Raw genomic sequence first — 144,179 nt, forward strand, 5'->3', positions numbered from 1 at the left:
GAGCCATGTAGGCTGAGACCAAAAAGAAATGGGTTTCTGTTGCTCCACCTTTACCACCGTGATATCTGCTGTACTGTAGTTTAGACAAAGGAAAGCATTTATACTTTTATTGATAAGAATGCATTCCCTTAGTTTACCTTCGTTACTCGTATACAGAATATTGTAGTTCAAGCTGTTTAACCCTTCAATGGTGTCTTCATTAATCCAGGGCATCTGTATAATACCGATGTTGATATCTCCCTCGATTATGAGGGTTGACAGATTTGCTGTAGCACTCTTCGAGTGCTGCAGTTTTATCTGCAGACATCTAAGTCCATTGTTCGTCTTGGGATTCCTTGATGTTCACATTCCTTAGCAGCTGGCTGGCGTTGTCGACCTCTTCCGTGCCGTCTCCGTCAACCGGTTTATCGCCTTGGAAGATCTTGCTTGCTTTATTTGGGAGAAGCCTTTATCAGCTGCCACTCATCTATACCTAGTATAGCTTTATTTTGCAGCTTGATGCACCTGAGGAGTTTTTCGCCTGGCTTCTCTAGAGGGGGCAGCCGAATGCGGGTATAAGCCTCAGCTGGAGGCCTACAAAGACATTCCTAATTTTAGCTATGCTACCCGTTAGGAAATCGAGGCCTATTGAGTAGATTTTTTCTCCTTCACTCCGCCTAGGTTTTTTGGGCAGAGTGCCTTGTGGTTCGGTGATTGAGCGAATCCTTTTTTGGGAACTGCCCGGATTTCTGCTTTCGTCTTGAGGTTCAAATTTCTTCCTTTACAGGAAGCTTTCATATATTCTTCTTTCTGGGCTTTTTTGCGTGTCTTTCTTTGGTTGTATCCTTTAGCTGCCAGTGCTCTTTGGTTGGTGCTCATGACAGCTTTGGAGGTGGAGGCTTCCACTCCTGATTTGACGGTTTCCGCTGCTGTCGCTACAGGTGGACTTTGGCTGGTACGTCCGATAGTTGTCTTAATCGTCTCCTGGCTGCATTCCGTCTTTAGAATCCGATATGTCGTAACAGTTTCCAAAGTCGTAGTGGTTGTCGTCAAGTTTGTCGTTGTTGTATTCGTTTCTTTGCTCATGTTTGGTCCCACGAGAAGGCCGGAAAGGGTTGGTTACTCGTCCGTTGGTTACTATACGCACAGAGGTCTACATATTCGGTATCTGAGGGCTTGAAAATATACGAATATACTTAGAATGCCTTTTATATTTAGGCAACTCATAATTTGATAGTAAGGTTTAAAACTTTTTATGTTATACTTACTCAGGACTTTTTGGCATATGAGCGCTATTTATCTAATTTAAAATATTTATCTCGTCCAAAGAATTGAATTAAATAGCGAATATATTCATGCGATTATTTTTTACAACTTTTGAATTGGATTAACTCAGCAACAGTGCATCGATAAGCTTGTTTTAATTTTTCGCGATAAAGCCCCATCGATAACTCAAACATTAATTTCGTGAAGGGCATCAAAAATATGTTGTTATTCCGAAACTATTGATGATGTGCGCAAACTGATATTACAAGGCCGTCGTGTAAACTATCGTAAGACAGAGACAACTATAGGCATTAATGGAACCAGCATACACTCAATTTATTTGAATTGTTTGACTCAATGATTATAAAAAAAATATCGTTCAAATTGGAACCTACACAATTTGTTAGCGCAAAAAAGGTTCGTATTGATTGTCGAGAGAAATGTCAAAAAGAACAAGTAGAAAGGGCTAAGTTCGGATGCAACATTTTATACTCTTGCAACTTGTAGGAATCAAAGCCAGAGAAATATCTTACGATGTAAAACCACATACTAAAAAAATGTTCAATGGGTTTCAATAAAGTATCTTACGTACAGTCACCAATCATTTGGGATAACTCACATATTGGCCGATATATGCGGTACAAAGTCATCTGGAAGCTCGAAATACTTATGATAGGTATCTGGGGCTCATGAAAGTATTGATACAAAGAATTCTATTGCATATATCTCACATTGACTTGACTGACAACTGTAGATACTGGGAACCACATATTCTGTACCTAGGGTCTTGAACAGTTCTTGTTGGATTTGGAATATTTTTAGTCAAAATAGAGCATACTTTAAGGAAATCATTACTGCAAAATTTTATTCCGTTGTAGGTATTAATTATATTTTAATTTTAAATGAATTAATAAAATGGAATTTTTAACTGTATTATATGGGAAGTAAGCATGGTTGTAGTAGGATTTCGCCCATTTTCATACTGTAATATAGAAATATGAGAAAAATGCTACTTACAGAATGTTTTCGAAATCGGTCGGCCGAATTCCGATATATTTGATTTCAACAAAAAGTGGGCGGCACCAAGTTTATAGACCGATTTTCATACCGGCCCTCATAAAGCCATCTCATACCATATCGAAGGTAAAATTTAATGTCTCTGGCGTAATTTGTTACCGATTTATACAGTACCGTTATATGGAGCGTGTCGGGGTTATCTTCCGATTTAACTAATTTTCCCACTTTCGGTAGGAGTTCTTACAGCATTTGAGCTGAGCAATTTTGGTTGTAGTTTTAGTGGTTTAGGAGATACGTACATTAAAGATATCGGAGAGCTGGGCCGAGCCCACTTTTTGAAATTTTTTACCCACAGATGCTCCTTGCTAATGCGATTCTCTGTGCCAATTTACAGTTTCTTATCTTATAGTGCTTATTTGTGGCATTTTATAGATTTTCGCTTAATGGTGTTTTATGGGCGTGTCAGTGGTCCGATTAGGCTCTATTTTTTACTCAAGTTACAAGATCCTATAAAAGTTCTTCACGCACGAAGCACTTCCAATCAAATGGTTTTCTGCTTTTTTGGAAGAACTAGACTTGTCGCAATCGCATCACAAGAAAAATGCAGAACAATAAATCAGGAAAATCCACTGTCAAAGTCGGTCCACTCTTCATCACGACAATGCGAGCTCTCACATATTGTCTGCATATCTGAGCACTAAAAACATCGATTTGATGAGTCATCCATTGTATAGTCTTCCTTAGTACCAATTGACTTCTTATGATTCCCGTTAGTCGGCAACGCGTTCATAAGACGTCAACACTTTTCAACACCTGAAGCAACAGTTAATGCGTTCTGAATGCATGTTCTGGAGATATCTCAATCGACAATTGGTTCAAACGAATGCAAAAGTGTATAGACCTTAATGGAAAATATTGCTCTCTAATCTCGAAATATAAAAGTCAGCACTCGTACAGGGGAGTAGGCGTGTAGCAGTTCGATTCCACCAATTTTTCCACTGTAGTGTAAGAGTGTCGGCATAATGTTACGTATTAAATTTAAAATGGATGAATAAAATAGTTCCTGAGATTATGAATTTTACTTAAAGGTGGGTGGTGGCCCGCCCATTGTTTAATTTTGGCATCGACGCCTATGAGAAACAAGAAGATTGGAAAAAAAAAATTTTGATATGAATCATTGTTTAAAGTAATAATGCAATCACCGAAGAAATTGATTAATATATGTAAATATGATTGTAATTTTCTCTAGTTCAGATATTGTGGTATGTGTTTCGAGTCGAATTAAATTCCATTTTACAGAACGATTTCACTTTTATTGAGGGCTGAGAGCTGTTCTTTAAACCTCATATACTTGTGGTCAGAGAAGTGTACGAAGCAGCTTGATAAATTTTACAGTGATTGTATTGCAATATCCCCGTTTAGCTTCACATAGATTAGTTATCAGTATAAAATTTAGTAAATACTTACCCCTTCCGCGCCCTTCCACAGCTCTTGCAGCCTCGCAACCATTTGCAGCACACACTATCGAAAGTTAAGATAGGCGTACCTACACTTCGTCTTGCGAATGGCTTCGTAGTTCAAGCCATTTTTTCCTACTCCTTCTTCATCCCGTTGAATTTGCAGCAAAATTGTTTATGGTTTTTGTCTCTGATTTTATTTGACGGTTTTACTTCAACCCTTGCTTATTGCCACCTCTTCGTCGTAAAGCGAACTACGCAAAAGCACTAAGATCACTGAGAACTGCACCCTTCACAGCAGAAAATGGCCGCCGGCTATACATCAAGTATATCACTATGTCCGCTGGGAGCAGCAGCCATTTTCCCACCGATATTTTCCTCATTAACATACTTGTTGGTTTTATCGTCTGGGAACCTCTACACCTGGCATTTAGGCAAACCGCCAGGTACCTCATTAATAGTGGCAGAAGTAGATATATGGAAGGGCGATTATATATCCCAGGCTTAGCTGGAAGCCGCCCCATTTAATGTTGATTTTGATATAAATATATGGAACTTGAAGCAAAATGTATTAATAAAACTAGATAATCTAAGATCCATAGTATAAGTACATAACATAGCAATTTTGATTATAATACATTCATAATTTCGTAGAATGGCAAATATTGGACATCAGGCTTTGATTTTTGAAAAATGCTCGGTTACACCCGATTTTAGCCTTTTCTTATTTGTTTACAGAAAATTCTGAGTTAAAATTGGTATTTATCGACGAAATTTAAAACAGAACCGATTCCTTCCTTAGATTTAGAATTACCCAATAGACGCTGTTGCCAGCATGAAATTTGCCTTCGTTTTCCAGTGGAAAGGTACACAAGCTATTTCTTTCATATTTCAACTATTTGCTATTTGGCATTCGTTGTGCTTTTGCTTTTCTTTGCTCTTTCTTTTCTAATGGAATTTCCATACTATTTACAACAAAATACCGTCACACAACCCCGCGCGCCTCACAAGACTGCTGACAAAAGCGTGCAATGTGAGTGGATGCTCTAAGCAAACTAGAGAGAGAGAGAGCATGAGTCAATTCTTTACATTGCTTTGCTTTGCGTTGTGCTTCGGTGTGAGAGCTCGCAAGCGCCTGATGTCCTGCGGCAATACGATGGCGCCACATTTCATTGATTACAAGTGCCACTACCAATGAAACGAAGCGCATGGGAGACGGCCGCCACAGTCGTATGCGCTGTGTGTTGAGTGCGAGCATAATTTCGGTTAGCTCTTCTCCAAACAGACTGTCGGCCAGCGGGTTGAGGGCGGCAATACAAGTGTAGCTATGCGGTGTAGGTGTGTAAGCGAATGTTGTTGTTTTCAACCAGAATTGTTATTGCAACCAACTGATTTGGTATCGATGTGTTTGACTCAGACGAGTGTGCTCCAAACGCGAGTGCGCGCCATGCACGAAGTGGAAAGTTTTGCTCAATACAAATTTGCTTTCACTAAACGGGCTTTTCACGATGCCTCGTGATACACCAACTACGAACGGCAGCGACGACCGATAGCGGCGACGACGTTTCAGCACTTTTGGGTATAACAGTAGCGGTTCATCGAATTGGCGTTCAGTTCTTAAGGGTAGTTAGTTGGAAAACGGCGTCAAATCGGGCTAACGGTGCCGCACAATTGGGTTGATAGCACATTTTTTTGTATTATACCAAAACTAGTGGTGCAGAAGACGGGCACAGTGCAGAGGGCCACCAGCAAGCTGAAAAATGTATATATAAATCGGTAGTAGTTGCTGAAAAAGTGTATACCGCAGTGTAGGAAGTATTAAAAATTCATGTAAATTTTGTGTTCAAATGTGGAAAATTCCAAATATCGCAGTCTAGCAACAAATCGAATGCATTGTGCAACCCACCAAAAATTATACAAAAGGTATATCAGCATTAATTAATTATACAAAACGCATACACACACAAATACATACACGGAAAAAGAAAAATAGAAAAAAAACGAAAAGTGTCAAAAGCAAGTTTTAACTAAAATTTTCTACCGAAAACCAAGTAAATCTTCCAGAAAAAGCCCAGAAAAAAAATACTCGAGAAAATAAGAAAAAAATGAAGAAAAAGTATGAACGAGAAAAATTTGTTGGGTATAACAGAGAAGACAGTGTAATGACCAAGCAAGTGATGTGAAAACTACAGTGGAGTGCGAAAGCGCAGCAAAGTGGCAGGAGGGAGTTTTCTGGGTACAGAAAAGCGAGTGCGAGTCAACGAGAAGTGATGGTGAAAAATGCATTACTCCAACAAAAGCAACACACACGCACGCACACATGCAACGAAATATGCGTGCAAAGCTATTTGCCTAACTTGAGTCATATACTGGTGTGCGCCTAAAAATAGATATCCCGAAAACGGTAAACGGTAACGGCGTGTGCGAACAGCAAAAATATACAGAAAATATACGAGAAAAAAGCATAAAATTCCGCAAATAATTTCACTAAACTTCTTAAAGCGAGCAGCGATATATGTCAAGCTAACGATTAAAGCCCAAAAGCCAGGGCGTAGCAAACTGTGCTAGTATGTTAAGAAACACACACACGCACGCACGTAGGCGCTGCACACACATGTGCACACAGGCGTTCGGCGAATTTCATTAAATGCGTGTGCATGCATAATTTTAGGCGTTCGAGCACAAGACACGGTGAGCGAGCGAGCGTGAAGCCAACGTCAAAGTAACATTACTTGAGCACTAAGCCACTAGGCTTCTGGTTGCGCGACGAGACGACAAAGGGGACATTACAACACACTTCATTCACTTAGGAGAGGGGATGGTGGGCGGTGTTGAAGCCCAGTGTGGGGCGCAGACGAAGTAGGGACAGTGTGGCGCAGGTTCATTGCATTAACCCACTGGAGCGTGGGGGTGTGATGCTTATCGATTGAAGGCAAACAGAATTTTATTATAAATTACATCAACCTATATCTGACACAATACCCGCTGCCTTACTTACATACATATACCAGCGCAAAATCACACATACACACACACACACACTCAAGCACGGGCACACATGTAATTACTCTACATTTATGTACACATAGAAAACGGTGCAAAGTGTAGGAGAGTTATAAAAATAAAACCGTTTGGGTATCAGTGTATTCACACGAGAGCAACTATTGCCTCGGAGTCACGCAAACACACACACACACACACAACTAAGCTGACAGCGCGCAGTAATACATTCGTGTATCTATGCATAATTTTAGCGGCTACAGAGTAACCACTAAATACCTGCTTACTTGTCAAACACAACAAACACCAGCAACAACAAGTCACACATACACAGCGACAGCGTAAAAAGAGTCAGCGTAAGGAGTTCGGCATGCGCAGCGCAACGGCGCTCCGAATGGAGCTGAGCATCGCAAGAAGGAGCGCAAAGCGAAGTGGCGCACATAGAGTGGAGTGGAGTTGCGCCGAGTTGAGTGGATTTTCTGCGTGCTCAATATGGGTGCATAGCACAGAGTGGAGCACCGCTGCTCGTTAGTACTACTGCTTTCGGCTCAACCTGAGCCCAAAACTTTTTCACCCGCTTAGTTGTGCGTGTTTGGCGCGAAGGCATTAGTTGGCTGTGTCACTTTTCAATAACTGCATTCCTACTACCGAAGTAGCGGTATATAAGCTTGACTGGTAAATGCTACTATTTGCCGGAGACTATGTTGTTGGTGGCAACCAAATACTTGGTTACTGTTATTTTCGAAAACGGAAAGTGCCTGCACTAACTCGATTCGGTCGCACTTACGTAGTGCGATTTCGCTAGTCATTGATTAGATTAGTCATTTTGAGCATTCGATATGAGCAACTCGCTGATTAATGTGAAATGGCGGTGATTTCATCTCTATTGTGTCATCAGAAATGAACTTAGAGTGTCCAAATTGACAAATCTCATAATATCACATTCGGAAAATACATCCCGATCGCCTGGCTCAAATGCTGACTGCAGCAGGTTCTTTAATTATATGACAATACCTTTTTTTGAATGAAGACCATCACTCTGTTTCTCAGAACATATGTGTATGTGTCTTGTACTCGATCAACAGTTCGCAGATTCTTGAAATTTTGGAAGAACTGAACGCCTAAAATATGTAGAGACTTCTGCAAGTAATTCAACCTAGCAAAAGCTGTAAATGACATAAGGAATAGGAGAAAGCGATGATTCAACAACTCATATTTTGTACAGTTTCTAAAGTTGGCTACCATCCACCAGAAAATTATATGAAGACTTATGATCCAATCCCAAATGCAGATTAGCTCCAACTATTCTACACTACCAACAATAGTTGAACCACCAGGTATCCTTCAGCATTAATCTAGGCAATAGTACTCAATGTTTCTCTTCTCTGGCTCAAATGGTTTGTACTTGTGACTAAAGACTAAAGACTTAGCGGTCAGGTTTACTAGTAGATAGCCATATTCAATCCCAACAAGAGCTTATAAGAAAGTGTCTTAGAAATGAACCGCCAGTGAATAGAAGTGAATCGCCTTCAAATACAAAAATCTTTTAAGACAAAGAATAAAATCCTAATCACACTAATCTGCTATAGTATTCTCCTGAAGAGTTTACAATCATAGTAATTATAGTATTCAATTTCAATGTGCTTGTCAAACAAATCGATTTATGATTTTATACAGATCTCAGATGGTGCATCTGTTGAGTACAATTTTGTATGACCCGTTCGAACATTTCGACTGGTAACTGGCGAATGACACGTGTGATGTTTAGCTCCAAGGCCTGAAGTGATTGATTGTCCGTATAGACTTTAGACATGCTTTTACTTTAAAAGTGATATCCAACGGTAGTGTCGCCGTCTTGCTAAAACCAAATCACGTCGTGATCACGAGCTTCAATTTCAGTCATCAAATAGTTAATTATCAGAGCGCGTTGACGGTCATCATTGACGGTTACAATTCTCAAATATGGACCGATGATTTCACCGGCCCACAAACCACACCAAACCGTTGTCCATTTCTGAATGAAATGGCAGCTCTTGATAATCTTCTTCGTCCCAAATGCGGCAATTTTGCTTGTTTACATAACCATTGAGCCAGAAATGGACCTCGTCGCAGGGAAAAATTTGATTCGATAACGTCGGATCTTCTTGGAACTTTTAAAGAGCCCATAGAGCGAATCGATGTTACTTGGAAAGGTAGGGCGGGTCCAGTTCTGGCATTTGCTGCAGCTGTACGTTGTACGCGTTCAATTTAAGATCCCGACAAAAAATGCGCAAAGTCGGTCCATACGTCAGTCCGAGTTACTGCGAACGGTGCCGAATCCCCTTTCGACGGTCTTCGTGTATAGACTCAGCAACAGATGCTACATTTTCTTCACTCCGTGTTGGACGTGATTGATAATATTCGAATAATGAATAAAAAGATGGGTCTCAAAACGGATGATGTTGTTGGGAATAGTATGCTCAGAAGTCCGATTATATTGGTCATAAGTTGAGCGAAGTGCGGGAAACACATTACAGAACTCGTTTTCTTTAATTCAAGCCACATTTTATGGAGATATCTCGCCATATACAAAAGTTTTCTATACAACAGCTCAATCGAACAGTTTGATGGAAGCTATTTGTTATAGGTTTTACCTAGGAATCCATCAAGTACAAAACTTGAATGGATTTCTATGAAAAGCATATCAGACATAAGTAACTTCATCGGGACCTCAAAATAGTTCGAGAGAGAAGGTGAAACGTGATAGCAAATACAGATAGTGCATCAAAATGGCGCATCAAGTACTAATTGAGCCCGATAGACAACAAGGCTGCACTCCTACCTACCTTCCTATAGGTTTTGACAAATGAGCTTCCTAGGGAGAAAAGCATGTGTGCCAATCGATATCTCAAAAACTGAGGGACTCTCTTTCGTACAAACTGTTGGATATATCATTTGTTTATGGCATATAACGGGTTATACAAGTAGAGGTACTTTTTCAATAGCCTTTTCTTTTGGCAGGACACGCGTGCCTATAGGAAGAAATTGTTTAGATTAAGTTATCATATTATATAGATCTCGTACAAATTGACCGAATAAAGTTCTCGTAAGCAATCCTTGGTGTTGTTTAATACCGTGTCTGTCAATATTGTTTATTTTATAAAAAAAATTATATGAGATCGTTGAAAAGGGTGGAGCTCGATCGATCAATATTTAATATTGAGTTTTAAGGAGATACATTTACAAGAGATAACTATAGCTCAGGGGATGGGACTCGCATAGATATGACTCACTCATCATCTTGAACGTATGCATTGTGGAGCCTGCTTTTCCACCGCTTAAACTGTCTAAAACTATACAAAAAAATAAAAAAAAAATTACAAAGAGGAAAAGAATGAGCGGCAAAACCAATATGACTACCTGAAGCACAGTGACTTTTCAATTAGATTCTAGAGATAAGTTGAATATGTAAATTTTCGCTGGCATAATTTATGGCTTAAAAAATAGTCATATCAATAATACTACTAATAACGGTACGGTGGCATAATTGAAAATGTGCAGTGAAAAGATACTAAATAACGGAGTTACGAAAACCATGTGAAATAACGTTAGTAGCTCAAAAAGTAACCTCTAACAAAGTGACGAACTAAAGCTTAACATATTAAAATAAATTTAACTTGGAACCGCATTAAGGGTCCAAAAATCATACACAAATCATTTCTATTTGGTGATTGGTTCATAGAAGGTTACAATGCTGAAGAACCTCTCTGAACCAGCGCCAATAGTAGTAGTGTATAAAACCAAAAAAAAAAAAAAACCAAAAAGTGTTCTTTACTAAAAAGTCTTAGATTTTAAGAGTTCTCTAGTAGCTAAATAAAAAAAAAATATTAAATGTGATTCTTTCCCCTTCACTTACATAACGCGCAACGCAAACGCCACGTTGAATGTGCAACACAATTTGTCGAAAATGTCAACAACCTCAGCAGCGTTATGTAAATAAATCGCTAGGAGCTAAACGTATATAAATCATATGCCAAGAAATCATCAGCGCGACAGCGACAGCGGCAACGGCGGCGAAAGCGACAGCGACACTCATCAAACCAACCGACTTAATAACTAAGCAACAACTAAAACAATCAGCAAAGCGACGTTTGGGTCGACAGCCAATTGACCGGGCAATCAAACGACAAACAACAAGCAACAAGCGCAGTGTTAAACACTCTTCTAGGCAACAACGCCTAAAAGTATACTATCACAGCCACGCAAAAGCCAACCGAGTACACCCACAAGGCACTAGGTGCCATTAATGCAAAAATAGCAACAACCGAGGGCGAATAAAATTTGATTGCCTGCTGCCCAACGACGCGACCAACCGACAACGGAACGCAATTCGCGGACCGACACAGGCAGAAGGCAGCGGCGAAGGCGAAGGCGACAGCAACGACGGGCAATAAGACACTCTTTAGCCCTCGCAGTGCAGGCGTAGCTGAGGTGAGCCGTGTAGGCGGTTAATTGGGAATTTTCTTCTGCTAACGGTTGTTTCGAGAAAGCAGTCAAAATTCACCGGCTAAGCAAGAGTGGTAAGTTGAGCGCCAGTGGAGCTCCTTTATCTACCGACATTTGTTTGTTTCTTTGTTTGTATGTATATGTATGTGCATATGCATGCGGTGTGTCTCGAATTACATGCATTTATGCAGGTTAAATTGCCGGCAAAAGCCAAATTGATTTCGCAAAACTTGGCAAATGCGACATTTCTATGCAAATTTATTCATTCACATCCAATTCGCATACCTTTCAATGTAAATATGTATATATGTATGTGTGTATGTATGCGCATATCATACGTTAATGTATGTATGTATGTAAACGTCGACTTGTGTAACTGTGTGCGTGTGTGGCATATCTCCTGAGTCGCCATGCAAGTGCTTAAGTAGTTTGCTCGCTTGGAAGGACCAATATAAATGATAATTCCCTGCAACGTCGCGTCGCTTCGAGCATAAGGTCGAACATAAGGACAGCTAAATTATTCGAATTCCGAACAGAGCACATGCTCGGTTGCCTTCATATTTATGTGGCAGGAAATGAAAAAAATATTTCAGCTGTGGCTTTCTCAGTAGGCAGTGAGAGAACTTCAGGTGTGAACGGTTCCAAGCAGAAGTTTTTTAATTATTTTCTTTTAAAAAGTTCCTGAATGAAGTTTCTGTTTATGTACATATTTAATATACATAGTTATTTTTAACGGAGACTTTCATTTATTTTTGACTGTGTGTAATAATGTTTTAATTGATTTGGAAGTAATGAACATATTTCTGGACAAAATTTCCAATCAAAACGTTCTCTTCGGTGTAGTGCTAGCTCCAGAGGATCACTAATATTAGGAAATTGAGAACTGTCTTGGCTTGAAGCTACCTTTCCTGGAATTTCACTTTACAAAATAAAGACTACATACCGAAGTTATTCGTTTTAAATCTGTCAAGTCAGGCTTAAACTCGTCGCACTACATACCAAAGTGGTTTCAAAAACCTCAAACTATAATTTTTGATTTTGAGAGCTTCTCGGGATGTATTTTAGAACTCAGACAATCTGTTATTAATCAATTAGGAAAAAATTTACGATTATATACTTGTATTGGTCATTTTTCTTTATTTTGTATTAAAACTAAAAAAACATAAAAAACTAGCTTTCTGACTTTGTGGGTTAGTTTAGGTTAGGGTATATTAAGTTACGAGTATTATGTTTTTTTATTATTTTTAATGAAAAAAATCCGCAATTATTTTAAATTTTAAACAAAACTTTGGCATTTTTTCAGAGAGCATATATGTACATTTCTTTATTATTCTACGAATTTCGACTCGTTCAGTCTATAACACATCTTTTTTCCTCCTTCCGGTAGCTTTGCGTATTTACGTTTTTATATCGGTTTGTAACACCTTGAAGAAAACGTCGGAGACTTTATAAAATATATACATACAAGGTACGTTCCGAAGTAAACAGGACTTAAAAAAAACAGAACAAATGTTTTTTTCGGCAAAATCAATTTATTTTATTCAAAGTAGTCTTCTTCTGATTCAATACAGCTTTTTGCAGGGTCCAAAAGCTTTTCGAACGAGTGTTTTAGCTTGTTGGCCGGTATGGCCGCCAGTATGCCCATGCCCGTAACGCTTTTCTTTCATGGGCAAATGAATTTTTCCGAAAAGGAAGAAGTCGCACCGGGTCATATCAGGTGAATACGGGGAGTGGTTAATGGTTCAAATGTGATTTTTGGTCAAATGATCGGTCACCTGCGTGGATCGATGAGAGCAATATTTGGCCGTCAGTCAATTTGTACGGAACAAACCGTGCACACATCTTTCGTAAGCCCAATTTTCCGGTCAAAATGCGATAAAACGATGTCTTGGAGATGTTCAATTTCATTTCTAAAGAATTTCAATGATGATTTCGTCTGGTCTTTACTGAATTCATGCACAGTCTCGATGGAATTTCCGGTGATCACGGATTTTGATTGGCCCACATGTTGATCCTCATTTATGGCCTCACGACCACTTTGAAAAATTGAAACCACTCGTTCACTCTGCTCCGGGATTAGCAATCATCGCCATAAACTTGTTTCAACAATTGAAACATTTTGGTGAAAGTTGTACCAATTTTAAAACAAAATTTAATGTTGGCTTTGTTCGGAGCTCATTTTCGCACCGATAACACAAACATACTGACACTTAGAACGCAATAACTTAACTTCCAATCAATGAAATGTCATGTCTCACTGAACAATAGATAAAAATAACAGATTCTAATACACCAGTCGACCTACAGATAGGGCCTCCAGCGGGCGCTACAATCAAAAAGTCCTGTTTACTTTGGAACCTACCTTGTATATAAATGACTAGCGTGTCGAGCCGAGTCGATTTAGCCATGTCCGTCTGTCTGTCCGTCTGTCCATCTTTATACACGCAAAATCTTTGAGATTTAAGATATCGATCTAACATTTTACGCACGTTCTTTTCTTACTACGAAGCTGCTTATTTTTTGGACCCACTGATATCGGACAATTATAGCATATATCAGCCATATGAAAATATGGCAGTATAGAAAACTGTTTGATTTGGCATGGTATCTTCGTAAAATTTGGCAAAAACTATTGTTCATGACAAAGCTTTAACATATTATTCAGATCGGACCACTCAAAATCAAGTTCTTGTAAGGAAAAGTTGGAACTGTGAAGGGCCGAAGGTAACGCTTTTTAATACGCTTTTACTAGCTTCACTTGTATGTATGTATGTATGTATGTATGTATGTATGTATGTATGTATGTAACTTTTTTAAGTGGTACTGAAACGTAGAATATTTGAGTGACACTGTAGGCAGGCGTATGTATGTATGTATGTATGTATGTAACTTTTTTAAGTGGTACTGAAACGTAGAATATTTGAGTGACACTGTAGGCAGGCGACAGTAAGTTTAAGCAGCTCACCAAAAATATGCAACATCTGTATAAAACTAGTTTTGGCGACATTTGAGTAGCATATGTATATACTGAAATATACATATGTACATATATCCTTAAAGAAAGTATACTTTTTATACAAACATATACTTACATATGTACATATATAAGTATAACCGCGCACCAGAAGAAATAATATCAAATTAATAATGCAAAACATGTGACTTTTAGGTAATAAAAAAATTAATACTTATAATAAAATTTTTGTAGTAAAAAAAAATTCAGATACTAGTTTTCAAAATGCCTCCGAGAAGCAACTGTAGTAGAAAACTCCTTTTTTTAACTTTGGCTGTCACGTCGATGTGAGCTTTTTAAAAATTGTCACCGAATCTAATGGCGGAGAATACGATTTAAGTTATATTCGTTTATATTTCACAATATTGGCAAATCTCATAGAAGAAAAAATAGATTCTTTCAATAAAAAATAAGAATTCCTAAAAATTTTAAATACACAAAGAAATATTCTACCTACACCTTATTTGAACCCCTCTACCTGAAAAAATGGAGAAAAGCGTGGGGTGCTTTGTGACATATTTTTCATATATCGAGCATTCCACGCTATTTTCACAATAATGCAGGAATTTTTCCTTCATTATTATTGTTAGTTTATACAAAGAATTATTTTTCACTTTTTAGTTTGATATGCTTTAAAAGCGTGTTTTTTAGTTTTTTTAAACTATATTTTTTGTTTTTATTATATTTGGCTTTAATACCTCAGAAAGAAAGTTCGTTCTAATTAACCACAACGTACCTAATTTAAATCTCACAAAAGTGATCATCTCAGTAGTGAAACCAAAATTATATAATATATTTTTTATCTTGTTCATGTCGTCAGAATAACTGCGATCTCTTGTGTTCTATTGTAGAATACTATAAAAAGAGCTAACCAAGTTTGGCAATTTTTTAGTACGATTTGTGTGCCTAACTCTGATACAAACGCACCAATTATGATAATATCGTAAATTACTTCGTCTAAGACGATGTCGGCTATAGTTAGCTTCTTTCATTATAATGCCACATTGAATATATACAGTTGCCTAGCTTTTCCTCCCTTACATGTTCCACCTGTTTTGATCCATTTCAATAACGACTATGTCAGTGGCAGCGAAAGTAAGAAATCTTCGTTACCTTAAATACTATACAAATGCTGTATATATATCTCATTGGTGCACGATTGTGTGCCTTTGATGAACCAAGGGACATTGGATTGTGGTAAGGGTGTTGACTCCTGTCTTGATATTGAGGTGACCAACGAGTGGGATGACTTTACTTAAATCAGCTTGTTTTGAAAACCTAAACTAAAGCATGTTTCTGACAGATATCTGTCAAAGCGGTTTTTAAGGTTAGTTCCACAAGTCCTGTCTTTGAAGAATTACACTATTGGCCAAACAAAATTAATCCTAAACAGATTCTCACAAAAAGTTCATTCGTTGACACCTTAATTTATTTTTATCAACAAGTAAGTAAGGACTAAGTTTGGGAAGAACCGAACACATTTCATACACTTGCAACTTGTAAGGATAAAAGCCGTGGTAATATTTTCAGGTACATAAGGCTTGTTAGCTATATGGGTCTAGGGCAAGTTTTCAGATTTAGCTCATTTTAAGCACAAAGTAGAACCGTTATAAGAAAAACTTACTATCTTAATTTAGTTAAGATAACTCACATATTGACCGATGTAATAGGTATAAAGTCAGTCGGTAGTTTGAAAATCTTTTTATAAGGTGTAGGGATGCTAAAGGAAGTCTCCACTCTATTCAAACCTTTTAAGAGAGATATTATTATCAGAAGAGTATTGGCTGCAAATTTCAATAATATATCTCACATATTGACCGCTAAAGTCCACATATTCGGTATCCAGGGGCTCGAATAGTTTATATTCTATTTGGACGATAGTATAGTACTATTCGGGCAAGTTTTATCTGGTTATAAATTACTTCTTGATTTGTACATTCAAATGAAGAGCTCCTTGTCCAATTTTTACATCGGCTCCTATAAATCCCTCTCATACCATATCGAGTATAAATTCAATGTCTCCCGCGTATACGAGTATACCTATTGATATATCGCGCCTTAAGTAGTTTTTAATAGTATCGTTATATGGAGAGTGGGGTTAGTAGGTGTTCTTAAAGTATTTTTCAAGCTTTTTTGTCCATAGGTGCTTGATGGACGGACGGACAGATAGACAGTCACCCGGGTTTCAACTCGTATCGTCATCCTAATCATTAACATATGTATTTATATATAACCATTCAACTATCTTGATTAGCTTTAGGTGATACATGCAACCGTTAGGTGAACAAAATTGTTATACTTTGTAGCAAAATGTTGCAAGAGTATAAAAACGAGCAAACATTTATTGTGATGCGGAATTGTTATACATTTATTCCATAAGCTCTACTTTTCCCTAATGCGGCAGCTATCCTTAATACTCTTCCGTCCGAATCTTATTTCCTTTGTTATAATTGGCTTTTGCTTGATAATCTCCGCTTTCGATAGATCAATATATAGAGATGTAGGGGTACATACATTTGTCACGATAATTGTCACACTCAGAGGAAAACAGGAAAACGTTAGAGTTTTTAAAATATATTTATTAATGATCACCGTGTCAACCAGTTTTTTTTAATAATTATCCTAAAAATTTGCAAGTTCTTTTCTAACATAAAGCTGCTAATTTGTCGGTAGCGTCGATATCGGACCACAATATCATAATATATCTGTCATACAAGCTGATCGATCAGACTCAAGTCCTTGTATGGACAGTATTTGACAAGACATTTACGAAACATGGCATAGACTACTTTCAAAGCATCGTTACAATCTCCGAACTTTTATGCTATAAAAAATGCACTTGTAGCTTCGGCTCAACCGAAACTAACTTCTTCCTTTTTGTACGAAATCTTTATCATTCAACTACATTTAGATCTCCAGTGATTACAAAATGTAGTTGCTTAATTGAAATACGCAAGGATTTTTCGGCAAAAATAGTTGCATAAAATTTCTAGTTTTAAAGAGAAAGACAAACAAACTAAAGAGTCCCAATCCAACTTTCAACTGCACTTCAAGGGGTGAATTTTACTGTTAAGCATATTGGCATAAATGGTTCCTTGGTTTAAAAATACGCAGTGCATCGCCAAACACTTTATAAAGTTGTATCTAGGTGGCATCACTTCTCAATCGTGTTCTCCAGTATGTGTTATGACCTAAATTTTTTAATACATTGTTGACGTCGAAAATCATGTTGGTGGTTTGGCATAAAAAAAGGCATTTGCAAGATATCTTGGAATTCCGACTTCTGATCATCATAGTGGTCCATTTTTTGAACTTTTTATTTAAACTTAGGCATTGGTATCGGACCTTAAAGTCTGTCATGAATACTAAAGGCTACTCAGTTCCCGGACAGCTCTGAAAACGCTGGGAGTTTAAACGCTGTGCAAATCTGTCAAAAGAGGTTCATCTCAAGGAGAGGTGCTATCGCCACTTTTGTCGATCTTAACAATTAATAAAATGTTGTTAGATCTAGAAAAGAAGGGGTAGTGGCCTACGCTGATGATATTATGATTTCCATTAGAGGTAAATTCCCAAATACACTTGTTAACCTCATGCTACCAATATTAAACGACAAAAAACCTCTATTAGTCGTCTGTAATAAGGAATATTCTAAAATGCTTAGTAAGCTCCCGTTTCTAGAGTGGGAAAGCGTTGAGATGGACAGCGATACAGGGACACAGCGCCAAGCATCTATACGGATATGTTCAAGCTGGATAATCGAGTGAGACTTCAAATGTTATGAAATTCCAGGCATCTGCATTGTTCTTATCATCATGGTGTGCCCGAAATATGGGAAGAACCATTCGAGATACTATCGTGCAAAGTTATAAGGCCGAAAGATTATCTTCCACAACGGCAACTGTTCGTAATGCTAGGTTGAAATATGGTATAATAAAATTTAATATAAAAAGCTTAATATCCATTCAAAGTGAATACCAGCCGCCTGCTTAAAACTCGCATAAAAGTTGTAATTCCGCAAGAGTCTTAAATACCGTTAGCTTAGCAAAAGTTCAGCGCAAACGATTTTCTTCGACAGACAGTCATTTATTATACAGAAGTAATTTAGAGGCACAAATGTAATGTTTCATTCGAACATTAATAATGGAAGGCATGTAATCGCAGACACTAACTCTCTGAGCAATTACGCGTTTTGCAGAGCGTTTAAAATGCGAACAGATAATTACCGTAAACGCTTGCATGTAAAAGGCATGACCCACATGTCGCACAACGCACAGTTGTCTGGGCTTGTCTATCAAAAGCAGCACGCAATTTTCCAAGAAAAATATATGTAAATACGCTCACACACACACACATGAACAAAAGTATGTATTTGCTTTATCGGACATTGTGGGTAAATGTTGAGCGGATCTGCGGCACATTAGCTTTGGTCTCAAGTGTCCATCAACAATGAAAATTACTTCTATTATAGCCCTGTCAATACATACGCACACACATGGGCTCCACATCGATGCATAAATAAGCTGACATTCGCATTCGTAGCGCTGGCAGTCGCCCCTATGCATATGCTACGAAAATTAGGGTCGCCAGTGTAGGCACATTCGACAAGGTTTCCGTGTCATTTATTTATTGACAAACACCTGAGTTCAGCTCAACGCCTGCGCGCCATATAAAACAATGAAAGCCAACGAAAAATAAATTCCTTTGCAATTTGCGGCCTTACGACGAGCACATTAACTTTGTTATGCTTTTCTGCCTGGCAGGAAAGCCATTGGATTGGATGAGAGTTGTGTTTGAATGTGTGTGCGTGTGCACAAACTTTTGACAGTCGGCCCGGCAGCGCAGTCAGCGCCAACGCTATTTTTAGCACAGAAAAATATTTTTATTGATTTCAAATTTCAACCTTATTTTACGTTTATGTTGCACAACAACATGTTAACAACAACAGCCGAACACGTGTGGGTGTGTATGATCCGTTGCTCGTAAACTTGACAGTCCGTGTACTCAATCACTCGTGCGCTGCTCGCACACGAGTTAACCGTTGTAATGCCTCAAACTGAGTCTCTGCTTTGTTTACCTGTGTTTGTAGATGCCAGATGGCGAGAGTAGCGAATTATGTATGCGCATGAGTGTATTTTGTTTTTGGAATGAGGCTCAAGTTGGAAATGGCGATGTCATTCAGTAGTAGTATCACAAGCGTTGATATGCTTTGGCCTAAAAGTATGCTTCCGTTATGGCTGTGTGCACTCGTGCGAGCGGGAGTAATTGAGTAAAAGAGCTGATAAGTGTAGGAGAACGAGTACAGTGAGTGGGAGAGCCAATTAGATAAGAGTTGAGAGGGAGTGAGTGAGAGGCAAGCGATTACGAAATAGTAAATATTGGAATTAAGCGCAACTCGTTCGCTGTAAATTTATGGCAGCATAATAAGTAGAGCAACACAAAATTTACGAAATTGGAAAAATTCCGACTAAAAACGATACCATCACAATTTACGGCAGCGAATACGCTGATTACGCGCGTTTGTAAATAAATGAATGCTCCTTCGAATTGTGCTCGCTATCCGACTCTTATAAAAAGCCGTTATGTTTTTCTTCTTAATTGCCTACCTCTCGGTTTTCGTCAGTGAAATAACGTGTGTCTTCGATTTTGTTAATCTGGTTATTAAAACATATTACAAGTAAAATTAATATTTATTTTATTTTCGACTTCATTTTATTGCCAACTTTTACTTACATTAAAACTTATCTTTAATTATCTTGTAAGAAAAATTTTATTTTGTAGCATCTTTCATCAAGTTTTTTTCATTACATTCTTTGAGGCTTATTCGGGCGATTTGTGTGGCTTTTTTTTAATTTTAACATTATTTAATATGTCCAATAATATTATTCATAGTATTTCCCGTTTGAAGCTTTAAGATGCTCGCATTTCTGTGTCTATTTCTGAGTTTCATCTCAAAGAAACTTCGTCGATTTGGCTATATGTATTAATATTTTGTTCTGATATAAACCATGTTCCAGTGAGGGCGTTTCCGGAACAAATGGTAACCGGAAGGGGCATGATCCGGGCTATAAACGTATTTTAAAAGCTTTTAATATACCACGTCCTTCTACTCCCACCAAACACAGATTACTTTGGTCTCATGAATATACGGCTATGCACTTGCTTTCGCTGGTGAACCAGTTTTACAAAAGGTTTTTTTGGTTCAGCGTTGTCGCAAAGGATACCTTTCTTATCACAAGCAACATATGTATTTAAAGTGGCTTACGTAATACGGCACTATTTTTTCTTCTTATTGAATGATTTTGTGAGATTTTCTTGTATTTTTAAAACTTCCAATAAAAAACAAACATTGTAATTGCGGGTTTCCTCATATTAAAGTAATAAAGAAGATATTCCCACAAAAACAACTCTTCAGGCACAAAGCTCGGCACATTGGTATGAAAAACACGCCTGGAAAAGGCGCACAAGAACAGTAACATTCAAAAGCAATTTATTTTCATTGGGTATTGAAAGGTCAAAAGTCACTTGTTTTGGCATACCTTAAAATATTCAAATACTTTCTCCATATATTAAACGACCTCTATATAGTAATTTTAATCGTTATAAATGTTGGTTATTTGAATTTAAATGAACAAAAAAAATTATTTAGAAGAACGCTGGTTTTTAGGCGCTCTCGCACCGGAATAAGTTGGGCATCCCTTTATACCTGATTCTTGTTGAAGATACAACATGAACAACATGACGGTCTAAGTTGATTTAGCTATGTCTGTCTGCCATCCGTCTGTATTAGTTTCATAAATTGATCTGAAGGTTTTTTACACGTTGTTTTCTTCCAAATTTTTTCTCGTTGAAACCGCCGAAAGCTTCCATACAAACTGACCATTCAAAAGCGAGACAAATATCTTATTGAAACAACTGTTTTCCTTATAAAGTAAACTTAACCAAATTGAAGCAAGAAATTCGACCCTTGTGGCACGATATTGCAAAATCCAAGGGATGTGGGCCCATAATTCGGACCTCTTTTACCGAAAAACTTTGCGCAAAGACGCACAACAATGGTATTCCTTGTTCAGTGCAGCACAACTCGATAATCGAAGAAAACTGTCAACATACCCTTGATTTTTAACTTGCCTTGACTTGGTCTTGTCGGCTTCGGCTCACCTTTGCAATAATATTCGAGCTTGTGATCGTCTATTTCCTGGTCGTAACCATAGATCCAAGACTCATAGTCAATAATAATACGTTTCATGACATCCTAGTGTTCGTAAAGCATTGTTGCACAGACGTTAACGCGACGCTGTTTTTCAAAAAAATTTAGTGATTTCGGAACAAATAGTTCTTTTATCTTTCTTAGGCCCAAATGATCTTTCAAACTGGTTTTCATTGATCATTCCGACGATGCCAGTAAGAATTTTGACTATCACTGGATCACTTTTCAATTTCAGTTGTTATTCTTATATTATTAAAATATAGTGGACTTTTACTTAGAAATCTAGCGTTTTTATAAACCAGGAACAGACGCGTTCATATTTCTTAAATCTGGAGTTTTACCCAGCTCAACGGATTTATTTACTAATATATACTTATTATATGTCCCAACATTTGATATTCTAAAATAGCTAACGGCACGTAATGGCGGGGGGATTTGAAAACGACCACACACGGGTTAAGCACTGGGGTGAGCTAGAAAATATTATATTATTTCCACTGAGGTGGCAGTTGCACGCGAGGCTATTTTCAAACACGTACGTAACTCACGACGCTATCGGCGACGTCGCTAACACCGTTATCGCGGCGTATTCTTAGAATGTACTTAAACCCAGCCAACTGAAGTGTGGGTGCTTTGGCGCTAAAATGACTGGTAAGCCGGCAGCTGGCAGGCACCTATGGGATCAGCAGCGAAGGAAAGAAAACAAGTTGCTGCGCTAGGTGCTTGGTGGTTGGCTGGCTATTGACCGTTAGGGCGGCAATATTGGCCGCTTTTCGTGTTTCATACTATTTTTTGCCGCATTCGGTATTCCACAATTCAAAGCTCGTTTCGTTGGTTTGTTGTTGTTGCGCATTCATGGATTACATTTTGTTTTAAAATTTCGTTTAGCTTACTTTCATTCATAAAGCTTTTAACGGAAGCAAGGCCAACAACAACAAGCGCTCGAAAATGTACGCAGGTATAACTGAGTTCCGGCGGCAAAGAGCCTGAGCCACGGCAAGCTTTGCAGACGGGTGTGGTGGCATGTAGGTGGGTGACTTCGGTCCCTGGTCTCGTGTTGTTTGTTTGCGTGTGTGTAATCGTTTGACTTGAATTTATTGCTGGTTTTAGCGCTTGGTTACTGCTTCTCGAGCGAAAAAAGACGGCTGCGCCGAATCTTTAGAACATATCCTAGCAAATGTGGGCCTAGGGTTGCCTCGTTGCGTATGCTAGTTGGGAAGCAGTGGTAAAAGTAATGGAAATAGTTAAAGCTGAGCACTTTGCCGGAAATATTTCTCACAAACTTTTTTCTTGTAAAATATGTGCAATCACATACATACACATATACATATGTATGTATTTGAAACACCAACGAAATCGCTTTCAACTCATGTGCGTGTGGTTTTGCAGCTGCGAAATCAGCAACTTTTTCTATGTTCAGCTATGAAAGCATTTGTTTAGAAAGATTTTGATAAAGATAAGAAACTTAAATATCAGTTGGAACACACACTAACGAGACCACCTAATGTTATACATATATACAGTGAACCAGAAAAACTTTTTCAGTGAAACGTTTGGACTGTGAAGTGACTTATCTCCTAAAGCTTTTAAGTTTTATCCAAAAGGGAGAAAATGCTGTTTTATTAATTTTCATAATATATGAACTATATTATTAAAAAAACAGTTTTCTCCAAAAAAATCGAAAACTAAAAATGGCATGGTTTATTATCCTTCAAAAGAATATTCTTTGGCATTTAAGATTATCTCTTTGAAATGTACGCCGAGGCTACGTCTCAGATGTTTCATCCATTGAGTCCGTTTTTCGATGACCCGTTCAAGCATTTCGACTGGTAACTGGCGAATGACACGCGTGGTGTTTTGCTCCAAAGCCTGAATCGAAGATCGGATACACGATCTTGGCGGCGAATCGTTCGATTAAAACGTGAACGTTGGTATACCGCAGTGTTCTCTAAATAAATCCATTGATTGATGCGATTTGTGGGAAGTCTTTTTGAGAGAAAATACCGCGGAGATCACGAGCTCCAATTTCAGGTATCAAATAGTCGGTTATTATGGCGCCTTTAATGGTCGCCATTGACGGTTACGTTTTCATCTTCATTAAGTTTTAAAATATATGAATACTGGATGAAATGGCAGTTCTTTTCTTCTTTAATTTCTGCCAGGGCATTCCATACGTCAGTCCGAAATGCACGGTCTTCGTGCGCACTCTGAGTTACGATTTCTTTATTGTCCTAACGCTCAGTAGGCCGATTTTGTTGACCATAAGTTGAGCGAAGCGCACGAAACACATTCCTTACTAAACGTGAATTTTCGTGATAAAGTTGAATGATTTGTTATCGTTGTTCAGGCGTAAGTCGGTACGTGATGAAATGCCAAACAATACTGAACAAAACTAACCTGACAACTTCACATGACTCACGCGTAATCTGTCAATGAAAGGCTATTGAAAAATTACCTCTACTTTGATCACCTGTTATTTGTGGGAGCCTTTTTTGTGCCTTTCTTTTATATGTCTGCCCAAAAATTTTCGATCAGGAGACTGAGCGGACCCTTCAAGCACTCTTGGCGTTATAAGCATTGCCACTTCTTTGCCCTTTCGTTTGTATTATCTTCATCACTAGCATAGGGTAGCATGGTTGCATGTGTAATTTTGACGTAAACGAGCTGTGATCCAGTGTATTGGCTCCAGACATAATAACAAAAACACGACCTCATCATTATGATTGTCCGACCAAGTTTACCAATTTGTATGCAATTCGGGCGTTCTTTTCAAATAATGACGAGAACTCTTTTACTAAGCAGATTGGGCCAGTTTTCTGATGATCACTTAATTTGTTGGTTTACAAAGCAATAGGAAAAGCAATTTTATTGGGCTGTGCGGTCTAAACTTGCTTTCCGTTAACCATTAGCTAATGGTTAGATCTTAAATCATTTTAAATGAGTGCTCCTATTATTTAGAGAAGTCAAAGGCAGCATCTATTGCTGAAGTTCGGGAATTGTCGAGTAGATATATAACAGCTTTCCCATTATTTTGGTAACAATGTCTGTAAAAACTGCTAGTATGGAGCTTGAAACGATTACTCCTCGTGGCAAATAGAGATTCCAAAAATTATTTTATTATTTCATATAAGATATGTGTCGATTAAGTTCTGTGCGGTGGTTACGATAGTTAAATCACTAGAAATATTCGTGTGGGAAAGATGTGAAGTAGAGATGTGCTTCTTCTTAGAAAAATACAAGAATGTTTGCATGGCCAGCTAAAATTATTTATAAAATCATATCATTCGATAAAAGACACCAACTGAGTCTCATAATCCATTTTTACCGCATTTGAAGTTTCACTAACTTGAACGCGCTCGTACAGTACGATGCCCGGCCTGTAGAATCATCATCTAACGACATAGAGTTGTGGGAAGTCTTGACGCAGTTATCATTAGATCATGTTCTACATCTTGCTAGCTAAACTATCAAATGTGTGATAATCCTTGGGTAGATACTTCTTTTAAATTACGATTCTAAATGCATTCAAAAGGCTTTTCTAACTTCCACTAATTAAGTGATCTCTGTATACCTTCCTTGAAATTAAATTTCTTTCTAGCATGAGGTAAAGTGTCTTGCTGAAACTGCAACTTCTACTATGTAGCCAGTTTTCTGATGTTTCACTATTTCCAGCAAATGCAAATTAGTTACTGTTGATTGGTTTCCATGTTTTAGGATATAGGTTAGTTTAGGTTGATGTAAATCACGATAGACCGGTTTTGGTTCTTAGTAATACCTGATCGACTGCCGTTGCGAAGTTCATGAAGAGTAGTTATTCAATAGGTTTTGTGATCACTAGTGCCCCATCTAGCGAGGCCTTCGAATGCTTGAAGCGATGCCTTGCTGATGCGGGATAAGTGCTCCATTGTTTCCGTGGTACCTGGCGCTTAACATACTCTCGATCTGTTAGCCCCTTTCTGCAAGCGTGCACCGCCATCAGTCTTTGACGAGTGAGCATTCCAAGCATGTTTATACAGTCCTTTCTATCGAGTGCAAGTACGTACTTTGGGCACTATATTTCTGATCTAACGCTTTAGAAATTTTGTAGATCCTATCGGTACAGATCGTCGTATAGACAATAAATGGGCTTATCAACATGGTCACGTTTTCGGATGATCGGTGATCTTGTTCGCTATACCTTTGTGACCTTGCATCCATTAGAAATCAAGCCGCTTGTTCCTAGTGATAATCTCTACTGCCGCCCTGCCGCTCTGCCGCCTCCCAAGACACTTTTATGCAAAACAAAGTTATTGCCATGATATGCTACTCGGCTGTCCATGTAGATATTAACTCAGGAGTTGCCTGCTGATACGTTCGAGGCTAGCTCCGCAGCTCCCCCAATAGCAAAAAACTCTGCTTGGAATATACTGCGAATTTCTCCGAGGCACAATTGATGGCTTAAGGGCAAGCGATCGCCCTAAGTTCCTATTAATTAACGTCCCCCTCTAAGTAACTAAGTAATCCATCCCATGTCAAAAAATAGTAAGACTTTGTTCGTAATTTTAAATTTCGTACTTTATTATTTAAAATTTACGCCGTTCCTATAGAAATAACTCCCCTTGGCTCCAATCCAATTGTGCCCCCGTTTTTTCCACTCCCCGAAAACGTTTTTAAAGTCAATTTCCGGAATAGCCTTCAATGTGCGTAAAGATTCACGTTTAATGCCTTCAATAAACTAAAAACGGTTTCCCCGGAGCGATGGTTTGACTTTGCTGAATATCCTAGAGTCACACGGAGCTAAATCAGAAGAATACGGTGTATGCGGCACGATATTGGTTAAAGATTGTGCGAAAAACGAACGAAGAATCAATACAGTATGCGACGGTGCTTATCTTGGTGTAAAAACCAAGAGTTGTCGGCCCAATTCGGAGTGAGCCAAACCTTCATTATCGAAGAAAACTGTCAACATAACCTTGATTTTTAACATGTTTTGACGTGGTTTATTCGAACCGAAGATCAGCTTTGCCGATATTCCACCGATTGATCGTCTGTTTCCGGGTCGTAAGCAAAGTTCCAAGGTTCATCGTCAGTAATAATACGTTTCATGACATCCTGGTAGACGAAAGCAATGTTTCATAGACGTTAACGCGATGCTATTTTTCGATAAAATTTAGCGATTTTGGAACCAACCAAAATGGTTTTCACTGATCCTCTCGATATTCTCACACTACTAGTAAGATCTCTGGCTGTTAATCGTCGATTTTCAAGCAACGATTACTTTCTTTTATTGACGTGTTAATCATCAGTTGATGGTGGTAGCCGTCTTATACATACATATACATATATATTCAAGATAAGCAATTACCACTGAAGGCCTTTTCCAACATTCTGAAAGTTTCAAGTTTTCGAGCGAAATTTAGGACAAAAGTCTTTGTATTTTTTGACCACTGTACTGAGGAATTTTAGTTTTACAAAATTTTGATTTTGATTTCATCTGCTCGTTATATCCGTTCATGGTATACTAAAACCGATGATTACTTAAAAAGTCATCGTCATTTTATATTAATTAGCCTTTAGCTTGCTTTAGCAGACAATGCAGAATACAGTTTGCGTTTTCTTTCATGCTGTCGTATTTCTTTTTGTTACATTTGCAGATTGAAAAACGTGACAGATACAATATCAAAGAAAAAAAGCAAAAGCAAAAACAAATAATACATAAAGGAAGCAAACAAAAGAGAATATAAAACAAAACAAAATATAATACAAAATCACTTTGTAAACGTTGTACTTAGCACCCAATCGGGCTTAAACTAGGATCAGTTCTTTGAAACCTCTTAACGAACTAAACAAAAACAAAAAAAAAAAAAACAGAAAAAAACTAAAGAAATTTAAAATTATTAAAGCAGATTTATATAGTTACTTTTTGCGTCGCCTTATAAAAACTAATCGCACATATTCGTACATATACACACACATACTCACATATATAGATATACAATCTACTGTACTCGTATATGTGAAAGCGGAGAGGAGCAGAGCGAAAAAGAAAACACAAAACAAAAGCGTAGACGAAAACAAGAAAAACATATAGCCGAACAGAACACATAACCCGAGCAGTGTGAAGCGAGAGAGAAACCGCGGACCGACCGCGGCAGATTATGTCACGAGACGATTACAATCCTGTAACTAGCTCTGGTGTTCGTAGCCCGGGTCGCTCAAGGCGGCTCACGGAATTGCCAACTGTAGATCGGTCGCCATCACGAGACTACGGTGCACGTGGAAGTCCCCTAGGTGAAGACCAAATATTAAAAGTGATATTTTCAAGCAATTAAATTATTAGTTAATTATTTAAACTTACAGACATATGTATGTATGTATGATTTGAGATGTTTTCGTTTTTTGAGTTGTAGCCGCTGATAATGTATATGAGTTGAGACCAGTGCAAAATGCAAATAGAGCAATTATGATTTCATTGAAGCAGGGTTTCTATGCAAGACTGCACGCAAGGCAAATTTGAGTTTAACTAGTCATTAAATTGCACTTAGTATACTATTAAGATATGTATTAAGAGTATTGACGCCTAAGCTATAACATACGAAGCAGTTGTGTTATGTTAAGTTGCTAGTCCATTTGCACCCGACATGACAGATCAACTGGTTTGCTCCGCATAGAACTTTGAAAGTAATATATTGTATCGAATGTGTTACGGAAATGGCAAAGCAATTGAACTTTATTGAACGTTATCGGTTCTAATATGTACCTTCGATCGGTTCATAAGTATAGCATGAGTCATTTTTTGTACTAAAACTTTTTTAAGCGTGTTCGATTCATTACGGCACTGGTCGCTGGTTTCAAATTCTACTCTCTTTGAAAAGATTTCGTGCAAACTCAACCGTTAATTTAGTTAGTGAAAGGTGTATGAAACACCGTTCGCTAAATAAAGGGTGTTTTTCTACATGTGGTTTTCTGGAAGAAACAATTTATTGTTATGGCCAAAAATTTGCTATGGCCCGGCGACTGACCTAATTTTCATCTACTTCTTCTTACACCAATGTCGTATGTGAGCAACAACGCACCGAATATTATCTTCTAAAGCATCAATCCTCTCGGGTGTATCTGCATAGAAAAGCGAGTTTACGCAATACCATAGAAAACAAAAGAATCAGCGGCATCAAACCGCACGATCTTGGATTATAATGTGCTCAGCAAAAGTTGCCTTCAATAAATTGATTGTTTCGTTGGCTGTATGGCATGTGCCACCGCCTTCTTGAAACTCCTTCCTTCAATTCAGGCATGAACAGTCAATATCTATAGCTCTGTAGCCCCATTGACTGTAACATTATAGACGGGTTAATTTTGGAAGATATATAGACTAATGAGTTCCTGTGTCCATAGAGGACACCATTCAGTTACTCTTTAAGAATTTTACGTGGTCCCTAAAACAGCTTGTGGATTATCATCACTCCAAATTGAGCAATATTGTTTATAAACGTACATACATATTTAACCGAAAGTGAGCGTCAGTTGGATTTTGTAAGATCATTAACCAAGATCTTCTGCAAAACTTTCTATAAAGTGGATGGGTATAGCCATAATTGTTGAGCGTGATAGCGGATGGCTTCATTCGGGTTTTCTTCAATACTCTGTTTCACAAATTACCGACTCTGCTGGGCGATTATGTCCACCGAATATTGGACGCTGTGCGCAAAGCATCGTGCGGCGAACCGAACCATTATTTGGTAATAAGTTAGCACGATGTTCCAAGCGTTCTTCCGAAGTTAGTCCGTTTATTATGAAGTGGTAGACCAAACTGAGTATAAATTAAATAACGTCTGTCAAAAAGACCAATTCCAAAAAAATGATTGCCTAATTGAAAACCACACGTCTAAAAAATACCCTTCATAAATTCGATTGCAGTTTTATACCAGCCAATGATTATTTTACCTTTTGGCAGTAAATATTATGTAAACTTGTCTCCTCTCTCTAAATGGGTTTTGCTCCAATGTTAATTAGAACCCTTTCATTTTTTCTACTTCAAGAAGTTAAATGATCGCCACGATACATTACATAACTGAAAGACCAACTCTTCGGTTTTATTTTCGTTTCTAACCGGTTTTCTAAAGTAAATGAAAATTTGCTCGATATTTGGACACAATTTAATATAACGGTAATTAGTGGGAAGCCCATTTGAAGATTTATTGATTTTCCTTTTTATTCTTGCACTGATTCTTTTTACATCCTCTAGGTTCTACTCAACTAGTTAGAACCTTAACTCGCCTTCATTAACTTGAATTAATCCATTTACGGAGCGAACACTTTCGAAAGGTTCCGATTAGCATTTCCGAATATACATTTCAAGTTTGAAGTGTTGTCACAACTAGACCAAAATTGGAGATTACAAAAGAATCAGCTTTCCAGGCAGCTATTATTAAATATTATGTTGCTAAGGCGTCTTAAGCTATGTGGTTTAAACGTATGTCTCCACAAATGTTTACACCAACTTCAACCAGCAAATTTATGTGTATTTTCGTATATTTTGTTGTTTGCTATGACTATCTGACCTTGATGTTTATTGGTTTAAACTTTAGGTAATGACTTTCGTTTTCGAACCTCAAAAGAAATCCTCAATAGTTCTTACTATATGCCCAACTGACATCGTTTAGATGTGACTATTATCGAGCTCTATTAAAGCAAAGACGCATTGTGCTACAGAAACAGTATCTGAAACTGAAGGTCATTCCAGTCCATATCTTTACTTTCTACTGACAAGAGACCACAGCTCATTCGTCTGTAGTACTAAGTAGTGAGCGAGATATCTATAGTTTTTCTTGGAAACTGTGATCACTACTAGAATCTGATACACAATCCGAACCAAACTGTTTACGTTTGCGCACCGAGTGTCCTTGCTATCCTCAATATATCATTGCAGTTTTATTTGATATTATCAAAATCAAGATTAAGAAATATGATATCTCTGATGAATAATAAAAACCGCTCCAACAAACGCACAAAAATTGACCTTGGAAATAAATTCAGTATGAGACAACGTTTTCCGAAGCGCAGTGAGATTCTGACAAATGTCAAAATTTAAAATCGCTTCGGTAGCATTTTAGTGCAACAAATTCTTCCTAAAGAGATAACATTGCCATTATCTTTACCGTTTTATGTTTAGCGCTGTGCTTTATCTGTGGCAATTAGGCGTGTCTTAACTTCTCTTCTCCTGCCGTTAAGTAAAAAACAAAAAGAACAGAGAAATCGGACGCATAGAGAATTGGTGGTGAATTGGATTGAAATTTTTAATTGAGCATCTAAATTAAGAGTTATTATGTATACAATATCTACTGTCATGTATTTTCCATACAAACGCATGCACACGTGACCATGCGCTGCGCTGGCGTATTACGTTGTTGGCGTTCACGCACCGACAGATTTCGCAGTGAGGCCATGAATCAATATGCACAAACACACATACACACATACAAAATTTATTAAAGCCCATTAAAAGTGATTTCCGCCAAACAACGCGCGTGTGTGTGTGCGTGTGAGTGTGCGATTTGCGCATTTGACCTCGCCGCGCGGCATGTCAATGATTGTTTCGAAAATATATGAACGTAAAATATGTATATTTATATTGGAAATTTTATTAACCCGTAAAAATAATGCCAAACTCTTATGTATGTATGTATGTATGTATTGGTATTTATGGTATTTATGGTACATACGTAATTGCTTACGTGCAGCAGGGAACACATGGAATTGGCTTGTGACGTTGTTTCAGTATAACGGAATTCAAATATTTTACTTACCGTTAAAATGCAAATAACTTTGCGACACTGACAGTTATAAATTGCACAACAACAGTTTTCAAAATATTAAATTAATATTAATGTATAGTTTATAGCTATTAATTTAGTGGATATTTTATTTCCTTTCATTTTCATTTATGTCTCTTTTATAAAATTTACTGATGGCGGAGCTTTTGGTGAGAGTAGTTTAAATAAATGATAAGGTTATAACGGATGCTTCTCGAGCTTTTTTAATGTGGCTTTCGAGGAGAAATAAAAAAATATTTGAAGCTATTGACAATTTCAACAGTGGTTTGCGGAATATCATCACTACAAATGGGACAATGTTTTTTTAATCACGCATCCATAATGAAACATAACGACGAAGACAAATTAACAGGACAGACAACGAACAGAATAAGCGCAACGGCGGAGCACTACGGACACTTGACTTTTAATCGGCCATTCACATCCGTTCAACCCAAAGTGTCCTTCATCCTTTTTCGAGCCATAATTTTGGTAATACGTTTCCACGATTTGTACTGTAAAGGAAGTTTTTGTCCTTTTGGACCTCTTTAATGATGTCCTTCAAATGTTGGATTTTGAGCAATTTTTGGTTGTCAGCCAATTTGTGCGGAACAAACCGTGCACACACCTTTCGTAAGCCCAAATGTTCGGTCAAAATGCGATAAATCGATGTTTCGGAGATGTTCAATTCCATTTCCATGAATTTCAATGGTGATTTCGGCTGATTTTTGATGAATTCACGCACAGTTTCGATGGAATTTCCGGTGATCGCGGATTTTGATTGGCCCACATGTTGATCCTCATTTATGGCCTCACGACCACTTTGAAAACGTTGAAACCACTCGTTTACTCTGCCACGGGATAGGCTATCATCCCTATAAACTTGTTTCATCAATTGAAACATTTCGGTAAAAGTTTTACCAATTTAAAACAAACTTTAATGTTGGCTTTGTTCGGAGCTCATTTTCGCACCGATAACACAAACATACTGACACTTAAAACGCAATAACTTCATTTCCGATCAATGAAATGTCATGCCTCACTGGACAGTAAATAAAGATAGCAGATTCTAACATACCAGTCGACATATAGATGAGGCCTCCAGCGGGCGATAGATTCAAAAAGTCCTGTTTTCTTTGGAAAACACCTTGTATAAACAAGTAACAGCTGTTAAAAGGCCCAACTCCGAAAAAGCTATTGACTCATTAAAAACAACACGTCTAAAAACACATTTATTTATAGTTACTAGTTAAGCCAAAGTAAATATATAACTCTGAACATAAATATATTTTTAAGGAAGTATGCGTAGGTAAGCGAATATAAATATCGTGCCGAATGACCTTTGTCCGTATCTGACACCAACTTGAGTTCAGCTGTTTTGCTAGTCGCCCCCATAAACATCACATAGGTTCTCACAGGCATTTTTATGCTGATATCTAAACAGGAGTTCCCTTTATAAAATACTGAAAACAATTTTGTCACTATTTACAATTTGTCTGTCTAAAACCATATAAAATATATAGTATTCATGGTATATAAACTTCGTGACGATTTAGCCGTGTCCATTCGTCCGTCTGTCTGTATATATCATTATCTCACTGAACTATTCCTTCAGATTTTGATACAAGGCTTTTTCTTTCTAAGAAGCTGATCATTTGTTGGAACTGCTGATATCGGACTAGCATAATATATAGTTGCCAAACAAACTGAACTGAACGATCAAAATCGAGTTCTTGTATGGAAGCTTCTTTCTTTGTTTATTTTTCCCTTGTTTCAATGAACTTCACTATAAACTCTCGCCATCAGTAAAGTGTTGCAGTATACTCGTAAATTAACTTATAATAATATTGTTTTTGTTGTTTACAATAGTTATACATAGAATAATTGCTACGTAGTCAAGTAAGAGTTTTCGCAGTCGTTTACTTTTAAGTTTAAGTAAATAAATCTAATTGAACTGTTATTGTATATGAACATAAACTCGTACATTATAATTTATGATATTCTTTTCTTTGAATAACGAACGATTGCAAACTTGAACCTAATATTCATTTTATCTTACATCACGCATGCGCATGAAACATTTTTCTGTTGCATTTATCATCGCTTGGCGCATACATTTACGCTTTTCGTTTTGATTTCATTTCATTAATTATGTGACAATTTGTTGCCAACTAACACACGAACACTCTCACACACACACACACATTCATACACATTAAAAATGCCGACTTTCATTATCGAATATAGTTTAGAAGTAGTAAACATTCCTTCCCTATAGAAGGTGCGACGCGTTGGTTTGTTGCAAGTCGTGTCACACACAAGTCGCCATACACTTATATAACTGTTCCTTCGTTGTGTCGTAACAAATTAAGGCGGCAAACTGGATTACAACTATGGTTAGTAAAACACATGTGCTTACCCAGCAACTCAGCCACTCATTGCATTAGACTCTCATTCACATTGAGTATATCATATGTATCGTCACCTTAAATGCAAAACAACTTATCATCAAAAATATCGAAATTGAGTTTTTTATTGCTCACGATTCACATATTACATACATATACATGTATATGTAGCACAAAATGTTCAGCTGCCGCTATCAGATATAACCAATATATAACCATTTTATAGCCAAAATAATCAAAACTCAAACTTATGAAAAGTGATGTTACGTTATTTTGCATTTTAGGTGACGATGTATACATACATATGTATATTGGGGTGGGACAAAAAAGAAATTTTTTTTGGTTGCTTCATACCTTGAAAACATCGTCCGAAATTACCAGAAAATTCTGGCTGTACTTACGACTTAAGGTTGGATTTCGAGCTCGAATAGCTTTTGAACGACTTTGCAAATCTTTAAATTTCCAACAAGAATTAGTTTTCAGACTTACTAAAAATAATTTTTTGAAATGCATTAAACTTCAAAAAATAAGTACCCCTGAGTTCTATGGGTATAAAGAGTTCACACTTTACCAGAATTTTATTTCCTAATTTCGAACGGTATTTTTAGTGTAGATTAGATTAGAGTGATAAACGAGGAATGCACCTCACCTTTATGTCTGTTGTGCCCTCTCCTAGATCAGAAATACTCTCCTGGTCCCAACATATTGATTCAGGGTAACCAAGGAAAATCTACATAGTATTTGGAACATTCTTATAACTATACATACATATGCATATCTAAAGTCCGCTACGTAAAAACACCTACAGAGCAAGCTGAAGTTTAAATTTATTTAAAAAGTGATCGAAATTTCGTTTGAACGAGTTATCATTCTTCGGTTGCTCACTTAATATCTTAACTTCACATATGTAAGTAGTTGTAATGTGACATGAGCCCTTTAGTACGCTCTCGCAATAATCTTCTGGGTAATGAGAGATACTGCGTATACTTCAACTTCATCAATGAATATTATATTAACTCAATTGAAGATAGACTAAACTTGGAGGAAGCTCAATAGTTCAAAAGGTTACTGCCAAGCACATCAGGGTGAACAGTAGATCAAGCCTCCTTAACTTTACCAAAATAATGAAGCAGTAGCATGCTTAATCGGATGAACCAAAGAGCTGAATAATTTGGTTAGATTGTTTCTTTAATGGAACTTGACGATTTCCACCGACGAAATATATACTTCAATTTCAATCGATTTTCAAACAAGAAAAAGGGAGGTAAATTGTATTTATTTTTTTATTGGAATGGTAATTAAAAACGTTTGCAATATGTTATTTGGGTAGCTAACGGGTCACTAATAAGGTAGTAAAAGTACCATCAGCTAAATTTTGAACTCATATGCTCTTCTACCAATGATTTTAAGCAGCTTCGGCCGTCTTTAAGTGCAGAAACGGACCCGAAGAGAGATAAGACTCATATTACTTATACACCATATACCAGTGGCAATAAATCCTTGGCAGACAAATTGAGTCGATTTATCCATGTCCGCCTATCTGTCCGTCTGTATACACGCGAACTTGTCCCTCAGTTTCGCGATATCTGTCTGAAATTTTGTACACGTCCTTTTGCCTTTATTAAATTGCTTTTTTTGTCAAAATCCTCGATATCGCATAAAGTTGGCATATGGCTGTCATACAAACTGTCCGTTTCAACTCAAGTTCTTGGTTGGAAAGATGAAATATCCGAGCATATTTTTCAGATCGGACTACTATAGCTTACTGCCATTCAAATTGACTGATCAAAGATCAGAATAAAGTTCTTTTTATACTCTTCTTTTCTATAAAAAATGCATCTGTGAAGCGTATTATAGCTTCGCTGGAGCCGAAGGGAAAGTTTTTTCTTGTTTCTAATAACCTGAACGCAAGCAGAAATTATAGATAGTAATCCAAATAGTAGGCTTATCAATCATCGAAAATATGTGGGGTCACTCTTTTAGCTCCTCAATGTTAACGGCAATGTTTAAGTGACGCTGAAGACCGGCGAGCAAATTTTAGTTCAGTCGACGCTGTTCCTAGCATGGAAGCAGAAAGTCATCATTCGCTGGGCTTGTTTTTCTGCCAGCGGCGGCCCTTATCGAAAAATAAAATTACTGTTTACATACAATGTTCCTTTAAAGTGGAACCCGATAATATCGCTCTGACGTACCACACGCCGTTATTCATTGCAAGTAAGGCAATCCCAAAGCAATAATTTAAATATCCAAAGGGAGGTCAACCAGTAGTTTTCCGTAGGCAAACACGCACGTTGGCGCAAACTTACAAACACAGCCACACAAGTTTCATTATTTTTGAAAATAACGCTCTCAGTACAGGAAGAGTTCAATGCACGCCCATCACATGAGCATTGCCAACATGCACACACACACACATATACACACACACTTACCGCCTTTTCCAATTAGTTAAACTGTAAAAAGTATATAGAGAACTTTTAGTGGCCTATTTTTGTTTCAATGCTCCGTTAGTATTCCCATTAATTAAAAGCCTTTTGTTTTGTTGCAAAATTTCATCAGCCAGCAACAACATACTCATACTCGTACAAACATGATAGCGTTGCCATGTATATTTGCATATAATTTTCATTTAGCCTTTAAAATTTTAATTTTGTTTATTACTTTCACACACATTAAAATATTTTAATATTTTGAAAGCGATCATTTAAATGCTTTGACACGTACTAGCAATTCCAGAAAAATGCGATAAATCCCCAATGCACTGTTTATTTTGATACGTTACCTAGTCCACACTGACTCACCCATCCAAGCCCAAAAATGAAATGAAAACGCCCTTACCAGCGAACACCAGCAAATGGCACCGCTTACTACCCACAACTAACCACCGACCACCGACCACCGACCATGACCACATCCATAGTCCTCTCACAATCACTTTTCTCTACTCACACGTATCACATCCCTTAGCCACATCACCCTCATTATTATCATCGTCATAATTGTGTGAATTACAGCAATGGGCAGTCCATACTATAGAGACATGGATGAGCCAACAAGTCCAGCCGGTGCGGGCCACCATCGGAGTCGGAGTGCCAGCAGACCGCCGATGTCACACGCCATGGATTATCCAAGTAAATAAATTGTATTTCTTACACTCCAAAAACTTGGCAATTGCTCAACATTAATTTGGAGTTAACTGGCAATTAGCGTTTAACCGACGGTTATGTTCGACTTAAACTGAAAGGTTGATAGTAACCGAAGATCGTTACTTATAATAAACACAAAATTGATGCTATGATGCCGACTGTCAGCTTAATTTGAGAAATTTGCCTATATTAACTGAATATGTCTCTCATGAAAGACTTAGAAAGCCAGAATTTACTAATAACATTTGGCATATACTTTTCTTTTGCACAGGAACCCGATACCAGTCGCTGGATCGCGGTGGCTTGGTTGATCCACACGATCGTGAATTTATACCCATACGTGAGCCACGCGATCGATCACGCGATAGGTCTCTCGAGAGAGGATTGTATTTGGAGGACGAGTTGTACGGACGTTCGGCGCGACAGAGCCCCAATCCTATAGGTAAGTGCTTTGAAATGTGAGAGGATTCAAATTTGGACAATATTCGAGTAACGTGTACCAGCAATGAGATCCTAAAATTTTATAGAAATGACCTTTGAAAGATACTTTTTTAACTGCCTTCAAATGCACTGTACATTTTATGATTTTGCTTCTTTCAGGTTATCAAACGGGCTTACCATCATCGGATCGAGCGTATCTGGGCGATCTACAGCATCAGAATACAGATTTGCAGCGCGAATTAGGCCAACTGAAGCGAGAGTTAGAACTTACAAACCAAAAGTTGGGCAGTTCGATGCACAGCATAAAGACGTTTTGGTCGCCCGAGCTGAAGAAGGAGCGAGCGTTGCGTAAAGAAGAGAGCGCCAAATACAGTTTGATTAACGACCAGCTAAAGTTGCTGAGCACGGAGAATCAAGTAAGAAACATTAGACTCCAATACGCAAAGCATTTCGCAACACTAACAGCAGTAGCTGTAGGATATTATATTAGGTTTATTCTCAAGAGCTATTCTTTCGGCTTACAAATGACACTGATCTCTAATTGTGCGTACTGTTAAACTTTTTCCTTAGAAACAAGCGATGTTGGTGCGTCAGTTGGAGGAGGAGTTACGCATGCGCATGCGACAGCCTAATATAGAAATGCAACAACAAATGGAGGCTTTGTACGCGGAAAACGATCATTTACAGCGCGAGATCAGCATTTTACGTGAGACAATTAAGGATCTTGAGTGCCGCGTGGAAACACAAAAGCAAACGCTCATTGCGCGCGACGAAAGTATTAAGAAATTATTGGAGATGTTGCAAACCAAGGGAATGGGTAAGTCGTTAGAAAACAATTAGAAATCTTCATATACATACATAGATCAGTGCCTTGCTTTTAGGCGTACTTTTAGCTAGGTCCTATTTAGACATAAACATCAAATAACATTTAAATTTTGGTCGAAAGCCTGAAGGGATTAATTTCGATAATTAGATAATTTTATAATATAATTAAGGTTAGATACAGTTATTTTATGATTATATTGGGTATCATACTGAGGTTTTACACATTGTCCGGGGCTTTCAAACACGTACGAAAACATAAAAATTTGGGTTAAGAACTTTCAGAACAGTTACAAATACATATATTACAACTATGGTCTGAATTTCACAAGATCCTCAAATATTTCATATTTTGTAACTCTCACACTTCTTCGCTTCCGTGGCTTTCGTGTACCTTTCAATGGAGTTTCATTTTTAGATGGCGGGCCCCAAGTGTAGCGACACAATCCTAGCTGAGGAACAAGTTTCATTGATCCCTTTTATATATGAAACCAGCAGATTTCTCCAAGACAGACGACCGAAGCGAAACCGAGTATCTCTGAGTGTCCCCACCTAAGCTCCTTCTCTCTTAGCCGTGAAACCAAGTACCACACGGATACTGGATCTCACCTAAACTTGCTGGCGTTGCTCTGGGTGCCGGATGGGGTCGCGAAAAGTATGAGTATGAGTACCCAGAGTTAGTGCCATACCTCATTTAAATCCCCATCCCTAGAGACAACCATCTAGGTTGACAAAAGTTATCAATGAGGGTAAAAAGAACAGTTGGTGTGAAATAGAAATGTAGGATCTTATACTGAAACTTACAGATATAAAAGAGATTAAATCTCCGAAAATTTAGCTTTGGTCGAATAAAATTGGGTCTATTCTGGTAAAGTAGAACCGACTTTTTTTGGATAGAATAATCCACCTTTTAGTGAAATGCCTTGGAAAATATTAGCATTAAGAGTATTTTCCACGAAAGATGATCAAAAATGTAGAAAGAACGCATTGATTTTAGCTTTTAAAATATAATTCTGTAGAACATATTTTCAATGACGATTCGGGAAGTCTAAGATTGTTTCGCAAAATCTTCCAAAAGGTGGTTAGGTACAACTCCAAATGTTGTGCACGATAACGGATGGAATCGTTCTGATCTTCTTCGGTACTCTGCTCTACAAGAGCAAATGCTGTACAGTGTCTCTAAGGATGCGTGTTATCCACTAGAGTAAGTGTCGTCGCGCTAATCGAACCATTATTTTGGTAATAAATTTGCACGATTTGTAGACCTTGTTCCGAAGTAGGTATGTTTATTATGCAATGGCAAGCAGTATAAATGAGGCAACAGCTATTAAAAAGACCGACTCCGAAAAAATGTTGCCTCATAGCAAACTCTACGTATAAAAAACACCAAATAGAATATGCAAACGTAACAGACGAATTGGGAATACAGAGCTTTTAATCAATATTAGTGAGTATTATCGTAAGTCTAGAAATATACCGTTAATGAAAGAAAATTAGGTTAGAGTGAGCATTGAGATAAGTTTGAGTGATATTAGAGATGAGTTTGGGATCGAAGTGACTGAGCGCGGCTCTTGAGGTTATTAAGCAGTTTCGTGTACTTCCACAACTTGTATACAACATCACATACACTCTCTTCTTTTCTCTTTGTATCTTTCGAACTTCTCATCCGCTTTATAGGTAAGGAGGAGGAGCGACAAATGTTCCAGCAAATGCAAGCCATGGCCCAAAAACAGGTAATTACTGTTTAAGTTACCTTTTTCGAAAGTTAAACAAAATTTATCAACGAAACGTATATTTATACAAAAATAAAAAAAAAAAACAATCGACAAATGCTTTTAGTAAAAAAAATAAAAAAAAAAAATTAATACGAATTTATGAAATTTTTCAAAGATTTCAAAACAAACACAAACTGATTAAATTTTCGAATCAAAGGCTAGCAGGCACAAAGTCGCCATGAATTAGCTTTGAATGCGTAGAAATCACTACAACGCTGTACAAAAAATCCTTAAACTAGCCTTTTAAATGCTGCTTCCGCAGTTGTGTCTGCCGAAAAATAGCTAAAAGTGATTTCATTTTCTATTGAGCGACGTTCGAATTTTCAATTGATAAACAAAATATTCATAAATAATAATAATAAATGTTTAACTTGGCTTTAAAATTATTAACGAACACACACACACATTCACAAAATGTTTCTTTGTCTTTCTGTTTCTGTTTCTGTTCGTGTAAAACTCGGACTACTCGTTTATTGTTAGTACTTTAGAAATTTGCTACGCAGTTCACTATAATTTTCTAATTACATGCTCTTACTTACTATATATTCATACATACATACACATGTGATAATGCGCCGTTATTTAGTGTAACAACAGCTATTTGTCGATAAAACTCATTATGCAATCAATCGTCCAATGCATCCAAAGTGAAGCGAACACATTTTTACTCACGCTTCACCACCCATGCGATCATCAGCTCATCTGCCATGCAACAACCATTATTTTTGTTGGTATGCATTTGAAAAAAAACGAAAAAATAAAGCATCATTGCAACATTACAATTAAGGATGCTGCGCATACATAAGTAAACACTATTTTGTTGTTTTTGTTTTTGTTAAGAACACTTGCTTAGAAATCGACTCTCATCACATTAACTTAATGTTCAGTTTTCCGTCATTATTTCGTTGTTATTACTTTCGAGATTGTTGTTGCTTTAACTTGCATCTGAAAGTGTATTTAGCGCTTAAAAAAATAAACAAAAAAAATAACAAAAACAAAAAATTTAGAAATTTCGACGAAAAGTATTACTCGCTTAACCCTCTAGTGCGCACACATGCATTAACCGTAGCGACATGTGTGTGAGTGTTTATGTAGCGTTCAACCATAAATGTTACCATACCCCTGCCCCCCCACTCCGCAGGTGTTCCAATAGCAAGTAATGAGTCAGCAAACAAATAAATAAATATTTCTACACGTAGCCATGTATGTGTGTGTGTATTGATAGAAGAACAATTTTAATTTCCCTAAAATCCCTAGCTCCGAGTAGTCATCTAGCGCTCGCCTTTGCCTACACATACACATACTCACACACACACACACACACCGGTGCATAAGTAGGTCTATAGTTTACCTAGTGCGCTGTGATATTGACATGGGGCAGCTACAATGCGCAGTGAACTGTTCCAGTTTCTGCATAAAAGCACACAACAACAATCACACACACATATACTATATACAGACGTATATATTTCCACTTTAGCGTGAACTGTACATCTTCTTAGTATTTGTAGTTATTCGTTCCTTATTACCAGTTTCTTAACACACACACACACACACACACATACAATCACATATTTCCAATATATTTTTAGTTTCAGTTTCGTACTTTTTTCTTTTGGTTTTCGCTGCTTATCCTTGGCGCTACATGATATTTTGTGCGTTTCGACTTTTTTCGCTGCTTCACTCAACTCTCGCTCGAAGTATCTAACTACTAGATTTGCCGTGTACAAGTTCCATAAGTTTTGTGTTCATCTGCATAACAACACAATTCAATTTGATAGATTTCCTTGCCCACGCAGCCTCACCGCCCCCACCGCACTCACAAACGCGTCGCTCACCCGCCTACCGGCACTCAAAGGCGCGGACCGAAACTAAGAAAACTTTAATAATATGTTGCTGCAAACAAGCAAAGCATCTCTGTGTTGTAGCTTTCCCGCCGTATCCTCATGCATTTTGTCGTGAAGCGCATATCTTGTATTCCCTGCCCCTGATTCCCGTCCTTGATGGTGGCGTCTCCACAGAAACACTATTCTACATACTTGTGCTTAAAAAGTCCCTTCATACACATACACACATACATTTATATATATACTATACATATATGTTTGGTTTTACAATCCGGCAGCTTTGTCTGTCCATTACTTTTTACACCGCTTTGTAGAAGTTATTATTACTGTTATTGTTCCTTTGCTTATTGCATCGTTTCGCACTCTGTGTTGCATTCTTTGCCGAGTTTTTAGCTGTTGTCCTTTACTACTTTTTCTTTACTTTTGCATTCAGCGCTTTTTGTTTTAAATCTCACTCGATTCTTAGGGTTTCTTTGCCTTTTAATATCTCCTTCGCCATATAATCTCACTTATAATGCATATTCCCCTCAGCAGTTGTTGTTTTTTATCCGTGTTGCTATTTATAACGGCTTGGTTTATTGCACGACATTTCCACGTGGATTAAAATCTATTTGAAGTATATGGAAATTTCTAATTTATTCTTAAAAGAAATGGAGCGTTCGAATTTTCCAGTGACGGAGATAGCGCTTTGTGTGGATTATAACGGTTTAATGGGAAATAAGACCAAGATAAAGATATTTCTTATTTTCTTTTAATTTTGAAGATAATATTAAAACAAACAAAGCACGTATAAAACATAACGGTAACTCCACTCTTTGATTTAATGGTAACAATTTTGTATGCCGTTACTGGAGTATGTAGCTTGATAGATATATACACCAGGTCTTCAAGAGTTCTGCACTTGCTTGTTTTTGTTAGGCTGCAGTATATCATAGATTATATGCTTTTATTTGGTTCCGGTCTACAGTGGGCGCTAAAAAAAGTCAAACGTTTTATTTGGAATTTACTTAGTAAGAAAATGGCTGAATTAGCCTAGGAAAGTAATAGGACTGATCCTAGTAGCAAGGCTCAAAAAAGATATATATGTATACAGCTAAGAACGTCGCTTTTTTATGATTCCAAGAACTGTTTAGTATGGATAAAATAATTCTCGCAAATACGGTTTCAACCAGTCTTAAATTTGTTTTGTTGGATTTTATCACATGCAACCAAATTATCGATGGATTGACTGTCGAAAAATACTTCAACTGCAGTCCAGCGAAAGCTAGATATGTATTGGAGCAAGAAATTATCTGAATGATTCTCCTCCTAAAAATATCGATAATTTGCACACTTCAAGATTTTTAACCTCAACATGATTGTGTGCCCACAAATTAGTGTTCAGTTAGAGAGATTAGGATTCAAAGAGAGATTAAGATTCAAGGAATGCACTGTGACCCGTTGTCTTTTGTGCTCAATGCTAATATCGCATTCACACTTCGTTTAGGCCAGTAAAATTAATTATGCTTGGAAAGCCTTTAGGTTTATGGTTGTAATGTATATACTCACATAAGATTTATTGGCTCGATAGCCATAGCCTTTCTTCTTGCTATAGCGGGGCAATCTAGGAGTCTGTAATCCGTGACTCATGACACCTTATTTGGTATTTCTCTGTGAAGAGTAATTAGTTCTTTGAATCGTTTTTTATTGAACACTCGCAGAAATAATCTCGCCTGTCGAAACCCAGACGCTTGTTGCCAGTAAGGTTTTCTATAGCTTCATTCGTAAAGTGTGAGTACCCACAGCGAAGAAAGGTTCCGGCCTTATTGGACTGGTTGTCACAGCTTGTTTTGCCCAGAAGGCCAGTTAACCCATTTCCATTAATGACTCCATGCCCGGAATTCATGCTGGTAGGATTTTATTTTCAGTAAGCATTTATGTATATGCACTCTAGTACTAGTTGATTTGATTTCAACAGATTAGATTGCCTGAAGTGCTGCTTGATTATCACTGAGAATGACAATTCGTTCTACTTTGTGATAGTTTTTTCTCTAGAATAGCTTCTGCTCATTTACTAATGGTATAGACGTAAGCTTGACAATTCTAGGAAACCACCCCATAACCACTGACAGTTTCGTACGTGGTCTAATATACCCTTAAGCATATTTTTGCAAGCTTATGATGTCATACAAGGCGTAGCTTTTGTCTTGCTCTAATGACAATGTTATTCCCGTAGCCTGGGCAGCGGTCGGTTCCACGGTAAGCCACAAGAGTCTGAAAAAGTTCTTTCTTAACCCTTGAAAGGAAACTAACAAAGTTCTTCGAATTTACAATGTTTTTCCAATTAGTTTATGTCCAAAGAATATTATTCGGCATACATAAAATAGTATTCCACAACTATATGGAAGACCCGATTAAAAATAAAAAGACTTATTTAGTTTTTTGAAACATTTAATAATGGGGAATAAAAAGTTGGCCACATTTCAGGACAACAGGTAATTATTCTAGCTCTAAAAGACTTTCAAATTTTGGCCCTAAGACCGGCTTAATTACTGCCCATGAAAATCGAATGTGAGAGTCTTCTTGTTCTATCTGCTAATGCGAGTCGAGATATTTCGTGTGCAATTCTTGTATCCGTATTGTGTTCTAATCTTTTTGAACGAGCTCTCAGCGCAATTTTATACTTTTTCGGCTATCACTAATTGAAGCTCTTCCAATACAATTATAACTGTATTTTTGATTTCACTTAAACCTATATGCATGTCAGCAGGAACCGTTACTTAGGCATACATGTTGTCACATATATAGACATTTAGTTCACAGGAAGCTATTAGCAAGAGGACAACGGCAGCGAAGTTCAGCTGTTTGTAAGCGGAGACCCAAAAACGAAGCGGAAGTCATGCCGTAAGTGAATAGATTGATTTCGTATTTCGTGGAATGTTGCACATTAAATTACCACGTGGCAGCACAATTGGGGGCAAGTGCACATGGCGAGCAAACCGGGGTTCAGCGAGATATGAGCTGAAATGTGCAAGCGTTGATGTGTGTTTGTTAGTGCATAACTGCTTTAAAACGCCAACTTGCCTTAGTTCACGGACGGGCGGGATCAGCAAGCAGCCGCACTTTTGCGTGACAACAACAAGCTTGTAAACGAATTTCATTGAGGCAGGGATCGCTTATGTGCCATAGCTTTTCGTGCTGACTGTCAGCTGGACGCTCTTGCTGCTGAGTGAAGTGCAGCACACCGCGTGCGTCAGGAAAAATGATAGCCCAAAACAAGCAGAGAAAATGGAAACCCCGAAAAATTAGGTCACTAATAATTGCGTGGTAATAGAATATAGCTTTATGCAGCAGCGGATTTATTGCCTTGCGGCTATAATGTCGCTATGAAATTGTATAACAGCGAGTGGCCTGTAATTGCATTATACGAGCAGCAACCGCTGCAAGAAAGTCGCACGCGAACAGCCGGAGCGCGTGTAATGCCGGCGACCACTTTATAGATTGTCTTAAAATTCGCTGCAACAATGCAGTTTGGAGAATTATTGCCAATAAGGCGTTGCTCGTTAGAGCTCACCAGTTCACCAGCTGCGTGTAACAATTTTATCTTCTTTGTTGCCCCTCCTGTTGCGTGTCAGTCGCGGTGCTCGCACATACCCACGAGTGTGTCTTAATAAAATTCCTTTAAGGCGCAGCGTGTGGACTCATGTGTGTGCCGCATTTAATGTCCTCAGCGATACATCACAATTTTCTAAACACATACATACATGCATATACATACATACATATATACATATGAGTGTAGTTGTGTAGTTTTCTGCTAATTTCGCTTCCCGCTTCTCACTCGCTCTCTTGCTTGCCAGGCGCTTTGTCCGAGCGCTCAAGCAGTCTGCCAGTTGTGAAATCACCCAATTCGCATGCAAAGCCGTCGCACTGACTTCCTTTTCATGGCGCCAATGTGCCCTCCGCCACCCTTCCGCGTTCGCCACATCAAAGTGTTTTGTGCGTCGCTAACCCATCTCGGAGCCAATAATTCTACACGCAACGGCATGTCGCGTACTCAATGAAAGGGCGTAGTGAAGTAATAAAATTCGGTGCAAAAAAGAGCATACGGCACTAAAATCAGTCAACCGTTTCGCCTTATATAATATATGTGTGTGCTTATATGTGTTGGTGTAGGTTCATGCGTTGTTAAGTCGAAGGACTTTTGCTAAACACAATCCAACCGAGATGCTTGCGGCTTTCCTTTAAAGAACTAAAGCTTCAAACGAGAAATTTATCACGAAAATATATGAGGACAAATATTCTAAACTCTAGTTAAGGATAAAACGGGATATTCTGGAAGTCGCAGAGACTGATAAATACGTACGGCAGAGGGAACTCCGTAACTGGAGAAAACCCGGATTTTTACCTATAAAAATACTGTCAGGAAGACAACGTGCTTCAAAAATATACAGAAAATTTTTTTCTGAAGCAGATACAACAAAACTCTCAACACGGACTAGTACCCAATTACAGAATAGGGCGACTCGTGACTCGTGAGACCACGAATAATTCTACTTGGACAGCTAAAGACAGCTAGAGATCAAAACGACTGTCGCATATCGACAAAATGCCTAGAGGCTGCCATAAAATTATTGAGACAGCTAACTCGCCGGGTTCATAGAAAGGATGGCTGCCAAGATGCTTCAATATTAGTCTGGTGAAAGTTGGACAATAGAGGAAAAAGAGGTTAAGTGTTGGACCCCATCTTTTTCCGTGAAACTATGACAAGTTGCGCCCTCCAAATGTTTAGCCTTGCCGCGTGAGTGCAAATGGGACGGTGTCCAGCTATCATTGCTAAGAGCCGGCAGATAAATGGACGAGAAGGGTTTTGAAGCCTTGCTGGTTACTAACCAACGCTTTCTCAACTTCCGTGATACCCGTAGATTCAGCTCGCGCGATACCTGTAGAGTCAGCTTTCGAATGCACGAAGACAGAGGAACCCCTGCTCATTCCCATCCTGGAGGAATTTAGGTAAGGGTACCGTTTCGTGCAAACTCATCGACTTTGCGGTTTTCGACGATTTTGCTGTGACCAGCCAACCAGACAAGTTTAGTTTGAAAGAAGCTTGATGCCAATGTTAGTGAGGTAATTCGCTCATTGACTAGCTTCGACCACAATATCAGCGAGCTTAAGGCCTATACATTAGCGGTCTAATCTTTTGTCCACTTATTCGAGTCTTATAGACGTCTTTAAGAGCCTTTCGGCACTTTATATCTCCGTCTTTAAGATACCTGGCTAAGTGCCGACGAAGGGTCAACGAAGCTAACAGAGAATTTCCAAACAACATTTTACTTCAAAGAACGCTTGCTTACGGTTTGACTTCAGGCTCACTTCACTTACTGAGGTCTTCATTTGAAACCGAGGAAAAACAGGAGACCAAGTCGCTATTGTAATTGCGAATATTTTGTTTGATTGTAATCGTGATTAAGCGCCTCACAAAGTTGCCACTTTATTGTTGGCCGCCGTTGCCAATTACCAGCGCTTTCTGCACGCACTCTCAGTCCAGCACATCCACTTGATTTCTTATTGTAGGCAAAATTAAGCAAACCGGTACAGGCGATACTGGCCCTCCGTCACCACCTCGGCTGTTTCTGCTCAAAGGAAACCTGAAAGTGTTACTACATTACTTCTTTTGTCTGCATTTAAATTAATTTCCGCGTGTAACATGGTTAAACATTTCTAATGTTGCCAACACAAGAGGTGTACAGGCGGGACCTGCGTCTGCCAGAGCCCATTTGGCGCTACTTAACGACCCACAAGCGCCCGGTAGCGTCTACTCCACACATAAATAATTGCGCATAACCATAAATGTATAACTTATAATTTGTGCCAAATGCGAAAAAGTGTATATTTTATTTGTTGTTTTGGAATGTAAGAGTACAATGTGCGCGGCTACAAAGTGTCCACGAGCATGCCAGGCATGTTGGCACCGAGCTCGCCCAGCCGCCAAGCTGTAATAGCCATTGAAGCACACTTGCCTTCGCCTCCGCCATCCGCCATCCGCAAGTAAAGAAAATAACGCAAAAGCCTTGTACTTTACATGGCACAGTGCCGCACCGCATAGCCCCCTTGCCTTCAGCGTGTGTGTGCTGCCCACGCCCCTGGCCGCTGCTCATTTCGAACTTCCAATACCGAGCAGTCGCCGTCAAGCATATGGAACTTTCACCCACAACGCGTCCTCCACAATTTGATGGCACAAACACACACACATACAAATATGTAGGCAGAGGTACAATTTAACATGCCCTTGAATCCGTTGCGGCACACAATGCGCGAATTATACGCACAGCCTGGCGTGCGCTTTCCACTGTTCTTTGCGTTGCGCGGCGCAACGCGCGTGTGAACGGATATAACTAAATGGCACGAAAACGGCACTGGTGCGGATAAGCGCGGCGCTGGCGGCGGAAAGGGGATTAATGCGAGCGCAATAATAATAAAAATTTGTTGTTAACAGTTGTTGTTGTTCTTGCTGTTAGTGTTGGCGTTTTAATGTTGTGCTGTGCTCGTTGCTGTCACTGCTGCTGGCACTATTTTTCGGTGCTTCTTGCCGTCGTCCAAATTGAGCATCGACTTTGTTAATGTTGACGTCGATTTTCATTTCCCACGCTCGTTGTTGCTATTGTTGCATTAGTTGTGCTTTTTGTTACCTAGTATATATAAATTTTCTATTTTCAGTTTTTTTTCATGAGCATATAGTATTTTTCGCTGTCAGTCAACAAATTGCGAAAATACAAATGTCTCGTTCTGTCGCTCATACGCCCCGACGAACACATATTTGCTGCTGTTTAGTTGGGCTATTTGGTTGCTCATACGCAGTGTATCCACACCTTACGTACTACATTATTTGTACTTTTCGCAAGTTTTAATCATTATGTGCCAGTCGTAATTTCGCTTGGTTAAAGTAATGTTTACAATTAACGCTAGTTTGTAGACAAACGAAAATAATTGAAATTATTATTTTTAGTATACATATTAAAACAACAACAATAATTTATCATATTATGCGAGGTGGCGTTAAGGCGACCTCAGAGGTCTTATTATGTTTGTATTCTTGTAGTCTAGTATTAGCCTTTTATAAAAATGTCAAGAAAGTTGAGTTGTTTGTTCTTATTGAAACTGCAAGCAACGACGAAGTGCAGCAGTTTCGTTCTCTTTATGGTTTGAAGGCGTATTGAGCAGCATATATTAACTTCAACAATGCATCCTATAATGTTTTAACAACAGTAACAACCAATGTATTGTTGATTGATTACTTAAACCTCACAGGTTATGGTAGTTTCTAGGTTTGAGAATTTTTGCGAAACTTGCACAAAAGACTTTTTCAAAGTTGTGCAAAAGTTGAGTGTAGTCAAACTAAACTTCGCAGTAAACGAGGCCTCTGCTTAGTGTCCATAATCCAATTGCCTTAATATTTTATATATTTTTTTCAAATTTGAAGCTCACTTGGTAGTTGTTTCTAAAAGAATATGAATATTCTTATATTCATGTTGTTATGTATTGCTTCAACATAAAACACTGGTCAGATACTAAAATGAGAGTTTTGTCTAGATGTTAAACTGTTCCATTCAGTTCTTATATCAACGACCGACTTGTACTGTACTTTCGAGGTCATTGCGTGTCATGGATTTCTATTGTTCATTTAGTACTCGTATGTTCGCCTACACTAATGCTACCTGTATCAAAGGTGGAGCTGCCAATAGAATGGACATTTCTTCATATCAAATAAGAACTTAGTAATATAGTTTGAATTTAAATATCTACTCAGTTTAGTTGTTATGAAAAATTCGGTTTGCAATGACAGCAAGGAAGCCTTCATATATGTATATCGTGAGGGAGTAAAGGGCTACAATGAGAGTTTTCTATTTATTTCGACCTTCTGCTAGCCTTGACTACAACTTTTTTTTGACGTTAGCTATTTCGATGTCCAAATTTTTTCTCTTGGTTAGAACAGATCGGCCTTTCTTTCGGTTGCCTTGTGGATTCCGGCCGTCAGTGCTCCAGGTAGTTATGCCTGGACCTAATCACCCTGCAACACCATTTTCATTTAAGAACTTCGGCTCACATAGGTGTGTGTCCGTGTTCAAAATGATAACGGGTCAGAAGTGCTGTAAAAATTGCGAAGGCATCGGTTTGTGAAAATAGTGTATACTATATAGTTTTTGGAAGTCAGCAGCTGCGAGATTTCATGTTGATATAGACGTGTGGACTTAACATTTTAGCAAAGAAGCCGTAGACTTACAACTCGCATATATTACAAAGGTGCATTCGCTCTGGCAAAGCAAGCTTATTCATTCCGTAAGAGATCACAAAACCTAAACAGGGTTTATACAAGAATTCTTCTTTATCAATCTTTCAATCCAGTGTGTCAATTTAATATGAATTTGTAAAAAAAAACTCCGGCCTTCTAGCTAAGGTGTGCAACACCCTGCGAAATACACTATTTTTAGAGGTCTTTCAACGTTCAATTAGTTTAGATTAGGTTGTACTGACCGGATATATGGACCTATTGGTTCTTAGTAATGCCTTGGAGACTCTGATTAATTTAAGCTAACGTATTTGCCCTACGAGACGTTAAGATTTTTTGCTAACTTTAAGAGCGACTTGACGATTTTAGTACTTTGTTTGATCTATTGAACTGCGAAAGAAGTGTTCCAACATCCCTTTCATGCCTACTTCCCTGCTCTTTCTACATGAGTCGTCGTCCCTAATATGCACATGCGGCTAGGTTGTGACCTGCCGTTAGGCCCACAAAGTCTTTTTGATACCGTGTTAGCAAAAAGCTGTCGTGTTTTTCTTAAGGACTCTTGCACATGAACTTGGAGAGCTTGCATATCCCTAAGTCATTCCATCTCACCCTCACAGCACTTTCGGATGTATATGGTTCTTAATGACGTCCGTATTTCTGGTGCTGGTTTGATAGTCTGACGGTAGGCCCCTTTGGCAATCTCATCAACTATTTCGTTTACCGGAATACCTTTGTGGCCTGGAGCCTAGTTGCCCTGAATAAATGCCACTTTTCGACAACCACTGCCTTTACTGCTGTTAATGGCATTCTCTGACGAGTTACAATATGAGATTATTGTTATTTATTATAGCTTTCCTTATTGGAAATACTTTCTCCTGGAAAGTACCGAAGTATTCCAGAAGTTTGAAGAGTCGCCCAAGACAATAACTTACGGTATAGATGTTGTTCCCCTTTTGGTTCTTTGAGGGATTGAAACCTTCTCTCCTAACTAAAGCGTTAGGGTATTTGGTTTATTATCGAGCTATTCCATGAAGCTCTTGAGAAGCATTCAGCCAATCTTGCAGCTAATTTTGCTGCAGAGATTTTTTCTGCAAACTATATACATATGTATTTTATAATGGAAGATTCCCAAACGGATTTCCAAACTCCTAACGCTTCCGTCATTGAAGGCATTATTGAATGCTCCACTTATGTCAAGAAATACTACTTGATTATATTCCTAAAGGGAGTGAAGTGTGCTCTCCGTGAATCGAGAATAAAAGCGTATCTCGGTCTTTTCAAATGCTTTCAGAAGGAATGAGACATTCTTTCGAAAGAATATGGAGACTTCTTTACGCGTATTCGGTATGAATATATTGTCATCAGGTAAGATACTAGCGCTTCTGATATTTTCTGCATCATATCATCCATACCAGGGAGTTTAAACGGTTCGAAGCCGTTGATTGCCCAAAGTGTAATGTCTTTCGTTTTGATATCGGAAGGTTGGAAATTTGTAGAGTCATCTTGGAAAATTACTCCACATCACTGAACTGGGTGCAACTTTTGGTTGCTGAATACTAACGAGAATCGCAAATCAGTTTAGGCCTATTAACTGATGAATTGATAAAATTTGTTAACTAAAAAGCTATGATTTTTATCATTTACTTAATTGCTATATATTCTGAAAGAATTAGAGATTCCTTCGGTCTTAAAACACACCCTTTATATCTCTAAAAACATTATTTATGCAAGCTGTTATATATGAATTCCTAGTCTCCATTACATGGTTTATCAAACCCCCTTGCTTTGTAAACTTATTGATAATAACTCTTTCGAATATCTCACAGAAAAATCCCACAACTCCAAGTAGAGAATAGTAAAGGACAAAATAATTTACTTAGATAGATAGTACAGAAATATTCACAGCAAATTAATTTTCATTTATATCTAACCGTTATTTGACCCTGAACGTGCCAGGTTGATTTGGAGAAGGAGATTAAGAAATTCGCCAATGAAGAGAAGGGGGTAAGTTGCGCTGTCGCCATACAAAAGTAAGCAAAACAAAAACGCACTCAACCAGTAAGCTTGAACGAAAATATAAACAACAACACAAGCACACAAGAAATAATTTTCAAGGCAAAAACAAAAACAATTGCAGCACGCTTAATTAACGTCCAACTGCTGTGTGATTAGTGCTGGCGCAAATTGTAGGGTCCTTGAGCATTGGTAACTTGTTAACGCTCGGCAGTAAGTACATTTCGTAAATAGCTTGCTTTGCGTTGCTTTCGCCACTTTAGCTCTGCATTAGCGCGGGAATGCGCTACCGCTTTGTGTGTGTGTGTGTGTGGACATTTCACGCCCATTAACAATTTCATAAATAAAAAGGCCTCGCCGTGAGCAATTGCCCCCACACCAACACATTTCACTATGCTTGTACACACATACACTTAAACAAGCGAGCAAATGGTGTGCATAACGGTAGGCTAGAACGTCAGTTTGCAGGAAATATTTATGAAAAATTGAGTGCTGTTTGTTGTAGCAGTGAAAGCACAAATGCAGGCAGTCAATTAATTAGATTTAAATGGCCCCTTTCATTCATGCACTCACACTCACCAATACATGCATACATGCACACACATACACACCAGCGCGGCAGCGCGCGATTGTTTGGCTCACTATATGCAGGTATGTGTGTATGTGTGCTTGTTTTGTAGGTCAAAATTAATAATGAATGAGTTCACGTTTCAAAACAACAAATCACAAATCATACTGCCCCACCCCCCTGCACCACGTCACTCAATGCCAAACATCGATTGCCTGCCTCAGAATGTACAGCAACACATCCATACAAACTCAGCTAGCGCATGCGGTCGTGTGTCTGTGTCATTCCGTTTTGTTGCCATTTCGATTTGAGTTCGTACTGTAAATAAAAGCAGTGACAAAGTTGAAAAGAAATATAATTTAGCTCCATTTAACTTGAACTTTTTGAACATGCAATTGTCGGCGCACCTCCAATACCGCCAAACACGTGATGCGAACGCGAGCAACGAGTGCTGCAGGCATTTGGAGTGCTTCGTGGCTGCCGCTGCGCCTGTTGGTAGGCAACAGTGTTTGGCTGACGCATATGTGTGTGAGTGTGTCAGCCGGTGGGATTACAAAACCGAAAATAAATTGAATTTACAATTCATGCACAAAGCAAACAAATTGCTTTACTTTGTCAACACACAAAGTGCACCGTCATTCACACAGTCGTTATTTCACATACACACACATGCTCGTGTGTACCTCGAAAGCATATGTTTGAATGCATTTAAACCGTGCATAAATCATATTTTCTTTCCCATGCATACAATTTGGGAATTCTTAATATTTTGCCTTAAGCAACTAAAGCAATTTTAAAAGATTATGTACTAATAAAAAATGTTTGCTTTAAAAGTTATACCAGTTAAACTTATGATACATCAAATGAATTGAGCATTCATACAAGTGATTCATATATCCTGTGTTGCTCATACGACATGGTGTACTATATGAATACAGTACATTTGATGCATAAATATCACATCGTATAACTTTTAAATCAGTGCTTTTATGGAAAACAAAACACACCGAGACTTTTTGGAGAATGAAGACTTTTTTACTAGAATATTTCTTGTATTGCAGATGTATGTGTTGTGGAGATAAGAAGTTTATTGTAAAATATCAAAAAAAAAAAAACATTGAAAATAAAAGGAAAAGTAAAATGATTTTATGACCGCTAATAATACTTAGATATTATAGCTCTAAAATTGCTGATATTCTGAAAGTGTTCCCATTCGTATTATGTTTGGAGTTCATGAGCAATACTTTTTTAAAAAAAGTTCTCAATGACTTCATATTTCAATTTTATATATGCCATTGCTTCTAGCAACCAGAGTAAGGCAACTTGCTCATATTTTCTATACCCCCCTGCGGCTCAGCTGATCGTCACATTGATAATACGGGGGTCATTTGAAGAAGTTCTGAAGTTAAAATAATAATTTCTGTGAATGCATTATGATAATTATCGGTATTTATTGGTTGAATTTGCAACTGAAATATTCTAAGCTGATTTACAAGTAGAAACAAGAAAATATAATAAAAAGTTATAAAAAGATCTTTATACTGATTTTGATAGGAGTTTTTATGACAGCTATATGATATAGTGGTTCGACCTGACTAATATATTCGGAGATTGTCCGCTGCTTCAGATAATAACACTTGCCAAATAACGTCAAGATATCATGTGAAATAAAACAACAATTCCATACAAGCGCTTTATTGTAATGAAATGTAATGTAAACAATTATCAAATTACTCACTCCTTGAGCCATCTCAGAGGTACCAAGATAGTTTCTTGAAAGGTTTCTACTTATTATATTATCAATGTATTACGGAACCAAAATATTATGGACATTACTTTTCGGTCTGATATGTTACAAATTGGTTTTAATGGCCTAGAGGTTATATTATGATAATTAAATGGTGATAATGACAGGTAAAGTCTTCATACGACATTCGTCCCAAATCGAAACAGTTTTCACCTTTCAGTGCGTTCAGCACTTCTTAGATTTGCGCTCTCACTGGTATTCATTTTTCTATGGTAGGGATATCCAGACTCCGTGTACCAAAGATTTTTTATGGATTTCATAATTGTAATCTAAATTTGTACTCGGAGCATATTTGTTCAGTTTCATATGCCGTCTGTTGAATTTACTCTCACATATCGCTCATTTGCTGCAAGACCGGCATAAGTCAAAAAAACCGATTCTCCAGAAAACGCGTTTAAAGTTTTCAACTGACTATAACCTTACACCTCTTCTCAAGCGGAGCACATAAGAGGTATTCGTATGAATTTTTCACTCAACATGAAGTATGATATAACGAACAATTCTGCAGCATTAACTCAAAAATCAGCAAATGAGCGATATGTAAGAGATTTAACCAAAGCTTTATTCGTATGGCTTTGAGTCCACTTAATTTTACATATCATCTTCCATTCAACGTTATGTACTTATCTCAATATTTTAGTTGAATCGAAATGCTGGATATAAAATTAGTTATATTAATAGTTTTCACCTGATTGACAATATTTTCCAAGCAATTCTTAAGGGCCTGTAGACATATGCATTAGTTACTTATTTGATTGAGGGCACAATAGACTCTAGGTCGCGGTTCAAACCTCACTTACTAATCCGCTTATTTGATTTCTGAAATTGCAATTATTTCGATAAATTTTATCGTCTAAATTATGGAGGGAGAGTTGTGTTGAGTTAAGTTAAGTTAAGTTAAGTGAGAGAAATGCTTAAATTTCGAAACTTTCTGAACTATTTCTAGCACTGCCTAATTATTGCCACTGCATTTGTGGTTTTGTTACTGAATTAATAAGACATTTGTCTTACTGGAGTGAATTTCTACTTCCTCATATCCCAGCCGATATGGAAGCCTCACAAAACTACGCAACCAGATCGCTAAGTGAATATTAGGTAGTTCATCAACTTCAAAGTTTATGTTTTTTGTTACAAGTCAATTTCTGACCACTGCCAAAGTAAACCACTGCCTTCAATGGGTGATCCAATTTCCGTACTATTTTTTATGATCAAAACTCGATATATCTATCAACAAGGCTCTCTTCATTTACATGTTCTTCAGAGCAGCTTTTTCAGTCTATGGCACAGAATTATCGCTAGAAATAAGGCTATATATTCGAAAGGTTTGCTGAGAAATGGTGTAAATTGATTATTATTCCATTTCTGCAATATTCCGAAAATGCGTTTGAAAGCCTCTGTACAATTTCGCTTTTTCAGTATATGTATGTCATTCATTTGAAAGGTAAACAATACTATTCTTTCACTGAAATACTTCGATCTTTGTGGCCGAAAAAGTGTTTTAGATGGAAGTTCTTCTTCATCAACTTCATATTAAAAAAATGGCAACTCCGAACGCACAAAGTCATATATGAAGCCTAGCCAACCAACTTAGGCAACAGACATGCCGAAAAAGCTAAGCTCTATGTTTTGCTGGGTACAAAAGGGCGTTTTTGTATGTTTATGAGAAACTCTATAGCCAACAACTTACCAATATGAAGCGAGCTATTGCCAAAAACCTAGAGTTTGCGTTTAGACACTAGGCAACAAATTTTCCTTCATGACGAGCTCCACTCAGCCCTAACAACTTCTGACTCCTATTTTTCCGGTGTATGCAGAACGCTCATACTGATATGCGTTTCACATCTAAATACTTTATTTAAAATTGGTTTGGTTTATTCTTTCAAGCCGTCAGCGTTCTCTTCGCATGGAATTCACAAACTTCCAGAAAAATGGGAACTGGTTATAGCTTCAGAAGGTCAGTACCGTAAACCATTGATATTGTGTATATGAGCTTTATGGTGGTGTAAAATATACGAGTTGCTAACCTACAAATCCAGTCCTTGGAAAACTTGCAATACCTTTCCTCGCCTTCTATATGGGCTCTAGGACGATCGTGTCGGAAATATATGCTTACATGCTACTACATAGAAGACAAAGATAATGTACAAGGCACACGAAAAATAAAGTTACCGTAAAAGTTGGTTAATTTTAGTAACTATGCCATTCTGGAATATATAGCATATATAGCACATATAGCATTAGCTGACGTCTGTTAAAAATGCCCAGAGTTAAAAGTATAAACATTTTATTTCCTAAGAGAGGGCTCGGTGTAAAAAAAATTGCGCTTTTTATCTCTCGCAAAATATGCACATAAAAGTAGACATTGACATTAGAATTCGCACACAAACATACACACAATTGTTATTAAAAAGTGTCAAGCTTATTTAACTCATTGGCAGGTGACGCTGTACGCAGGCGCAGCAAGCGCAGCAGGGGGAGCAGAGCTAATGTGTGCTTTTATTTTTAAGATTTTAATCAGCACTTATGGCATGCTCCAAAGTCAACACAAATGTCCATGAAATCACGCACACACATGCAAAGACAAGCAAAAATGCTTATTGTCACACACAGACATACACATTCACAGAGTCCCATGCACGTTCTCGAGCTAACGGCAATTAAAGGTTCTAAAGTTTGTTATAAACTTCAGTGAAAATTGTGGCATGCAACAATAGCAAAGAGCACACAAAATGCAAATAAGCTGGAGCTCCAATGCGTGGTGATATGAGCTTTTCCAAGGGTGGCTCATGTAAAATAATTACACGATCTGCCGCTAACATTAAAGTACGGGCTACGCAGCGTCGGCGACAATGAGCTCTCAGCGCTGTGTGGTGAGTGCAGTTGCAGGCGCAAAGCGACGGCCGCAGACAGCATCATAAAACATTCACTAAGGTGGCAGTGAAGCTGCGTGTGCCACAAATGAAGGGAAGTAGAAGAATTATGCAAACAAGCCTATAATTTCAGCAGTGCTTGTGTTTGGGTGTGTGTGCGTTGGCTGATGCCGCTTCTAATTACATTGAAAGCCAGCGGCACCGACGCCCACAAATTCCTGCAGCAGCTTGTGGCATGCGTGTGCGAGTGTCACAAGTAAGTAAAGTTGCTCATACGCCAGGTGGGGCGGTCGGCAGACATTGTGCTCGCCTTTCTTTCGGCTTACTTCACCGCAATTCTTATTTATTAAAAAGTTGCGCCGCTCGTAATTACATGCCACAATGCTGCCACCTCGTTGTATGCATGTGCGTGTGCGTGTGACGGTGGTTTGCCAGCAGCGCGCTGTGAAGTTGTCGCTTGAAGTGCCTGGAATTGAAGTAAAATTTAAGTGGTGCATACAAAGTGAATGAAGTTCAGCATACCACATGCTACACGCAACACGCCACATGGCTTACGTCACATCAGTCGTGCATGCAACTAAAAGCAGACATTTCTCCGCACATTTATGCAACTGAGTGTTTGCAATTTGCATAACAAAACGCTGCACAATGCTTGTCTGCGTATGTTGCATGCGGCAAGCGGGCGGTGAGCGCAGTGAGTGGCAAAGCACAAATGGCGAAAAAACGACAAATAATAATGATTGCATACGATGCTAACGATTGTAGTGCCGTGGCGGCGGCATAAAGTACAGCCAAACAATGTGCCACATTAGATGCTACTAGCTTACAACGTGCAACAAAAAACAGCTAGCGGCAGCAGCAAAAAAGCAAAAAAGTAAATTACGAAAAAGTAATGGTAACTGTAAATAAACATGCAAATAAATGAAGTGCAAGACAGACAACACACATACACACACCCGTCTATGCACCCACCCACCTTAGCAGGCAACAAGCAACGGCTGCGCCAAAGAAACTTAAACAGAAAATGGTAAAAATGCAAACACCTGCTCACCATATTTGCATGCAGTAAATATGTGTGTGTGTGCGCGCCCGCCGGCTTGGTTACGAAAGCGGCGCTGTGGGCTCCGTGTCGCGGCTGACATTGGCGCTGGTGCAACGCTGGGAAGCAATTTAAATTTAAATGTCAAACTATTGATTTATCGACAGTTAGTTGCGTCTTCCCCACATGCAGTATGCCTGAGGATAAACGCAGCTACCGCTTGGCAGTTGTCGAGTTACGCCCTCAGCCACACACGCGCGCGCGCCTCCACAAGCGCTTGCAGATAACGGACAAGTATATGCACCTGCAATTACACGAAAGTACATTGTTCCTCACTGCATTTACATAAGCGCTACACACCCGCACACACATCCGCGCGCTCATTTGCATAGCCGCGCCACTTTGGCAAAGCGAATGATCTTTCGACACCGCGGGCAGTAGCGCGAATTTAGTGTAACGTCTTCCGTGCACTGGCTGGGCACGACTCGCGCGCGCGCGGCAATCGCTCCTCCTTAACGGTGCATTCAAGGATAACGCGTTTGATGGCTCTATCATGGCCACGCAGTAAACTTTGCCGAGCACTTACTCGTACTTGTAATGGCGAAAATTGGCGCTCATAAGTGGTAATCAGCGCTCCGCTCGTTTGCTGCGCTGAGATTGCTTTCATAAGCATTCACTTAGCAATAAAAAGGTGCCGTAAATTTAATGATTTCAGTTGGTGAAATTGATTCACCGAAAGTTAGCAATTAGCGTGCACATTTGCGTATGACAACTATTGTGAAGTTGACGGTTATACCTGAATGGGATAGTTGGATCACAAAGACACTTTATTCAAATCACAAAAACTCAAAAGTCGCGCGAAGTGATAACCGGTAAAGAAAATAAAAGCGCAGACTTTATTTTCTAATTATTAGCTATTGTTCTTAAAAGGTAAGAAATATTTATTATAATGCACTTAAGGGCTGAGACTTTCGTTCTGTCTCTTCTTCAAGTCATTAATACTACCGTGTCTTTTATGCCGCTGATCCGCCTACTTATCCCAGACATTCGCTCTGTTCTGATAAAAATAAATTTTAGGGTTTGTTGCTATAGAAATTATAACTTGACGCTTCGGCCAAATGCGTTTTTTTAAGAACACTCAACTTAACCCTTCTCAAACTTTAACTATCTGCTAAGAATAAATGATTTTATGTAATGGAAATGCAGAAAACCCGTCAAAAAAGTAGTTTTTTGCAAACTTTATTATGGAAGAATAAAAATATTCCGATTCCGATTTCTTTGCATATATATTAAGAGGTATTATTGAACTCAAAAATAAAAAATATTTTATGTAAAAAAGAAATGGCGAAAACATCAACGATTCCATAGAAATTTCTTTGCGGCCGTCAACTTGCTGGCTCAGCTTCTTATCTGAAACGAAAAAAGTATTTTTTTCTTAACTGAAAGCTTTTATCAAGTGCATAGTAGAGGGGTTTGAGATTTTCGAAAAATTGGTGATGGATTTTCCAAAAACTGCGATTTTCGACATGAAAATAGTTAAACAACTGTCAAAATGACATTTTTCTCGGAAAAGTACTCTACCACGCACTTGAGTATAAAATTGTTTTCAAAATATGCTTTAGTTCAAGTAAATCGGTCAAGTAATTCGCTCGCAATTTCGACGGCCGGATAAAAAAAGTTAGTTTCGAGGAAGCGAGCCTCAAAGTTCTCCGGTTGCACAGAACGCAGCATTAAGTGCAATGGTTCTAGGGTCTATTTCTTCGAAAATATTCGGAGTAATTCAATGAAACTTCGGGACTATATTTTTGAATAGTTTCTCACTTGATTAGAGTGAAAAAAAAATTTAATTTTTTGAAAATTCTAAAAGTATCCCCCACCTTAAATAGCAAAAGTTGAGCTGAATTTATGGTTACGAAGCATCACTGGACGTTAGCGAGTACATTTTCAGTGACAAACGTTTGAAATGGCCAAATTTAATGAGCTTAATGCTTTAACTGGCACTGTATAAGAATTATCCACATGCTGTTTGGGCTGTGAACTCCTTGACTATTTTAATGAAATCGCAAAGGTTTTGAACTTTACTGCCTCTTGTTGTGGATATCTGACGACGCTCATCAATACAAAAGGTTATATTTGAGCAACCTCCGACACACCCTCTAGAAACTCTCGACCGATAGATGCGATCCTTTCCCTGTATGTAGTCATTGTATGGTGTTCCCGGTCTGCTAGCGTATCTGCCACGTAGAAAGTGACCTGTTAGATCTCCGATTATAGTTTTTATGTCACTCTTTGTGAATATTAATACCCCGAAAGTGTGGCCCACATTCGCGCTACGTTTGCCTGCTTGTTGAGAAATTTATTGGAGTTTAATTGTAAGCTGGTGCCTGCTCTGTCTTCTTAATATGCTTAATGGATACCATGACCCCTTGTACGCTAAGAATTCGAGGCTTTGATGTGAGCCTAATAGACATTGATGAACCCCTAATAGACTTCAGTGATTTCAAAGTCGTTTGGGTATTTGTATACACATACATATACTTATATATGTATGTATATTTGTTGTGGTGTATTTGTCGATTAAGAAGTTTTTATTTAATTGCTGTGATCGCTTGAAAGGCACTTCAATGCTGTGGAAGATGGTTCTGGTATCTGATTTTGCTGAAAAGAAAGCACCTTCTATTAGATTATCTAGTTTCGACTTATCGTATGGACTCTTATCTATCCTTTCCACATTCCAATATAGCGAACAAGTACTTTGCGTTCACTATGCTGGACATCTTTGCTAAAATGCTGTTTTTAGGAGACATTGTTCTATCCCAGCACAAATTTCCTTCTATCCATTATAAAAAATTGCAGACTTCAAGCCGCTTTGATTTTAATAACTTGAGAACGATAGGATAAAATGTCTTAAATTTTTTTACTGCATTCTACTTAAGAATAAAACTCTAAGATAAGTATAGACATTTTTTAAATTATTCTGTCTAAGTACCATATTAATTTAAAGAGAAGGGAATAGAAGAGTATTCTTTTTTCTGACCACAATATTATCATCAAATTATAGGTTTCTCGAAAAAATTTTGACTTTAGTTTCATTTAAAGGTTGTTCCAGAAGTTATATGTGGGAGAATTTTAGTTTTGATGACGATTTGTTCAGTTTCTATTAAGTAGGGTTCTAAAAACAAGATTTTATGGAGACTTAAAGAAATTTTGAAATATCTCTCCAAAAATATATACTATACACTATTATTTGGTGACAACTCAAGCGACAAAGCAACTCAAGTTAAAGCTGGCGCTTTTAGCGTGATTTTAATGAAACCATCAAACTCGTTTGTACTTCATAACATTGCTGGCATCAAATTGGACTACCCTCATCTAAAAATGTGAGCACATGCATCGCTATGGATATTCATAGCAACTTTAACCCATTAAACTAAATAAATAAATGTGTTTTTATGGCGCTTAGAAATACTGCTTCGGCACGCGCTTGCATGCGCCGGCTGTAGAATGGCTGTTGTCCAGCGCAGCGCACTGACTGCCACAAGAACAAGAATGTAATATCACACAACACTAACACACACACACACTCACATGCACATGCAAGCGCAAATATATGAAAAAGTCGTAAACGTAAAATCAACGGTTTTATTTCTTGCCAAAGCAAACACAAACAAATGTGTACGAGAGCAAATGAGCACAAGGATAACAGCGGTCAAAAAGCGAAAAAAGCAAATGCCAAAACAAGAACAACGCAAGGCAACTGCAGCAGCAATAGTAACAGTAACATAGTTAGGCGCGCACACACACGCAACGGCATTTTTCCACGCGTGAACGCATGGTGTCAAGTATACAAAGCAGACAAATCAATAACGCCGAAATCCGAGCTACAAAGATGAGCTTACCGCTTGGCGCTGTTGGCTATTGGCCTAAGCCCAGCATAAGCTTTTAAGCGCTTCGTGTTGCTGCCTTCGTTACTGACACAACTGAAAAGCTATGCCAAAAGCGAGAGCGCACACACAAAAGCAAAGAGCGCAAGCAGAGTAGAGAGCAGCAGCAATAGCAGTAGAAAGCTGGAGTGCGCTCACATTGACGTAAACCTAAAGGAAGCAGTTGGCAAATTGGCAGAGCGCGAAGCACATAAGGCAGGCGAGAGAGCTTTTCTTTCACACCTACGTGCAATGTATCGGCGCTCTTGGCGAATGCATTTCGCGGCGCAGTGCAGTGGCAGTGTCGTCGCTCCGAAAAGCTTAGCACCGAGCTGGTGCGGGCAGTTGTGTACGCAACGTTGAGGCTAAAAGACGCAAAACGGATATCAAAGCGGTTATACCACGGCGCTGTACGGTCGCACGCTCCTCGCCTACACCAATCAATTTACATACATATATGTGAAATTTCAGTGATTTTGTGTAATAAAAATAAATTCCGTTTTGAAGCGCGGACCAGCAGACAGGCAGACGGCCAAATCGCTGTGACCGACTGTAGGGGCGCACAGCACGCGCGCGCGGTTACGGAGCGCCGTTACGCGATTCAGGCAAACGGGGAATTTCATAGCAGCCTACGATTTATATTCGAGCCAAGCGAATCGAGCGTGTGGGCAAATCGTTAAATGCTGCTGAAAAGCCTTGAACGAGTGGAGTTCGCACTGTACGCAAAACGGCACAAATCGAAAGTGAAAACGCCATACGTAGCGCCTCAAGTCGTTAAATGTTTTGCGTATTTCTAGCGCGCCGCCTCGAAAGCACCAAAAAGAATCCACGCGTTTCCATTATTTCTTGCGTTTTTTGAGGCATAAAGTGAATTGGCGAGTTCGCTTGCAAATTGTCGGTTACGTTCGTGTGCCTGTGAGTGTGTGTGCGGGAAAAATCGAGTCCTTGAAAAGCGTACCATTCAATTACTGTGCCTTTTCGCCCCAAAAACCTGCTACTACTGACCACACGCGCTGCCAACCCGCGAACGCAACGAAAAGCAATTTCCCACGACAAATAAGTGTTGAATATCAAATAGAAAATAAGCAAAATCATTTCTCTGAATTAAAAAATTCAAAGAAAATTCAAAAATTAATGCCCCGATGTTGAAGTCGACGAGGAAATGCTGAAGAATTGTGATTTCTTTTGTTTTTTTTTCTGCAAATGTGATAAAAAGTAAAATCGATAATTTCTAAAAAAAAAGGCAAAGCAAAAAAAAAACAACAATAACACTGCGAAACGAAGCGAGACAAACGAGCCAAGAGGCTGAAAACGCAAATGCAAAAACAACAGCAGCCCTTAGAGCTGCAACAACAGCAACGGTAGGAAAAAATAGCACTTACAACAACAGTGTGGCAACAATAACACGGCAATAACGGCGACAACGAAATCGGGACAAAATCCAAATGAACCAGCAACAGCAGAAATAAAGAACACACAACAAAAACAACAAAGGCGCATTAACAATAGGCAAAGCAGCATAGCTGGCGTAGCTTTGGGGCAAAGGCGACCAAACGCGGCTACAGACGAGGACGGACAGACTGCGAACGCGCAGCAGCGGCAGTGCAGTGCGGCAGCGGGAATAGGGACAGTGGAGGGAGTGAAGGGAAAATACTAGGAAAATCTTGTAATTTGAACCATTGGGTTATTAACTTTGCAAATCTTGCTGTGGAGTAAGAACAATAACAAAAAAACGAAATTTTTGCCATCGCGCTTGCATAAGCGTGTGTATGTGTGTGTGTGTACTGGAACACAACATAAAGTTATGGACAGTGGAAAATATTAACGCCAAGCCATCAAATAACACCAAACCCACTGAAACAAAAGCAATACTTGAATAGCGCAACACAACAACAAAAGCGCAAAAGAATACAAAGAAAACGAAATGCGCAGCGAAACAAGACAATAAGCGTATTAAATAACGGCCAAAAGCAAGCCGTATATAGAAATATAGCAACGAAAGGCAGTACAAACGCAGAGTAAACAAAAAATACTAGAACTGAGCGCACAACTGAGTGTTTGTTGTGCCGTGCAAAAAAGTTGCGCATACGCCGTGCTGTACCAAGCAACGCACAACTCCCAATAGTAGCGCTCACATTTAGGGCTAAGCGTACAGATACGTGCCGGCAGCTAGAAAGCGCGCCAAACGGGCCGACCAAAGCGAGGAGCAGTGCTCACAAAGCCAAAAGTGTTACAAAATTGGCTTGCTGCCCACTCAAGCAGCACATTTACTGCCACTTCACTGCATTCGTGCCAACAACGACAACAACCCACACTCACACACACACACACTTATGTATATACACATCTTTAAATAGCAATATTTGCTAGCTTAACATAGAGAAAGCAACGCCAATAGCAAACTTGCTACAAAAAACGTTTAAGCTAAAAATAGGATAAGTCCAACACTTGCGCTCACCTGCCGAAAACACTGCACACCGAAAACGCCTGTACTCCGCAACAAGCGAGGAACAGGCTGCATTTGAGCCACTACTACCGAGCCACACGCTCCGCTGCGCACAGGAAACGCAGCAAACCTGCTGCAAGGCATTTCACTCACACACCGCGCGCCGCAAGCTAACTTATGGACAATGCCTACGTCTACTATAAGGTAGTATTGAACGCAGCGCTGTCGCAGGTGTGCAGCGCGAGCGGCGACTGCGTCCATTTAACATGTTATCTAAGCAAATTTATCAAGAAAACAAAAAATGCAAAAACAGCAATATGCAATCATCAGCAATTTGTGCTGCACAAGCATGGAAATCATCTGCCATCGCTCACCTAACAAATTGCTCACGCACTGCATAAAAAGCATCCAACAGTCAAACAGTCAAAGAGTCAATCAATCAATCAATCAACCACAAATGCAAGCACTACCAAAGGCATAACGCTTTAAAACTTAATATTATAACAATAACAATAACTGCAAGCCAACACCAATACCACTAAGCAACACCCACCACACAAACGAAAGCTAAATCAATACTAATACGAGTACACATATGTATAATCAGCATGCCAACACAACGCCAATAAATCAATAACGAGTGAAACGACAATATTTGCATGCCACATGCTACATGCCACAATCCGCAACTGCTAGCTTAAAATAATATTTTATATGTTTTTCCAGAGTTCAAAAGCCTTTTTTCTGTATAAGTCAGAAATTAACTACTGCTAGTTGCAAATAACTATATAAATCTGTACATATGTACATAAACTCAACATACATCGCAAAACGCATAGAAACAAAACTAAAGTTTTAAAGGCTCATGTCTGCCGGTTTCACCTGAGTTCTAGTGAACAATAAGCATAATTACTTAAATACTTTTTTAAGTGTATTTTTTAATTACATAATTACTCGCTCATAGCAAATAATTGGCTATCGTGTGATACTATGGGCTAAACTATATTTTTTGTAATATTTTTAGGTTAGAAATGGAAGGGTTTTGTGCCTATAATTTTGTTGAGGCGAGTTGAGGTTCCAGTGACAGATGTTTTCTCTACAAAGCCTTGAGTTAAATTGGTCAGTTTGTATGAGAGAATGCTATACTTCTTTCTTATTGTTGGGTCCCACAAAAGAGCACATTCTTGGGGAGAACAGCGCGTGTGAAAATTTTCATATTGATCTCTTAAGAACTCAAGGACTAGTATACCTATATACAGATGGACAGAGTCCGTTGTGATTTACGTTAGTACCTGCCGGCGACGGCCTAACCTCACGGTGCTTTCTATTTCTGAAAGCACGTAGATCAATACAATGCGTTGATCAGCGCCCTAAAAAATAAATACATTCAGCAGTCATACCTTGGAGAACCAAAGTATGAATAGCCGCCTTGGTCGGTTACGAGACTGACACATTGGACAAAATGCCCTGCCATTTAGGTTTAAGCAGCCACCACGAATCTCCACAAAGGGCCAAACACAAAGAGTAGATTGGAGTAAAGTCCAAGGGCTAACTGCTCCCCGTGGTACCAGGTGATAGTCTCTGGATAGACTTTCTAGCTTTTGCTACTACCAGTTGAGTCTCCAAAAACTCAATGACTGGTGACATTTGTCGCTTGTTCAATATGTGAAATAATATGAAGCTTATAATGTGCACTATTTCTGACTTAGACCATTCTGACATTTAAATTAGACCCGCAGGGGGGATACAGATGGACAACTGTCAATGTGTTTTTACGTGACGGTGTTTTCTATTTCTTGAAACACGCAGATCAGTATAATGCGCCGATCAACGCCCCAAAGCATAAGTGCATGCACAACACCATACTATGGGAGAACCAAAGCATAGTGCTCCACTTACACCTATACCTTGGTTCCAATCGGTTCGGGTGAAAACTAAAGGAAACACCCTAGCCACCTTGGTCGGGTTCGAGGCCTACCCAAACCTCTGCCGTACTCTGGGTCCGGCACCCGGCCGCAGTGCGACTCCACATCGGACAAAAGCCCTTCCTGCATTTAGGTTTAAACCACAGCCACCACGAATCTCCCCAAAGGGCCGAACCCAATGAGCCGATTGGAGCGAACTCCAAGGGCAAACTGCTCCCCGTGGTACCATGTTTTAGTCTTTGGTGTGACCTGTAGACCACAGTGTTACCTGTGATCTACTGCCAGTCGGGCTCCCTAAGAACTCCTAGGAATTCCTAAGGACCCGGCTGTATAATGTGTTATGTGTCATTTCATTTTTGTGTTTGTTATATAATCGCAAACCCATTCAAAGAATATGATTTCATTTCAATATAGCACTTTTCTGACATCTCTGACCATGCCGACATTCAATTAAACCAGACATGTGAATGTCGGACATAGTACATTTGAAACTCTGATCATTTAAATATTACGTATACTTTATAGAGTCTCCGACTTAACGCCGTCTGATTTTACCTCCAGCTAGCTACCTAAGAATTTTCTATTTACCATTAAAGATACGTCATCTATATAAGAAATCAGCGGAAGCCACGTTCTATAAGCAGGTCAAAACCTAACGTAATCCAAGACCTTTCGAGGTAACACTTTTTAACTCAAAATGTGAATATGACGTGGTCGAATTTGGATCCGTTCTATGAGACGTAATTAAATAAATTACTCTCTTCTCTTTTTATCTGAAAACTGTTTTTTAGGATTGCCGATATTTCCCGTATGTATGCTCTTTTATTGCGACCTTCTTCAAAAAATGTTCAGACTTGATTTTACTGCAGTGTATGCAAAGTGGTGATTAGGCGGGCACTTATGCCTGTTATGTCGGGGTCAAGTCAGGATTTGTAGGTGTTTAACCATTGTCCAATTGCTTTCCGAAATAACCTGATCTCTTGACTGTCGCAACGCCAGTCATCAGAAGAAAGTCTAGAATGATGTTATTTGTAGAGATAGTGGTATTTAGTACCTCTTTGTAAAGGGTGATCCATTTCGAGGTCCCCTACTATTTTAAATAAAACACATGGAAACTTCAAATAGAGAATTATTGTCATTCGAAAGAATATTAGTTGGCTTTATTTTTTGAAAATTATCTCTTTCAAAAGTTGCCCGCAGCTACGTCTCTGATGATCCATCCGTTGAGTCCATTTTTCGATGACTCGTTCGAGCATTTCGACCGGTAACTGGCGCATGATGTTTTGCTCGAAGGCCTAAACCACAGAAAATGTCTGACGAAGTGATCCGGCCAATCGGGCGGCCCAAAATGTGAAATTATCTGCTCACCGAAGTGTTCGCTCAATAAATCCATTGATTGACGCGATGTGCAAAAGTAGCGCCTTCTTATTAAAACCAAAATTAGTCGAGATCACGAGTTTCGATTTTAGGCATCAAATAGTCAGTTATCAATGGGCGACGACGGTGGTCATTAACAGTTATGTTCTCACCGGCATCATATTTATTCCCGGGTCCACAAGCCACACCAAACTATTATGTTTTCTGGATGAAATGGCAGCTCTTGAATGTCTTCAAGTTGCTCTTCATCCCAACTGCGTCAATTTTGCTTATTTACATACCCATTGGGTCAGAAAGGATCCTCGTCCAAGTCGCTCCATACGTCTGTCCGAGTTGTTGCGAACAACGCCGAATCGGTATGCCAATTATATTGACCATAAGTTGAGCGAAACAAATTCTTTACAGAACATGAATTTTCCTAAAAAAGTTGAACGATTTCTAAACGTTGTACAGAAGCAAGTATTTCTACGATGAAATGCCAAACAATATTGAATAAAAATAATATGACATTCATTCCAATTTCCACATTTCCTGCTGGCAACGGCATTGAAGGCCAAATGTGCTTGAACTCCTGAAAAGATCGCCCAAGTATGCCCAGCACGCATAGCCTTGAAAAAGAAGCCTTGCAAGCCATACCTACAGTTTGTTAATGAATTACAAAAAAGTACGCTGCAACAACAACCAAAACGATTGTCACGAAATTCCTTACAAATTCCATACGCACACGACTCGCAACAATCAACGAGCGACGTGTGCTGGCTGCACTATTTTCTCCCGCACTTGCCTACCCATCCTTTGCTGTTGTCTTACTTTCTATTGTCTTTCCTGTCTCTGGAATGGTTTGTCTATTCATATCTGATACTCTGATACTGTTGCGCTGAGTATTGTGGCAACTTCAATGGGTGCAAGCTCTCACATGTGTATATTTTTGCGTACCACAGCCGACAGCGTTGACTCGTTGGGTGGAGCGTTCAAGCCAAATTTAACCGTAGAAGGAAAGAGTTTTTATGACGGCGGGAATATTTTTAGCGTTTAAAACGTGTAATGAAATTTTTTAGGGGGTTGTGTTGCATCAACCTATTTTTTATATATATATTTTTTTGGAACTTTATGAAGAAGCTTGTTTCTGGGTTTAGAAGGGACTTACCGACTACAGTGGCACCTGGTCACTAGCAAGTCACTATATTGGATTCCAAAGGTGGCAGGAGATCTTTAATTTTAGTAAAGAGCTATTCCTGACCTCACAAGCACTACGTTAAAGGACTCATTCGAACTGAATTCCGTCTAGTCTTTAGACTCTCCTTAGTCAGACTTGTTCTCATTTTCTAAGTCATTCCTGAATAATCGGGAATTTTATTTATCTCAATATACATATTACAATACTACTGTGAAGTGAGCGCTGTCCTCTTTTGTGGGCGCCCGCTTTTGTTTTTAATCTATAATTATTCAAGTTGTATATATAAACCCATACTGTTTGATTCAAAATTATTCTGGAGCCTAGAGAATACCACTGCCCTAATGTTTACGGCACACAATGACGACATTTACCGCTAGCCAGTGCCATAAAGCAATAATGTAAAAAATACCCACACGCTGCCTAGACAGTAGCAAGAGAAAACGTTGACTTCGGTTGCAGCGAAATGGAAATACCCCTCACAAATACAAAATATTCCTCACAAGAACTTGCTTTTGATCGTTCAGATTATATGGCAACTACAGAGTCCGATCTAAGCAATATCTTCGGAGTGTGAATAATAAACCATAGCTGAATCGTTGAAGATACCTCGTCCAGAAAAAGTTTCCAAACAAAAACATAGTTTCCATCGTCTAGTTTGCGCACACCTTGCACTGGTTCAAGTACTCCGTCACAATATCATGAACCACAGATTTTGATAAATTTAACATGTCTGAGTTCAAAACATTGCGCACACGAGTCACATTTTCGGTGTTTGTCGAAGTCGCGACCTCTTCAGGCCTGGTGCCAACACAACACACCACTTCTTGCTAAAGCAACATCTGGGTTCGCCTGCTTGATCATACCAAACGTCTCTGTCGCAAATTTACCGGGTTTTTCACAGAATTTAACCGCGTAATTGCATTTAATCGCGCGAAAATGTTTGTCCTGACTCTCGAGGTGCTCGCAGACAACTGACCCGCCACGCGTTCATTAGCTAGGAATGCGCTCTACCGAATCCAGTCGGTGCGCGAACGCTCCGAAGCACAGTCGCGGCGGGAGAAAATCTGTCTTCTTACTTTTCGGACAAACCCTGTGATGTATGCTTTATAGGATCCGCGATATTTTCTTCTGGTTGTCAAACTTCGTGACGAACTTAATATATCCTGTTCGGGAATACCAAGGGGACAAGTCAGTAAGAAGCATAAACATAGACAAACGTAAGATGGGCTGTTGTATTTAGACAATAAAAACAAGTCGTTTGGTTATGCGTTACTCTACTGAGAGGGACCCCTCACACGAAAGACAATGAAGGAATTGTGAAAAAATACTTACGCTTGGCGAAATACACGTCACACTCCCCACTCCCCCATAATTACAGCGCTGTGTTCGCAAAGCAAACCAAAACGCACGACATTGTCGCACAAGATAACGTACAAATTCATTGCGTTCACTCACGCACACACACGCAAGCTTTGGTTCCTTCAAGCATGAGTCAAGCAGCCAATCAAGCAGTTAGCAAGCCAGCACTGGTGGCAGGTGAGGGCGGCTGACACTCGGCGCCCCCCAACGGCTTGAGTTTTAACTTTTAACTACATTTGTTCGGAAAGTACACACTCTCACATACATGCATGCAAATACGTATGTATGTGTACTTATGTATTATACTATAAACATTCCGCAACATAAAATATCACATGCTAAGCTGGTACACTTCATAAACGTCACTTGTTTCTGTAATAAGGTCTCTGAGCCTGTATTTAGTCGAGTACGCATTTTTACACTGGCATCCTTGCCTCACTGTACTCACACATATACACATACACATTCGCTTGGCAGTGTCAGTATATGGACCTGTGTACTTGCTTATGGGTCCATTTAAGAGCCAGAGCTCCAACTGTGCGCAGTCACACACATGTTAATTCATTATTTTTAGGCTCACATGCAACATATATATCTACAGCATATACATATGTATATGTGTGCATGTATATGTTTATGAATAATTACGGCAAAGAGCCTAAGCAATATTATAGAAGATATATATGTATGCATCTTATATACTTGTATATATGTATTTACTGCTTTTACTTAGTGACATTAACATTTACAGCAAAAATTGTTAGGAAAATTAATGATTTCACTTCCAAGGATACCATGTACCAGGCTAACATAGTAACGATAACAATCTCTTCGATAATTGGTCCTTAAAAATCATAATATTATTGGATGTTTTGGCCTAAAACTCACAAATATTTGAAAAAGGGCCTTTAGGTCTCAGGACGCTACCTGAAACGCAGATCACGGCAATCAATGGTGGGTCCGAAACTTATTATCTATAAACCCATATAGCACCTATGCAAGTTTAACGGGCATTATCCGCTTGAAATCCCTGCACTTGGGGTAAAATGAGTCCTGGTGAGGGAAAGTAGTTCAAAGGATCCCTTCTTGCAGCCACACAAGTACTTATCGAACTCACGCGAGGCCCAGCCGTCTTGTGTTAGACGGCAACTGTATAGAGCCTTTTGAAAAATGACATGAGGTACATCCGTTGTTGGTATTGGGTGAAACACGCCCGAAATGACAGCTGCTCGTTAAACACTTTCTAACTGTAAGCGTGTATATCCTCTCCAGTACTCTCTAATGCCATATACCAAAGAAGCCCCATCTCTTTCTTATATGTTCGAATAAAGTGCTACTCTGCTCAGAATGCCGAAATAATGGTTCTGGTCTTCGTTCTAATATAGTTTTCTGGACTGCTTACATAATCCCGAAAATCATTAAACTCGGCGATGCTTAAACCGAGTGAGTTAGTGCACATGCACCTACAAAGGCGACATAATTATCAAAAATTTAAAATTACACGAAAATGCACACTTTCACACGAACATATGTATATGTAAATAAATATGTACATACTTACATATGAGTGAAGCAGTGCACGCTCAACCTTGGCGAGGCACTCAGAGCTGTGGATACGCAGATACATTGCAATAATTGTCGGCTTATTTTTAACTCTGCCTCTGCAGTGGCGCACACATACACACACGCACTTGGCACATCTACAACCTTCAGCGAGCAATAACTGTAACTACTAATGCCCTGGGCTGGCCGCAGCTCTACCATCTTCTTCTTGAGCTACTTTCGCCCATCTTTCTGCAGTTTTTCATTGTTTTCGACGAGTCGTACGCACACACACACACACATTTATACTTATATATGCTATATATGTACAACCTATGTAGTTGTGTTTTTGGCAGCTTTGTCGCCTCAGCAATAATTGTGTGCCGCCGCCATTGCCCCTGTAACTGTCTCGAGGTTTTCTTTTAGCCGCTCCGCCGCTGTGTTATCATTCGAGAATGACACAGAAATCCCAAAAAGAAGCAAAGAATTACTCAAGAAGATAACCAAAAAGTTTCTTTCTATTTATGTCTTCATTGCCGTGGGGAACCGCAACCCCCCACGAGGGGTTGGGACGCTTGACTGTACGAGTGGATGTGACATTGTTGTTGCGTTTTGTGGTGTGCCTGATTAGAGAAGTTGGCACCGAAAAGCAGAACTTGTCCGAGGACAAATAACAGTAGTCACCCACCCCAAATCTCCTCCCCTCTCCTAGGCAAAAGCATCAGCTAGTAAGTTGTGGCAACATTTTAACTGCTGTGCTTAAGAGTTGTTGGAAAATACATCTTTTTGTTTAGTTCTCTTTTTGCGCTCTCATCATCTCTTTACTTACCTATAACCATCTCTATCACACTACCACGCTCCTATTCACACACACGTGCTCACAGTGACACACACTCAGTTTGGCGCTCTTTCGGTTTGTTCGCGCGGTGCCTTTGCTGTTTGCCTCTTGATGCGCATACAGACGGACAGCGCTGTCTTTCGGCTCGTAGCTCCCTACCTACCGCCCGTAGGCGTCTTGGCGTCTACCAAAAGCTACCCACTGCGTTGGTTTCTCTTGGCCACCTTCCAGCGAGCTGTCAGACATCTCGGCTGTTGAGTTGATGGGTCGGTGGCTTGGCAATTACGCAAGCAACGACTTTTTCACCGAAATGGATTTGTGTCGCTGGATTCTGTGCCACATTTGTATGCGTGATTGCTATCGTTTTAAGTCCTGACAGTTCAATTCTTTTTTTGCGTCGCGACACTTATTTAATGCGAAGCTCAATTATTCGTTTGCTATACACTTAAACACACTTAATGTACATCGCTGCTCGGCATTCGAACGCTGCCACAAACACACTTGCTAATTAACCTACAACAGGGCATACATATCTATGTATTCAAGGCAACCTTGAGGGCATTTCGACAATGTGAAATCTTTAATTTATCATCTGCTATCAAGAACCGCGCTCACCAGAGCTCATGCGGCATCATTGAGAGTAGTTAGTAGCACCCCAACCAGCCTCCATCATCCTACGTTTATGACATTTACACTCCATTAGCGTTCTAGCTTTCATATTTCTTTCATTTCATTCGATATCTCATTGTGCGCCGCTCCATTTGTTTTGATTTATTTTGTAGGTTATCAGTGTTTCCTTTCCAAATCGATCATTTATAGCGCGTCCTCATACTCATGCAACCGTGTGTGTACGTTGTTTTGCTTTAACCTTGCTTTGCATGCCGTTGAAATTGTGTTGATTTTGAAATATGTGTGAAGAATTTAGTTATAACTTGTATTCTAGATATGAAAATATTAATGAACATACACGACAATATATGTGTATGTATCAGAAATGACAGAAGAATTATTTCACAGTTCCGTTCTTGCAAATCGAAAATAACTCATTTCAAACCAATAATAACTAAAACGAAGTAACTGAGGCAAGTAATGTTGAAATTGAGTGGTCTAATGGGGTAAAATGAGAGAACTAATTTAATAACTTAAATATATTATATTTAGTAATACTAATTTTGGTTTTTACGATTATTTATTTTTAGCTCTGAATTGCTTGAGAATTCGAAAGGGTTTAATGGAGTAAAAAACTGGGCATGATCTTAGGTTGATCAGAGAGAACAATTTAGGCATATTAATATCAAAGCAGCTCCAGTTCACACACAATGGATGTACATATATAAAAAGTTAGGGTTCGTTCCTAACATACTCCGTCACAAAGAATGCAATTTGGAGGAATATCTATAAACTATTTGCCATGGATGGACTAATATCCTAACTCAAATCTGTTTATCTGTTTATATGTTGTCTCTTCGTACTTCATTTTAAGATTTCAATGAAAAAAATCAGATGCTACTAATCTAAAAACGATTTTTTTGAATTTTTTTTAAGAAACACACCTTTTCCTTTCTGTAAGTCAGAGAGCTAGGGCAATTATATAGAATCTCATTCACGTTCTAGCAATTTCAATTCATAGTCATGACCATCGTTTTCTCATGATCGATGCTCATATCGTCTAGAAAGGTTTTTATGCCATGAGCAAAGTTCTTAACACCTAGAAGGAAACGTCGGCGACCCTCTAAAGTATACTTGTGATATGATACATATATAAATGATACCGCTCTTCCTCTTCCTATGCTTCCCCCGTGGTACTGGCGGGTACTGCGTCAAATACTTTCAGAGCTGGAGTGTTTTCATTCATACGAACGACATGATCTAGCCAGCGTAGCCGCTGTCTTTTAGTTCGCTGAACTACTTGTATGTCATTGTCGTCATATATCTCGCACAGCTCATCGTTCCATCAAATGCGATAGCCACCGTTGCCAATATGCAAAAGACCATAAGTCTTCCCCAGAACCTTTCTCTCGAAAACTCGAAACGTCTACTCATCAGATGTTGTCATCCTTCATGCCTCTGAGTGACTTATAAAATTTGGTCTTTGTTCGTCGAGAGAGGACTTTAGTTGCATCTCTTGGCAGAAATAGGGTTATGCACATCTATATAAATAATGAGAATGACTAGACGAATTGACTCACTGCCTATCTGTTCATCCCTCCGTCCGCCCGTCCTTGCAAGCTATAACATGAGTACAATTGAGATATCTAGATATAAATAAGTACGCACGTTCCTTGGAAAAAAATAACATACAAGTCGGTGGATGGGCGTAATCGGATCACCGCCACGCCCACAAAACGCCATTAACTATAAACCTACAAATTGCCAAAACTAAGCAATAAATACTAATATATAAAACTGTAATTTGGTACAGGAGATCACAGTAGTAAGGGGCACCTGTGGGCCAAAAATGTTGAAAAAGTGATTGACTATTGACCGAAAATATCGGTCAATGTGTTATATATACAACTGAAATTCAGAGAGTCTACTTTCCTGACAATAGTCATTCTATGTACCAAAAATGGCTTGAACGGGTCAATACTTCCCTGGGTCCCCATATACTCAATATATAGATTTTCTAACTTCCGGGTGACATTAAACCGCATATAGCGGCCAATATGTGAGCTAACTTAATGAAAAGTACAGAACGTGTTTTACTCATAGCACTAAATCATTATGCCTAAAAGAGATACAATTGTTCGAAAACTTGACCTAGCCCCCATATAACTATTATTGGGATTTTTGAACATCCGGCTGAATTCATCATATGATTTGTGATTGTATGTGAACATTTCTTTCGTATGTGGCATAATAATAGTCAATAGATAAAATGGGGCCGATACTACACTTACTCCCATATATTACATATAGTGATTTTCGTATATGAATATATAAAATTTCTTTGATTTCTCACTCTCGCAAAAGCATTTCCTAAGCGGGAAGACAAGACAGCATTTAATGACAGCCGTTTTGATTAAAAATTCAGTAAAATAGTTGAAATTAATTAAAATACAACACTCAATTTACAACCTAGTGTTTTTCGTTAAGTTATCAGTTAAACTCTAGTTTTTTTCGTTCAAGATTAGTGTTGCATTAAGTGAAATGTGCAAATCATGATTTGTTTAGAAAACGTTGCTATGAATTCAGTTTACCTTTACTAGCTTTGCCTTATACGATTTCTAATGCGCTATGCTGTTATTAAGCTTGTTTCCGTTATTTTAACATTTCCACACATTTGCTTTGAGTTTGAGTAATGTTCGTATTTGATTGAGCAGATTTTACTTTGTAATGCATTGTTGCCTTTTGAACTATTGCAATGATTTTGAATCTCTACAAAACTCTACTTACTATTTACATAATCAAAAAGTAATATTGTGCTATAAATAACGAAACCGAATACTGAACGAACGGCTACATTCACATACATACATACATGCACGCACGTGTTGTTTCTACTAGCGAGAGGCGACTGACAGCAGCGGCAACACAAATAAGCACACGCAGACTCACCCACTAACGAACCAACAGCCAAACCAAGCATAACGGTAAAAACGTTAACGTTAAAGAAGCAACAACAAAACGCTACTTGAACCACGTACATAGCTGAAATAAAATAACGAAAGAAAGATGATTTTTATAGTAAAATTGAAAGAGAAGCAGAGAAAAAAACGAAAAGTTGATGAAGCACGAACGAACGAACGTACGAACGAAATGAGTAATTCTTTTGTCATTTTATTGCCAAAAGATAGATTTTTCACGAAAACTTATCGATGGTTAATGGCTCCAATTAATTGGCACTGTGTGCACGGTGTAACTTTCAATGTGCCGGCACTGTTTTTTTCCATAAAGTAATTGCTTACATATTATTCTTTTATTGTTGTTCTTACGTGATATGCGAAATCAGCAGAAATAACTAAACAAATACAAAAAAAAAACATGAATCTTAAGTTATACTGAAAAATATACCTAAAAGTATAGGTAAATGTAATTGAAATTTTATTTGAAGTAATTTGCCACTGAAATCTTATGTAATTCACTCGTAGAGGCAACTAAACCGAAATCGAGCGTTATGACACACTTGCAACATGTACAGTTAATATATTTTCCATTTAATTATTAATGAATAATATTTGATAAACGATGCTGTTTACAATATCCTTTTGTAATACTTTTTGCTCATTGAAATTGATACTTGAAAGTCACTATTCGTAAGCGTCGTTTCGCTAAGTTTGCCCAGACAATTCACGTGTATGGCTTATGTATAGCTGATACCTGGAATACTTACGAAACATCTAATTGCATTGAATGTGGCCCGAAAATTTAAATGGTTAAATATGAACAGCTTAATTTGTAGACAAATAGTTAGCTTAGCACGCCCGAATAACTCCACGAAGCGAAGAACGATTAAGTTAAATGCGGCGCGAGCTGAGCCGGTGCTCATTTGCCATTATCAGCGGTCGGCAAACGGAAAGTACATTTCACACAAATACCGAATACTTGTAAAATATATTCCAAACTCCAAGCTAATTTCACTTTCACTTTTGAACTGCAGTTTTTCAAGTTACTAAAAGTATATAAAAATATATATAAATAACGACATATATATACATATATTACTTTTTGGTTTTGTATATATGACTTTTTACGTATTAATATATAAATATATATATTTACATAATTAACGATTTGTTAGCACAAAACAAACGCAGAAATTAATCAAAAAATTCAAAAAAAGGATGCTGTAAATTTCAATAATTCAAAAGCAAGTTAAACACAAAAGTATTTGAAAACACCGAAAGAAACAGTATCAGTAAATAGTTAACAGTACAAGTTGATTTTACGAAAACTCCAAATCTAATGCAACAAGTTACAAGTCGAACGCATTACTGTGGCATTATTGCCGATAGCGCGCTAGGCCCGCCTGCTAGGCATACAAGCATACAGTCAATCATACAACCACTCACTAATCGTACAGTACCCACTCATACTGCAACTTCATATATGCAGCCACTATGTCAAGACAGCCCACGTAACAACTACACTTATCCAGCCAAAAGTTGCCTTGCGTGACTGTTGAATTCACTGTTAGCTAACTGTTATGCTGTCAATATGCAAACCTGTGTGTCACAAAAATGTTATCTTCAAGTTTAGCTATTTTAGCGACTCATTTCACTCACTTAGTCACATGTTAAGCAAATACAAGCCTGGTGTAAAGAAGTACTTGGCACTACTTATCTCCTGCTGTCGCATCTTCTCCTTAAATAATCGTTAAAGCACGCACTGTCAGTAAACTGGCAGCTTATACAGTTGGCATTTACGAAAACCAATTGCAACCCTGTGACTAAGGAACAAATCCAAACTTGACAGTTTTGACACTTGCATTTGCATATTAGTTTTATTTATTGAAAAGGTTAATAATAAACTGATAAACACTCGAAAATAAGCAAAGAGACATAATCACGCACCCTCACATACACAAGCACACTGCCATTTGGAGTTAGTAAGCCACCAAAACATCTCATACACTTAGCCAAGCTCATCTGTCTTCGCATATTTCCATATTTTCATTTTCGTTATGTTTAAAAATGTTTACTTCAATTTGCTTGTGTCTGTTACATACGCGCTTTTTTGTTGTGTCTATGTCGCAAGCCGTCGCTGTCATTGTTTCCACCTCTAACTCTAATTCCAACTCTACCACTGTCTCGATTTGTTCACTTTCTGACCACACTATCTTTTTGGTATCTTTTTGGAACATTTCGCATTTCGCATTTCGAATTTCTACTTTCATTTATTTATTCTATTCAAGCGCCATAAGTACCATAAATACACATATTTTTGCACGTTCTATTCTATATGCAACTAAACTTTGCCAAACTTGAAGATTCTCCTTACAAACAAAACACATCGCACACCAATTCAACGCCCAACACTGTACAGTGCCGCAGCAATTGACGCTGCAATTAACCGTTGCGTGCTAACCGAACTCATCCACACCACCACACATACCATTGGAAGCCACAATCGTGCATTTATTGGAGCAATCTACACGCACACATACATACTCACACACAAACACACGCTCACCCAACGTTCGGCCGTTAGGCTTGAGTTCAAACTCGATCGCTTTAGCAAAGCACTTTAGTCGTACAAAAACACCAACACTGTTCAGTGTTCGTTACAAAAACGCATTATTTGTTTGAAGAAACCGTTATTGACGCTGTATACAAACTCAAAGATGCAGCAAGCAGCAAATCATGAAAGTATTTTTTGTTTCGTTTCACCTACACCACCCACAGCTGACTCAGCCACACTGAGCAGCGCAGCAGCAGAGCGAAGCTTGCCAAATAAAATTAAAAACAGCTTAAACTCACTCCAATCAATTTTGTATAATACATAAATCCTCCAAACCTTAACGATCCCCCCAAACGATGCTTTAAGTGTAAATAACTAAAATTTAAGGCGAAAATTAAGACAAAATTAAAAAAAAAAAAATATTGTAAATTAAGAAGTATTTAAAATTAGTTTCTTGCTTAAAGTTAGTGTTTGTATTTTAGCTGGGACACGCGTGTTATAGCAAAATTTCGTCAATTAAACAATTATGTAAATAGCTACAACAAAACCAAAGCAAAAGTTTTTACGTATATAACATTGAATGCAACAACAATAAGACTGAGCTGTAAAACAGCTGCATTGTATTGAAAAAATTAAAAAAAAAACAATCAAATTATAAAGTTTAAACGCAAAAGAGCGCCAAATTTTACGCTGTCCTTTAATTACTTTAAATCAAATTAAAAGCTTCAAATACAGATAAATGGAAAGCATTACAAGAAAGTTAATGGGGCCAGTAGTCCGTAAGTGTTCGCTTAAAATCTAAAATTTTGGTAATGAATATGAAGAATAGAGCAACCGAAAAGCAGTAGAAATAAAAAAACAAAAAATATCGAAAAAATCGTACAATTTACGAAAGTATTGAACAATTACAGTACAATTACCAATACCATTACCAGTACCAATACCAGTACCGAACAATTAATTAGTATGCAGTTAAATATTTTATTGATTTAGTGTGCAAGTAATTGAAAATTGTTATTGTAGTTATGATTTTGTTTGGCGCAAGTGTTTTTTTCGAATGTTCGAATATGCGAAAAAAGTTAATAAACACACATTTATAATAACTATCATATATACATATATATATATACTATATATTTAGATATATGGACTACATATAATTTCTCATAGTGCGCGCGCAAACAAGTGTGCGTGTGAGTTGAGGAGAACGCGAAGTGCTTAGTTCAAGTGCCTGAAACCGAAAGCCTACCCCGCTTTAGAGCAATAAAAACAACAAAAGTATAAAATAATGCAGTCGACTACACTTACCTAGCACCAATACAGACATACCAAAACCAATAAAAGAAATAATAAAATAAAATGTCATGAAAAAGTCACACTCTACTATTTTCCCACAAGCCAAGCAAATGAATCTGAACAGGCAAGCAAAGAATCTCTCAAACAAGCAAATAAGCAAACATCTAATCAAGCCAATCAATCAAACACCCTAACAAAAAACAAAAAACAAGAAACAAGCAAACTACCCAAGCAAAAACTCTTTCAAATCGCCCATTTCAGATGTACGGCACATACGGCCCGACTGGAAGTCCGCCACTACCCGACATAATCGGTCAGTATTACGTGCCGACCGGCTACGGGCTCGGTGTTGGTCCGCCGCCACCACCACCGAGCACCTACGACATGTTCGGCCCCACCACTTCGGCTGCCGGTTATCTATACGAGCCGACGCTAAGCAGTACTGGCCTCTATGGCCAGCATCCATCGCCTATACGTCGACGCCGTTACAGCATCGCCGGTCTGCCATCGGCCTCGATGATGAACGACTACTACGGTCTGTATGCGCCACAAATGCAGCAGTCCTCCTCTTCGAATATAGTTAACCTGTTGAATGAGGCGCACAAATCCATTTCACGCTCCTCCCAGATACTAAACCAACATGCGCGCATGCAACAGGCCACACAACCGGTAACACCGCTCTCACATTATCCCGGACGCATAATCTCCAGCTATCCAACCTTGCATCCGGGCGATACATCGCCGCCATACCTTAACGATAACCTCATGCAGATGTCGTCGAGCTTCTCATCCCAGCCGAACATGTACTTCCAACAGTATGCACCGACATCGGCGGCGGCCACAGCGGCAGCGGCCCAACAATCAGCAGCGGCGGCGGCGGCAGCAGCAGTAGCGGCACAACAAGCGGCCACCGGTGGCCATTTGGGTGGAAGGCTATTGCGGCCGGCCTACTCAGTGTCAAATTTAAATTACTTGAACTATCCGAGCAAATACACTTCAGGTGGTGTTAGTGGTATTGGTGGTAGTAGTAGTTATGCGAATCCATTCTCTCAGTCCATATTCAGTCAGACCGATTTGCCATATAGCATGAGTACGTTGTTGCAGCAACGCAATCTAATGCCATCGTTGCACGCCTCCAATCCGGCTATATCACAGTACTATCAGTACGCCACACAGGCACCGCATACGCATACGCATCCGCTTGCCTACAATTTGCAACAGCAATTTGCGGGCACACAACATTATACACACCAGCTGCCGCCCGGCGCCCAGCACCCGTCGGCGCACATCCACCACTCGGTACAGCAGCAGCTGAATCCGTTGCATCAGTACCACGTGCACCAGCAGCAGCATCACATGCAAACGCATCCACTGGCGGCGTTGCGCGAAACGAGTGGACCATTCGCGGCAACACTCACCAGCAGCGCGCTGGACGACGCGGGGCTGACTGGGCGCGCTGGCCTAAGTGCAGGCGGTGGCGTTGGTGGCGTTGGCGGTGTGGCGACTGGCGCGGCGGGCGTTGCAGCTGCGTCCGCGTACGATAGCCTCCATACAGCGCCCACATATCAGCATCATCTTTCGCATCAGCAACAACAACAGCAGCAGCAGCAACACCTCAGTCACTTAAGCCAACAGCATCTGCACCACCACCATCATCACCCCACAACATCAGCCCCATTAAGCCATACAAGCACTCCATACCATCATCACCAACACATGTCGCCATATTCGAAACTAGATTTAGACTATCCGAAACTGCCATCCGAGCACAAACGACAAGTAAGTTTCAAATTTGACGTAGATACGCTATCACTAGACTCCTAAGGTTAAGTTACCACAAACAACAAACAAGCCAAACAGCAACCGCGGCCAGTATTAACCACAAAGCGAGAAATTCTCACCAACGGCGAAGTGCGAAATTGAAGCAAAAACAAAATTCTTTAACAAATACTCGAAAATTTCCAAAACGCGTAGAATAATTGGAAGTGAAAATTAGCAAAATTTTGACGTAAGAACAATTAGCAAATACCGTTAGAACACTCTGGCAAAATTCGTAGATTGGCAGAAATCAAAATTTCCATAGCACTCGCTCGTAGCAAAGGCATAAACACGCTTGCTGTGCTTAGAAAACAAGTAATAAAAAATTAAGAAAATTTAGATTTAGCACTAATGATAAAGCATATAATGAATTAGTTGAACATAAGGAATGGGTGAAGTGCAAACACGGCGCGCGGCGAGAAAGAGGCTGCTTGCATTTACGTTGCGCATTTGGCCCCCCGGCAAATGGAGCGCGACCGCAACTGGAGACACGCCCCTCAAATGTAGGTACATACCGTATACGCTTAACATACACACACACGCATACCCACACAAACCCGAGCGTCTAGACTTACAAACGAGACGCTTGGAGTCACATTTCTCCACAGGAACAGCAAGAAATAATCGGTGAATGATTGATTGAGACCGGCGTGGCGCGCTGTGGAGTCAGCTGACTGCTGAAAAGTGCCGGAGACACTGAGACGAAGCGACGCTGCAGCGCGCCATTACCTTCGCAATAATTTCTTCACACAAACACGATTGTAGCAAAGCAAAACGAGATGGAATCCAGTCCCTACCTTCTAAACGCCATTCACCAGGCGTTTGTTAAGTCAGTTAGCCAGTCTGTTAGTTAGTTAGTTAGATGTTTAGTTGATTTGTTTGTGTACTGAGCCCTCCGTCGTACTACTCTACAGCTCCCAAAGCAACAACATGCGACTAACATCACAGGAGTACGTATATTGCTCGTATATAAAACGTACAAAAAGGATAATAAACAATTTGAAGCGAAGTGTTTTCACATATCATGCGCATACTCGTACATACATACTTACATATGGTATATACATATAATTGCAAAACCTACCAAATACATTCCAATAATCTAGCCAAACTCGTGAATATCACGAAAATAAACGAAGGCCAATCCAAGGCAAAGTGTTAAATCTATCTAAAAATCTTTATATCCTCGCATAATATCATTGTACAATATTATGCAACATAGATGTGTATGTAGTAAAGTACTCATTATTCACACACCTATACTCGTACTACTTATATAGCGTTATACTCGTAAAATTGGTGCTAACGAAGGCATTTAGTCGTTTTGGCAGGCGCGTCTTAGGCAAATATTTAGCTAATGAATAGTCGATGTAATCAAAATTCATATATACAGATGTACATATATATATACATATACATATATATCTAGTTAGAAACAGAACGCCAATGAGTCTAAACTGAAACCCTGCTGATAAGCGTTAATCTCCTGAGCCGAATGTCGGCGTAAATCTCTAAAGTGTTCAAAGACCCTTAATGTAGATTTTTTGTAGCTGATAAGGTATGCAGGAGTTCTAAGGTAAACGATGAATATCCCTTTATTTATTGTCATTCAAGCTAAGGTTAAATTAGAGATGCCATACCAATCCAGGTCGGTTTATTAGAGAGTTAGTTTGATTAAATCGACCCGCGGTTCCATCAGCCTTTATTCCTAGAGTTGGGACTGTTCAAGAATGAAATACTACTGTTACTAAGATACGAAATTGTGAATTTATTGGGAGAATTACTGGGCATGGTTAACTAATTGGAAACTATGTTGCCCGTAAAGTTCTATCAATTATGGCACCTATAATTTAATCTTTAGTTGAATAATTCCATAATCATTTCGATGTTATTTTTACCTGAAATTCACTTTCAAAGTTGTTGAACTAGGTTTGCTTATTTTATGAGTCCCCCTTCAGTTCAGTAATTTCTAGTTCTTAGTATTTTTCCATTGATTCTTTGATGTCATCGCTCTCACTCTTCACCACTCAATCAAATTCCAAGTTCAACTATTGAAAATTTACATTCACTCACCCTCTCTATAAATGAAACCCTTTTATGGTACTCTAAAAGGTCAAATACTCTTTTTAATTCTGTGTTGTTCTATATGGTTCAACAGTTAGAAAAGTAAAAGTGCAAGACTGCAAACATACCGATTTTGATTACTCCCAGAACTTTAGAAACCAACATTAAATTTGATCAAATAACAGCTCACTCTACATCCTGCACCCTTATGGCTCTAGTTTTCTTAGTTAATTTAAATCTTATTTAGCAAAATTTGAAATTGAGTACGAAAAAGAGTAATTTTTATAAAATTGCTGTTATTCAGTTCAAAAATATTTGAAACTCCAAAAAAATTATGGGATTTTGTGGTAGTAAACGGATTAGCGTCAATTTCGATATAAACAATATTTGAGTATCAGAACTAATATAAAAATGCAACTCTGTGTCGTATGCGCATGATTTTTGAAAGCTTTGACATAGTTTTTCATTTGAGTCATTTTATTTTGGAGAATCTATAATAGCATAAGATAAAGCAACTACTTTTAAGCAAAATTAGTAATAATTAGTTCAACTGAATTACAAAAGAAAAAAGAAAAAGTTAAAATAAATAAAAAGAAATACGTAGAAAGCTGAGAAGGAAGAGCAAAGAAGACCGAGGAAAAGAGTAAAACACCAATTCGATGTGCCATGCCATTTTCGTGTATTACCGACTTACATATAAATATGTATAAATATAAGAGGCATAAGCTGTAGAAGAATGCTTAGCAAATCTTTACTATTATAATGTAGTTACTGAACTTATTGAGCATTTCTTATAAGTATTTACTTAGTTAAAGTGTGTACAAATGAATTTTTCCCAATTTATTGTTGTACAAAGGGAAATTTGTGCGCGAAATTTACTGAATTAAAAGTCCACCAGCATTTATTACTTTTACTTAATTATATACTTAATTATTTGTATGTATATTGAAGTGACAGAGAAAGGGAAATTATTACTGTAAAACAAAGAGAAAATGAGATTAAGTTGAATTGAAGCCGTTGCAGAGAACTCAGGACAATTTTCACAAAATTAAAATGACAAAAGAAAAAACAAAAAACAAAAAGTTTGAGAAATTTCGAAAACTAAAAACAAAAGTGAAATAAATTAATAAGTAAAGACTTTTGCTAATAAATGCGTTTAACTGCCCGGCAAAACGCGCTGCAAGCAACACAAAATTTCAAAGCGAAAAATAAGCAAAATGCTTGATGAATTAAAGCAGAAAAAGCAAATGCAAAAATCGCTAAACTGCACCAAAAACGCAAAGCAAAGCAAAGCAAAACCATTAAGACTGTATATATGAATATAGAGAAAATATTTGAAAATGTATTAAAAAATGTTAAATACTTTCATTGTTCAATTGGAAAATTGTTAATATTTAGATTAAGCTTAAGCGTGAATTTTAATTCCATTTCCACTACGGAATAATGACGTTTTACTTAAAGCATTACTTTATATAGACTACTTTCTGCAAAACTAAATTACAGAAGCAAAATTAAAAGAAATTAGATTTAACTAAGAAACTTATTACAATTCAAAATTGAATCAAAAATTAAATATTTTAATTATGTAAATTGTTAACTCTTAAAAAGTGCATTGGATCTTAACACTAAAAAATCATTGAGAACTGTCACTAAGTGCTTTCAAATCGTATAGTTTTCATGCAATTCCGCAACTTGAGCGCTGTGATCACAATAGGCATTTTATGTGACTGATTGAATATGAGAGGGTTCTGAATGGCCAGAGAAGACCCCTTAACTTTTTTTTATTTCGAAAAGATTGCAAAGTGTGATCCATTTCGAAGTTCCATACTTTTTAAAGAAAAAACACAGAAACCTCAAATTTAATAGGGTATGTTTATGGTATTATCATTTGAAAGGACACTCTTTGGCATATATTTTTTGAAGATCTCGGTTGATTCCAATGTCGCTCGAGCCATATCCCCAGATGCGAAAGCAAATTGCAGCCCAATGATGCAATTTTGCCATATTTTTCTTTCATTTGTATCACGGTGAATCAGCCGATTATGAGCTCGCGCGATAACCAGTTGACACAGTGCTTTCCGATATCGAGATAATCTTGATTGCTATGTCCAACACTTTCAGAACACTTTCAATTATTTAAGGCTTTCAATAGACCTCAGTTCGGTGTTTTTTCCAGCAAACATTCACCTGTGTTCTGACAAAAACCAACATGTCGCTGAGGCATAGTATACTCATGTCCAAACCATTCACTTGATACCATTAGATTATTTTATTTATTTGGTATAAATTCATTTTATCGCCATTCAAAACCAATTTGTGGATTTTTTAATGTCTTCCTGCGTTACCGTCTTTTGTTGGACGTCCCTGCGCTCATCGCCTGAGAGTTTGCGTTTCAATACTTCCTAGATCTTTTATCGATTTTTGGCAATATCTCTTTAGAGTTACAAGGCAAGTAGTGACAGTTCTGAAGACACATTTCTTCACTTACATTCAAATCGGTATTAAATTTATGCAAGAAAACAAAAAACTTCCTTTTACAAATAAGTAAGCGTTTAATAATAAATTATTTAGCAAATTAAATTTAATAAAATTAAAAAAATAAATAAGAAACATTCAATTTACAGCAAATACAAATTTTTTCCCCAGCTAGAGTGTGATTAGTAATGAAGGTCAATTACAAAAAGTAATGTAATGTTGTTCATAATGCAATGCAGACGTTGATGTATTTGAAGTAAAACTCAAAAATATTTAAAAAACACTAAACATTAAAGAAAAATATGTATAAAAGTAGGCAATTAACTCAAATTTAATGCAATGTGAGCGTATGTGCTGAGAATTGGCACACAAATATGTATGGTATTAACATATAATGTTTAGTAATTAAGTAATTAGATTGTGTGGAAGAAATATGCTGGCCAGTGAAGGTTGAAAACTTCAATAACAAAATTTAATATTTATTGCTGCTTGTTACAATGCATAATGTATTATTAATGAAAATTATTTACCTAATCAAAGTATTTTACTTCCAATTAAATATATGAAACAACTTACTCTTAAAGCCCCAATGTGGGTAATGCATATTGCATATAATTAGTATGCATATTATGGGACCCCGTTATTCTAATTAAGACACTTTACTGCCCTAACTATATACTAAACAAACATATATATATTTATTATGCTGAAAGCTGAATCACAAACACGCCGCGTGACTTAAATTTAAAAGTACCAAAAACACAATTTTAAATATCCCAAGCCCAGCCTGAGTTACTTTGCAGCATTTTTGAAAATATACCAAAATAATAGGCAGCCCATAAGAGAGAATTGAGACCTAGAGAAGTTAAATTCCTCATTAAGCAGTTTGTGAATCATTAAAATGGTATAACCTCTAGCTACTGGATGTGTACTGATAACGGCAGCCTTTTGTATTTATACGAGTTATTTGTTCGATTCGCCACTCACAAAAGATTAAGATTAGATTAGAAATATGCGAAAGCAAACGAGAGATATAGTCGTAATCAGTCGATCAAAACATAAAGCCTAATATGTAACTTATTTTACTTGCTAAGTTTTACTGTGTTAGGCTTTACAAGCAGGCAGTAACTAGACTCACAGAAGGTGGCTCGGTTAATATCAACTAGGTATATTGAAATAGAAAGAAACGAAAAGCCAGACACGTTGTCCCGCTGCAGTGCAGCTGGGAACATAATTTAGAACATTGTTGCTACGTCGAGAATTGTTTGAAGCAATGAACCCTTCCGGAACCCTCAGTTCTTGAAACACGGGCAACACAGGGTAAACAAATTTATTTTGGGTTATGGTTAACGGTGGACAGATTAAAAAGCTTCTACTTTTGGGCAAAAGGGATCTTTGCAATAATGTAGGAGTCATCACAGGGCTCCTATCCTTAAGATGCCACCTTCTGAAAATTGGAATAACAGAATGCAGGGCATGCGCGGAGAATGATGGGACGTTGGAACATTATCTTTGCGTATGCTCAGCTTTCAATGGGATGTGACGGAATATTTTCCACGGCTACCAAAGCTCCAACTTAAGAGACATTGGACAGCTGGGATAGAAAAGAATCCAAATCTACTAAGTTGCTGTATAAAGCTTAATTTGGTTACCATTCGAGACCATTATGGCCCAAATGATGGCCTAAGTATCGTGCTTCTGCGCCTCCCTTTTCCACCAACCAACCAATTTCACTCATTTTGATACTTTCGAAAAAAACACTATCCAAATTTCCCACTTATGGGAGAGGAAAACCACAAATTTTATTAAAACTCCTGAGTTGGTAGCACTATCAGATAGATGTTTTTAAAATCAGATATTCAGCTTCTGAAGTTTGTAGAACGTATTATGTGATTTCTAGCCTAGCAGTAATCTTAAGATTATGTACCATGTAATTTTAAGACACACAGATGGTGCTGTGAAAAACTGACAAAGTTAACCGGTAGATCAACTACCGGTTAAATTTGAAGATGGTTTACTTGTAAATAGCTGGTTTTGAAATGGAAATGTCTTTTAAGAGATATCTGCACAGATGACACCGAATCCTGAAGTGACTTGTACAAAATCCCACAAGCTACCTAAAAGGGAAAAGCAACTAGTTTCTTGAACCATTTTGCATCGAACTTTTCAGAAGCAGCTACGCCTGTCAAATCCTAGGCACTTGTTGCAATTGGCGTTTCTACTGGCCTTTTCTACCCTTTCTCAAGTCGGATCCTATCGAACTGGTTGCCACACATTCTTTAGTTGGGAGACCTGCCAGCTCATCTCCATTGACTTAATGATTAATTTTAAGTGCTGCCTGAAAACCCGGGAACGATAGTTTACACCAACTTAGATTATTATATTGGTCATTGTTCTCTCTCGACCGGCTGGATTAAATTTATTGTTTACTCACTTTTTAAATTCCTTAAGTTCATACTATTAGCAACGACATTCAACGATAATTCTTCGAATCTCAAAAGTGTAGAATCTAGACAATTGGCTGAAAGGCAACTTCTTAACGAAATCGGCAATTTACCCAATCGAATAAAAACTTAGGAAAATATACATAAACACATACAAAGTTTGCAAACTGTAAAAACAAATACAAAAACAAAAACGAAAAAAAAGAAAAAATCTCTGCATTCGCATACAAATATATCTAATACAATAATACTCGTACTCGTTAATAGCTCAGACTAGCCAATAAATCAGTGTATTCGTATACTTACAAGTACATACGTACACGCATACATACAGACAGAAAAACTTGCATTTAAACAAAAGTACCCGCAGCGGTGCTGATACTATTTAGGTATAAGCTGACTGTTATTCTTTTTTGATTAGCATATACAATATTTCATACTTATATATACATATACGTACTACACGTATACATACATACATACATATTTACAAGTGTAATAGCAGATTTACATAGCTGATATTGATTGCCATAAGAAAGATGCCGAAATGTGAAACTATCTACACAATAATTGAATGAAACAAGTTGATAAAAAAAGTTGTATATACACTCATACATATATATTATATATATATATATATGTACTTACAAGCACGCATACATACATATGGTGGAGTTACAAGTAAACGCATAGCAAATGTCTATAATCTTGAAATAAGTTTCGATATATGTAAGTAATGATTACCAGCTCTGTGTGAGCACACAAATCGCAGATTAAACAAATGAGTTGACCAACACGCGATATTGCCTCTGTAACGGCGCTTGATGCCTAGTTGAGGCTCAGTAATGGGTTCCCAGAATAAACTTTTGCAAGTTTTTGAGATTTCACACTAGTTTATCGAAATACCGGATATATTTCGGATATATTTGACAACACCAAGTCGAGTAAATCATTTCTCCACTTTTTCTTACAAGCATACTGTAGTTCCTTATCCTTATACTGCAATAAACTGGTATCGAATATATTCGAAACCATTACGTTACTCAACGCCAAAGACTTTCATTGTCTTCAATGTTTATTACAACCAAGATGCTGGATACTGCATTTGTTGCTTTCTTTACATTACAAACCGTTTTGGAAGATACAGATTATTATTTCTGACACCGAAGAATTCCACGATTCCAAATGCGAGTTAACAAACTCGGACATACCATAGTTAGTAACTGAATTTTCAAGACATGCCTCGCAAAAATTTTGTGGCGATCTTCAATTTTATTTTTGATTATTGAACTACACCTAAAAGCGAGTTCGCTATGCTACCTAAAACAAGGGATGTTTTTTTAAGACATGGGTTTTCAAGGGGAAATTAAACGCATATAATTTAATGTCAAAAGTTTAGCCTTTTTATAAGGATAAGGGCTAACCGTTATGTTTTAAAATTGATTTCGGTAAAGTTAGAGTCGTGTTTGGTTCCAATAAGTTCCAGCCGAGAGGCCCAATTTTCGACCGCTCTCTGGAGCGATGGGGGCCGAGAGGCCTCATTTTCGACCACTTTCTGCAGCAATTGTGGCCATATGTCAGCAGTAACGTGCCGAATATTCTCTTCCAAAGCGTCAATCGTTTCGGGTTTGCTGAGCCCACAGGCCCACTATAGGAGATATCTATCAGCATTACCCATTGACTATCACATTATGGCCGCCTTCAAAGAGTGATTTTTTGTGGATGTAACGTCGTCTTAGAAATGTCTTCGAGACTATCATCACTCTAAATCTGACAATTTGGCTTATTGATATACACATTCAACCAAAAGTGAGCTTCAGCGTTGAAGAAAATTTTCATGTGAAATTCACGATGGGTAGCCATCTCATTTCACCGAACGTGCGATGCGCTTGATTCTCGTTTGGCTTCAACTCTTTCACGAATCGATTTTGTAAGTCCGTCGAAGATCTTTCCGTGAAATCTGCCATAAAATGAAAGGCCACAGCTCCAATATTTACGCGCGTTGGCGGATAGAATCATTCGAGTTTTTTTCAATACTCTGCCACACAGCAGTGAAAGCATCTTCAGTGCTGTATGGTGTCTCCGAGTTTGCGCATTATCCAGTAGAGTAAACGTCGTTCGAAACCGATTTAGAGTTGCTCGAACCATCAACTATGTTGGGTTTTTATATCGACCGAATATTGAATGCAGCGTGCGATATAAAGGCGAAGTTCCTTCGAAGTTCCTACGCTTTTTTTTTTAAGAAAAACATAAAAACTTCACACTTAATGGATAATGTTTATTATCATTCGAAAGACATTCTTTGGCATTTATTTTTTGAAGATTATCTCTCTCAAATGTGAGTCGCGGCTACGTTGCAGATGGTCCCATCCGTTGAGTTCAATTTTCGATGACTCGTTCGATCATTTGAACCGGTAACTGGGGAATGGCACGCGTGATGTTTTGCTCCAAACTCTAAATGATTAATGAAGATGGTAAAACTCCGAGTAACCGACATGCTACGACAGCAATTATTGAGTGATTATTGAGATTCTATGAGTGTCTCTCCAGTACAAAAGGCTTTCAATCAAATTTCAACCGCTTGAATTCAGAATCCCACATTTCTAAGAGTTCCTTTACGTGAAAGTGTTTGCTTCTCAACATAACCTACATTTCTTGTAATAGTCATCGGTATTCAAAATTGTCTTTATAGAGCCAATGTCGCGTAGTGATTTGTGTGTCATTTTCAAAGTAACTAACTGAGGCATTTATTAATTAAATATTATATTATATTACAAAGCAGTATTTATAATATACTTATACTTATATACATGCTATGCATACATATACATATACGCTGAGTTAGAACAAAAAAAAAACAAAGAAAAAGAAAAACAAAAAATAATATTGTAATTAAAACTGCTAATAAACAACAATAAAAACAAAAAAACATATTATAAATAATCTTCAAACTTTATTGAAATATAATAAAAAATAAAAGTAAATAAAAAACCTAAACAAAATATTTCATACATTTTGGCAAAGCTTACTCTGTATGTAGTACCACTACACCAACAAAGAAATTTATGATTTGAGAAAACACACACACTTCAGCACTTTTGATGCGATCAGTCACACACACACACATACCAATTATAGACACAGTTTTCTAAACGAAATAAGCATTCACGACAAACAAAATTTCCAAACACCCGAACACCAAGCGACAACCGAAGACTTCGGTTTTACACAATTGGACATTGTAAAGAGCACAAGTGCACATTTGTTAACATTGCAAAAAATACATATATGAAATGTTTGTAAACTCTCTTTCAAGCGAGCAAGAACTTCCACTCACAACACCGCGTTCAAGCCGAAAAAAACACAATCTCATAATCGAATGCACAGAGAGTCATATACAACAGCAAAAATTTCATTACTTTCCATAAATTACACACACTTCTCCTCATAATGCCGCCATTAAATGCGCGCGGCGTATTCATCCATCTCTATCTCTATCTCGCTCTCTCTAACTCTCTGTCACTCGAACATTAAACTTTCAAAGCATTTTCATCGATTTCATATGCCATACGCCGCTCTGACGGTGCATTCTACAAACTCTGCTCATCGCCATTCAACGTTAGCGAACCCAAATTGCCCCTTTTTAGCAACCAACACACATATGAACTCATTATATAAGAGTAATGCTAATGTAATGCAATTTATTTTTTCCAAATTCTACCTTGATTGGCTTTTAAGTTGGACGAATTCCGTCTTGAAATACAAAGAAGGGATCAAGAAATATTGGCGATGGCGGCCAAAATGAAAACTTTGGAAGAGCAACATCAGGTAAAGGATCGACTTCATTTTTCTGTTCTACATATGTACATGTAAGGCTGTGTTCACATAAGCACCGCCTCAGCTTAACCCTTTGGTGAAGAATGCTTGGTACGAATTGAAAGAATTAAAAAACTAAAATTTTATGTGGGAAAAGCTTTAAGCTTTAAGATTAAGTCGTTTGCATTAACCAAATATGATATTTTTACGAGGAATACCAGAAGAAATGATTTCAACTAACTGTAAACACTGAATGTGGTGAATTTCAGGATCATCAATATTCTAGCGCTTAACCAAATATAAAAACACATTTGAAAAAAAACTTAAAGATTTCATTAAAGCATAATTCAATATAATATCGTACAGTAGATGAATAGACATGGCGTAAATATTCGGAATAAACGGCCATCTTTTGGCTCTACCGAGATTTGCTCACTTTAAGGGGGTATTCTAGTCTAGGTAATTTTTAAAGTGTTGTACAAAAAAGGCAATTCATATTTTACTATCCATTTTTTTATTAGTTATTTTTTTTTTATTTTTAAAAGAGTAGAGAAAAAAATTAAAAACTAAAAAAGTAAAAAATTTCAAAAATTATGAGCTGACGAAGTGGGTGGTCTCTAAAAATTTCAACGTGACCATGCCCATGATTTCAACCCTCCTAGTTATCTGAAACCAAAAAAAAAGGTTATTACTCTAGAATAATGTCGCAATAGCCGGAGCTACGAAAAAGTGGGAAAAAATTGTTTCACAAAATGGCGACTGCCTGAAAAAAAAAAAGTTTTTTTGGATCTCTTTTTCTGACTATTTCGAATTTTTTAAAAATAATAAAAACAAAAATTTGGGGATGGGGCTAGTTCCAACCATAGACAAGCCTATAAAAAAGACTCTATAAAAATTTCAAGTAAATCGGTCCAACAGAACCTGAGAAAACGTGGGTATCGTTCCGAAAAAGTCGGTTTTGAGAAAAACGAGTTTAAAGTTTCGCGTTCCGGCCGAACCAGTTTGGATGCCGGGTCAGAAAAACTCCCATATCTTCGAAAATAGTTTGAATTTTGAAAAATCCTCTTGTACACATATTCTTGAATAGTTTGAAAATATAAAAAAAATCGATTTTTTTTAATCTCTAGACTAGAATATCCCCTTAAGTTTTGAATTTCAGTAAAAATAAGTTAAATGCTACAAAATTATAAAACTTGCAAGCGAAACCATGATCATCACTTAAGGTTGAAGCGGTGTGAACATAACCTACAATTATGCGTATCCATAATACCATAAATTTGAAAAAATCATGCTTATAAAATTTGTAGGACTATCAGCGGCACATAGCGGTTCTGAAGGAGTCGCTATGTGCCAAGGAGGAGCACTACAATATGCTGCAGACTGATGTTGAGGAGTTGCGCGCCCGCCTGGAGGAGAAAAACCGCTTGATCGAGAAGAAGACACAAGGCACGCTACAAACGGTGCAGGAACGGAATCGTCTGACTAGTGAACTCACCGAATTGAAGGATCACATGGAGATTAAGGACCGCAAAATCAACGTGTTACAGCGAAAGGTGCACTATAATACAGAAACATATACCACAACACCACCACGCTCTACAGCCACATCACTACTCACCTCAACTCAAACATACACTGAGCTCTAAGCCACTTACATGATACATAGTTTGTTAAACTATTCACTCAACTACTACTGTTAAACAAACAAAATCTGCAAAATAAACTAATGAAAAATAACTTTTTTCTTTACTTTTATTTCCCATTGGTCTTCCACATTTGCGTTGCTTTGGTTTGTTCTCTCGTTTTGTGTTTTTTTTGTCGTTTTGTACCCAACTATGCGTCACCAATAGATTGAGAATCTCGAGGATCTGCTCAAGGAGAAGGATAATCAGGTGGATATGGCGCGGGCACGTCTGTCGGCAATGCAGGCTCATCACAGTAGCTCCGAGGGCGCTCTCACAAGTCTCGAAGAGGCCATTGGTGACAAAGAGAAACAAATGGCCCAACTGCGAGAACAGCGAGATCGTGCCGAACATGAAAAGCAAGAGGAGCGCGAATTACATGAGCGTGAAATTGCCGATTACAAAATCAAGCTGCGCGCACTCGAGAGCGAAGTGGAGAAATTGAATACACGCCTGGAGCGTGCAGTCACCGAACGTGAGCGCTTGGAAATCAAATTGGAGGCGTCACAAAGTGAATTGGGCAAATCGAAGGCGGAGCTGGAGAAGGCCACCTGCGAGATGGGACGCAGCAACGCCGACTGGGAGTCCACCAAACAGCGCATCGCCCGTCTCGAATTGGAGAACGAACGCTTGAAACACGATCTGGAACGTTCACAGGTACTGGCATGTATTTAAGTAGGCACTCAAGCCGTTACCAAAAATCGGTTAGGTGCTCTTTCTTGCTCTTGATTTCTCAGAACCTATAATTAACTACAGTTTTATGTATATGCGATATAAATACTTATGCGTTCGATGTTCTATATCCCAAAGAAATACTAGCCTAATTACATAAATGCATACTCAACCTGTTACCGAATCGAATGATATCAACTACTTACTAAAACTATAACAATTATTTAGGTGTTAAACTATTATAAAGATATGAAACCAATACTACCTGCATATATTATATATTATATTTACCTCTAATAATACTCAATTTACTTACTTATATACTATATATGATACATGTGTGTTTTTGAAGCAATAACGTTTTTACTGTGCTATTATTATTATTATTTACATGTACACATTTACTCCACTCAACCACCTATGTACCTATGTATCTACAACTATGTTCTACTACTATTACCACCTACTACTATAACTACCACCATAATAGCTGCAGCTAGAAGAACAGACCACACTACATAAAGTAAGATTTTTTCTATGAAATCCCTAAGAATTCATCATTTTTTAATTAACTTTAGTTCACGAATAGCATTAAAGTTTAAGTAAACCTTTCAAACGATCACGCTACCGATCATAACAGACTTCGTAACTGCTTTACTGCAACTGCGAGTGGAATTGTAGATCGGCTATTCGCCGAATGGTCGAACAGTTGGATGTGTGTGACTACAGTTTCACTCGTTGCTTTGCGCTTGGAGTTCGTGCGTTGAAATCGCATGCGAGTATTGCTCGTATTGCTAACGAACGAGCGCTTATGAGAGCAATTACGAACCCGTTATGATATGTCACGCTTAATTGCACTGTATATAGAGAATTAGTAGTTGCTAAAAGTATTTACAAATATTCCTGTTGTTTTGATGAAGAAAAGTTCAGAATTTTTTTCGTGTACTAACCAAATAGGTCAGGACTCTAATTATACTAAAACTTTAGAACTATTTAACCTTTGCCGAAGTTTATATGCAAATAATTGATATTTATACATACATACTCGTATATACGTCGTGTTGCACCTCAAACACAAGTACTCGTAAAAGAACAATTTTATACATATTCCTAGCATCGGAAAATTATACAAGTATATAACATATATCGGACAGAACGCTAAAACCAACGGCCACACACTCATACATAAGTACACTAAAGACACATTTGTTCGTAACTTTCACAAAACACAGACGCGAGTTAAAAGAAATTTTTGCCTGCAAGAAAGAAACAAGATAGAATTTGACCTATAAAGAGTGATCCATTTCGAGGTTCCCGACGTTTTTAAAGAAAAAACACAGAATCCAATTTAGTGGGAATGTTTATTACCATTCGAAAGAAAATTTTTTGGCATTTATTTTCTGAAGACTATCTCCTTCATGTGTTGTCTTAGATGGTCCATCCGTTGTGTCCAATTTTCGATAACTCGTTCGAGCATCGAGCGGTAATTCTACCGGGTCATAAACCTCACCAAATACTTCCTTTTTCTGAATGAAATGGCAGCTCTTGAATCTCTTCAGGTTGCTCTTCGTCCCAAAGTACTCATCGCTAAACAAAATTGGGCTCGAAATCGTCAGATTACCTTGGAAAGGGCGTGTGGCTTCAGTTCTTCCACAAGCTATATATTATACGTTTTCAATTTAAATTCTTCACGTAAAATGCGCCGAGTCGCTCCATACGTCCGTCTGTGAACGGTGCCGACTCGACTCTCCACGGTCTTCATGTACGCTCTCAGATACGTCTGCAATAATGGTTTATTCGGTCGAATATTATCCAAAAATGAGTTCTGGGCCTCAAGGTGGGTGATGGTTTTGTGAATAGTACGCTCAGTAGGCCGTTTATGTAGACCATAAGTTTTCGTAATAAAGTTGAACGATTTGTAAACATTGTTCAGGCGACGAGGAAATGCCAAGCAATACTGAACAAATCTCTCATGACAACTTGACACGAGCCACTTGTGATCTTTCAAAACAAGGCTATTGAAAAAAGTTCCTCTACTTGGATCACCCTTTGTATCATATGTTTTGAAGCGTAATGCTAAGATTGATATAGTGATGGATATGGATTCAATATAGTAATTAAAAGTGAAGTAGTCCTTTATGAAAATACACTCTTTGGAGAATTAAGAGATTATAAAACCATACATAAAATATTGATTCCACTTCCGGTGCTAACCTTATGGAATTATAACAAGCATTACTTATGATTTCAAAATTATTTTTTTTTTATTTCTTAACCTAACTGCCGAATTGATTCGAGATTAAAAACCTGAAATTTATTTATTAATGCAAAGTTTTTAAATTGAAAACTTCGCAACCCAGATCAAAATGTTTATTAACTTACGCAAAGCATAAAAATGGGTACTGAAGAAACTCTAAACAAGATGATCTCATTAAACAAGTTCCAAAGTTGTAAGTTCTCATTCAAGATAATTTGGTAGTTTAGGCAGAAAGTGATGCTCCAGTCGCGGCAGCTTCCAGAGATATGTTCAAAAATTAACTGTAAGCTGTGCTCAAAACTAATCTTTCTAACATAAACGAAGCTTTAGTAATCGGTTGTTGGAAAATTGTTTGGGATCATATCCCTTGTATGCATATAAAAGCCTTTTTGTTAATATCAAGCTTTCGCAGATAGTTCATGGAAATAAGAATTACTTTCAGACAGTATATATGCTCCAAAATATTGCAAAAATGTTCCAAAAAATAACAATACTTTAAACCGAAACATGCTCTTTAATCAAACTATCCATCACTATTATCAGGCTCATATATTGTATACTGAAATTATTTGCATTTACATTTATCAGAGTATCTACAAATCAGCTAACAATCGCTAACCTAAGCGCTCGAACTGCTCCCAATACCCCAGCACTTTAGTTTTGCTAAATTCTGAGTTCCGAATGCCACAACCATAGGCCTCTCATGCGTACATTCATATATTGATTGTTAAAAGCACAGCTAAAGAAAAAGTGTTTGCAAAAATTTACTTTTTAATTGTAATAATATTCAAATACTTTTCAGTCTGTACAAAAATTAATGCTCGAATCGGGACGCTTATCGGTAAGTCAAAGTCTCAATATATATTTTCCATATACTCGTATACATCATCTCGAAACCATACAGTTCGCTCGCTTCATATGAAGATCCAACATAAGTGGCCCGCTGCATTTATACCATTCAAACCAAGCTTTTCATGCGCATATCTGTCTAACGGGCTCTCAACTTGAGCATGCTATCAGGATTATTTGGACGACTTTAAGCAAAATTGAATCTTATTACATTCCATACTTTTCAAATGAACCCGATACATTGAAATCCTTAACCGCTATACAGGACTCATATTGCAAGAAAACTCCTATGGAAGTCCATGAAATTTCTGCCCTGTTCCAGATCATTCCACTTGAAATTTTGTATGGAAAAAGCTCGCCAAACTTACTTACTTGAGTTACGTTAGGTTAAGAGGTCGATCCTAGCAGCGATTTCGATCGGACAGTTTAGAACGCCGGTCCGTTGTGGTACCTCAAGCTCCTATGCAATAGATCATAAGGCCCTCATAAATAGACAAAGAGCTTTGAGCATATCACAGATGGCTAAAGTCAGTTTCGGCTATGTCTCCTTCTTTACGAAAGTACTTGTATGATTGTCGAGATGTTGGACTATGGAGAAAAATGCCTGATTGCTTTCACCTCACACTCTTCATATAGCCTTGGCAATTTGTGTCCGGCAAAATTTTTGGCTCTACTCGGTGAATGCCTATTGGACAATTTTTAGTAAGAACCCTACAATTGCGGCAAGATGAACTATTTTCCGTTCTACGCTCTTCTTCGCTCGATATAAAGGAACATTTTTCAAACTTTTGTTTAGAGAAGACTGCCAACCCACTCAAAACGCTTCTTAAATTAGGGAGATTTATCAATGAGGGGCATAATTCCTTATAACCGCGATTGCGTGCTGAAATGTAGATACTCGATTGAATGAAGCCAATGAGCTAACTATTTTTGTTTTTGCGATAAATGAAAGAGATTTCAACTACGCATTTTTAAACTTTATTTAAAAATTGCTTAAAATATGATATTATTCGAAAATCGTTTGGCCTGCTTTTAGGCGCAAAACGCATTCGCTGTGAATTAGTATAACGGTAATGCTTAAAGTGAAGCCATCATATAGCCATACTTACAATACAGACGTCTGCAGTTTACGCTTGTAAATAATTATGTACATACACACACACACACACACACACACCTACGAACACATGGTATATACTTCATAAATGTTGTGTTGTAAATGCATTGTTGTCAACCACACAGATTCTCTGCTGTACAAAATGTTGCACGCATCCTATTCCTTAATGGACCATTGCATATATATATATAGATATATACATTTAAATAGAAATAAATTTACTGACATTATAATAACGTTATTATCTTCGTTCCTGCGCGTAGACAACATTTGGCCGCACAACAATGACGACTTCGCAAGAGCTGGACCGGGCACAAGAGCGCGCCGACAAGGCGGCCGCGGAACTGAGGCGGACACAGGCTGAGCTCCGCGTCACACAGGTACGAAAACCTACATATACAACACACTGTACAACAACATACATATATAATTTAACGGAATTGAAGCAATTGCATTCCTTCGAAGTAATTTCCATTACACACACACATACATACGTACTTATATGCTTATATATAGCAGTATATAAATATATAACTAACTGTAACATCATATAATATAACATACATACATACAAGTATATTAATCACATTAACACATACAAACATTAGACTTCATCGAAATGGAATTCTGCATTCAAAAGAGTTTTACTTGAAAGTGGTGTTAATATTTGATTTGATCTCATTCGATTTGATTTGATTTTGTTTGATTGTATTTATTATGGAAAATAATTGCATATGACAAGCAAAATGCTTTTTGATTTTCAGTTATTAGTTATTTCTATATATAAATATTTACATATACAATGTACGAATAATTTCGCACTTAAATGTAATTAAAATCAATTATCTCTACCAATAACAAAAATAACTAATCGTATGCATTTCGTACACAAACAAATCCGACATTAAAATGTTTACTCACACTGTACACTTTTGCTAGTGTGTTCCATGTCGCAGATATCAGAAGACAACATTCAAAAGCGTCACTGCATACTCACCTATGTATGTCGTTGTAATCGGATTCATGCACAGCAAAAACATATAACATAGTTATCCACAGAGCTCGAAAGTGAATGGAGAGTAATTAAATACATGCATACTCAATCAAGTACACACCACAATCAAATAAATCACCGCCGGATGTACAGCTTATGTCAAAAATCATAATTCTGAATGGACAGAAAAGCAGAGATGTCTTTTGTAGTTTTACGGAAGTTCTTTAAATGTTTATGACAAAACGCTCACAACTCGCAACTTTTGATTCGAAACAACAGTTTTAATACGTTTTGTTTTTATGCCCTATAGTTTGCCACGAAGTTTGCCCAGAACACCCAGAAATCGACCTGTAACTTTACAAACGTACTGTTTCCTCCAAGAAACTGCTCATCTGTCGGAATCGCTGCTATTGGATCATATATCGCTATTATATAAACTGAATGATCGAAATCAAGTTCAAGTTCTTCTACTTTTTTATTTGACAAGATATTTTTACGAAAATTGGCGGGTCTATTTTCCAAATTATTCATATAGTTTCACTAGAGCATGTAGCATATACTTATATATTATTAGTATATTATTTATAAAGGGTATTAGAGCTTCGCAAAATTAATGCGGCTGCGTAAACTGATGTTGATACCAAAAGATCTGTCAACATCGGAAAGGACCTCTCCGAGCCGTTCGAAACCAAACGAGGTTTCAGACAAGGCGACTCTCTTTCGTGCAACTTCTTCAATCTACTCTCGGAGAAAATAATCCGAGCTGCAGATCAGAATAGCGAAGGTAAAATCTTCTATAAGAGTATACAACTGCTGGCCTACGATTATATCGATATCATCGGCCATAACAACCGCGCTGTTAGTTTTGCTTTCTTCAGGTTGAACAAAGAAGTGAAGAAAATTGGTTTGGTAGTAACTGAGGAGAAGACGAAATATCTCCTGTCATCAAACAAACAACTGTTGACAGTCAAATCTTCAAAGTCGTAGATAATTTCCTCTATCTTAGAACCAGCATTAACAACAACGTCAGCTTCGAAATCCAACACAGAATAACTCTTTTAAATCGGTTGTACTTCGGATTGATTAGGCAAATGAAAAGTAAAGTCCTATAAAGACCAAACTCTATAAGTGCAGAGGCATGGACGATGACAAAATCTGATGAACTGACGTTACGAGTTTTCGAAAGAAAGGTTTTGCGGAAGATTCATGGTCCTTTGCGCATTGACAACGGCGAATATTGCATTCGATGGAACGATTAACAAAAGTAAATTAATTTAAAGAAGTTTAAAGTTACTCTCGGCAGTAAGGTGGAGTGGGGTGAATCCTCTCTCGACCTACTACTGAGGGACAGCACTATCCAGTGGTACACTAACGACTCGAAAACACCGTAAGGGATTGCGAGACCGCATACTAATCCATACCATCCATACCAATGGAATGTGGGGAGTGAACGGCACTGGCAGTAGACAACAGGAAAGCGCCACGCCAAGTTACTTTTGGGAGGTTATAACCTAGTAAAGTTTAGAGATTTGAAGGCTCAAGAAACACTTCTTCAACATGGTCATAGTTTCTTGCGCAAACTGCCGGTTTTACGACATGGAACAGGAAACTCCAACACACATAATCATGTGTTGGCCCAGCAATTTGTAAAAGCAGCAGTAAAGGCCCTAGGATACATCTACGTGGATTGGGATCACATCACCTCGATTGCCCCCAGCAAGCTCACAGAATTCAGAGTGCTGGACCTTTGTGACCATATGTGATATAGGTGGGGGCACAATAGACCAAAGGACACAGTGCAAAATCTCAATTATTTTCAATCTATCTATCTACACTGCCTTCATAACCATAATCCGTTACAGAAGAGTATAAATTTATCCTCAAGCTTTTAAATTAAAATGTTTACTAAAATTCATTGGAACTTCCTAACACCAAATGAGCCAAATTTTTTTTGACAATTAAGTGGCTTTCAAATAGTATTTGTTGCAGATTCATAAATTATTTTCGAAAGTATTTGGCTTTTTGAGGCAAATGAGATGATGGAGCATTACCACCACCAATTGTTTTGAGGGATTGTGTTGATATTGATAATTCAAAATTTCAAACTTCAACCAGAACTCAGTCGGGCTGAAAACCGTGGGAGTGGCCTAATTCATATGGTTGTTTTAATCCAGATTAACATAAGGAAAACTCCGAAAATAGTTGGGGCTCCACTTTTAATTTCACTCTTTTCTGCAGTTAATACCCTGAAGCGCGCTTAGCCAACAAAAACCACGCTGTAGATCTCTGTTAACCAACGATCGGCTTAGCATAATAGAAGTTATTGCGAATATGACTAAAGAAAAATCTGCGAAAATTTGACAAAAGCTGTTACCTCCGCAATTTTCCATCAAAAGACTATGAACGCAAGAAATCTCAATCAAAATCATTAGATTCTTTCGCACACACTCACACTCATACACACAGTTACACACTCTCATGAGCACAATTATATAATGCATAAAGTATTTAATAAATTTTAGAAAAAATAAAGTATTAATATTTGTCTACTATTGCTCTATGCTATTGCTACTACTACTTACTACTCTTAACTACTAAATACTAAATACTAATTATGTAAACTTAACTAATTCTCTCTAATGGTTATTTTCAAACAATTCAAATAACCGTGTTGTGCTTACGTTCATACTCGTACTCGTATCTACTCGTATCTCGTATTATAGGGCGATACAGATAAACGTTTTGTGAGTAATTGCTTCCAAAATCGCAAACAACAAGTATCCAAAGTTTCAAAATCCTCGTTTTTGAGTATATCAATTTACATTCTATACATACCATACATATATACATATATACATATAGTCTAAATACATGGCATACTCGTTATTAACATGCAACATACTTATAAATACAACCATAACTGTCTATTGGAAACGTTCGTACATTCGTATAATTCGTATTCGATTCGTATTATAGACATGTCATAGTGTCGTTGAAACGTTCCGAAATTCCTGAATACATACATACATGTTGCATATGTACATCCATCCGATGTTCCATACAATCTGTCTATATCACATTTACTAACCATTATTTTATTTAAAACAATTTTCGAAAATACTTTATGGAGTTGTCTTTGCTTCCTTAAAAGCTTACACTTAGCTTTTGCGTATATACTTACTTGATTATAAATTTAAAATGCAAAAGCAACTAAATTTGCGTTAGACGCCTTTGTTATTTAAATGTCTGCAAACCTCTTTGCAAAATTTATAACTGGAACAATCAATTTAAGCGAATCGAAAATATTCACACTAAGCACTGTAAATACTAACTATACAACACACACTCGTCTGTACTTAAATCATCCAGCTTCTATTTATGAGCCTCTGAGAATGATGCTTTAAAAATCGTGGATCATTATTAGGCCATCCGACACCAATCATTCAGAATACAAGTCAAAAATTGCTTTTCAAATAATAAACGCTACAACGCGTCTTCTTAACGTTATACATATTTAAATATACATATAAGATATTTCCAGGTCAAAATGACTCATACCTTAATTTATTATTAGATAGATCTCTTATAACAAACTATTAGGAATAGTTAGTGTTCTACAATTGTTGGACTCTCAAATCCTTTAGAGGTAATCTGCTGTTAAATTGTTCCCCTTTTTATACCCCCCGAACTGCCACGAAGTTTATATATATATATACTTCGTATATATACCGAGCTTGTCAATAATGATAATACAGGATTTGTCCGGATAGTAATAGGACTGATTTTCTTCCGCCGCGTCTTTACTTCGCAGCGTGCGATTAAATTCTGTGTAAAACTCATTAAATCTACGACAAGACGTTTAATACATTCAAGCAGGCTTACCAGATGTTGCTTTGGCAAGAAGTGGTGTGTTTCGGTAGCACCAGTGCTTTTTGGTGGGCCGGGAATAGGTCGCCGATGAAGACAGGAAGAATGAGCAAATCCAAAGTGAAAACGATGATCATTGTCTTTTTTGACATCAAAGGCATCGCCCACCATGAATTTGTTCCTCCTGGACAAACCGTCAACGCCAAACTCTACGTGGAAGTTCAAAAGAGTCTCAAATGAAGGGTAAATCGCCCCCGGACTTTTTTGTTTCTTTGCCTGAAAAGGCCGATGAAAGAGGATCCAAACAGCATACACCTCGACTCTCAAGACTATGCCGAAGGATGCCTTCCGTGACGCATCCAATGCTTGGAAATTGTGCTGGACGCGCTGCATCGACGCAAAAGGAGCCTATTTTGAAAGTTTTTAAAGAATTCTAACAATTTGTTCAATAATTTTTTTTTAAATCGACTCAGTCCTATTACTTTCCGGACAGTTCCTGTCTGACTTTTAAGTGCCGTTTCGGTCATTTCCTTTCAGTGCATTTAGTAGTGTTTACAAATTCATCATGGAATATACTCATTTACAACTTTATTATCAAAGAAATAACCCTCGTTATTCGCCGAATTGTTGAAAAGTTCGTTCGTAAATTTTCTTTACCTAATGAAACAAAAAACCTCTCGAAGTAATGAAAATATTGCTGCTGTTCAAACAAGTGTTGCTGAAGATCGCAATTTGTCGATTCCAAGACGTTCTCAAGAACTGGCACGGTCTCAAACCACAACCTTGAGGATTTTGAGAAAGGATTTGTTCTTATTCAAGAACTAAAGCCAATGAATTACCGTAATTGAAAACGATAACGATTTTTTTTAAGAAAATCATCTTCTCCGATGAGGCTCACTTTCATCTGAGTGGTGCTGTAAATAAACAAAACTGGCGATTCTGATGCGAAGAAAATCCACAAATTATTCATTAACAAACATTACATGCTCCTAAATTGATAGTTTGCTGTAGTTTTTGGTCTGGTAGAATCATCGGTCCGTACGTCTTTCGAAATGAAACTGGTGATACCTTTGTATGGTCGCAATTGACAGAAGTTGATCTTGACAACATCTGGTTCCTACAAGTCGGGGCTACATACTCAGCACGTGCAACAACCGAATAATTGCGAGGTTCGTTTATTTCAAGAAATTGTAGCATTGAATGGCCTTAACATAAGTAGACTACTTCTTGTGGGGTTCTTTGAAGTCATTGGTCTTTAGCAATAAAACAGACTCTCTTCAAGCTATTTCAAGAAGTCAGTATTGAACGTGCTATTCTTGACATACGATTTGATTTTGTGGAAAGAGTACTCAAAACCCCTGTAAATGGTCAGCATGAGGAGCTGATTGATTTAGCCATGTCGCCAACAGTCTCTCAGTTTTTGAGATATCCACCTGAAATTTTGCAGCTGTCTTTTTCTCTTCATGAAGCTGCTCATTTGTCAGAATCGCCTAGATCGAACAACTAAAGCGTATAACTGTTATACACCATGAATGGTCATAATCAAGTTCTTATTTGGAAACTGTTTAGTTTGAAAGATATTAAAGTTACATTGAAACTGAAGTTAAAGTTTTTTCTTTTTGATTTTATAAGAAAATGGTACCCTTCCTTATTTCTTTTTGCATTCATTCGTACATATGCATATAAACTGAAGAAAGGGGCAATTGCTACATTAAATGCTTATGTGGTTGCCTTTCCAGAGCTGGAAATGAAAGACCTATAAAAGTGAAACCCAGTAAACCAATTTGGGTAAAACCTTTTGTATAAATATACAGTTATTTCAATGTATTACATGTTAGCAGTAAGTATCATAAAAATTCGAGAGACGCTCTTAAATTGATTGTTCCAGTGCAAATAGAGCTTGCTAAGTATTGAAAGAATATGTTAATCGAAACGCAAAAATGGATCATGTTTATTTAGCTTGGATAATTTGTTGTGAGTATTGTGTTTATTTGAAGCAAATCGATGTCATCGCTCTCATGCTAAAGCATTCCACTTGTGAACATGTAAAATAGTCGCGCCTACATACATATTATGTTGAAAGAATTTATTGTATTTTTATTTCGCTCGCAGCTGTAATCGTGCCATAACTCCTCTCAAAAGTAAATTGAATTCATAAAACGCACGCACGCGCACCTCTGTACATATTGCAAAGAGTCTAACAAATGCCTAAAGTCACTCGTTTCTTTGTCATTGCATTGCTCGTGTCCGTTTCGTTTCGCCTCGTCACCAAATGCATTTGTTGTGGCGCTTTCCACGTTCTGTGTTTCCATTTGCGTACATAACTGTTTATCAAAAATGATAGAGAACGAGACTGCGACACGCCACGCCATAAACGAAACAACTGTCATATTAATACGAGTACAAAACCTTCTCTTCCTTTCTTTGACGTCACGAACTAATTAATTTAGCGCTCAAACAAATTTCAAATATAGTAACTGGACGAAAATGTCGCAATCTCCATTTCTATCATTTTTGACTATTTACTATAAGTCACCCATACAACATATAACGTTTATCTCTTAGTTGAACATTTTGACATTACCACACCAATCTCTCTTATTCGTTTCTCTTATTTTCAACATTTTAGTAAGATCGAAGTAATTTCTAGTAGTTTGTTCGAAAAATCCTCTTGTGCAATTGTCATGTCATAAAAATTGTATAGTGTCTATGAAAGATAATAATAATTAATTCTTGTTTTTGTTTTCCTCTCCCCCTCTACGCTTTTCAGTCGGATGCGGAGCGTGCTCGTGAAGAGGCGACTGCGTTGCAGGAGAAGCTCGAGAAGAGTCAGGGTGAAGTATATCGCCTTAAAGCGAAGCTCGAGAATGCACAAGGTGAACAGGAGAGCTTGCGCCAGGAGCTGGAGAAGGTGCAGGGAGGTGTGTCACGCATACATGCTGATCGGGATCGGGTAAGTATTCATCTACATATGTTTGTTAAATTCATTCATTCATAGGTGAAAAGGTATTATAACTTAAGATTAATTAGACAAAAGTTTGTACGGATCAAGAGAAAGGTCCTCCAAACTCTTTGTGCGTAACTTATTTGGTAAGAAGAGCAATTGTTCACCTTCAAATTTATCGCAAACCTTATTTATAATTATTATAAATGGTTGAATTCATCAATCAATTCTACACTTAAATTAAATAGAGTTTAAAAGTTACTTACTTAAGGACTCTTCAGAAATGGAAAAGAAAACTTGATATGAGAATCTATGAAATTGATGATTTGGCCTCGAACTCATTCTTCTCCTTACTGGCGTAGACAAGACTTACGTGGTTATAGTCGACTTAACAACAGCGCGCCAGTCTTTTCTTCATTCCGGAGTGGCATCTTTTCTTCTGGGATCTTCCCTCCTGATACAGAATCGAATACTTTCAAAGCTGGAATGTTTTTATCCATTCCGGCACCATGCCCTAGCCAGCTTAGTTGCTGTCTCTTGATTCGCTGAACTACGTCAATGTTGCCGGATATCTCGTTCTATCGATCGCGATATTTGGCGTTGCCAATGTGCAAAGGACCATACATCTTCCACAAAACCTTTCTCTGGAAAACTACTAACGCCGACTCATCAGATTATGACTTTTTTTCAAGAGTCCGCACCATATCGCAGGTCGGGAATAATGAGGCTTTGTAAAGTTGGTCTTTGTTCGCCGAGAGAGGACTTTTCGATTGCCTACTTCCAAAGTAGCACCTGCTGGCAAGAGTGACTCTGCTTTGGATATCAAAGTATACTACATTGTTGATAGTGTTAATACTGGTTCTAAGATAGACGATAAAGTTGATAGTCGTATGAGCGAAATAGCGAATGATGATTGCTTGTTTGATGACAAGATATATTTCATCTTGCCCTCGTTCACTTCCTTGTTCTACTGTTAACTCTTATAGAATATTGTATTGTATACATTGAAGAAGTCACACGACAAGGAATCTCCATGTTTAAAACATCGTTTGGTAACGAACGACTCGGAACATTGCGATCCTGATCGAGCTATTCGTGTTGATTAACACCTTTTTGAATTCTACTCCGCTCTTGAAACCTTACGTTAGTCGCCGAATCTTTTATTAAAATTTTGAGGTATTAAAGCTGCTCTTCATACTTCCGCATTTCGGGGTTTTCCGTTTTTTTGTCTCACATGATTCAGACAACTTACTACTTCAGACAACCGTATTTACAGCTTCGGCGAATTCGATTAGCCTCAAACCAATTGCCGATATTTCTCCAAGCAAGCGGAATCTAACAACTGTTTTGCTAAAGATACCCTCTTCTCCCACCCCATCGTTTAAGTCGTTGTTCAGCACAATTTTAACATCGCGACAGAGATACAACCACGCTAGGCAACTATAATGAAGACCGACACTCTCTAGCAGCCGCAAATCTGGTAAAGAGAGTCTGCAATTAGACTTCAGTGAACCCTTAAAGCGTATATATTGGAGTGAAGTTTCCTCTCTTTTAGCCATAACCCCAGATTCTACACGGGTTGGCTACCGCATCTTAAACAAGGGTTGCTCAAGTTTCCAAGAACACAAGAGGAGAAATTGAGCATAGACCTACGACTCTAACGCATCCCAGGAGGACCCCTATGAATTTCTAATCGAAAAAGAAACAATGAATGAGATGTTCGTAGTTAGCACTTCCCTTGTTAAAAGTAAAATAATGAGCTTATTTCAAGTTAGACTCTTACAAATATAAAGTACTAGCCTCATACCTAAGGTTCGCATGTACATAGTTTTAAATGTAACATACATTTTTAATTTAAGTTTCAACCATCGGAAAAATAAATTAAAATATATTACTAATTAACACCCTTTCAGGCCTTCTCGGAAGTGGAGAAGATGAAGGAGGAGATGGAGCGAACCCAAGCCACGCTGGGCAAGGCACAACTGCAGCAAGAGAAACTGCAGAACTCATTGGATAAAGCCCAGAACGAGGTCGACCACTTGCAGGAGAAACTCGATAAATCGGTGGCTGAAAATCGACGCTTGGTGCTCGAAAAGGAGAAGCTCAACTATGACTATGACAACCTACAGTCGCAGCTGGACAAGGCGCTGGGACAGGCGGCGCGCATGCAAAAGGAACGCGAAACTCTCACGCTCGATACGGACCGCATACGCGAGAAATTAGAGAAGACACAGGTATGCATTACCAGCCAACACACTTACACACACAAACACATTTGCATAGTCGTTGTATCTGCATAACAACTGCTGACGCGTCCTCTTAGGCAATACTATTGAAACTCTAATACTCTACTAATATGTAACTAATATAGCCACTTTGTATATACCAGTATATGTGTAGTATGTCTGTATGTACTTACTAATATACTACAACTATAGCTTCCCTCTTATAAAAACTACAACTGCTACCTTTACAACCACAACCTATGCTATGTATATGTATGTGTATGGCGTAACCTTAATGTTGTTAATGTATATATACCTACAACATATATATATGTACAAGCATACAAGTATATGAATATTTTATAAAAAAAAACACTAAACTAGATGCAACTAGCACGTATACAAAAAGAGCGGGATCAGTTCTCCGATGAGTTGGAAACACTCAAAGAACGCTCCGAGTCATCGCAAACGTTACTGATGAAAGCGGCGCGCGATAAGGAGGCGATGCAAACCGATTTGGAAGTGCTCAAGGAGCGTTATGAAAAGTCGCACGCCATACAACAAAAATTGCAGGTAATGCCATACGGCAACAAACGCACACAGTTACACATGCATATATACATTCACAACTGCATTGCACTTCACTCCATACGGGTAGCTGGCGTCTTCTCCGTACTCCCTGCTCCAATTGCTCGAATATTGTGAGAAATGAGAAGGATTATATAACTCGTCCTTGTTAGTCTTTGCGGCATCCAAAATACAAAAATAGTCCCGTTTGCACATAACCGGAGCGCACCCGGAGCTTTGTCCTACCAATAACTGTCAACGAGATTGCCCTCTTCAAAAATAATCACTTGAGGAATGATTTTCACAGCCAAAAGACCGTTAAAGCTCCTATAGATTTAGGGCAGCATAGTGTTTTGAGTTATCGAGGAGGATTCTACTTCTTCAATAACTGACGAACTTCAATAACTGACGAACTTCAATAACTGACGAACTGACGAACTAAGTTATTGAAAAAGTAGAATCCTTCTCGATAACTCAAGTCCTCTAGTGATAGGTTTCCATACATATTAAAATAAAAATCTACACATAGCTTTTAAGATGTCTCTGTTGTCACAAGTCTCAACCACCACATGATTACTGTTAGAACAATATAACTTGGAACTCGTGTATGAAATACTTTAAACGAAACAAAATCGCTGTTGGTGTCAGCTTTGTTTCACACTTCGGACGCCCAAATGACCACAGAAAACATTGCTCAAGTAAGTATGTAGCTTCTCTTCGTGCACGAGAAAAGCACGAGCAAAATGTCGAAGAAGTACAAAAGTAAGTGAAACAGGGGATTTATCGATTTGGGATGGAAACTTATGCCCCATAGGTACATTTTATCCTTTACGAGAGAGGCAAGACTTAAACTCTCTAATTACGAGATCTTCGAAGAAAATTTTAAAATTGTTCTGCTGTCTGAGGTGTTTTCATTTGTTCGATTTAAAAATAGTCTACGGTATTTCTTCTTTTAAGGGTTGTAATCAGAGTCGCTCACAGCTCCCTACATACTACATATGCATACATACATACCGTGAAATTTATGCGCATTTTACGAATTGGCTTCAAAGACGCTTCAAAATTTTAATTTATTATTTTTCATTTCGGTTCGCATGCATTGAGATTTCCGATTGGCTGTTTGTAAATTGTGTTCTAACATTAGACAACCGTTAATAGTAAACATTTATGCACCATATACATCATATACTCGAAAAGTACTCTAATAGAATGGAAACGGCGGTGATTTTGGGTTTGCCCTAATGATTTTCTTTGCAGATGGAGCGTGACGACGCTGTTACCGAAGTGGAGATACTTAAGGAGAAACTGGACAAAGCACTTTATGCTAGTCAGAAACTCATCGATGAGAAAGACACCTCCAATAAAGAATTCGAGAAGATGCTTGAGAAGTACGATCGCGCGCAGAATGAGATTTATCGACTACAGTCGCGTTGTGATACTGCCGAAGCTGATCGCGCACGTTTGGAAGTCGAAGCAGAGCGTTCCTCCTTGGCCGCGTCGAAGGCGCGTGAAGACTTGCGCAAATTGCAAGAGGAGAGCACTCGCTTACAGGAGGCGTGCGATCGAGCCGCGCTTCAACTGAGCAGAGCCAAGGAGAGCGAAGACAATGCGCGTGTTGAGCTCGAGCACAATCGTGAACGCTTCGATAAAATACAAACCGATTTGCGACGATCGCAAGGTGAAAAAGAGCATTTGCAGTCGGAGTTGGAGCGTGTCACATACGAACTGGAGCGCGCACACGCCGCACAAACCAAAGCCAGTGCCAGCGTGGAAGCGGCTAAAGAGGAGGCTGCGCACTATGCCGTTGAATTGGAGAAAATGCGCGATCGTTACGAGAAGAGCCAAGTGGAGTTACGTAAACTCCAGGATACTGATACATTTGGACGTGAGACCCGTCGCCTTAAGGAGGAAAATGAGCGTCTCCGTGAAAAACTGGACAAAACCCTTATGGAACTCGAAACAATTCGGGGCAAGTCACAATATGAATCCGAATCGTTTGAAAAATACAAAGACAAGTATGAAAAGATTGAGAATGAAATACAAAACATGGAATCTAAACTGCATGAGACCACCCTGCAACTGGAATTGTCCAAGGGCGAGGTTGCTAAGCTACTTGCCAATCAAGAGAAACAACGTAGCGAATTGGAGCGGGCGCATATTGAGCGCGAGAAGGCACGTGACAAGCACGAGAAACTGCTGAAGGAGGTGGAGCGATTGCGTCTGCAGCAACAGTCGGCCATCAGCCCTGGCGAGTCGGTGCGCGCATCGATGTCGGCGGGCGAGCGCCAAGAAATCGATCGATTACGCGATCGCCTCGAGAAGGCGCTACAGTCGCGCGATGCCACCGAACTCGAAGCGGGCCGCCTCGCCAAGGAGTTGGAGAAAGCGCAGATGCATTTAGCCAAACAGCAGGAAGCGAACGAATCGACGCGCATCGAATTCGAACGCATGTCTGCCGAACTCGGCCGTCTGCACGATCGACTCGAGAAGGCAGAGGCCGAGAAGGAGTCACTACGCCAATCGGCACGCAATGGCGCAGACAAACCGCATCCACAACTCGAAAAGCACATGCAGAAATTGGAAGCCGATTGCAAGCAATTGGCCATGGAACGCGAGCAATTGGTACTGCAACTCGAAAAGAGCCAGGAGATATTGATGAATTTCCAAAAGGAGTTGCAAAATGCCGAAACCGAATTGCAAAAGGCGCGTGAAGAGAACCGCAAATTACGCAACGGTCATCCGGCATCACCCGCGGCGCCTGCTGAACTGCAAGCCATGCAACAAGAAATCCAGGTGCTGCAACAGAAGTTACAAGAGTCCGAAAAAGCTCTACAGGCCGCCAGTGCCATAGCGGGAGCGAGTGGCGCCAATCGGGAAGAGGTCGAACAGTGGCGCAAGGTGCTTGAAGTTGAGAAGAGTCGCGCCGAAATGGCCGACAAAGCCGCACAAGAAATGCATAAACGCATACAAGTAAACTAAAGCTCTGATAGCTTACCTTCCTCCATTTTTTAGACTTGTTACTAATTAATCTACTTTACAGTTGATGGATCAGCACATTAAGGAGCAACATCAACAAATGCAAAAGATGCAACAACAGATAGCACAACAGCAACAGCAACAACAGCAGCAGCAACAACAAGTGTCCGGTAATGCTCAAGAAGTCACGAAAGAGCTGGAGAAGGTGAAAGGAGAACTGCAGGCCGCCTGCACAGAGCGTGACCGCTTCCAGCAGCAGCTTGAGTTGCTGGTACAAGAACTTGAAAAAAGCCAGGTGAATAAACCAGCAGTGTCTTAAGTAACTTTCACTCTCATCTAATCCATAAACTTTTAGCTTTCAAACCAGGAGCAGTCGAAGCAATTGCAGACCTCCCAACAACAAGTGCAACAACTGCAGCAGCAAGTGCAAATGTTGCAGCAGCAAGTACAACAACTGCAGCAGGCGGGCACTTCCGGCGCAGCCGCCACCGATGTGCAGCGCCAACAATTGGAGCAACAACAAAAACAATTGGAAGAGGTACGCAAACAGATCGACAACCAAGCCAAGGCCACGGAAAGCGAGCGCAAGATCATCGAGGAGCAGCGCAAACAGATCGAAGCCAAACGCAAGGATATCGAGGAGAAAGAGAAGAAAATGGCCGATTTCGATGTGCAGTTGCGCAAACGAAAGGAGCAAATGGACCAGTTGGAGAAATCGCTGCAGACGCAGGGTGGCGGTGCTGCGGCAGCCGGGGAGCTTAACAAGAAGCTCATGGACACACAGCGACAGCTTGAAGGGTGAGTTTCCAAACATCATCAATACAACTGTAAATTACGCCACTTTCTTCTACCACACAGCTGCATTAAGGAACTGCAAAACACCAAGGAGGAGCACAAAAAGGCAACCACCGAATGCGAACGGTTACTGCAACTGGTGCAAATGTCGCAAGAGGAACAGAACGCCAAGGAGAAAACTATTATGGACTTACAACAGTAAGTAACAAGCGGAATAATGTTCGTTACTCACTTCTTCATTGAAATCTTTTTTCTTTCGTTTTCCACTTATAGAGCCTTAAAGATCGCTCAAGCAAAAGTGAAACAAGCACAAACGCAGCAACAGCAAGATGTAAGTTTATATACTACCAAAGTACCAACATATTTTTACTTATTATGTAGCTTAAAGATCAGGTTAAGTACTCTTGTCTAAAGCAACATCGAAAACACCGTTCCCATATTATAACGATGTCATAATCTTGCCATCGTTAAATGGTTTGTGTTAAATACACGATTTAGATTAATAAAACTCGAATGTTCAGCCGCTCTCCAAATAAAACCAAAAGGCCGACTCGCCTATCTTTCGTCGGCATGTCGAGAGACATCAAATACTCTTTATAACCATTTTCTTTACTGTCCTCAAGCACAACTATTCAGTATCCAATTTCAGAGATGTAAACTCAAGCACCACGAGTTATCTCATGCGACCAAAATAATGATCCCTGACATCTAGATTATATCATATATATTATCGGTAAAAAGGTCTTTGGTGATAATTGTTTGTCGCGAAGAAGTGTTTTTGTTTGGAACAAATTATTGAAGGAAGGTCGGGACCGCTTTGACGGCGAACCACGCCCAGGACGGGCATCAACATCAACAGATGAGCACGGCGTCAATAAAATAAAGAAATTGGGCCTTGAGAATCGACAATTAAGAGTCAGAGATACTGGCATCGTTAGAATATCGGAAGGATCAGTGAAAACCATTTTGAAAAATAATTTGGGAAAAGTGGCTCGATTGGTTCCAAAATCTCTAAATTTTTTCTAAAACCTACGTGTTAATGTCTGTGAAACAATTTTTTCCAACTTCCAAGATGTCATGAAATGTATTACGACCGGAAATAGACGATTAAGGTGAAAATATTCTAGATCTGCACAGAACTCTTATAATCTGCAACGGATATCGATCCTATGGATAGCACTCTAATTTTCTAACTTTTGATATTAATATATATTTTTTCTAATGTGTATAATGCTCACTAACAAAATATTTCCTGTATGAGTCTAAATTCATGTTCAACATTTCTCATTTTCAGGCTGGACCAGCTGGATTCTTGAAGAGCTTTTTCTAAAGAGTATTACTTGAAAACGTGAAAACAAACAAACATATACGAGAAGCAACAAAATTTTTCATTATTACACTGTACATTTAACTACCAGTAACCTCAGTATTGATTTCATTATAATAATGAACAATGGAAAAGAAGTATTGGAAATCTTTTTTACTCAACTTTTTGCTGATCGCTGTCTTTTTCTAATTATTGTTTTCTTGTGACAAAACCAAAAAAATATACGCAGATTAATGTTAAATATTGGGAACTAAGTACTACTGTATCCATTACTCTTCATACTAACCACAATCGGCTGCTTATTCACAACCTACACGACAAGTAGGCAGACATAGCCGTCACACACACCCACACATACATACCGAAAGGAGCAAACACTCGACCAAAGAGCGTCGTAAATCAACAGTGAACAATTAGAGAGTCCAGCGCTACAAAAGCTTTGTGGGCGGCGCTGAGTGTAAAACTGCTGTAGTACAAGTAGTATGTGTGTAACGGTAGATGGTAGGATACATATGTGAGCGGATATTGCATGGCAAGCGAAGACGGAAATTTACAAATTTGAAAGCAAAACAAACGTAATAAAATTAGTTCCAGACGAACTCGTTGATTCGGCGAGTGCGGAGAGAATTTTTTGGTGAGCACACAAATGTAGCAGATTTATAGAGAATGAAAAATGCAGGACATGCATGCATGTGAAGGTGTGTTTCTAGCTTAAATATAAATGTCGGCGAAAGAGTATTGGAAAATATAAATGTAGCAAAATAGACGTGACCGTTAGCAAATAAAAATATATATAAATTAGAAAAAATAAATAAAAAATTACAACAAATGAAATACAACTAAAAGCACTACATATATGCAGAGTTATAGTTAGTTTATTAAAGAAAAGTGAAATAAACAATATAATGTTAAAATTAATTATGTAAATATTAGAACAAATTGTAGCAAGAAACAAAGAACAAAAACAACAAAACAAAAAAGCAACAAACAAAAACTTTTATTTTAAATAACCTAATGAAATATACAAATATAAAAAATTTACAAAGACATAAATTGAAACAATACCATAGTGTATTAGTGGACCAAGGGCCATGCCACAAACTTCGTTAAACAAATAAGTCATACATACATACATATTTGCATATTAAATATAATATAATTACATTTAGCAATATACATTTATATATACATACATATAATATGGTTATATACATACATTATAAAAATCAACAAAAACAAAAAATACAAAATATAGCTATAAAGTGAAAACTATTCATACTCGTAAATAATATACATATAAATATACCGCAAGAATATAAATAGTTTGTTCAGCAATATTAATTAAAAGTACCTTTAAACAAATTTAATACCGATTTACTTCATTGGAGGCACTCTTACAACAATACTAGAACAACAACAACAACAAAAATACGCTGTACTAAATACAATATGAATCCCAGCAAAGAACCATCCGATAGTTATTGTAAACGCAAAACCCCAACTAACTAACTGTACTTTTCAACTACGTTCACACACAGCGCAGCGTGTTCCATATTTGCATATGTACATACATACTATATGTAATCCCATATGAGCAGATAGCGCCTACTCACACACCTACGTACAATATTACTTATATATATATATATGTGTATGTATAATTGACTAACTAAATACTTGCCTCTTTTCAATCATTCAAATATCATATTCGGCTACCGATACATACAAGCATACATATGCATATGCGTTTATACGATTATATATTATCATAATAGAAGTAATTAACCGTTAAATAGCTGCATATGTGTATAACACTAGTTGCAAGTCCAAAACGAACCCGTTTGTCGAGCGTCTCTATTTCACATTTACAGCCACTTCGGCAAGGTTATTCAACTAAATTTAGCTTTCCAAATTAAACTAAACGTTTATCCACGGTCTACTAAGCCCATAGACGTCATTAGACCCCTTAAATTTCTAACTGTTTAATTTGTTTTCTTCACATACATACATATTGTGTAAATTTCTGGCTACTCTCTCGCTAAATAAGTAACAATATTATGCAAATAATCTCAAGCTCAGTCATAATGTGTATATATATGTAAATATTATAGTGTTGAATAATAATAAACATACATACATACATACATGCATATAGTGTAAAATCCTTCATTGCCCACTGTCACAAATACAAACGTACAGTTTCAAATGATGAGATAAACGCGTTACAAAAGCAAAATAACAACAACAATAATAAAAATAAATATAATATTAACAGTAAGAAAAACAATAATAATAATAATTATATAATCAGGAGTACGATATTGATGTATAGTAAAAGGAACCTTTGAAACGTTGTGGAACACATAAACAAGAACACTACACAAAATCTTTGATTATTCGTACCGCGAACTCAATTTTCTTTTAACTAGATAATTGCCAACTAAGAAAAAACGATAAACGTAACGGATCAAATGTAATATAAAGTTCCGAATAGTATATAATACGACGCTCTCGAATAAAGTTCTACAGGCAATGTTCGTTCATTCTCTCAGCAGTGCATTAGACTAAGTTAAGAGATCGATCCTAACAGAGATCTTGAACAGAGAAACACCTACTTATATAATTGATCGTAAGGCCAGCACAAATAGACGAAGCGCTTTGAGCGGAACACTACTTTGTTGAGGCGGCTAAGTCGCCTGGTTCACCGATGAAAGGCTGTCGAGATGTTTCAACCTCAGTTTGACAAAGTCGGAACAATAGTGTAGAAACCCCTGGATAATTCCAACTCATTTTTCCCCATGCAACTTTGAAAACATGCGTCCGACAACATTTTTAGGCTTTTTGCATAAATGCCCATTGAACAAAGTCCAGTAAGATCTCATAAGTTTGCAAATCAAAATAACCAGGGTCAAGTTTAAAATAGGAATCCGTTTGTAATACAAAGCGAAAGAGAGATAGAAAAATCATAAATGTTTAGTAAATATTTTTAAGTAAGGCTTTATCCTTCATTATTTCGTAACACAAATGTCTGTGATCAGCTGTTTCTTGTTTGTTCGAATTCAACTAACAGTTTACTCTCCCAATTTATCCGCTTTTGCATGGTTTTTCTGCACTCTAATCTCATGCCAGAGAATTTATGACAGTTTTTATAATTGTTACCGCACAAATTATATCTGAAATGGGTGTATTATGACTTAAATAGCAGGGATTACTATTCCTTTTCCTTTTAATGCATGGATTGCTATTTGATTAGAATTCGATAATTTTTAATTAGAATCGGTTGCTAATTGAGGTAGCAACAAATGATGTCTTTTTATACCATATATTAATACTAACCTTTTTCATTTTGTGCTGGGTTCGCAATGTTATCAATTTACCAAGTTTTCTGTACACTGGTTTCTAGAATAATTCATGATATGACTTATTGCTTGAGAGTTGGACTACGAGTTTCAAAGCTGCCTCATCTGTTGCAAAAATAAAGACAATAGAAAAATAGATAATGGAAGAGAGATGCAAAAATAGCTTCACTTTTGAAGGAATTGAAATCATTTCCAGTACAACCTGAGCAGAGTTGATTACAGACATTGGTAACTTCATATTAGCATATTTTTCAGTTAAAACAATTTCTCACTCATCGGTACGAGTATGTACAGAATAAAAAAAAACGTTTTGAGGCAATGATAACAAAAATCGCTCAGATGAAAATAGTAGTTATAGCTTATCCCTTATAGGTTAGGCTAAGATTATCTGGTAAGCCAATAAGCCACGTACAGACCAGCTTAGGCCCTTTGCGATACCAGATGGAGAGCTCAGTTGCTAGGTCCAAAAGGAACAGTTATCCTTTAGGATGCCTGCGCTTGACGCGAATTTTAACAGCCTCTGCAGCCTCACTATCGATACCGCCTCTAGTGTATCATACCGTGGGGACCCACAGCGTAGTCTTGTCAATGCGGTACAAATACATAAGAGATGCTCCACTGTTTCCGTGGTGCCTTGCTCTAAACATTTCCTGCAGTCTTTTTGATCTGTCAGCCCCATTCTGCAGGCGTGTTCCGCCCCTATTATAACAGTAGAAAATTATTTCGATTCATAAATTTAAATCATAACAATGATTTGATGAAATTCAAAAAGATCGTGAAAACAATTCTTAGCTTTTATAATTTGAAATATTTAGCTGAAACTACCAATTGTCAAGTCAAGAAAATGTACCATTGAGCGAAAAAGTAAATAAATTCAAACAAAAATGTATTCGCCGAAAGAAATTATTTATTCAATTAATTATGTATTTTTTAATTAAAAGATCTTACTGCTCGTAAACTGTATAAATCAGCAACGGCACATCATAACAGTTGTCATTGTCTAACAGTCTAAATCTCAAGCTCAAAACCTCAAAAAAACTTAAATGTTTACAGCTCACATCCTTCTGTAAAACAATCTTAAGCCTGGAACTTATCGAGAGTGGCGTTGTAATAGCTTAAAGAACCAATGAAGAAAGCCTCGTGGAATATTTCATTTGCTCCGTTAGGTTCAGACTTCTATGTAGGCTTACAATACTTTGTTATTAAGCTAACTGTATTCATGGATTCACATAGAGTTTGTTAATTTGCTTTGCATGATTAATGTCGACAGAGTATTTCATTTAACAAAATGAAAATATATGTAAGTGTTGAGAGAACAATTTAAAATCTAAGACATCACTGCCATGTTGCAAATAACTTAATAATAGTCAACAATGTACATATATACAAATAAACTAATTTCGTCTGTCATGTACTTGTAGTGAATAAAAGCCTGATTTAATGAGCGCACTTGATTACATTTTCCATTTCTCACATAACGATTGATTTGCTCACTCGCTCATTTTTCATTTGCCATCATCATGTATGAGTACTCCAAGAGTGCAAACTTCCGTTACATATCCTGCCTAGCATGTACAAGTACATACAAGTATGTATGTAGAGGAGGAGGCGGAGAGTCGAAGCTTAATTTATTGTGCAATAAAATGCAGCTTGAACGTGTCATATCAATTTTATTTTAAATAGCAAAGAGCGGAACCGCGTCGCGTAGATATGCTCATACCGCGTAGTCGGGCGTGGCAACCTATGAAAGCGGAAGGAGGAGGCGAAGTAATGAATGTCACACAACTGTTTATAGGAAGCATATGAAAAATTTCCATATATACATAGATTTTTGTGTGTGTGTATACAATAGTATTGATAGTGGCACTCACCGTAGAATGTTTGTACGCACACATAAGAAACGAAAAAAGGAGCCAGCAATGTTTGAGCATTTATTGAACAAAGCATTTCAGTCAAGCGCAAATACTATTCTTAACCCCAACTTTCCACATATAGTACATATACGAAATATACAACAACACCGCACACACCAACACACCCAAGCACGCCGGAAGTAAGACATTTAGCGAACATTCGGACTTGAAGTAATTAGCAAAATTATACTATATTGTACTTGTAGGTATGTTACTTGTAGCATAGCATAAATACTTTGACGCACGCACAGCATACACACACACATACATACATATGCAGTAGCGCGTTGAGTGTAAATCAGTTAGACTGTAACTTGTCTAAAAGGCCTTACAAACTTCATTGCTTAGCGACTTGCATACTAAACCAAGACACAAACATAAATTATTAGAAACATATTTAAAGCAAAAAGTACTTACGTTGAACACAGTGGCAAGTAAACAATGTAGTAGGCGTTTAGTGTGACACATATTAGCTGAAATGCGACTTTTGTAGTAAGGAAGAGACTTCAGTATGCGACTAAGTTAGCCCGAGTGATACAACACACGACGACAAACACGAGTTATGCCTTATTCTACTAAACTGAACAAACATATCCATAATACGATAATTCCACATATTCATGCACACACAAGCGGCAGCGGGAAAACATTCCATGCTGTTTCGACGGCGTTCAGAAAAGCACACTTTTTGTTCCTTATAGTCGATAAATTTTCTTTCGGTGTCGCTCATTGCGTTCAAATGCCCGACATGAGTGCGAAAACTTGAGTCGAAGTTGTATTCTTGAACTTGAAGTGGTGTCCATCTCAAAAGCGCACTGTAAATTATGTTAACTCAAAATATAAGTCCAGGTATAACCTGATAATTTCCCGAAAAAAGTTCATCCAATATTTCTCTTCACCGTAAATCAATTTCTCACTGAAATATAAGGAGAGAATTGTCTCATTTACAGTTCATAATAAGCAACTGCTTGATTTGCTTAGAAATAATAAAAAATTATGTTGAATATACATTAGCCTTCTCTTTGACCCACGCTTGATCCCAGTTTCTAAACAATAATTACGCCCCCTTTTCCAAAAGTGTGGTCCTCCGGCGGGCAATGACAATCTGCGGAGCGTAATTTCCGCACGAAAAAAAATTCTTATAAAAACCAATTCATCATTCGAAGTCAGCATAAAATTTTGCGAAGGGTTACAAAAGTCTAAAGAATGTTCGTGGCAATTAAAACAAACTTTAAGAAAGACTAAATCCGCTTTAGAAAAAAGTGTTTGGCTCATGAATTGAACATGGATTGCAGAAAGAAATTTAAATTCACATTCAGATTCTCTTTTAAATTTAGAATCTTTTGCTTTATTATATTTTCGCAAAAAATATTGTTTTCTTAGTCACTGCTTTCATTTATTTTAAACAAACACATTTATTGCTTTAAAAAACCTTATGAATTTCCAATTGCGCCTCAAAATATGTTAAACAAACTTATGATGTTAACGAATCGAGTAAGTGAAGTGCAAAAATCAGTTCAACATTCAACATTTCATTTTTAATTTTTCCATTTTTAGATACATACATTAAAAGATATCAGTTAAAAAACGGTACCATGCTCTCTAAATTCTCTTGCTGCTCTTCACAGCGTACCATACTTAAGTGGGAGCGCAATCACGAAGCCGGTCACACGCATGCTACCTATAACTGTAAAGTGCATATGTAGATATTTCCATATAGAACAACAACAAAATGAACTATAAAACCCTTTCATATAAACCATAAAAGTTATTAAGCTTTCAGATTTCTCTCTGCAGAATGTATGCATGCGCATGAATAGGAGCTCATATATACAATACATGTACACATTGTTAGCTAAGAATGTGAACGTGTGTACTGAGATAAGGAAAGCAATCTTTGGCGAAGACAATATACATTTACAAAAGATACAATCCAACAAACATACTCATGTTTAAAAGCAAAAATTAACACTTTACTAGCTCTGCTGACCCTATGTCAAACACACACACCAATACATACACACACATTTACGCGTTATAGGAGAGTAAAACTCTCATAACGGCAAAAACTCTACATATCCGTAGCTAAATGTAACTCAAAGTAACAGTAAATCGAAACTGTATTGAGATCAATATAATTAAAACCCGAGCAATGATTTGACGATTTCAGAGAAGGCGGCTGATAAGTTCCTGCTCACAAAAATATATTCTTCATAATTATTACAAAAGTATTGTAAAACTTAGAGAAAACTCAAACCAAATATATGTAGATAAACATTAAAGAAAATCGAGCTTTTGTCAAATCAATGGATTTCAATCATTCCTATCATCATCAGCATTAGACTGCGTTTAGGTGAGGACTCTTTTTACATACAATATCGGCGAATTCTCTTTTGACAAATTTCTACATTTTCTTTCATATGTCATTCTCAAACCCTCATACGCTTCATATATGCGAAATGCAAAACTGCCAACTGTTTTCAATGAGAAACGAAAAAGTTGTTTAGAGAGAGAAAAGTTTTCAGAACTAGCTTGTATTCTCATTTTCCTACTACAAGTCACATTGAAATTGCGAAGATGATAGTATTAATCGAGTACAAGGTATATTCAGCAGAGGCGGAAATATATTTGTAAAATAGAATATTTGATAACATAGCTTCTTTAATAATTTTCCGAAATTTTAAGACCCGATGACACTGATCACCGCTCGCAACATAGGACTTTTAGAAAAAACTTTTGTTGCCTTGAAGGTGTTTAAGAGAGTTGAGATCAAGTGAGTAAATTTTAGGTGGTTGAACATTTTGCGATCTCAATCAGTTCTTCCAAAGGACAGGTAGAAGCACTAGAGCGCTGTAATAGTGTTTTATGATAATTCTTAGCTAAGAAGCTCCGTTTTGCACCAAGGAATTACAACACCAACATTCGTCATGAAAATATTGGCTAAAATAAAATAAGATTTTGGCACGAAATTTAAATTTTGGAATTTTCTGAAAGAATCAGCGTTTTCCCTTGAAAATAGCTTGATAACAATTAGATATTTTCCGTCAATATACATAAGTAGTTCAAATAATTCTGCAAAAATCGATTGAACTGGGTAACCGAAACTTATCAGCCGCACATAGATATAGCCTAGATAATGTTGAGGAGCTAGAAGTTGTCTATTTGGACTAATGATTCAAATGGTTGCACTTAATCGAATCCCCGCCGTCGTGTATCACTTAATATAAGCCAAGAAGTTATGTAATAGCAGGGTTCTCATTTGCGTTTCTCAAAATCCCCTGAAGGCAAATCAAATTTGTATAATATCTGCGTACTTACTTAATTCAACATGTTTAGATTTAGACCCATTTAGCCGCATTGAAAAACTGAAAAATAACGTAGTTTGTGGAATGTGGAATTAATTTTGTATAATGGAAATCATAAATTTTTATTAAGAATTGAAATGTCTACTTAACATAAAAGTTACGTAACCTCAAAAATGTGAAACAATTAAATATGAAAGTTAAAATAAATAATCTGTTGTTGTTTTTTTCCAAACATATTTATTAAATTGAACAGCAATTGCAACAAAAACAATAACAAAACCAAAACAGCGATTTTTAGCAAAATTGTGAAATTCGAAAAATCGAAAATTTGCGAAAACGAGTCTTTAAATTTAAATTAAAATTTATTCAAATAGTTACAGTTATTGCAGAAAAATTAAATTCTAGTATAAATATATTCACACAGACTTAAATAAAAAGCCAATTAGCATTAAATTTGTGGTTGAGTTTCATTGATGCGTTTTCGAGAAAACTAACTGATTTTTTACCTCATTCAAAGTGGCTATCAGATAGTGAAAACACTTAAATTATATAAAGTAAATTAAATATGCAAACACAAAACAAAAAAAAATCAATAACAGATAACTATGTACACAAATTATAGAAGCAATTCGTATGCATAAAATTAGTCGAATAAAATTAACGAGTGTGTGGCGACCGAAGTGGATCGAAGTAGTGCGTGGTGGCGAATTTTTCGTGGTGTACTCACTTGTACATACATAACAGAAATCGAAACTAAAACAATAGCAGCAAAAACATAAGTTAATGAGCAAATATACATACATATATGAATGTTTGCGATACTCACACACACACACGCATACAGACATACAAGTTGCGAATGCAACAGCCACGCATAAATAAGTATACACATACACACACACACACACATACAAAAACAAACATTTATGGTATAACTAGCGAATACAAACAAATTGAAATAACAATGAAAACAAAAACAAAACTTAAATATTAATATTGATACAAAAATGAAATACCAAAAGAGAATACTCATGGTCAGCAAACCATTGCATATATACTATATACATATGTATGTATGTAACAACAAATTCTATAATGATTCATACAAAGAACAATAGCAAAATGCAAAATGAGAAATTAAACATTAAACATTAAATTTAACGGTAACACCCGAGGCGGTTTAAATTATGATACAAATAATATAGCAGCAAATTTTTCTGTAAACAATTTTTTAACAAATTCGGTGATCTACGATATTAATAAATACTATTATAAATATATAGAAACATAAATAAATAATATTTAAAGAAATATATATACATACATATATATATATCTATATATATATACATAAATTATTAATAAAAATATAAATAAAATAATGTTTTTTAAGCAAACAAATAAAAAGTAAATAAACAAATTATTAAATAAATACTTATACATATATAAATATATATACTAAATATATATACATATATATATATACATAGTTAAGTAATAATAATTAACGTAACATTAAAATATGTAATAGACAAAGGAGAAAAAATTACAAAATTAAACAAAAACACAAAAAAAAAACAAAAACAGAAAGCAAATGAATATAGAAAAAACTCAACAGATAAAATGAACAAGACAATTTGAACACCCAAAAACACAAATAAAAAAAAATAAATAAAAGAAAACAAATCACACACACACACCCACACACAACACAGTTGAAAAGGAAATGAAAATATTGTTATGGCAAACAAGAAAATAACAGTAACTGCAACAGTAACAGCAACCGGCGTAACAGACAGACATGTACCGACATGAAATTGATTATATGGAAGAATAACGAAATGATTATTTAACATGTTCATTATATATAAATGTCATTAAAATGTTCTTCAGAAACTGCCTACAAATAAAATATATTTAAAATGATATTTAAACTAAACTCTTTTCATTCAAACATGAGAGGGGTAAAGGGTGAAGAAGCGAAAGCATGAAGAAATATTAACTTCAACTGCACGGAAGATATTAATGCCCTTCACAGGTAAAGGTAAGAATATACATATTTAAATTAATTTAGACCGAGCAGTTTGCATGGCAGCTATACATACATATGTACATCGCTACAAAATTACTTGAACAAAAGGTTTCAATGGCAGCTATGCATTATATGTAAGTATGTTATAGCGGCGATACCGACAAATGAGCAACTTCTTGAGGAGAAAAGGAAGCATGTTAAAATTTCAGATCGATATCTCGAAAGCATTAAAACGCTGGTCAGGGTATAAAAAGAGGAACCAACATTTTTTCAGAACTTAACTGACGTTATGAAACAATTCAATTTGAGCAATTTTAGCGGTAAGTATCTAATTTCCACGAGATATGATTAGATATGATAAATAGATTGGGATTGCTTCGCAACCGTAGGTCTGTTGTGCCTTCTCTTGAGTCACAAAGACCCGCTTAGCTCCAGGATATTGATAAGCTCCAATATACTGTTAGGTGCTAATGAGGCGATGTGACCCCTAGTTGTAAACATATATCTAAGGGCTTTTATCCTGCGTCTGCCGACTGCTATGCAATCAATTAGCAGGTGTTATGGAGTCTTTCGCCTCCCTGTCGCAGAACCGGCAATTTGCACAAGAAGCTAGGCCCTTGTTACGTAAGTGTTTCTTGAGCTTACAGTGGCCAGTGTAGAATGCAATAAGTAACCTGAATTTGTCCCTAGGGAGGTTGATTACATATTTAAACCTGTTGGGGTTGTAATAGCAATCAGCAACTTGGCATTTCAAATGCCTTGGAGTTGTTGCCAATAGGTCTCTCTGCCTATTCCTTCTTCCTTGCGATGAAGGGTTTAAGCTACTCGTATACCTTTATGACCGGGAAACCCCCCCTTAGGGGAGGGGGATTGAGAATAGTCCCGCGGTAAGGCATGCCTGTCGTAAAAGGCGACTAAAATCCAAATGCACTATGTCCGACATTCACGTGTCTGGTTTAATTGAATGTCGGCATGGTCATGAGGTGTCAGAAAAGTGCTATATTGAAATGATTATCATATTCTTTGAATGGGTTTGCGATTATATAACAAACACAAAAATGAAATGACGAACAACATTTCATACAGCCGGGTCCTTAGGAATTCCTAGGAGTTCTTAGGGTCCCCGACTGGCAGTAGATCACAGGTAACACTGTGGTCTACAGGTCATACCAAAGACTAAAACATGGTACCACGGGGAGCAGTAATGCCCTTGGAGTTCGCTCCAATCTGCTCATTGGGTTCGGCCCTTTGGGGAGATTCGTGGTGGCTGTGGTTTAAACCTAAATGCAGGAAGGGCTTTTGTCCAATGTGGAGTCGCACTGCGGCCGGGTGCCGGACCCAAAGTACGGCAGAGGTTTAGGTAGGCCTCGTACCCGACCAAGGTGGCTAGGGTGTTCCTTTGGTTTTCACCCGAACCGATTGGAACCAAAGTATAAGTGTGTTGCGGCACTTTGCTCTGGTTTCCCAAGGTATAGTGTTGTGCATGCACTTATGCTTTGGGGCGTTGATCGGCGCATTATACTGATCTACGTGTTTCTAGCAATAGAAAACACCGTGGATTTGAGCCCACTAGTGGCAGATACTCACGTAAAAACACATTGACAGTTGACCGGGCACCCAGATAAGGTGCACTTGGTTCCTATAAACTGTTCAGCCGTTATCTACACTCCTGCACCAGTAGCGATTTCATCTCGTAGGCAGTGATTGCTTTAAGTATCACTTGACTGTCGCTAAGTATGATTATAAGTTCGTTGCTATAGTTGCATTGGAGGTTTATCTCAACGCAACGACTTATGGCAAAGACCTCTGTTGGAAATATGCTCCGAAAACTTCCCATAGACATCGAGAGTTTGGTGTGTGGTGCTGCGACTTCTGCCCCAATCCCTTCCGACGTTTTCGAGGTGTTGGGGTATCAGTAAACCCAGTAGCTCGAGAATGGAGTCCATTCCATCAGACTTACTGCTAAAGCTAACCTTGAACTTCTTGGTGATATTTACCCTTTTGATAATGCTGTCCCTTGGAAGAAGAAGAAGTGGTATTTCATCACTTAAGCCTTATGGGATAAGATTACCTTACCTCTGCCAAACCCTTCTGCTGTCATTTGAAGTAATGTGTATTTGGCTACCTAACCGATTATTGGATGAAGTAGTGTAAGTTCAAACATGACTTCAAGTGCTGCCGTCGGGCATATGCGCATGGCACCCGACACCCAGATACATACAAATCGTTGCAGTTTCAATAGTTGGAGCCCTACCAGAGTCTGCGATGCTATTACGAAAATAGGTCTGAGTAGTCACGAGGTCCATTATGTTGACTAATCGGTTCACAATTTCTTCTAAAATTAATATATGATTCATTTGAAACATTTTTATTAGAAAATTTTGCAGATACCTGGAGAAATTTAATTCTTGTATGTAAAACCAATGTTCGGCTGCGTGCAAATTTACCCCTTCCTCAACAATCAATTTGTTGAAGGAAACTTTAAGAATTAACACTCCTGGATACCGCTTTAGAAGATTTTCATAATCCAGTAGTAATCTCCTGTGTTGTAGCTGATGAAGAACTAGTGGATATAGATTTATTCGTGCGTCTTTCATTAGCTCAACTAGTTGGATATCGTGATATTTTTTCAGTTTTGTATATCTTCAATTTTCAATTTGCAAACTTTTTTTTATTTTCCGCACCCAATTGAGTGGCATAAAGTTCACTAGAACTAAACCAACTTCTTACCATAGTTTTGGAAATATCAAGGGTTAACTTCAACATTGGTAGTTACCTAAGCATAATTTCGTCCCATGACCTTTGCCAAAAATGTTCAAATATCTCCTTTCGCACATTTTTTTAATAAAGAGAACAATGCCGAGAAGAACTTTTTACACAATAATTTGATGTGCACGCAGCTTTTATTTCTCGTGATTTCCTTTCGCAAAAATTTCCTTTCGATAAACCGCCATATTTTTTACCTTACATTCGATTTTTTATATTTTCTTTTCTTTTGTTAATTTTTTTTACAACCTTTCCAATTTTAATTATAGTTTTTAAAAGCTTTAATTATGGAACACATTTTATTCTTTCACAAGACTTTTCGTTTTTTTTAATTGTATTATAATTTTCAGTATAAGAACTGGTGATTTACCAGCACCTTGAACATAACCAATAAAAATAAACACAAACAATAAATAGAGAACGTAGAATTAATAACGTTCTCTGCAATAAGTCAAGGCTAACTCTAAATAAAAAAAAAACAAATACTCTGTTCTTTTTACATGACTGATGATACGTTATTTTGTTTAACGAAATCATGCACTTGGTACGTTCTTTTGAATTTTTAACATAACTTGCTATGATCGCGGCAGCTTGTAATTTTTGACACATATGTATGTAATATGATATGGTGATTTGTAATCAATAAAAAACTCAATTACAAATTTTTGATGATAAACTTTTTTGGCATTTTAAGTGACTATTAAACGACAAATAATTTCCAAATTAAATCTAAGAATCTATTACATTAAGAAAATGGGAAAGTGCTGCCAAACTTTAACATATTTTTCGTGACATCTGTTGGGCAGTGACCGTTTCATTTCTTTATTTATAGTGTCATCGTGCGTTCACACAAATCAAGTTTCTCTGATTTTTCTTCCCACTACGTTATGCGACACATAAACCGTGTTGCACAGTACATTTTATTTATAAGGTCGTTTCTTGAATGGCAAATTCAATTACCCTGGATGTGGAAGAGCAATATATAGTATACCCGCTTTTAATATTTTCAAGGAAGAACTTAAGGCGGGGATTCGCTAAACGATCAAACTGTTTTGGGTAACCGCGATTAATATTTTCAAGGTAAAATTTGTACGGGAATTTTCTAATCTATTGGGGAGTATTAAGTACCCATATCTTTTTTACGCCAAAACTTTTTCTATTTCTTTCAAAATTCGTACAGTAATTACATTTATGTCTTTAAGTTCATTGATATTCGAGCTAAATCATTCGGGGTTAAAGAAGTAAATATGAATGCATCTTAACATTTTAGGTGAATATGTGTAAAAAGCGACTCCATTTTTTGAATTTAATCTATTCTCCGCGCTAAATGTTATTAAATACCTTTAAGATCGTTTTTTTTACTTATTAGCCATTTTCTATATATTTCTACTTCATGTATGGATATTATATTAAGAAAATTTAAAACAAAATTAAAATTTCCAGACATATCGTGCATATTCATTTGTAACCGACGCTTTTTCAAACACGAAATGAATTTCAAAATGAAAAGAAATTTTGAATTGCGTAGCAGCGAACTATTACAAACCAGAAGCAGAGAAGGTCTAATTTTAATTTAATTTTATCTATATTAGACGTTCTCTGCTTCTGGCAGATATTAGAAGTTCTCTGCCAGAAGACAAAGCGTGACACACCAGCACGAAAAACACGCCGTTTCGGGTACAAAGGAGTTCGTGTGTGAACCGGCATATAGGCGCTATATAAATGCAGCACTGCGCAAATGTCAGTATTTGACATTCTCGCAATCGGAAGATGCATATTTTCCACTTTTGTTCGCCACTTTTAGCGAATTTCTCAATTTATGTGTGTGTTAAGAGGAAAATCGAAACGAATTTTATGGCTGCTGTAAAATCTTCGTAGAGCTAGCACAGTAAAGTTATTTCATATTTAACAAGAATTCTACAAAAAGTGAACAATTGGAATATTACCTTTAACCTGGACGGAAAGCATATAATTGGAGAATTTGTTAGATTTGCATTTTCTAGTGAGCGTTGCTGAAGCCACATCTTGATAGTTGACATTAATTTGCAAAAGGAGGGGTAGTAGCATATTTGTTGAAGCGGTGGAGGAGCTGAAGCAGCACCAGCCGCGAAGGCAGGAACGACTTTTATATAAACGGCAGCGATCTAAGATTATGGATCACAAGAAATCTCCAGTAAGAAGACAGAAGCGACAATCCAAAGCGATCGAGGAGAATTTTTGGGACTGCAGCGTCTGTACGTACAGGAATACAGCTGAGGCATTTAAATGCCGTATGTGCGACGTGCGGAAAGGTGAGTGACCCCTTTACGAGTACGGACAATCATTATGGAAGTGTGTGTGCATCTCGATGTAAATATGTATGTATTCAATATATACCGCAAAAGTCAATTTATTTTCATCGAAACATGAATAATAATTTTAACTACATATGCATTTCCGCATTTTTGATTAAAGTTCTGTTAATATTCACAAAAGTATAAATATAAATGTGTGTAAAGTTTTGTGTACCTATTAAGCTCATGCAGCGGTGCTATGTGCGGTATGTTTACAGAAGTAATGAGAAGCTGTAAAATGAGGCTGAGGCCAATCGCTTCGTTGCAATGTAGGCCGCACACAGCCAACTCAAATGGGACAGTGGCAGGCGGTGGCTAGAAATACAAATAAGCGCTTTTTTTTTGTTTTTACTGTAGAAATGAGGTTATACATGTATATTTTCATACGTATGTATATACAAAGAGCAACTAGGTCGTTTGGATTGTTTCACACCGGGCGTTCGTTTTTTTGTTGGGTTGAGTATGCATTATCTACAATAACTATCAAATTGCTGCATTACTTCACAGAATTCGCTTGTGTTCTTTAGCTTTATTTTAGTTTTATCTATTTTCTGTTTCTGTATTCGGACCAGCTCAATGTTTTACAGTTGTTATCAATCAAATTATTTGCATATGTGAATATATTGATACCGTTTGCATATAAATATGTATGTATGCAGATACATACAACCACATTTCATGGCCAACAAATTAGCCTCATCATACCTGGCAAGTTTCAATATTTAAAGGGTATCCGAGGGGCAGAAGGTTTCGTGTTTTTATGCACTGTTTATCTTTGTAGAATGCGAAAGTGTGAAAAGCAAATTCGGCGATAGTTTAGCGTGTAAAGGAATCCAATCAAAAACAGTAATTTCAATAATCAACTATGACGGCCTTCTCAAAGCAGCTGAGGTTCTAGTTTTATCTATATCGCAATTTGTTTGTTTATGTTATTGTAGCTGTCGACATTAATTTTCTTGAGATATAATTTTTTGATTAATCTAAATTACAGATGTATGCATTTACATATATATGTTTGTATATGTATGTATGTATTTAAAAAAAATAAAACCTGGATAAGAAATAAGATCAGCTTATGAATAATTTATACCTCTATTTCTCTGAAAGTTAAATCAATAAATTTATTTTTTCCGAAAATCCATTTTTACTATTCTTAAATTCTTTATTTCCAACAAAATAAGTTTTGGTATAAGAAACAACCTTATTGTAGTACATACATACATAAGATTTCGAATCGTTTATTCAAATATTATTATTTCTCACATTTTTGAAACCCTAATAATATAAGAAAATTATTGCAGGAACTTCCACACGTAAGCCACGACTAAACTCAGCACTCGTCGCGCAACAAGCTGCCACCTTACCCGGCGCATCAGGCACCATGCCAAACGGTACGAAATCCGCCTCGGGCTCACGGCACGGTACTGGTCATGATAAAAACAAACATAAAAAGTACCCAGCCCGTTTGAAGAACGTCGATCGCTCGACGGCACAAACGCGCGAAGTCACTGTGAACTCGGTGACAGTGTTCATTACAGAATATAAACCCAAACCGGTGGGCAGCCGACGCGAGTCCAGTGAACAAAGCTTTAGCGAAAGCAATGACTCACGGAGTTAAATTTTGTACGCGATCACACCGAAACGGCAAACAATTAAATTCAAATAGTAAAGATAACATATAATTCAATAAGTTTATGAGGATTGACACAGTAATTGTAACTAGGACAAACACGGTTTTAGCTAATCAAGGATATATACATAAATATTTGTAGGATAGTATGTGGAGTTTTTTGTAAAAGCGATTTGCATATCGTTGCTGAGCACATTTAGCCACTATTGGCACGTGCCGGGAAGTCGGAGTACGGTTCTCTTTGTTGTAGCATTTTGTACGCCAACAAATTTCGTTTGATTATTTGCTAACGCAGCATATAAAACAATTGCTGTAGCACAGACTATGAGGGCTAACCTCTACTAAAATGCGCGTAATTCTGTGCAGCAACACTGCCTTCAGTTCTCAGACTAGAAGTTATAGCCAAGACATTTTTACACACTCAAATAGTAAAGTCCTTAAATAAATAAAGTTAAAAGCAAACAAACAAAAAAAACACAATGAGAAAATAGCGATTAAGTACAGCGACCAATACATGAATAAAAAACAAAAAAATAATAATAATAGTAAACCAACAACACAACCATAAGAAGTTTAAACTACTTATCAACTTCCAATTAACTGCACTATTGCACTTCTTACAGAAAATACAATTACTCGTTGTCTATATGTTTGCAATTCCAAGTGTATTACAATGTATATGTTATTGAGAATAAGCCACAAAGCTTTGTTACTACTGTTTTTTGTTTATATTTTAACTGTATTATTGTAAAGTTAGTGTTAGTTTTTAAATAATCGAAATTCTACAAGAAAAAAAACGAATATTCCACAAACGTATTTTAATTTGTTTAGTTTTTAGTTCACAAACCTGTGAAAAATCAATGTAAATTGCATGCATAAGTAAATGATATAACAATTATGTAACACTAAGTCGTTGGAGCACAGCTAATCTAAGCAGTTATCAGAGTCCTTGTGCATATTTGTGCGACTATTGTAAATAATATAAGCATATACTATATTTGTTTAATTATACTGTAATAATTAAGTTGTAATTAATGTTGAAATTTTAAAATCATCGACCATGTGCAAAAGCTGAGAAACTTGACTATTTGTTAAACGGATACATTGTGTTTCCAATGGAACAAATAATTTCAATTATTTATATTTAAAATAACATAAATGCCGTACGTTAACGTCAATGTGAAAAATTAAAAATTTTAGTTTATAGTTAATATTAGTTAATATAAAATCAAAATAAGTTTACAATAATTTATCCGAAATAAAATAGTTGTCATTTGAAACTGAAAACTTCGAAAATTAAAGGTCAAATATTAAAAAATATTGTAAATGTTCAAATTTCACAAAATTCAATTTTAATTGTTCAAAAGTACTTTTTTCAACTTCCGTTAGTTTAAATGATCTGTCAAAAATTTAACAATACTTAAAAATCTACAGCCAAATAATCAATTCGCTTACTGTGTTTTCACATACTTCAACAACAACAGTTTGGAAATGGCCAGCTGATTCTTTTTAACTCGTCTTCGGCACTTGCCATTTGCAAACATAAATATATATATACAACCCACCATACATACATGCACGTGCGTTCATTTAGAAGCACTCGAACAAAGCGTAATTAGCGAGCTAATTGAGAAATAGCGTAAATATTTTCGTTTACATAAAAAAGACTGATTATTCATATGTAATGCAAATGTGAATACTTAAGTTTTCCATTTAAGGCATTGTTATGTAAGCTATATGCGTCGAGCTCCTTAGCGGATTCTTATTTGTACGATCATAAAATTAAAAATTAAGTTTAAAATATTTGAAAATGTGCGATTTTATAAATTTTGTATTAAATCTTATTAGTATTATTTCGTCACAGTGATTGCAAAGCGAATACATGTTAAATATATTTTATTAGTACATGCATAATATATAATTAAAAAAAAATTGTAGCTATTTTTTTTTATTTAAACAATTATCCCTTTAAATAAGCCTTAAGTTGGTAGCGTTTAAGTTGACTATTTTCTTTTGTAGCCGATAATTTGTTTAACAAGCACTTGCTGTACGTGTAAGAGCATATGTATGCGCGCACGCGTAAATAAATTTGTTTTTTAGTTGAAAATTTTGTGTTGCCTAATATATGAGACGTCAGCAGTCGCAACTGTTGAGCTTAAAGTTACCACAAGCGGAGCGTAATTTGTTTATAACAACATTATGTAAGTTTCTAAATTGGTATTAAAGCCCCTAATTTTTCAATACGTTTACATACATACATATGTATATGCTATGTTTGTAAGTATGTAATAGCTTTTCTCGTTTTTTGTTTTTTGTTATTTTTGAGCTATAACATCGTTTTAAGAAATTTGTTCAAGCAGCGTTGCGCCACAATTTAATAGTGTTTATAAGCATGAAGTGACCTTGGAAGAATTCTTCATTTAAAATAATAGCTTAGCCTCGGCAGTGTTTTCTTTTTGACTTATAATCGGTTTTGAGTCTTTTCAAATTATTGAAATTTGTCTCGAATTATGCAAACGATTCGACAGCAAAATACAAAAACAACAAAAAGCAAAGAAACCCCAAATACACAAACAACGAACAACGCCGTCACTGATGGCTTCAAGAAATAGTGAATTTTTTACAAGCACACAAACTTGTATTTGTAACAGTACATTTATGTGCATGTATTTATATGCAAGTGTGTGCGCGTTATGGAATTTTGTATTGACATTTTTCTAATGGAAATTTTGCCTTTTCTAAAATAGCATTAAGTTTTGTAAACCAATAAAACAAGTATTTTATATCAAACCGATTTTGAAACCGATGCACTGAATGTGTGTGTTGAGTGTGTAACAGCCATTAGGGTTATATGTATTGAAATCACAAAACACGCAATAGACAGCAAGCCTTCAAAGCAGTTATTTAAAACAAAAAACCAAAAACAAATTAATTAAAAATGAAAAAAACATAAGTTCGCTCATATTGAGGAAATAATTATTGTTTTTCAGAAACACAACGGCACTCTTCCACTCACAGCACAAGCGATGAAAGTTTCTGGTGCATAACAGTAAAATACAAAATTCGAAAATAATTGAAAATCTGTTTTTTGTTGGATGAATCCTCGTAGCTACACACTTCTCCAATGAAATTTCTAGAACCAAAATTAATTTTGCCCGCGTTTTAAGCGAACACATTTTATATTCATATATAAATAGGGCAAAAGTTAGTCATGCAATTATATAAAGATTTTTAAGACGAGCTAAAACCGAATTCCAGCAGAAATTGTAAGAAAATGAGTTGCTATGATTTCGTGTTTCTTTGAGACAAATTCGTTAAACTTATTTCGCTTACAACAAGCAATGCTATAACAATGTTTCTCGGCATTTAAATACCTACGTTCAAATAAGTTACTGTGTGGTTTTCGTTGTTCGTTTGGACACATTCTCCACAAAACTAAAATTAAAAAGAATAAAACATAAATTAGTGAATTTTGTTCCAATATAAGATTAAGAAACAACTACTGTATCATATAAAATAAAATAATAAAAAAAATCAGTTATGCAAATTGTAATTATAATTTTAAATATATGGGTAACATTATTATAAACTAAACATTAACTAAAAATTCAATATAACTCGTCTCTTGTTTTGCAAAAAGTTTTGTGGCACGAACGGTGAGTAAGTTCTCTAAGTAGGGGAAAGAACTCTTGGTAAGGTACATTTACGGCCCAAAGTTCGTAAGCCTACTGGATTATAATTGCTGGTATACTTATGCTGTAAACTATAACAAAATTTTGCATTGCGTATGCCTACTGAAGTCAGTATACATTGTGACAAAAATAGTAAGACTTTGTTCATAATTTTAAAATTCAATTCAAAATCTATATCCGCCTTCATACCAAAACACTTGTGCCAACTTTTTTCCAATCCTCGAAACAAATGTTAAGATCAATTTCCGGAATAGCCTGCAATTGGCTCACACCGAGATAAATCAGTCGAGTACGTAGGTTATGGGACGATATTGGTTGAAAATTTGGCGAAAAACTCACGAAGAATCAATGCGGTATGCGACGGTGCTTTACCGCGGTACAAAAACCAAGAGTTGTCGGCCCATAATTCCGGCCTCTTTTTGTGAATAGCTTCGCGCAAACGACGCATAATACTGCAATAGTATTTCTTGTTGTTAGTTGGCCGTCCCGTAGGAATTCAGACTGCACCATACCTCGATAGTCCAAGAAAAATGTCAACATGATTTTTAATCTGCACGTCAATTTTTCGACTTCGGCTACGATATTCGGTCGATTGATCGTATGTTTCCGAGCATAGATCCAAGACTCCAAGACTTGAAATCCAAGTAGTCGGAAAGCACGTTAGCGCGACGCTGTTTTTCGAAAAAATTTAGTGGTTTTAGAACCAATCGTGCTTCCACTATTCCTAGGCGCAATGGTTTTTCAAAATGGTTTTCACTCATCCTTTCTATATTCCAACGATGGCGTTTCTCCAGTACCACCTCCTTTATTTTATTGACGTGTTGATCAACAGTTGATGTTGATGGCCGTCCTAGACACGGTCAACGCGTTCTCTACCCTTTTTGAATAAACAAAATTTATTGCAACTTCTTTGTTGAATAATTTCACTCATCCTCAAAATCGCCGAATGCACTTTATGTACTTCAGAAATACAAGCGTATACCAAACACAAATGATTATTTTGATGTGACTCTACGCACAGATGTTGGCTGTCATACCAATCTAGAAAAAAATGAATTTCCACGAATGGGTTTTCGCGCTAAATTCAAATTAAAAAGTCTTACTATTTTTTGCCCACTGTAATATATGTACATACGGACAGAGTTTGTCCGGAAAGTAATAGGACTGATTTTCTTCCGCCACGACTGTACTTCGGGGCGCACGCGCACCGACTGGATTCGTTAGAGGGTATTCGTAACTAACGATCGAGCGGCTGGTCGGTTGTCTCCGAACACCTGGAGAGTCAGAACAAACATCTTCGCGCGACGTGTTTCTGTGAATGCGATTAAATTCTATGTGAAACCCGGTAAACACAGAGATGTTTGATATGATCAAGCAGACTTACCAGATGTTACTTTAGCAAGAAGTGTTGTATTTCGGTCGCAACAGGCCTTTTTGAAGGACCGGGAAGAGGTCCCTGATGAAGATCGTGCTGGGAGACGTGCGACTTCGACAAACAAATGTGACTCATGTGCGCAAAGTATTGAACTCAGACCATCGACTAATCGTTTAATTGCTCAGATGTTGAACATGCGTCAGGTGTGCACGACGTTGGTCCTAAAAGTGCTCACTGACGACCAGAAATTGCGCCGAGTGGAAGTGTGTCAAGAAAATTTGAATATGTGTGAAAGTGACCCCCAGTTTTTGAATAACGTAAACAAAGGTGATAAGTCACGGATCTTTGAGTATGATCCCTGAAAAGGCCGATGAAAGGCACACATTTTGAGACGACATAGGGAATCCAAGCAGCATGCACCTCGGCTCTCAATGCTATTCTGAAGAATGCCTTCCGTGACGCCTTCAATGCTTTGAAATCGTGCTGGCAGCGCTGCATCGACGCAGAAGGAGCCTATTTTGAAAGTTTTTAAAGAATTATAGGGATTGATGCAAAAATTTTTTTAACTCGACTAAGTCCTATTACTTTCCGGACAAACGCTGTATGTATGTATAAATGATTGGCGTGATGAAACGACTCGTTTTAACCATCTCTGTCTGTCTCCATATGCGTGTACTAGTCCGTAAAATTTTGTGATATCATTCTGAAATTTTGCTCACGTCCTTCTCTTTCCAAGAAGCTGCTCATTTGTCCGAATATATCTGCCATACAAAATGAACGATAAAATCAAGATCTAGCTTCGATGCAACCAAAATTAAAATGTTTTTATGATTAAGTACCGTCTGTGCATGCTGAACCTTGAGATAACTTAATGAAACTGTGCACACGATTTCCTTGGCAAAAAGGGAGGCAGAGTTCGCAGGTGGGCGAAATCGGAACACAACCAGGCCGACAAGATGCATTTAATCGAAAATCTATAAAGTGCCATAACATAGCACAAAATTAAGAAATAAAATTGTAATTTTGCATAGAAAATCGCATTAGCAAGGGACATCTGTGGGATTGGCCCCGACTTCTAATAAGTTTAATGTACATATCTCCTAAACCACTTAAGCTAAATCAACCAAAATTGCTGAGTGCAAATCTTATAAGTTTGCATAATTGCCATTGCTGAAATTGACGAAATTGCACTATAACCAACTCTCTACTTCCCATATAACACAATTTTAAATTCCAACTGATGTTTTCACAAAACTGTGTCCGAATACTACACCTGAAGTAGGCCACCTTAAGGCCAAAAAATGTCAAAATGTCAAAACCACAACTGTTCAATACCCAGATAGTGAATATACTTACCTCAATACCTACACCGAACATTTAATCGAAAGTATCGATCATCCTTCGAGGAATATTATTGAAATTCGGAGCAAATCTTTAACTGATAACAGTGTGCCTGTATGTCAAAAATTGATTGAAGCGGATGAAGGCTTCTCTTCATAATAAATGCTGAATTCTCTCGCAACATTTTCGAATATATAGTTTTGCTAGCACCCACGTATGCAGTATATGTGAAGTATTTCGCCTGCTTTGATCCTTGCCAGTTGTAAAAGTATCCATTTACAGCCGCACTTAGATCTTCCTTACTTGTTTCACTCTCCAGTATGCTAACAAGCTACAATGAATCTATCGGACTAAACTTTGCACAAATTGTGCCTTAATGGATACCATAAAACCTCTTTACTAAAAATGATCGAAATCTACGTAGAATCTGAGTAGTACTTCTCTTAGCCCTCACATACTTAATATAAAAATGTTCAAACTACCACATGATTCGGTCAATGAGTGAGTTAGTTTTGATGAAATTCACAGAGAAGCTCTGTCAAATAATAGTGTATCTTTGTTCTTGAAAGCACTAAAATCGGCTAAAATTTGCCCTAGCGGTCACGTAAATGATAAAAGATTCGCAAACATCCGATTGACTTAACACTTTATACATTAGTCAATATCAGCAGGTATATAAATGAAACTCAGAGAGAATTTTTTCTGGTCCTAATGCGATAAAATATATTTTACCTAATATAAAAATTTAGCTTAGCTTTACGCCGTATATATCGGTCAATATGTAAGACATCTTAGAAAAATTAAGTGGCAATATAGCAGTGGATATATTATAGCTTAATGCCGAAAATAAGCAAAATCGGTCCACGAATTTCCCCAGCTAGTTTTGCAAGCAGCTGAAGATATTTGCCGGGCTTGGATCCTCGCTATTTGTGAGAGTATAAAATGTTTGGTTTTACTCGAATTTAGATCTTCCTTAATTTACTTGGGATTTTCCAAATAATATTGTTTATACCAGAATTGCGGACATACCAAAAAAAGCAATATCCAGCTCCATTTTAAAGCATCATAATCGATCTTCCGCACTTTAGTACAGTAGTTTCGTATAGTCGCCCCTGCCACTGCGTATACGCAACCTTTAACTTGAATTCGCATGTTAGGTAAATGGCAGATTCTGACAAGCCGTCAACTGCGGAGCTTTCATTAGTAATAACTTTGTATTATAAACCAATAACATTATGCATGATTTCACCTAATACTTGCTAAAAGTTTCTCGCTCACTACACGCACACGTACATACATACAACATAGACGAATACATACACACAAACAGCTTAAGTAATTGATGAGGCAACCAATATCAGTGAACATTTATCAAAATTTAAAGCTTCTGAAATGTGAAGGGGAAAATTTTTCATCCACAGGAGTAAGCAACCCTTTCATGCTGAACACACACACACATGCATGCATGCATATATACTGTAATATAACTACTCTTTCATTTGCGATTTTCATTACTTTCTGAAAGCAACGATATGATCTATTTCAGCTATTAAATTTAACTTAAAGCCAACGAAATACAAGCATTTAGTCGGCAACACGCTCAGCCGCTCAGTCGCTCAGCTGTGTAGCTTACTATTAAAGTTTAAGGGTAGTAGGCAAGATTAAAGCAACCAGCCAGCTAAGCCAAAGTGGTGGCGGTCGGCCAGCGCGGGGACAGAGGCGAGCTGAGCAACATTTGTTGACGTATTGCAAAGCCATGTATGTATGTATGTATATGTGTGTGTGCCTTACAGGACTATGAGAGTGTGTGTGTGGAGTTTTTTGTTGTCACTGCTGTGCGCTTTGTCTGCCTTTCTTTGTGGCACTCTGCGCCCGGTCTTCAGTGTTGTTGCTACTGATGTTGCCATTGTTGTTGTTGTTTTTTGTCCGTCGTTTGGTTCACTTTGCCTGTTCGCAGATAAATTACAAATTGTTTCGTTGGTTCGCCGTTCGTTTCAGTTTGCAGCAACTTTCAATTTTCAGTTGAGTTTCCTTCGCTTTGCGCCTTTGGAGCTGGTCCCGTTGTTTTGCTAATGCTGATGGTGCAACAACAAATGGCCGTTGCGATGGAGCGGTGGCATTCTTCCTTCTCCCGCCAAGAGCAAATAGTTTGCTCATAAGAAGCGCTAGAAACGCTGTAGCCGAATGTGTTGCCGTCCTGTTGCACGAGTTCCACGAGCTCGTCATTCTTGCCACTCACACGCTGACGCAGCTGCATGTGATGTGTGTGTGTGTGTGCCGCCTTTCCCAACATTCAGACAAGTCCTGTCGCGCTGGTCCTCCTTCGTCCTTCACAAACATACATACATGTGAGTATGTCTGCATGTGTATGTGAGCAGTCGTTAGCTCTACTCTAAGCTTTGCTGCCAAGCCATTCATTTTGGTAGCCGCCATGTGCGCTCGAGTGTTGTTGGCACCGCTGTTGCCCGAATTCTGCCTGCATGCCGCCTGTCTCGTTGTACCCGCCGGTTTGGTGTTGGCGTTGTCGGCATCGCCGTCACTGGAATTTCTCTAAAAATGTTAAAATTTCCGAACGAAAAATCTGACAAACAAAATGAAGGCACACACACAAACTCATTCGCATTGTAAGAATTCAGATGCTGATCCCAGTCGCCCCAACACCTTACTCTTACACCGAACATGAAATTCACCCTGTAGTACATTTAGGAAGACATCGAAACCGACGAGGAGTACAGCAAATGATGAAAATTATTATAACGGTATATTTTTTATAACATTTTTCACTTTCTTAAAGGAATGGGTCGATTTTTTACTATAAAATTGCGTATGTGGGAAATGTTCTGCGGATCACTCGAAACCGGCTTTAGGCCCATGTTGTTCATATTGATCCATTTTTTATTTGACTCGCTGTATATTCTTTTCTTCTTTACTGCCGTAGAGTTAACAACAGCGGATCAAGCAGTTCACGACTTCTGGTATTTGACCAAGTATCCTCTGGTTAGTCTAAGAATATCCGTTTGAAGGCGGGCTAAAGTGAAAAGGCGAAACATCCCCTCCTCAGGGTTGTGCGCTGTTTTTGGGATCCGCCACATAAAAAATGTCCCCAATGAAAAATTACCAACAGCCCCTGATGAGAGATCTCTCTTTTGATGACGACCAAATTAATATGTCTAAAACTTCAATTACCATTCAGAAGATCCACTAGAAGCATTTTGAATAAACAAGTTCTTTTTGAGGGTTTTATTTTAATTTGCCTTAATTTTGTTTTGGAAGTTGTGAAAACCTCATTGATACCGTATCAGCTGATACACATCTCTTGAAAAAACATAACACATTTGTTTCAGGAACGAAGGGGTCGAAGAAAAATACTGAATATGACGAAAAATGGTCGGCAGCACTTAAACGCAAGTTATGGTGAAAAGTATTTGTATGAGACAAACCCTATGATTGGTGCTGTACGAGAGTTTCTTGGCATTGACAGGAACTATCTATTTGACACCATGTCTAAATTTGGTAGGCTTCCGAAATTCCTACGTTTATGCTGCATGACGTTAAGCACAACCATCAAATATTTGGTATTATCTCCTTAAGTCAAAAAGTTTGAGAAGGTTTGAGGAAGTATTGTATCAGGTTTTCCAATAGTGATGATGTCAATTCTAAACGTCGTTTCGGAAACTTTTAATATGTTTTTTTTTCATTGTATTCAGTAAGGTTTACAATTTCATATATACGAGATATACGCAAGAACAACAAATACAAATGATTTTAGTATCTAAATAATCATTCTCCAATTCCAACTTTTCGCTTTTTGTGGTAAAAATCATCCGCCTGTGCTCGGTATTTGTCGAATTGTTGAAAATTTCGCAATTTCTTTCTTTACCCAATGTTCAAGTGCTAATAAGACAAAGGTTAAGTTAGGTTAGGTTGAACTGGTAGGCAATAAGCCACGCGTAGACCAGTTTTGGGCTTTGGAATTTAGTTCCTAGGTCCAAGAGATCCTTCAGGATGCCTGCGCTTGACACTAATTTTAACAGACTCTGCGGTGTCACTATCAGTACCCCCTCCAGTGTATCGTACTGTGTGGACACCAGATGCATACAGCATAGTCTTGCCAAAGCGGGCAAAATGCATAACAGATGCTACACTGTTTCCGTAGCACTCCTCCTTGGTAGTACCTCAGACTTCCATAGTCAGTTTAGCGTCGTTTCATTCAGCTCTAGGAAGCTCTGCGGCCCTAATGTTCGCGTCCAAGATCTTTCTAGCGTTTCCAGCAGGAAGGAAGTTAAGCTTATAGGCCTAAACTCTTTTGAGTAGGATAGGTTGTTTCTACCTGCCTTCGGTATGAAAACTATACTTGGCTATCTCCATGAGTGTGGTACATAGCTGAACCTCAGGCATCCCTTAAAAATTTCTTTTTGCCAGGGCACGGATAGACAGAGTACATTCTGTAGCATTGCTGGAATGATTATGTCCGTACCGGGAGATTTGTATGGGTCGAACGAGTGGATTGCCCATCCTTATTTTTTCTCCATAAATATGTATTCGGGAACGTTTACCGCACTGCTCTCTTTGTAGCTAGGAGGAGCATGGAAAGTACTCATTGACTAGGTCTTCCAATAAGTCAAATAATTTCTTGTTTCTTAAGACGCAATTTGTCGATTCGAAGTTATTCTCAAGGCTCGCGACTGTTTCGAATAACAACTAGCGCATAATATATTGTATAATACACTCAAGGACTGAAGCCATTGTATTACCGTAATCGGTGTGAATATGCTGATTTTGCTTTGGAGCAACTTGAAAATGATAACGATCAGAAATTGAGGCTCCCTTTCATCTGAGTAGTGTGGTAAATAAACGAAACTGTCGATTCTGATTAGAAGAAAATCTACAAATTATTTATGAACAAAAATTATATTCATCTACATTGACAGTTTGGTGTGCTTTTTAGTCTGGTGGAGTCATCGGTCAGTGCTTCTTTCAAAATGAAGCTGGTGACACCGTTACTGTCAATGAAGAGCAGTATAGATCGATGATATCTTAGTTGTTATGGCCGCAATTTGAAGAAGTTGATCTTGATAATATCTGTTTCTAACAAGCCGTATCTGTATAAACGCGATCCTGTCCCTCATTTTTTGAGATGAAGATTTGAAATTCTGCACACGTCCTTTTCTCCCCAAGAATCCGCCCATTTGTTGGACCGCATACAGCTGCCATAAAAACTTATCCATCAAAATTAAGTTCTTTTATGGAAAACTTTATAACTTGACGAGATATCTTCACGAACTAGAACATGGATCACTGTCCAAAGACGCGCTACACTTTCT

The 144,179-nt window shown here is 37.7% G+C and overlaps 2 protein-coding genes and 1 long non-coding RNA gene across 22 annotated transcripts; 2 read left to right on the top strand and 1 right to left on the bottom strand.

Annotated features, from left to right (window-relative positions):
* The first annotated feature begins 5,274 nt into the window (after positions 1-5,274).
* Positions 5,275-118,750, top strand: LOC105227705 (ELKS/Rab6-interacting/CAST family member 1). 20 transcript variants are annotated; one of them, XM_049452029.1, is made up of 24 exons: positions 5,279-5,642; positions 10,682-11,278; positions 27,058-27,694; positions 36,638-36,754; positions 37,041-37,211; positions 37,370-37,626; positions 37,781-38,027; positions 39,710-39,765; positions 51,877-51,924; positions 92,760-92,849; positions 94,145-94,390; positions 94,688-95,176; positions 95,682-95,714; positions 98,251-98,289; positions 99,678-99,794; positions 107,046-107,228; positions 109,133-109,453; positions 109,829-110,017; positions 111,269-112,981; positions 113,052-113,282; positions 113,343-113,785; positions 113,846-113,980; positions 114,056-114,113; positions 115,077-118,750. In XM_049452029.1, exons 3-24 carry the CDS (start codon positions 27,562-27,564, stop codon positions 115,110-115,112), a joined length of 5,352 nt encoding a protein of 1,783 aa, XP_049307986.1. In that variant the 5' UTR covers positions 5,279-5,642; positions 10,682-11,278; positions 27,058-27,561; the 3' UTR covers positions 115,113-118,750. The 20 variants fall into 20 exon arrangements, with proteins under 20 accessions (XP_049307998.1, XP_049308000.1, XP_049307989.1 ...); XM_049452030.1 differs by having other exon boundaries at positions 10,685-11,278; XM_049452038.1 differs by lacking the exon at positions 27,058-27,694 and adding an exon at positions 33,463-33,611 and having other exon boundaries at positions 5,281-5,642.
* LOC125777347 (uncharacterized) lies at positions 40,550-43,910 on the bottom strand. The gene is made up of 2 exons (XR_007422256.1): positions 41,674-43,910; positions 40,550-41,640 (listed from the first exon to the last, which is right to left on the bottom strand). It is a non-coding gene; the product is annotated as an uncharacterized LOC125777347 (long non-coding RNA).
* An 11,481-nt stretch (positions 118,751-130,231) lies between the features above and the next one.
* On the top strand, positions 130,232-134,554 carry LOC105227683 (YY1-associated factor 2). Its single transcript, XM_011207165.4, has 2 exons — positions 130,232-130,775; positions 132,119-134,554. Exons 1-2 carry the CDS (start codon positions 130,637-130,639, stop codon positions 132,433-132,435), a joined length of 456 nt encoding a protein of 151 aa, XP_011205467.1. The 5' UTR covers positions 130,232-130,636; the 3' UTR covers positions 132,436-134,554.
* The last annotated feature ends 9,625 nt before the right edge of the window (positions 134,555-144,179 follow it).

The sequence above is a fragment of the Bactrocera dorsalis genome, chromosome 3, assembly GCF_023373825.1.
Source record: "Bactrocera dorsalis isolate Fly_Bdor chromosome 3, ASM2337382v1, whole genome shotgun sequence".
Lineage (NCBI taxonomy): Eukaryota > Metazoa > Arthropoda > Insecta > Diptera > Tephritidae > Bactrocera > Bactrocera dorsalis.

What these genes read in the sequence shown, in the direction of transcription:
- LOC105227705 (XM_049452029.1), top strand. Translation starts at nt 27,562, where the DNA reads ATGTCACGAGACGATTACAATCCTGTAACTAGCTCTGGTGTTCGTAGC. An exon ending in AAGCCATGGCCCAAAAACAG is followed by an intron (nt 39,766 to 51,876) that starts GTAATTACTGTT and finishes TGAACGTGCCAG; the next exon opens with GTTGATTTGGAGAAGGAGAT. An exon ending in AACAGACCACACTACATAAA is followed by an intron (nt 95,715 to 98,250) that starts GTAAGATTTTTT and finishes AATACTTTTCAG; the next exon opens with TCTGTACAAAAATTAATGCT.
- LOC105227683 (XM_011207165.4), top strand. Translation starts at nt 130,637, where the DNA reads ATGGATCACAAGAAATCTCCAGTAAGAAGACAGAAGCGACAATCCAAA. An exon ending in TATGTGCGACGTGCGGAAAG is followed by an intron (nt 130,776 to 132,118) that starts GTGAGTGACCCC and finishes AAATTATTGCAG; the next exon opens with GAACTTCCACACGTAAGCCA.